This window comes from Populus euphratica, unplaced genomic scaffold, assembly GCF_000495115.2.
Source record: "Populus euphratica unplaced genomic scaffold, PopEup_1.0 scaffold249.1, whole genome shotgun sequence".
Classification (NCBI taxonomy): Eukaryota; Viridiplantae; Streptophyta; class Magnoliopsida; order Malpighiales; family Salicaceae; genus Populus; species Populus euphratica.
The window spans coordinates 90705-211394 of NW_011500130.1; the positions used below are offsets into that span (position 1 = coordinate 90705).

Genomic DNA, 120690 nt, shown 5'->3' on the forward strand with positions numbered 1-120690 from the left:
TGGGTTTCTCTATTGCCTTCTACAGCGGCAGCTGTCATTGTAGAAGGCACTAGAGAAAATAAAAGAGAGAAAACAAAATAGAAGAAAAAAGAAAGAAAAAGCAGCAGAACAGATTATCTTTTTTTTCACTTTTCTATTGCCTTATATAATAACAACTAATTTTTAATTCAAAAAAACAACTCTTACTAATTAATTTGGTGATCTCACCATCATATAATATGAGACTATACACAATAGTCGGAACATCAACATCAAGAAACTACAGCAAATTAACCATATAAATGTATACTGAAGCCAAAATCCTTCACATTAAAGACTCTGAAACCAGAAAATATTCCGAAATATCAATCAATTATCCATTGAGTTCACTTTGTATTGTTAAAAAAAGGACAGGACAGGAGGAAAGCGTTAGGATATATTTGCTTAGGTTGAGAAATTGAAGACAGGGTGACAGCATCCATTCATCTAGACTAGTTCAAAGTGAAAATAACTGCCTATGTCAAACTCCATACTAAAGTCCTTCAGACATTTTACCGAAGAAGCACATCACATGATGACACCAGAAGATGACAAAGATAGGACAGCATGGTTTATATTAACTAGCAGGCACAAATAGTATCATATTAACTGTTCAGTCTCAGTTCTTCAAGTCAAAGTACATCAAGCTACCACTGATTGCCATTTTCAGCCATCAGAACCTGTACATGCTAGAACCCAAAAAAAAAGGGACACTAACATGCTAATATGATCATGCTCAGAGATCCCAGAAATCAGTAACAACTTCAAAAACCTAAAAGAATTGAAAAGACAAGTCATGTCTCCTCCAGGTGCCACTCTTAGTAGCAATGCCACAAACAGAGAAAAGCCTGGCTCCCCAGAAAGTACAGGAAAAGACCTTCGTGAGCAGAAGAAGAGAAGAAATGGGAACAACTGACACTCGTCTTTCAAGAATATTAAGCTACCAACATTCATATAGCCTTAATGGCAGGCCAACCACTTGGAACACAACATTTACGTCGAAAGTTTTGATAATTAGCAGTGCTGCTTCTTCGAGAATGACACATTCATGCAAAAAAGACATGGCAGCAAAGTTCAAAAAGCTCACTATTGACCATCCTAAGGACAGTTAGTAAAATTTAAAAAATAAATTAGGTTTGAACTGAAAAGCAACAGTTGTGGGGTTTTTTACTTAGTAAGTGAACGTTACCATATTGAAAAAACCAGCGAATCTTTAAGACTATAAATCAATTGATGTTAGTATTTTTTCTTTTTTAAAGAGGTGTTGATTCTGAACCTTTTTTTTTTTTTAATAAAATGAAATAAAATAACCAAAAAAAAGTTTAGATAAATGCCATAATTTATACGTATATAATTGAATTGATCTTCAATATATATGTTTTTATTTCCTACTTGTTTCTATTAGGTCTTGCTTAATATCTAATCTTTTAATATATTCTTTTATTAAAAAAAATTTATCCAAATTGAAATAACTACAGTTTTGATCTAAGTTTTTTTTATTCAAATTGAAATAACTACAGTTTTGATCTAAAAACACTCTTTAGCTATAAGAATATATATATATATATATATATATAAACAATTTTCAAACGAAGAAAAATATAATTTTATGTGGAAGAGGGAGAATACGATCAAATAACATGTTTGTTTTTATTAAAAATTATACAAAAATATAATATAATAGAATTTAAAAAGAATGGTGTGTGCGTGAAGGAAACTGGATTCCAACATGAACTATCGTGTTGAAGTTATGATGCAAGCTAGGGACAAAAGGTGGACAGAACCCAAAACCTAAGAATGACAGAGGCATAGATTCTGATGCAGAGCGATCATGGTGTCTGCTGAAAGTTTTTTCTTTTCGTTTATATGTTATTCTTTTCCCAGGCAGAAGAAGTTTAAAAAAAAAAGGTGAAATTTTTTTAAAATTAATTTTTTTTGAATTATTTTAATATATTAATATAACAAATAAAAAGTTATTATTTTTAAATAAAAAACATTTTAAAAAATAAAAAAAACACACATACAAATCATTTTTCAATCTTTAAAATCTTGCAAATAAAGTTTTTCCTCTCTCTATAAGGAGTTCCTCAGGCTCACAACCCAGAAGATTTTAGTCATTGCATACGAACTTCCCCCATTTATTACAAGGTATGGTTCAAGTGAGAAGATTTAACCGCATGTTGTTTTGGTGTGTGTGGTAATGCTAACTAATATGTTTTTTTAAAAAAAATGTTTTCTGCATTTATATTAAAATAATAAATATTATTTTAATATATTTTTTATTAAAAAATAATATGCACAACATTGTTCATTATATCTCTAAAACATATTGGATCGACATTCTAATTTGGTAAAAATTGAAAATTGTGCATCTCAATGAAGGATTCAAAGTTGATGGGTTTAATGGTGTGGTTGATTTGTGTTTTGGAATAAAAATAATAAAAATATGTTGGTTAAAATGATGAAAATAAAGAAAAAATATAAAATAAATATATTATTAAAATAGTTTTGAAGTAGATTTCTATCTTTTTAAATAGAAGATATAATTAAACATGTTGTTTTATTTCAATTATTTTTGTTTTTTCATGTCTGGAGACTATAATTAAATGTAATCTAAATAAGTGTAATACAATTAAAATTAAGTTTTCAAAATGATTTTTATTATAAAAAATTCACATTTATATTTTTTAAAAAAATTAAAATTTTCATATAAAAATATAAAAAAAAAAATTAAAATTTTCATATAAAAATATTGAAAAAAAATATCAACAAAAACATAATTTTACTATTTTTTTCAACTTAAACACATTTTAAAAAAAAAAACACTAAAACCATCATGATAACATGCACGGTGCTTAAATATTATTATTTATCCCCAATAGTTACTCTGATGAAAATTAATTTCTCCAATAATCATTCCTTAAAAGTGGGAGTCGAGTAAAATCACATAGCACTTCTCTTTTATCATATAGCTTTTATATATATATTTTAAAAGTATTTTAAAAAAAATTAAATTTTTTTTATTTTTTATTTACTTTAAATTAATATATTTTTAGTATTTTTAAATTATTTTGATGTGCTGATATCAAAAATAATTTAAAAAAAATAAAAAAATTATTAACATGTATTTTAATATAAAAAATTATTTAAAAAGCAACTATAACCACGTTTAATTAATAAAATACCAATATGATAAATTAAATTTAATAGATATGACGTATTTTTAATAATTTAATTAACCGTTCAAATAATAGATATGACCTATTTTTAATAATTTAATTAACCGTTCAAATCAACACTAAAAAAACCAATATTATCTTAATAAAAATAACCATCCCAGTAATCTAGAGAGCCAAACCCTATTTCTGGATCAATTCCAGGTAGGACATAGCAACTATGTATTTTAGCATAAATTTTTTATAAAAAAAAACTATAATTACACTATCAAATAAGGTCATGAGTACATACATTCATCCGATAAATTTGAGAAATTTGAGGTTTGAAATCTTACTAGTTTTAGCTTTTAAATTAAATCAGATAAAATATCAATATATAATTAAATTTAATTGATTTTACCTGTTTTTAATAATTTAATTAACTGGTAAAATCAACACAAAAATAACAAAATAATATTATTTTAATAAAAATAATTAATTCAATTTCATCCAGTAATGCCTATCCAAACCCTATTTCTGGATCAGTTCCGGGCCGGATATAGCAATTATGTCTCTGACCTCAAATTCAGGCCGTTTAAAAGATTTTCCGATATCGATCCAATAAAAGCCGGTACAACCCAACTCTATGACAAAGTCCAAACCCATCCACAAGTCTACTGAATTTGGGTTTCAATTTAGTATCCCTCAAAACTGATATTGGGCTCAATAACTAGCAATTGAATAAGCTTCGTCAGAGAGTACAGTTCAGATTGGAAAGAACAGTAAAGCAAAAAAAAAAAATCCTTTTAAACCCTAAATTTGGGATTCATGGTCATCAATTTAATGGGCTAAGCATTAATTCAGACTTGATGGAAATTCTTTAAACACTCGGATGAAAATAATTTGGTTGAATGAAACCACAATCCATGATTAAAAAAAACACTATTTTCTTCACTTTTTGATACTACAATTTCAGTTGAATGGACATATTGATTGGATATCTAAAGAAGATTCCTCTTTTTTACTTACAATTAATAAGGTCATGATTAGATAAGTTTGACACTACAAGTTTGATCAGGTTGTTTGAATCATTAAAAACCAGTCTAGATCAAATAAATTTTATCAATTTAAAATCTGAGATCTTAAGTTTTTGAAGTTAATTCTTTAAATTAAGCTAGGTTTTACATGAGCGTGTTTGAAAATATAATAAAAGTTAATTTAAAGGTTTTTCCAAAAAAGTTATTTTTTTTAAAATATGATTGTACCGTAATTCTAAATATGATTAAAAGTGACCAATTTTATTTTGGTTCAGTCTAACATCTGCCAAGGTAAGGTGGTGATGGTTTTGGATTTTTCAGAGATAAGCATGTAAAAGATTTTCTCCCATCCGCTCTATTGACAATCATAAGAACAAGAAACTTGATTGTTATGGTTTTTCATTTAAAAACAAATAAAAACTTGAAAACTGATTAACTTTTAAGAACCATAGGCTGATTTTGTGTTATGAAACATTATTTACTACATTATGCATCTACTGTGAAATATTTTCTACCATTCCATCGTATGAAAGTGTTTCTGAGAGCTTCTCACGAGAGAAACAAGGGTGCTTTTAAGTGGATTGATTACAAATTGTTGTTTAATTTGAAACCAAGAATATATCCAATTGACAGTAGATTGAGCTGATTGTTCGCTCCACAGGAATTGCACACAGATGCATCATGAGTTTGAAGCTGCCTTTGTCCAATGATGCATTGAAATAATCTATAAGCACAAACAACTGTGTTCAAACAGAAAAAAGCTATGAACTGAGGAGAAAAATGGTTAGGCCATAGTTTTCACAACTGTGTTCAAACAGGAAAAAAAACGTTAAGAAGAGATGGGGTTTCAAGCTTCATGTGCCCCTAGAGCCCTTCTTTTCGATGAAGTTGCTTTAATGTCACTGTTTTTGTAAAGCAAGGTGGTGTTGTCAAACTGTTGCATCTTGTCTCTCCACTTTGACCTACTCATGAGTTGTGATGCTATTTTGTGGTGGATGTGCATAGCTTGGCACCACACAAACAACAAAAAACAACCAGTCGGCATTTCCTTGATGGGCAAACCTTACCGCACTGGTTTGGCTTCTAGTGGAGCCAGGAATTTTGATTTTACAGCCTGTGGAGCGGCCCAGATTTCATTGGCTGGCTTTAATCTGTGATTTCTTTAGTCTCAGGAAACAATCTTAGCCTTGTTTGAATGCAATCTGGGACATAATTTCACAAAAAACTTGGTGAAAAATAAAAAACATGAAATTAAGATGGAATTGTCTTTTCTTAATCTTAGATCAACCTGGAAAGTTATGGAGTACACTTTGTTTATGTGACATTAGGTCATTTGTAAAGTTGTGGACACAGACTTGGGCTTTAAGGTGGTTCTTTCCACCAAAGGCAGCACAACAATGGTAGAAAGTTGATTTAGAATGATTTGGCATCCATTTCGAGGGTTGTCACATCTCTCAACAACATGGCACAGTATAAAGGTTACTCCAGCTATAGTTATATCCAAATAGCAACTTAAACACGCTCAAGAAGACAAAACAAAACCAAAAAATAACACAAGGGTATGCTTGAGAGTTGAAAATACTTTTTATTTAAAGATTATTGAAAAAAATATATTATTTTGAAGATTTTTCAATTAGAACTTTTATCCCCTTTCGTTGCAAGGAAACAAAACCCACCAATTACAAGTTCGTGCCTTGAAGCGGCTCCTATAATCTACGATGCTCTACAAAAATTAAACCTTTCTGAAACCATAAGACCTACCACAACCCAACAGCTAGCGTGTTGGCACAGATAAGTAATATCTCTGAAACCCTATTGGGTGTTAGTGGAGAATCACGGTCAATGTACATTTCTTGAAGATTCAAAACTTTCTGCAAATGGATAAAAAAGTTAAAAATTCATTAGTCAAAGCTTCGGAGGTAAGATGGTGTCTTTTAACAAAGTTGAAACCTTTTGCTTTCTCCTTTTTCCTTTGGCTAGCAATACTTCCTTAGCTAATTAGCAAAGGTGGTTGTAGCAAGACACCATACAAACTTCAAAGTATATGTACAGAATTGCTTTTGTTAGCTGCGTGGAGATCAATGCTGTGGGATCCATGTAAGAGTTGTGAAGCCAATAGTTTAAAGCAGGTAAGAGATCCCGTCATGAATAAGCACAAGGGATTAATTTGAACTGCAAAGAAATGAAAAGCAAGCAGATTCCATTGACAAAAAGGGTTGCATCGAAGGGCTCAAGAATGGTTTTCTCCCCCTTTAAATTGTGTCTATAATTCTTGTCCAGTCAGTCTTGGCTGGTGACATGCCCTCTATTATTCTTCTTGATTCCTGGCCACGAAATCATATCAAATTACCTTTAGGAAAGCAAAACTGTAAGGATGAATGGTCGAGTTGATTCAATATACAAGGCAAGAACTGTAAGAAAAGGGTGCGTGGACAGAGTGGACCAACCAAGCATAGGAAAATAAAGAAGTCTTTGGTTTGGTGACGACAAAGGAAAACCCATTCTTCCACTGGATTCTTCCCCCTCGTCTCCATTTGTTATTATTCTCCAGTCTCTTCTCTTTGATGGTTGAGTGGGGGTCCACGCCATGGGTCTCTGCCATTCCTACACGTTGAAATTGGAGATTCTGTTGGGTCCATGACAAGGGAAAATTACATTAAAGCTGTGGTTTTGCCTTTGAGGCCCTCTGGCTGCTTTCATTTACAGTTTGCCAGCAAGACGTGAAGCTGCTGAGAATGTGAGTAGCGAGTGCTCTTATCAAGTTATCGTCAAAAGGGTGTAGAAAGAGAGTATTAATTTTTGGACAAGATTTATGGTGAAATATACAAGAAAAACTATTAATATAATAAGATTCCTCCGGGCATGTACACGTCTTCCTTGTCCCTCGAGGCCCTTTTCCACCTCAGCCTCACATGCTTTGGTTTTCGGACAAAAAGATTTTTGCTGCATTTTGATTTGTGGGTTACACGCAATGCCGCCGTATACTTTGCACACCGCCCATACAGTTTCTCCGTTTTAACTCATCCCCGCATCTAAAACCTTCCTTTTGATGGAGAAAACTCAAAATCACTTCCTTAAAGTGAACTTAGTCAAGGAAGATGGATCTTCCATTCCATAATATTGTAGCTTTTATGTTTACATTCGATGAATCCAGATCTAACGAGCTCAAAACCTCCAATGAACCAAAAAAAGTAGGGTGCAGCATGTCTAGAATTATTTTTTTTATCTTAGGTTCACGTAATTAGCATGAGCCTAATCCTTGATAGATTTTGGAGATTTTTATATGGTTTTTTTAATAATTTATATTAATTTAATATATAGTATTTTGAATATAATAAAACTCAAAATATTACAAAAATAAAATAAATTTTCAATTTTTTCCCATGAAAATAAAAGAATTTATAAGTTTATATTTCATGAATCCTTTAAACTTAAAGTTCAAATTTTTTTCATTCTCAAATGTTTTAACATATATATTTTTAGATATTATCTTTTTAAAATATTATTGAATTTTTTCCTTCTAAAAAAATATTTACTTAAATATCTTAGGGTCTCCAAATTTATAAAAAAAAAATGACATTTTACTAATATCATACACCTTGGCATATTCGGCATTATATACATGCTACTAACCACCTTAATTTAAAAAAATAAATTAAATTATTAGAATAAAAAAATTATAAATTATTTAACACATAAATCTTTATTCTAAACTATTTAATTAGCATGAGCCTAATCCTTGATAGATTTTCGAGATTTTTATATGGATTTTTTAATAATTTATATTAATTTAATATATATTATTTTGAATGTAATACAACTCAAAATATTATAAAAATAAAATAAATTTTCAATTTTTTTCCATGAAAATAAAAAGATTTATAAGTTTATATTTCATGAATTCTACTTAGAGTTCAAAATTTTTTCATTCTCAACTGTTTTAACATACATATTTTTAGATATTATTTCTCTAAAATATTACTGAATCTTCTCTTTCTAAAAAAATATTTACTTAAATATCTTAGGGTCTCCGAATCTATAAAAAATGACATTTTACTAATATTATATACCTTGGCATATTCGGTATTATATACATACTACTAACCACCTTAATTTAAAAAAATAAATTAAATTATTAGAATAAAAAATTTATAAATTATTTAACACATAAATCTTTATCCTAAACTATTTAATTTTTCTAAAATATTTTGCTTTATATCTTGTATCATTCCTCCTCCAACTGCATTTGTATTGTATTGGTTGCTCTCACCCTCTCAAATTATGCAAGGCCATGACTCTTTAAAAACAAAAAAGTGCGCAAGGACATCATGAGGAATATTGATTATTTTTTAAACTAGTAATATTATATTTATCAAAAGACCACTCAGCTAAAAACCATGAGTCCATTCACCACGTTATTGCTAAAATTAAGTTGTGAACGAACAAGGATGGTCTCAAATGTGAACTCCTAGATATCGCTTTGGAGAGACCTTGATATAACATTCAAGAATCACTTGATTTAGACGCAAAAACAAATAAAATCTTGCATTCTCAACATCACTGAGATCAATTGGCAACCTATACATAAAATAGGAGGATGGATTTTGGATGTAGTCCAGTCCACCTGCCATTCTTTCCAGACCCAAAACTATCCTGTCCAAATTCTTTATACAATCATAGGTGTTCAAGGCCAGATAATCACTATAACCGCATTAATTAGTTTTGATTGAACAGCAATGATTGCTAGAAAACATTTCAAACTTGCAAATTATTGCTAGGTTTTGGTGGGTCTCATGTCTTAACTGAAGGGGTGCGTGCAAAACTTGTTAGTAGCATGGTCACCGGCTTTTTTTGACTTTAAATGCCTACAGCCTCCATTCTCCAAGGAGAAGCTCGTGAGATACAACTAGTTGCACCGACAATGGTGGATACGCAAATTGCAATAATCTTGTGGAAAATTGACATGCTCGCAATGTGAATGTCACCAGCTCTTGTGGGGGAGAATTTCTAGGACAAAGTTAAAACAAAGTTTTTAATGTTAAGAATTCAATGGCATATGTAATCTCTTGTTGGATTGCGAGACAACTTGCATAGCAGCCTATCTCTTTCGCGTTCCATGCAAAAATCTTGTTGATTGATTGACCGATCGATCGATCATACAAGTCACTTTCAGTCTTTGTAGTATCTTTCTCTCCTAGCATGAAGTTTTTTTCTTCTTTAAATTTTCTGCCTCCAAATCGGAGATTAAAGAAATAAAAAAGGGTTATGATGAGTAAGTAAAGGAAGACAAAAGAAGAGGGTTCCATCCACCATGATGGAGCATGCATGAAGCCACATGCATGTTCTTGCCTTTTGATTGCCCACATCCAGAAAACAGTAGGCTTGTGGAGTAGCCGCCTCAGTGTAGTCTTGTAGCCCCCTGTTTTGGTGGGGATGGCAAATTAACGGTGCGCTTGGAATCGTAGCGGCAGTTTATTTAAAAAAAATAAATGAAAATAATATTTTTATTGTTAGTTTTTAAACTTATTTTTTATATTAAAATGATAAAAAAAAATTTAATTCCAAAAAAATATTTAAAATTTTGTAAAACACGATTTTTACAGTAAAAATAAATACATCTTAAGAGTGAGTTCGACAACGCAGCTAAAACATTATTTATCCAAATATTTTGAATTTTTTTGTGTTAAAAATAAATTAAAAATATTTTTTTAATATATTTTTTTAAAAAAAAACATTTTTTTTTATCACATTTCAATTGCAGTACTGTGAAGAAAGCAAATTTTCCTATATAAAGGTGAAAACGTGCAAGTTGTAACCAATTTCTTTTGACTTTGTGCTTGTGCTGCTCTGTAAAGTAAAAACGTGCTCGTGCTCGTGCTTGCCAAAGACGAAAGGCTCCTGTATAGCGACCATGGCATGTACTTCGAAAAGTGGTTTGAAAGTTTCTGAAAGACTTCACTTCTATAATTAATTTAACCTCCTAATTAACTAAGTTGTTGCTGTGAGAACTATAGACTCTTGTAAGTATTTCGACAATAAAACAAAGAATATATTTAAGAAAAAAGGATGAATAATATCTCACTTTTTTTAAGGGATGATTGGTCCATATATCTTTATTTATCAGGTATTTTCTTTTTTCACTATTATATGCCTTTTATATATTCATATATATTTTATCTCGTATGTCCATTTACTATTTCTTATATAAATATTTTATGTTGTTTTTTAACATTATTTTTGAAGACTCGATAAATTTTTTTAAATAAAAAAAACTTTCAAACACCAAGATAAGGAATATATACGTTCCCTGTGAAAGTGGTGGGCTATACATGGTGGTCATTTTATTACAATAATTAATAGGTTGTCATAAATTATACAACAACTAGTGGAATAGTTAAGATTTTTAGCACGTATGGTCTTCGCTCTATGCATAACCTTTGACTGTTTTCTCTTGATTATATTAATTAATTAATTAATTGCCTGATTTCCTCTATCTTTTAAGGTTGTAGAAGTAATTTAGAGTCTATTTGTCGGTGACAGCGTGGTTGAACTATTGAGGTTATCTTGTAAAGTATTTTTATTTAAAAATATATTAAAATAATATTATTTTTTTATATTAACATATAAAAACTATAAAAAAATACTGAAAAATATTAATTTAAAATTTTTTTAAAATTTTTTAAAATATGATTAGATCATGATACCAAATAATCCAAGTGAAGAGCACTTTGTTGGCTTACCATTATTGTAGATGGCTTCATGTTTAGGTTATAATGACTTCTTCTCTTTCACATTAAGAGTCTGCTTAATTGAGGCTTGGTTTTAAAGATATTTTCTTTAAGAAAACGACAATACCTTGATATATAGAGATTATAATAAAGTAAAAAAACAAAAGAAATAAAAATTCAAATACAGCTTTATTGAATTTTTATGGTGTTGATCATTGATGGGGTTAAGATTTAAATTATATATGGTGGGATCAGATTGAATTAATTTGTTTATATATTCATGATATCTTACAAAACTATCTAATTAATGTTTATTGTTGAACCACATGTTATAATCCAATACTAAGCTATGGTTCTAGTATGTTAGAAGTAAAAAAAATATTAAACATGTCAAGAAACCGGCATATTAATTATTTTTCACTATTTAAATATCAAAACTTTATTTGATTTAGAAGTGAAAGTGAAGCATTTATAGAATGGTTTCAGTAACTTATATTCTAGCTCTGTAAATTTATTTTTTCAATTTAGTACATATTTAAATAAAAAAACTAAATGGTTTTGTTATACTTTTTTCACTTATAAATGATTTGATACACATCAAATATATATATATATATATGATTACCAAATGCCAGCTTCTTATAGATGTAATCTTTCGAACTTTTATTCTATGATACATTTGAAGGGGCTAATTTATAATTTCTATGGATATAATTGAACCGCCTGTACAACTATGGGTCAATTATTATGCTTAATTTTCTAGAGGAGCAGCCGCCGTTAAATAATTAGTAATAATATTCTATCTCTATTTTTCGATAGCAAATTCTTGGTAAAACTTTATCACCGGCGATATAAATTATTAATAAAATGATGTTTACTCGCCGATAAAATATTCATATTCACAGCGTTTTTTAATTTCCGTGAGAAAATAAAATTTCCTCCGGCAGTCAACAAGAAAAGTTTCTCGACGCCTCCGCTGCGGAGGCTTTTAGCACACTTCGACTTTAGAGCCCTTCTCTTCGCAGCCGCCTGTGGCATAAACCAAAGACAACGCAGACGCCAAAAATCCGAATAATAATTTGGCTAAGCGACAAGTCAAACACAACTCAGAGCCACTTACATAACTTGCAATTCAAGGAACTTTTGCTCTCAGAAAATCCGAGTGATATTTTATAGACGCTGCTAGCTTAGCTAGGTCACTTTACCATGTGATGCATTCGCATAATTTAGATTTGTAAATAAATTAAATGTTTTTATGCAGATCTGTGTTCTACATGTGTTTTGTCTTTTATTGTGGAATATTTTTTTAATTTTTAGATTCGATGAATTAAGGACTGAAATTACATATATTCTTCAATTTAAAATGAAATAATATAAAGTTGTAAACGAGGGTGTCACTTATATAGTTTTGATTATTCTCTCAAGAAAAAAAAAAAAAACAAAGACGGTCGAGATGAGATAAAGAAGACATATCTCTTTATTCTTTTTATTCTAGAATGTATTATTTATTTATTTAATCCTTTATTAGTATTTTTTTTCATCAATTTTTTTATAAATAATAGTCTTAAAATAAAAGAAATTAGCAAAAGCATCCACCATTATAAGCAAAAGGGGTGGACGGACAGAAAGAAAGTAGGTATTCACTTTATATATATATATATTAGACAAAAAAATTTAATATATATATATATATACAGCAAAAGGAAAAGGCCAAAATCCACCAAACAGAAAAGCTAAAAAGAGAAAACCGACCAACCAAAATAAAATAAACCAGAAACATTAAAAAAATAAAAAAATAAAAAAGAGGGTAAATTTTCCCGGTTATATATGAATTTAACGTTCGTTAGAGAGAGCATGCTATAAATGGTTGAAGAGGGCCAGACCACAAACCACCAGAGTCATACCTGTCAAAAAGATTATAGACAAACCTTCTATTCTTAGACCACCCCTCTAACATTTTCAGATTTCCTTGTCTCCTCGAGAAAGATTTTATTTATCATTCCATTTTATTCCTAAATTCTTGTTTCTTGAATCTCTCCTTCTCTCTTTCTTGATCCTCCACGTCTTTTATGGTTTTGCAACAACCATTTTAGCTTGTGGGGTGTCAAGAGCTTACCACTTTATGTGCCTATATGATCATGTGTTCATGTTCATGTTAGAATCTTGAGTTTTCTTAGTATTGTTCAAGGTTTTATTAGTTTTGAGTTTGAAAGAAAGAGAAAGAGAGATGGAACAGAAGCATCTGTTGTTGTCTGCTTTGAGCGTTGGGGTCGGCATGGGGCTAGGATTGGCATCTGGACAAAAAGTGAGTAGGTGGGCTGGTGGAAATGGTTCAGTGGATGGTGTCACGGTTGAGCAGATTGAGCAAGAGTTGATGAGGCAGGTTCTTGATGGAAGAGAGAGCGAGGTCACATTTGATGAGTTCCCTTACTATCTCAGGCAAGATAATGTTTTTTTTATTCTCTGGTCACTTTGATGGCTTTTATCACGTGGTTGGTTGTATCATATGGTTCGTTTTATTTCTGCTGATATGGGCATTTTGAAGATCTTGGGAAAGAAAGTCTGCTTTTTTTCTGTCCAAAACTACAGGAATCATGGGGTTTTGTGTTGATTCTGTGTATCTTCCACATATGGGGTTTGGGTACTTGAATTATCATCATCTGGAAATTGAATCCTCTGACATGGTGAAAATCCCCTGGACATGATTATGATAATCATGGATATTTTATTAAATTGTTTGCTTTTTTGAGTTTTAGTTGATTAATGACATCTTGTCATTTTGATAGATTCTCACCCTATATAGATTTTGAATGATCTCTGCTCCTTCAACAACTGAATCTGATTTCCCTCTTTCTGGACAGGTTAGCCTTGTATAAGTTCAATACGTACAGTTGTATATAGAGGAAGTTTACTCGTCCATAGATTTCATAACGGAAAGTCAGGAATTTATGTAATCTCAGTAATCTTTATTGAAGTACGAGGATGCTTCTAGTTCAACATGTCAATAGTTTTCATGTCCTAGGTTATTGATACCAAGCCTGCCAGTTCTCTTCTGTTTCTCACTGGTATTGCTGGATTTTTTGAAATCTTTGTGACAGCTATTAGGCATCATCTTATTATCGGTGGATCCATGTCCTGTTTCTGGAATACTCTGGCAGGAATTGTTGAATTTGAGAAAGGTTTATCTGGATGAATTGCTATTGCTACCCTCATCATGGATTATTGGAGATGATGGGACTTGAATCATATAGTTGGATCAAGATTTCAATTATGTTAAGCTTGAGAATCTTTTCTTGGATTGTTGGGGATGATGGAAATTAAATCATATTGTTTTGCCCAAAGCCCAGGTTGACATGTCTATGAAGTGATCCCTCTACAGCATTAGTGTAGATAGTGCTACAAAATATATTCTGGAATGCTTTCTTGTGGAACATTTTCAAAAATCAATCCATTTTTAAGTTCTCACTTTTTTTTTTATGCCACTCACAGTGAGAAAATCCGGATGCTGTTAACAAGTGCGGCATTTGTTCATTTAAAGCATGCTGACTTCTCCAAGCACACCCGGAACCTTTCTCCCGCCAGTAGAACAATTTTGCTCTCAGGACCTGCTGGTAAGCCATAGGAATATGTTTTGTGATTTTAACTTGAATATTATGTTTTAAAGGTCACATTGTGACCTAATCTCTTGCAATTTTTATTTTTTATAGAGTTTTATCACCAAATGCTTGCAAAGGCTTTAGCATGTAACTTCGAATCCAAGTTGCTGTTGTTGGATGTTCATGACTTTTCCATAAAGGTGACTATGAACAAAAAAAATTTCAAACCTTCACTCCATGCTGCCTTTGGATAGTACTTATATTCTTCATGTTATCTTTACTGCAGATGCAAAGCAAATATGGATGCATTAAAAAAGAACCTGTAAGCTTTCTCTTGCTTGTGCTGATGAATTGAGCATTCTGTTGCTGTTGAATCTGAAATTGAATGCATTATTTCATATTTTATATTAGTCAAGCGTTCGAACACTAAGCACGAAGACCTGTTTAATGACATACATTTGATGAGTGGAGTTGATTTAATTGTTCTTGCACTTTGAATGTAAATTGCCTCGTTCATTATTCAGTTAGAGAAGTGCTGATAGCCTCACATCCTGATATGGTTGAGTATCCTGACTTTTTTGCTTATTTTTGTAGTCTTTCACAAGTTCCATTTCCGGGTTCACTTTGGAACGAATGTCCTCTTTGTTTGGTTCTTTCTCAATCCTTTCTACAAAGGAAGAGACAAGGTATTCACATGCACTCCTGCTCCCCTCAGTTTATTATCCCCTTGCAGTAGACATAAGGCTTGGGTAGTTCAGTCAATCTTATGTCGTGGATAGATTGAAGATCTGACAGGGATTGAATTTGTTTTGGTTCTAACCCCATGTCGTCATGTACTGCAGGGGTATGGAAGGTTCAAACAATCCTCCCAAACTTCGCAGAAATGCCTCCACTGCATCTGATATGAGTAGTATTGCTTCACAATCCGCTTCTACAAATCCAGGTTATCCATCAGAATTCAGTCATCTACATAGCTGAACTGATTACTATAAAAATTGTGATATTTGGTTGTTAATTTATTGAAGTTTGACTATCAGAAAGTTCATTGCAATGAAGTGAGCTTCCTCAAAGAGATAGTGATGCAGGAAATGAATCCATGTTTCTCCATCACTACCTCGAAATGTACAGATTTACAAAACTCAGTTCAATTATTAGATCACATCAAATGAAAAGATTCTCACCTGGAACTTTATCATTAAGTTACTGTTTCAAATACTTTCTATGCTATCCTCAGTTCCTTTTTGGTTTCGGGGATAAGAAATGTTAAGTTAAATAGCTTTGTCCTATTTGCTGGATTTCATCCCGTGAAATGTTAGCCTTGCAAGCACATAGCACTGTTTTTTGTGGTTTTCTTGTCCTATTTTTGAATCCACAAACTTTAGCTTCTTCATTTCTTGATTTGATTCCAAGCATTACTTACTGGTAGCAATTTGTTATTATCTGACATAGCTCCTACATGAGTAAATATTTAATAACTATGAAGAAATTAACTCTGATTCATTTATAATGCTTAGTTTTCTCATTGATCATTTTCTAGTTTTCGTATGCATGTTAGGTTGGTTGTGGTAATCTGCATATTTTAATCTGCTATTGTACTCACTATTTCTTGGGATTCTTTTGTTTTACAGCTCCTCTCAAGCACTCCAGCACTTGGTGGTTTGATGAGAAACTCTTTCTGCAATCACTTTATCAGGTAAAATAATATCATCCCCATTAAGTTTTTTGGTCTTCCTGTACTCGTAAATTTGTTGTAGTTGATATTAAATAATTTATCATAGTCCCTATCCGGTGATGCTGTTACTTGTTGAAGTTTACTTTTCCTTAAGATCAGACAATTCTACAGCTTTGCTATTTACCAGTTGGTTGAGAGTTTCTGCTGTATATATAGCTATTTAGTAAAATGTAAAATAAAATTTGATTTTCAGCGTGAGCATTATTTTGCTGCATGATTCTTAATATCTTGTTAATAGTCAAGATGTTATTATTTCAGGTATTGGCTTCAGTATCGGAGAGAAATTCCATCATTTTATACCTTAGGGATGCCGAGAAGCTTCTTCTTCAATCACAAAGGATGTACACCTTGTTTGAAAAAATGTTGAAGAAGCTCCCAGGTAATGTGTTGATACTCGGTTCCCGGATGTTGGACCAAGAAGATGATTGCAGAGAAGTGGATGAAAGGCTAGCTCTGTTATTCCCGTACAACATTGAGATCAAACCACCAGAAGATGAGACCCACCTTGTCAGCTGGAAAGCCCAACTGGAAGAGGACATGAAGAAGATTCAGTTTCAAGATAACAAAAACCACATTGCTGAGGTGCTTGCTGCAAATGATATTGAATGCGATGATTTGAGTTCTATTTGCCATGCAGACACAATGGTTCTTAGCAATTATATTGAAGAAATTGTAGTATCAGCAATATCCTATCATCTGATGAATAATAAGGATCCAGAATACCGAAATGGAAAGCTTGTTATATCATCTAAGAGGTGGATACTGTTTTTTTTTTTTTTTTTGTTATATCCTCTGGGAAAATAGTAGAAAACAATCTCTAACTTGCAATTCTGTCTCTGGAGCAGCTTGTCACATGGATTGAGTATATTCCAAGAAGGTAAAAGTGATGGGAAGGATACTTTAAAACTAGAGACTAGTGCCGATGCTGGCAAGGTTGGTTCTGTACCTGAATTGTCTATAACACAATAAGCTCTACACTACAAAAGTAAGGTTTGTGTTATTAACTTTCATATTTTGACATTTTTTGGTTAATTGTAGGAAACTGAAGGGGAAGAGGCTGTTGGTGCCAAGAATGATATTAAAAGTGAAACAGAAAAATCTGTAACTGGAGCCAAGAAGGACAGCGAGAATCAACCTAAAACCCCTGTAAGTCAAGACCTTGATATTTTAGATAAGAGCGGTCGATGTTATTTTGATTGTCTTACTGATGGATTTCCATTATTTCCTGCAGGAAGTACCTCCTGACAATGAATTTGAGAAACGAATCAGACCGGAGGTTATCCCCGCAAATGAGATTGGGGTAACATTTGCAGATATTGGGGCCTTGGATGAAACCAAAGAATCGCTCCAGGAGCTTGTCATGCTGCCTCTTCGGAGGCCGGATCTATTCAATGGTGGGCTTCTCAAGCCCTGTAGAGGTATATTGCTGTTTGGTCCTCCGGGAACAGGAAAAACAATGCTGGCAAAGGCCATAGCCAAAGAAGCTGGAGCAAGTTTCATAAATGTCTCGATGTCTACCATTACTTCAAAATGGTTTGGTGAAGATGAGAAGAATGTCCGAGCTCTATTCACACTTGCTGCAAAGGTTTCGCCAACTATCATATTTGTGGACGAGGTTGATAGCATGCTAGGGCAGCGGACCAGGGTTGGTGAGCATGAGGCCATGCGGAAGATTAAGAATGAGTTTATGACTCACTGGGATGGTCTGATGACAAAACCTGGTGAGCGTATTCTTGTCCTTGCAGCAACCAACAGGCCATTTGACCTCGATGAAGCAATTATCAGGCGGTTTGAGCGCAGGTGTGTTTTATTTCTTCTGTTTTCTCTAATTGTTTTATTGACCATCATCATCACTCAGCATACCTGGTCCATGATAACAAGCAGTCCACTATAATTTGTCATCATCTTTTCTGAACATTCTTCTTGAGTGATTCTGCTCCCAGTATAGCCTGAAGCAATTTCCTTCTTTTTTACTTTCTGTCTAGACCTCTTCAAGAAACCTTCTCAAGTATCTTTTGCTTCCATCATGGTTTTCAGTTGTGAGCTTTAATGTCCCCGCTCCATTAATAATTTCCACCCCCTACGAATCCACCATATACTATCTAGATGATCTTATTTGATTATGATCCTCTTGAGTGGTTTTGTTGGAGTTTTTTGAACCTTGCTTGAGGAGAAACATTCAAGGATAGACTCACTAAAATATTGACATGCTTCATAATGTGTTTGCTAACTGCAATGTGTTTTGTGTCGGGCAGAATTATGGTCGGTCTTCCATCTATTGAGAGCAGGGAAAGGATTTTGAAAACTCTTCTGTCAAAAGAAAAAACAGAAGGCTTAGACTTCAAAGAGCTTGCAACCATGACAGAAGGATATAGTGGAAGTGATCTTAAGGTTTGTTATTTCTGTTTCTCTGTTTTCCAGAACATTTATAGCATCCATCAAAGATATTCACAATGGACTAATCAGTTCATGATATTGATTACTATAAACAGAACTTGTGTGTCGCAGCAGCATATCGACCAGTCAGGGAGCTTTTACAGCAGGAGCGAGTGAAGGACAAGGTAAGCCCTTTCTTGCATGTTACAGATGTATTTTTCATTTTTCTTATTGAAATTAGTCCTTGCTGATACTTTTCATGGTTTTTTCTTCCATCAATCTCTCTAAAGGAAAAGAAGCAGAAAGCTGAAGAAGGCACAAGCTCTGATGATGCTGCAGATACAAAGGAAGAAGGCAAAGAGGAAAGCGTAATCATTCTAAGGCCATTAAACATGGATGATATGAGACAGGCAAAGAATCAGGTAAGCTTACATGAATTTCCTTTGATTTGGATTGCTTCTGTTACTCTCAATCCATCAGCAAATAGTCTTTTCAAATTCAAATTCTTCTGTCACCAGGTCTCATTCTACCTTCTACTTATGGTCCATAACTTATGATTTAAAACGCAAATAGCTAGCACTAAATTAGAGTTAATATTCTATGGTTAGCAGCACTATTTCATTGAAGAAAGACATCCTCAACTAGTTAAGTAGCCCTGCTTTCTTTGTAGTGTGATTCGAACCAATGCCTATCTTGATGATTTGGTCCTAAAACATGGAAGTAAAAGAAATCTAGAATCTTGTGTTCTGTCCAGGGATGTTTCTAACTTAATAATGTATGCAGGTTGCTGCAAGTTTTGCAACTGAGGGTTCAGTAATGAATGAGCTGAAGCAATGGAATGAGTTGTATGGCGAAGGGGGTTCAAGGAAGAAGCAACAGTTAACTTACTTCCTCTAGATTTTATAGAGCGATCACCCTATCATTAGCAACATTCTTTGAAAGGGGGAGGTTATGGAAGCTTTTCCCTGCAAGTAAAACATGGTTGTCACAAGCATACAACGGAGCGGCTTTGAACGGAATGCAGAATGCCTTGACAACATGTCCTGAAATTGAAAAGGATTGAAATGGCGAAGGAGTTTATGTTAGGATGTTACATATACTTTCATTTCTGTCTGGAAAGTGCAGATGTGTGGTGAAAGAGGGGGGGATCTTACTTCTCAGTAACTTTTTAGGCCATTCTGCAAACAATTGCCACCACATTTTTAGTATTGTAATTATGTTATGTCTGTGTGGTACTTGAAAATGCTTGTGGGTTTGTGGAATTTGAGAGGGAGCTATATTGAGTTTGTTAGATAGTTTGTAGTCTATGAACATAGAATTTGTAAATTAGTCTTTGTGAAAAATAATATATACTTTTTTTACTCTTGTAGCTTTATATATATATGCTGCTTCTGATGATCAGAATTCCATTGCACCAGAAAGGAAAACCTAAATGGACTGTTGACGTCCATCTGCACAAGCTACACCTTTACTGCAATTTGTACTGCACACAATGTAAATGAAAGGGTGAAACATGCCATAAAAGCATTTCTAAGTAGAACACAGGTAGCCTAAATTCGACTTGCAAGTCTAGCTCATCTCCATGCTATGCATCTTCCTGTTATCAGGAGATACTGACTTGGCATGAAACAACTTTGGTTGAAGCTTAAATGGGATATTACGTTTATTCCTGGGGTGCGGTGTGATGCAACATACATTTTCCCCCACCCATGAATATGAAAGTATTTGATTAATAATGTTTTTATATTTTGAATAAGTTTTGCTAAAAATTTTATTTTAAAATCTTGGTTAAAAAAACTATAATTCTTGGCGTTTCTAAAACATATATTTTAGACAGGCTATTACATTACCAATTAAACATTGGTCATTAAAACCTTGAAAGTTAACTAATTAAATTTTAAATTTATTTTTTAATGATTATAAATTTAAGTTTTTTTTAAGTAGTTATAAATACAAATTTATATAATTGATAATTTTAAGATTCATGAGATTAGTTGAAGTATGCAAATTAATTTGAATATTTATATTAATAAAATAAAAAAAATAATCTTTAGTAACTATATAATATATTGGCTTCAAAGTCTAAAATACAGATATAGAGTTACAAAACTTAATGCGAGTAAGAAAAAAATAATTAAAAGAAGAAAAGCAAAACTGAGGTATGAACTGTAGCTTCAATGGCATGTCGAAGGGAACGCAGAATAAGGAGACGTGGCAGCGTTCAGAGTTTATTTTTTAAAAATTATTTTTAAAATTAGTATGTTAAAATAATTTAAAAATATTTAAAAGATATTAATTCAAGATAAAAATAATTTAAAATTTTTTTTAAAATATTTTCCAAATACACTGCAAAACGCTAATAATCTAAAACATGTAAGGTATTTCTCTATTTGTAGAGATATCAAACTAAGTTTAATAGTTGTTTTTTAAAGTATATTTTGTTTTAAAATATATTAAAAATATATTTTTTATTTAAAAAAAATTATTTTTGATATTAATATATTAAAATAATTTAAAAATATTTAAAAAATATTAATTTGAAGTAAAAAAAATTTAAAAATTTATTTAAAAAAACTTTTAAAACTCAAAAACAAATAAATTTTATATTTGGTAGTGTTTAATATTATAGTAATTATTATTTTTTAAAGTATTTTTTATTTAAAAAAATATTTTTAATTCTTAATTCTTTTATATTAAAATATAGAACAATCTAAAAATATTAAGAAATTTAATTTAAAATAAAAAAAAATTAATTTTTTTTGAAAAGCTTCACACCACATGAACAAACGGGATCTTTGCTTGACACTTTAATAAATTCTGTTATTGAAAGTGTTTTTTAAATTATTTTTTTGTTTTAAAAAATATTAAATTAATATTTTTATGGTTTTTTAATAATTTTGATATGTTTATATTAAAAATTAAAAATTAAAAATTAAAAAATTTATTTTTAATTAATAAATATTTTTAAAAAATATATCTTATTACATCATGTTATCAAATAATAATCTAATTACTATATACAAATATGTATTCACTATCAAATACACAATTGAGGTTGGAAATATCTTCAAAAAAAAGAATATAGATTAATATTTTGAAATGCAATAATATATAAAAATTATATAAGTTTTGTATTGAACTTTAGATAAGGCCATTTTCAATAGAATACCTCTTTCATATTTCTCAATTATAATTTCTAACAAGATTTTTTCTGCTTATAAATCAATTTTCCTGGTGAAATTAGACTTAAAAAGAAAATAGTAATAAAATACTACTTTTCTTTTCATGTACGGTGGTGAATAGAGAAACCGCAAAACCGACAGCAGGCCCGCTAGTTGCCTATAACTCATCCCTTCTTCCTCCCACAATTCGGTCTCTGCTCCCACTTTTTTTCATCACAATCTCGAAAATGTCAGACCAAGTTGAAAGATACCAAATTCTTGGTTACAAGGAGGCTTTAACAAGAACCCACCATTACCCTGTAGCTTGTAAAGAACTAAGCTTGATTCTACGAGAAGCTTATAATAAACTCCCCAAGAATCTTCAATCCCTCGTCTTTCAAGACACCCTTTCTTCCTTCAAACTCCTGCCTCAGTAAGTCTTTCAATTTCTTGTTTGCTTGTCATCTTTATTGTTGTTTTTGTGAATTGCTAGGACCCTTTTTGTAATTTTGATGGATTTGATTGAATCAAGAATTGGTTAAAGAAACATGCTTTTTATTGATCTTGTTTTTTGGGGTTTTGAAAACGAAACTGGATAAGAATCTGTTGCTCCAATTTTAATGTTTGTACAAGAATTCATTTCTGTAATTGGAATTGGATGGTATTGTTGAACAGTTGATTGCGTTGGTGATAATTGAATGAAAGCAATTACCCAATTTCACGCTTTTGATATTTGGCCAATGAGACAATTTGGGCTTCTTGCACTAATTACTGTGGATTATTTTTCTTGTCAAACTTATCATGATTGTTTTTTTGGTATTTTTTATCTTAGAATGTGGACAAACAATGCTGTTTCAGCAGCGCATCTCCTTGTTCAGAGTGCTGAGGCTACATTGCCCAAGCAGAAGAAGAATGTTGCTACAAAAGAATTCAAACAAGCGATGGTTGCTTCTAAAAGGCGTGGTAAAGCGTGTCGGATGCAAGAATGTTAGTAGTCCTACTGTAATTGAGAGGATTTTTAGTCTTATGTTAGAACGTTTGATGTGCCATGTAATTTATGACTATGGTTTTATGGGTAATTTCAGGTCATACTGAATTGACACAGGATGTTCTTGTAGACATCTTCAGTTTGCTCGACACACGGTCATTGGTTTCTGCCTCACTGGTCTCCCGGTACTGAAATTACAAACCAAATCATCTAGTTTTTAGTTGCTCTCCTGATTGCTCTAGTGCATAAAAGATTATCTTGGGTCCCTTGAGTATTATTCCCTGAGCAGTTAATTCTTCGTTTGAGTCTAATGTTTCTTATTGCTTTTTGTGAAGATCATGGAATGCTGCAGCTTGTAATAACCATCTGTGGCAATCCCTATATGCCACGATTTTTGCAAGTGACCATAATTCCTCAAATGCTAAGGATTTGCTGAATGGCAGGCGAGGTGAGGATAATAAGGATAACAACAGTGTTGATTGGAGAGAGGCCTTTAAAAGAGCATATATAGGTATGCTTATCTACTGAATATAATTGTTTCTGTAGTTTCTCCCTGAGACTCATTTCTCATTAATATTGTTGTCTGGATTTCAGACAATTCATCGAAGAGACTAACAAATAGTAGAGGCTACTGTTTGTACTGTGATATGATAGTGTGGCTTGATGGCCTGAAATGTGGTAGTGGAAAATGCGGACCACAGCCTAAAATGCAGCCAATTGTTCCCAAATCATCTGAGCAGGTATGGTATTTATGTGGATGCTTGTGTTCTTTTAGGTTGTGGGGATGGTGGGAGGGTTCCGTAGATTCAATTTACATCACAAACCTTGTTTTGCCCCTGACCCGACTGAAGCACTTTCCTAAAATTTTGTACTTTTTGACTAACATTCTCCTATGCGCTCATGATTTTTAGGTTGTTGAGTATCTATTAGATGGCTCTTCATCTATGATGTCCTCGGACAGTGATAGTGACTTGGATGATTGCTTTGATGAATGGTACATTCCCAAGTTATGGGCACACCCACTGAATCAGTACAGGCCAGGATAAAAACTTACTTAGGAACAAAGCATGGATTGTTTCACCCCTTTCAGCAGGGACTCAGAATCATTTATTACTTGTAGAATGTCTTACAAGAACGTTATCTATCCGTTGAATGTCTTTATCATGAGAACACCGAAGGAGATAACTCGTAGATTGTACGTATATATATGTTTGTTGTGGAATTTAACGCCTCTTAATGGGAATGGTCTCATTTTTTGTGATATGCATGCGAGGATCATTGCAGCTGAATGGAGCAAATCTGAATGTGAAATTGCGTCTTGCTCATCAAATGAAATAGGATTATGAGTTACAACTTTCGAAGACTGGGAAGATGTTTTTGCCAGGTTACAAAAATCCTACCATGCAATTAATAACGAGAAGTACATTTCTGTATGTACACTTGATCAAAAGGAGAAGCAATTTTATTTGTATTTATGCATTATAAAAACCTCTACACCGTCTGGGGTTTTTACAATGCTTTTTTTCAATTTAATTCTCAAATCTTGTTTCTCTTCAGGTTCCATGTTCAAATTTATGATTAATTAATTAAAAACTATTAAGGAGAAACAAAATTAAAACAAAGGGGACCATAGTATAAAACAAAGCGGACCACGGTATAAAAAAGGAGAAAACAGGTGACAATTTCAAGAATGTAGCGAGAAGTTCACTTGTGTGCTCTTAACTTTTTAAAATGATAATTTTTCAGTCTCTTAATATTTTAAAACTAAATTGTGATGTAAAACTTTATTTTTTATTTTTTATTTTTCAGATTATGATTCGAGAAAGTAGAGAAAGTGATGGTCAGATTTGGATGATAGAGAATCTTTGGTTAATATTGATTCAGGCCATTAAAAATATCAATTTTAATATAATAAGTTTTATTTGATAAAAAAAAATTTATTTAATTATGTTTTTTTTTTTGGTTTAAGATAATAGATTTTAGCTTGAAAGGTTTTTTTTTTATTTCAAGTTGATTTTATCTTTTTAGGTCATTTGAAGCTATGAATAGGTTTCACAAAATGTATAGGATATTTTCTAAATATTTTAAATTAAAAATACAAGTTAAAAATGTTTTATAAATAAACTCATGGAACGAATTTCAATGACCCTTCGATCGACTGAAACAGGGCTAGTAGGCGATGCATTGTCTGCTTATCTATTTTCAAAAAATTACATCCACCTCTTAAAAAAAAGTTAGCCTATGGTTGAAAGACTGAATTGCATGGGTTTTTTTTGTCTAATTTTTTATTTTTTTTACTATAATTTTATCCTTTAAAATTTCTTTTCTACTGTTAAGAGGCATTCTTTATGTGTAGCTCTATTTGACTTTTTTTGTCTTTTGATTTTATTCAGTTGAATTTTCATGTGTGTTTATTTTATTATTATTTTATTAAATAATACATTAATTCCATGAAATAAAGTTATTAAATATAATAAAACATGTACTTGGATATTAAATATAAACATCCATATCTAACTTTCCAAAAGCAGGAATCGCTTTATTTTTTTCCTTCTCCAAAATAGAATGTAAAATAGTTTGTAATAGAGTTAAAAGCAAAACATTCTGGGAAAGAAAAAAAGAGGCCAGTCTGCAATCTTACCAGATAATGCCCCTCTAAGCCCACAGGCCAATAACTTGAACACATGTATGCCGACGGCAGAAGACCCATCGGTGTTATCACAAGATGGGGAATTTTCCTGGAAACCAATATATATCGACTTATTATTACGAGCATGAGCATTAATTAATTTTATAAGCACCCCATAAACATGAAGCAGAGGTGGGCTTCTCTAAAATATTCAAAGCCACAACAGCAGCTTGATGAAACAGAATTTATGAGAGTCAAAATCCAACGTAGTGAGCACTAGAGCTGGTCTCTCACTCTCTCTCTAATCCTTCTTCTCTCCCTTCAATGCCCCCTTTGGAATTTTGCTTAAATATTTTTCATCAAACACTGCATACTGCTTCTTGATCTCAATCCATGTCTTTTCAGAATATGCATCAACCTGGTCCTCGTACTTCTCATACAGCACTGGCACGGTGTGCAGCAAAACGAAGGCTGTTTCGATGAAATCGAGTAAAAATTAGTCTGTCAATAAAAATCCATCTAGCATCTTCATAGAAAGTAATGGATGTCTGAGTTTCTTACATATGTAGAGCAAGGTCAGGATGTTAATGCAACTCCCAATAAGTGACAGAACCCACAAGCCAGCAATTACCTGACAGCCAAACGAGCAACAACTGATAATTGGTGCTATAAACCCAGCATAGATTGGCACATATAAGGATGCATCATTGCAACTTTGATGCATTAACTTGCCAATGAAACAGTAGAAATCACTAAGGAGTTAACAAATACAATCAACAAAAGACGGCATTCCCCAGCCAAAGATCAAACGCTATAGTCTATACCAACGATTGGAAGAGATCACTTACAGCAAGAACCTTCTTCAAATCTCTCCCAGATGCAATATCATGCAGGACAGCAAATCCTCGGTTGATTTCAATTCTCAGCGCGGAGGCAACTTCACGAACACATTGCTCAGGAAGCACAACTTCAGGGATTTTAGGCGGGGGTCTAATACATAAAAAAAAATGAAAATCAATACCATGAGAAAGAATAACACATCACCAAAGCCGAAGTGACATAAAGAGTATCTAAAAATCCTTACTTGTTCAAGAAATCGGATGTATTGGACCACAGGAAAAGAACAGCCAGAAAAAATATTGATAAATAACAAACTAAAGTTATTAAATGATATCCAAGCAATTCAAATAGAACCCAGACTGTAGTTGCACCACCAAGCACCCCAGCAGAGATTTTCGTGTTCCTCCACAGGAAAACATCAGCAGCTGCAAGAAACAAAAAAAAAAAACCATCTGTTAGAGAAAAACAAACAGTTTCAAGAACAGAAATCAACCATTCTTCTGCAATTCCATGTCCCATCTAACAAAAACAAATGTATCCCAAATTTGCTTCCCTACTCGCCAATACAATAGAATGCTCAATCATATAAAGGTGGAAATGCAGAAATTTCTTGTTCTCTATTTTCGAATAACAAATAAAAAAAAGATACAGAATCCAGTGATCCAATGCTACCATCTTCAAGCAACAACAGATATCTCTATCAGATAACAGAAACAAAGAACAAAGAAGGGTTCTCTTCCATTTTCTCTAAATATATATTCCATGGTTTCTTAAATCAAATCTTTGAAACAAACCCAAGAAAAAAATGTCATTTAATGCCAATTTCTACTAAAGAAAGCAGCAATATTTAAACTTTGAATCAAAGAATTAAAACACAAGTATTTTTTATAATATAATCCATAAAATAAATAAATGAAAGAGAGAATGTCAGTGTTTGTTTACGTTTTCCACCGCCTAATACTTTGTGGACGGGTCTCTCTCTACCAAAAAGCCGAAAGACTTTCGATTTAACAGCATCGAACTTTTCGTTGTCGGAATCAGACGAAGAAGATGAATCATGACCGCTGATCTTCTCAGTTATCTTATCCACCAGTGATTCAGCCGCTGATTCACGCTGCCCTTCGTGCTCCGCCATGGATGGATCTTTGATTGAATGTGGGTGCTAGTTTTTTTTGCATGTGATTATTATATATACACACACGCGCACACACTCTGTTTTCCAAGTTTTTTGAGTTTTGTTATGAGAGTGAGATCTGAGCCACACACTTTTTTTGTGTGTGAGTTATGGATGGATAGATGGAATCTGGGCCGTTGAGAGGTGTGGGAAGTCCACGGCCGAGGTTTGGAGAATGAACCTGCTGCTTGATTTGGAAAATAACGGAGACGGAGAGAAATTTGGAAGTGTCACGTGGGGAATGTTCTGCATGTTATTTCCTCGTTCGTTGCAATAATCACAGCTTTCAGTTTCGGTTCAGAAACCGATTCAGAAAAGGTTATTAAATTATTTAATTAATTTACAGATCATGATATCAATTCAGGTTTATTACCTTAATCAATTATTTAATTTTTATTTAAAAAAATAAATTAGCATTAATAAATCAAGTTTAATCAAGTTATTAAAAATCCTATTAAATCAAACTCCTAGTTTTACAAGTAAATTTATTTTTAACTCAATTCAAAATTTACCTTTAAATTATTGATTTTTTGAATCATGGTAAATTTTAATAACTATGGTAATATAAATATTTTACTTTTTAGAGACATTCCATGATATTTATCTTGAGCGAACAAGGAAACCGAGGCTTAATTTGGAAGGTGTTCTACAAGGTGAAAAAAAAAGTTGACAAATGAAACATATTTATATATGACTTTGAGATGTTTTTAAGGTTGTCTTGTTTTCAATTGTATCAATAAAAAAATAATATTATTTCCAATCCTTCTATTTATATTAAATTAAAATGATTAATTGAATATTGCTTAAAAAAAAGGAAATCTCGATTAGCAATTTAGCAAAGAAAACAGAAGAGATTTTGAGAAAGAGGGATGAATCTTCCATCTTTGTATAAGAATAAATTCATTTTAATATAAGGTCAACATCCCTTATATATACTCTTAAAAACAATACTATATATATATATATATGTGTGTGTGTGTGTGTGTGTGTGTGTGTGCGTGTGTGATGGGAAAAATAGAAAAAAATGAAAATGCATATATATGACTATATCGTGACTTTTGGTGAGATAGAGTTGTGATCTTTACAATAGCTACAGTTCTTGAAATATGATGGGAAAAATGCATTGCTTTTGATATAAAAGACATGATTGTTAGTTGAAATAAAAATAAAAATAAAAATATGAAGAAATATTATTTATATTTTTAATATAATAAAAAGAAAAGTAAAGTTGTATTATTTATAGGCATTATTAACTTAAAAGGTACGACTAAAAGACACAATCTCTTGTACATGTCTAATGAGAAGTCACAGCGGTATCCATTGATGGGGTTAAGTTGTATTTTTTTACGATAATAGTTTTAAGTTAATTTAAAATAATGTGCATAAATTATTATTTTTTTCTTTATATCTAAAATTTTGCAAAACGAGAGCATGTGATCTTAGGAGTTTACGTCAAATATAATTAAGGATTTTTTTCTAATTTAACTTAATCAATATTTATAAATAAATTATTGTCGTTTAGGGATATTAAAATATTTAAAATTAGTAGGGGGTGTTTGAAAAATATTCTATATGTAATATTTATATTATCTAATCTGATTTAATTTATCAAAATTAGAACATATAGATATTATAAATAATAATTAGTTATAAAAATTTAAAAAAAAAATATTACAAAATCAAGTGATGAATCCGAATTTTTTAAACCTAGTTAACTGAATGTATATATTCTATACTACCAGCTAATAATATATGTTTATATTACAAAAAAATGTATAGTATGAATACTCCTTATCTTCCTATCTCATAAGGTTAATATTTTTTACAAGATTGATTTGATGATATTTATGTATTGTTTTATCTTTGATTTTTTTTTTTAATGGAGAAATGGCCGGTAATAAGTTCCAAATGCATACGGATGACATGTCCTTTCAGTTGTCCTGCTACCGAGGTGTCATGGGATCCACCATGCATGTCAGGGGAAAAAACCGCTATTCACGCAACACATGCTCTTCCATTACTTGGAGCTATGTTGTCCGAAAACTTTTTTTTTTTTAATTCATTATTAATGTATTTTTTCTTTCTCTTTTGGTTGCTTAATTTACACATAATAATATTTAATAATATTGTAACATGACTATCATGTTCAAATATCTTTGGAATAGTTTTTTTTTTAATGTTTTCTTAGATTCTTCACCAGTATAATCTTATATAAGATCTTTTTTATTTTTTTAATAATTTCCCTCTCTCTCTCTACGCTCACTGGCGAACAATAATTCCCTCATATGTTGCTGTCAGGTATCGACAACAAAAAAAAAAAAAACAATTGATTCTATTAGCATGAGAAAAATCCAACTTTGCTAATTTCGAGTAGCGAATTGAGTTTTTTTTTAAATGAGATTTTTTTTTTCAAAACAAATTACTTTAAATTGAGTGAAAATAAAAATTTAAAATTAAATATAGGTGACATGAACATGTATAAAATCTGTAACAAATAAAATGAAATAATTATTTTTATGAGAAAATATAAATGAAATAAGTTCTGCTAAATTATACGCATAATAATTACAAAAGTAGAAGTTATCTATAGTTAAAATAAATATGTCTTTTGATTTTTTTTCAAGTTTATTATTCATGTAGTTTTTAATATATTTGTGTCAAAATTATCAATTTATATTTAAAAAAATCAAGATTAAGATAAGTTATAATTTAAAAAACAACACTTCATTAAGAGAGAGAGAGAGAGATTGCATTAATAAGAGAAAGGGTTTTTTTTAATTAAAGAGTTACCTTTTATTCTTATTACAAATTGTTAAAGTTTTTTTTGGATATTTAAAAAACAACATAGCTAAAAAAATATCCATATTTTTTTTCTGTAAAAAATCTATTGAAAATCCAACGGGAATTTATACTAAAAATTTATATTTTTTTACAGAATTTATATTAGTATTGTACTTATAAAAATCTATTTTTAGTTCTATATAATTAAATAAAAAAATCAAAGAGCCTCCTGTGACACGATACTGAATATCTTCATGTGCACTTTCCACTTTAACTTTTAGTTAATAACAAAAATTACCTTGTTTGGGAAAACATTTAAAAACAACTGTATTTTTAGATTTAATAATAATATTAAAAAATTTAAAAGCTATATTTTTTTTCATGTTTTAAAAAATTAGGGTTCGGCTGGCCTTCATGCTAATTGGTACTTGAAAAAAAACAAGTGTCGTTCCGGCAAGAAACCAGATTCGAGGAATGGGAACAAACTTGGGCTTCTCGCAAGATAGCCTTTCCGATCATGGGAATAAACGATTCACCGACCGAGCCCAAATTAACTATGCTTCAACTGTCGTTGATAGAGAGAGCAAATGCCCCTCGGGAGACTTGGGCCCGACCACATAAAATATTATTTATTTCTAGGATTTGTATTCAAAACATAACGTGCCAAATAAATCAATATAACGCGTCAAATAAAAATATTCATTGATAAAAAGACATATTTTTAAAGAACTTTTTGGATTTTGCATAATTTTTTTAAAAAAAAACATTTATTATTTTGTCTCAAATACCAATTCGTTCTCGAATCAACTATTGAATTAGCTTTTCTTATTTGAAGTCAATAAACTGCTCAATAATTGGATTTATGTGTCTCTCGTGAAGGAACATAGCGTTCAATGGAACTTCCTCTCAATTAATCATGCCCTAGATTACAATTGCAAATTATAATTATAAAAATAAATTAAAAGAGTATATGTGATCTTTCAAGTTATCAGGCTTTCTATCATGTTTGTTTGCATTGTGAAATATGAACTGCTATTGTGGATTCACAATTAAAGTAAAATTATATCTTGGTCTTTTAATTTTTTATTTCTTGCATTATTTGGTTTGTGTTGTTTTAAGTATTTATATTTCCATATTAAATTTTATTTTTATTACATTGTTAGTTTCTAGATGTTGATAATAAAGAGAAAATCACTAGAAAAAATAGGAAGAGAAAACGTTTTTAAACGGCCATGTCCAATCTCAGTATTTATAGATGACATGTCTTGAAAAGGTGCATTCAATTAAAATAGTTGGATATTTAAATAAGCTAGAAAAAAAATATAACAAAGCTTAAAAAAACAATTTAAATTTAAATTTATTTTGAATTTTTAAATTGATTAAAACACTCGTGATTTTTTTTATAAAATGAGCTAAAATGAGGTTTCGGATCCAAATATTTTAAAATCTCATTTTTCAATTATTAAATATGATTGTAATTTATTGCAATGTATAATATACTAACAAATAATAATTCATTTTTTATAAGAAAGCACTGAAATAAGAGTATCAAATATTTTTTAAAAAAAAAATTATTAATTTTTTTTGAAAAACTTAATTTAAATTATTATAATTATTGTAAAAGAATCGTCTCAATTCAATAATTTAAACCATATAACAATATTCTAATATATAATTTATATTATTTTTTAATATATTTACTCAAATAAGAGCTCTTTAATCTTAAAAAAATTTATGAAATTCAAATTTGTAACCGTTTGACCATTAAAATTTTAATATTATATTAAATAAATAATTTAATTTAATAATTTAAGATATTAAATAAAATTTTAAAATAAATTTTATATTATTTTTTAATACTTATATTTATATTTTTTCCTGGTTTTGTCATAAAAAAACGCTAAATTTTTCATTCCTTTGAATAACCAGTTTCAAAACTGTGACTCAGAATTTAAATGTAAAAAAAAAATATATTAAAAATTGACTAATCATGCGTCCTTTCAAGCTAAAACACGGAGACCCCACCATCACCAAAATTCTATAAGGAATAATTTGACCAAATCATCTGTGAATAAAAAAAATCAGAGCGACAGAGACCCGCGTACACCTACAGGAAGCATTAGTATAAGATAAGAAATAAGTACAAAAAGTCACAGAGCGCTACGGAGTGGAAAATGAATTTCAGATGAGAAATAGTAGCTTCCAGCTGAGATGACTACAAGCAAAAAAAAAAAAACAGTGATGGCGGGGAACATGCCTCTTCTCTTCAAAGCCAGCTCGCAGAAAAGAAATCCCCAGGCTTTGAGCCATTACCATGATGCAGAATCTTGCTTTTACATTTGTTATATACCATGTTTTAAATTAAATTAAAAAATAAATGTTCTAATTAGACTAAATTAAATATATTCGATTCAAAATTTTAAAAAATATTTTTATTAAAATTAAATTATTTAACTTATTTTGAATAAAATTCTAAAAAAGATATTGTTTTGAATCGAAAGGATTAACAACTTTGATTTTAAGGTGATAATTAGATTTGATTTCATAATTGCTTTAGTTTTATTTTTTTTGTAAATATAAATAATAAAATTATTTATTATGATAATTATTTTGATATAAATATCTTTTTTTGTTGAATATATTTTTTAAAATTTTAAAAAATCTAGAAAGAACGGTTTGTAGATCTAGATAAGTGAGTAAATTATCAATTGTCTCATATTCTTATAAAACATTCAAATCCTGATTTAAATTTGAGATTTGCTGTACAAATCTTAAACCCTTTCTATTCTATTACGTTTCTTGGGTTTTTTTTTTTTTTTTTTTTAGAAAACCAACGTGTATACCTTTTTTAGTTGAATATGATTTGTACAAGAAAAATGAATATAATATACACATGGGTTTTCTACAAAATTGCAACCACAGGTGTAAGCGACTCTAGTTAATAGATTATATATGGGACAACAGTGTCAGCTTATGAGTTTAAAGAACTTCAGCTTATGCAAAGACGTGCATGCCACAAACAATAAAGAGAAAAGATGTCATAATTAAATGCACAGGTCTATTCTTACGAGAGTTGAGATGATCATTAGGGTTGGAGGAGACAGAGGGAAGCTGCAAGATTCATAAGATCATGCAAAATTCACAGCAAGCAATAATAGCTCATCTCTTTCAATTCCCGAGCTACAGTTTTTGGAGGGGACAGAGCGAAGCTCGAGGATCACATGAACCTCCATGACTTGGAGTTAGGGCTAGCACTTTGCTTGCCAGAAGTTCATTGATTGGGTCAGAGAGTCACGGAGTTTTGGACAAAAATAATCCACAGTGCATGTCCCCTGGGCTTTCGAAAATGTTTTGGTGCCAGTTTCAACATCAGGAAGTCAAGACTTCTGATAAAGATGTCTCTTTCTCGAATAAAACTGAGATGGAAATGGAGAGAAGAAAAAAACACGTACTGTTATGCAACTACAGGATTGTTATTTTGAACGTAACGGGTATTCTGATTAATCTATTTTGAACATCCAGATCCTCTAAATTATTATTTTTACCTGTAAAATCATGTTTATCACACTTCAAATGTCCCTTTTATATATCATAGCACTCATGCGAAGATACTAAGAATGCATTCAAAGAATTTTAAGAAATTGAAAAAAATATCATAGCATGCATACTAAAGAAAAAAGATTAAACAAAATAAAAAAATATTTATTTGTCAAAACACTTTAAAATTAATGAATCTTTGTTGTAATTAATAATAAATCTTTTGTTGTTAAGACTTTATTGCTTATTTCTTGATTCAAATGATACATGCAACAAACCTCTCAATATTTCAATAACACCATTTTAATTTACATGTACTTCCAAATAAGATATACTAACAAAAAATTGATAAATACAAATAAAAACACTAATAGAATGTTATCATCATTAAATTATAAGAAGTTTTACTAACAGAATATTCCTTCACATATCTATAATAAACATCGAATGAAATATTCTTACAGTATATACTGAGGGAATTACAATAAGAAAAAAAATAATTACAAAAAAGTATAATGACGTGTCATTTATACAGATGACATTACTGACATATTAATATCATCGGTAAAATCTGTTAATAAACTCATAGGTAAATTATTCCCTCCTCTCTGATATTGTTTATTGTGTTAAATATAGAGGAAATTATCAATGAATTAACTTTGTTGGTACATTCCAAAGAGCTTTGAAACTATTTATTTCTCAAATGCATTTTTATTTTGTCAATTATGAGAATGTTCAGGATCACCGACATATTAATTTCATCAGTATTTTCTAGAGAGATTTGGCTTTTCAATTGTACTGTTAATTACTAATCTTTACAAATAAAATTACTGATAAATTGAAAAGTTATCGATAATATTTGGAAGATTTCTAAAAAATTTTGATTAAATTGAAAATTTAAATTAAAAACTATAAAAAAAATCATTGACGGATTGAAAAATCAACAGTGATATTTAAGAGGTTTCTAAAAATTTTTATTAAATTAAAAATTAAAAATAAATATTAAAAATAAAACTATTGATGAAATCTCTTCTTAGCATTTTTTTTTTTAGAAGAATCTTGTCACCACCTTCAACCTTCTCTCTTTTCTTTTTTAAATCCTAACACTAACCCTAAAATTTAATTTAAAAAAATCCAACCCGGTATCAAAAAAACAAATCCTTACTAGATTCCCACAATAATTCATAATGGCATGTTTCATTCTCAATGACAGACACCTGTCTCAACAACTTTGAATAATCGAATTCTCTCGACAACCTTGACGAGCTGGGAGAGGAAAGTGCTAAATTTTTATCTCCAGAAAATAACAAGTCAAATGAACACCGAAGAACCATGAAAGGATATGATCTCATGGCTTCCATAGAAATATTTCTTCCATTGCTAGACAAGAAGCGAAGTTATTGATTTGGGGTAATATCTATTCCTTTCATTTTAGACAAGGAGAAGAGTATCAAAAGCACTCCATGAGAATTCCACATTTATACCCTCTTTCTGATTTGAGGCATGTTGTTGATCATCTCCTCTTATACTTCCATACACCATGAGCTTGGGGATTTGACATCCCGCTATGCCCATCCTGTGGAAGCCCAGGCACCAGGCCTAGAAATTGTTAAATTTTTAGCAATTTAGCAAAACCTCAAGATCAGCAATGCTTGTTACAACAATCAATGGTTCTTCATGTTGCAACAACCACTGAATTGTTTTTTCATTGGATTTATTCTCCTAGTTCTCTAGTCACTTGGTTTGGTGAGAGAGGGGGAATGGGAAACATAAGCAGGGTTGTTTTTCCATCAAATAGTTCTTCAAGGATCAGTTCTAGGTGCAAATTTCAGCAAGTAAAAACATAAAGTTTTTTTTTTATTTTTTTATAAACACTAATATTTTTTTTATAATATAAAAGAAATTTTTTTTAGAAGGTTTTGAAATTCTCTAAAACATGTAAATAAAGGGTTTTTTAAAATTAATTTCTTATTCGTCTATAATTTATTTAAATTATGTTAGACTTTCATGTTAAATAATTTATATTAAAGATTAAATTTCATCAAAGTGTTAGCCTAAAAAGTAATTAAACTATATTTTTAATTTAATCTCAAATATATCTATTAATCATGATTTAATAAATTTTTTAGCATTCTAATTATAGTTCTTAAACCCAAAATGACCCAACAACAAGTCTATCTCGTAGTTGGATGAATCTAAATAAGGTGAAAGACCAATAATAAAAAAAAAAAGCTCAAACTCGGTCAACTTGATAAAATATTGTAAATACTATTTTTTCAAATATGTTTTTTCTCCTAACTTGAAATCTTTTTTTTTTATATATATATTTTTTAGTTAGTTATTAACCCTTTTCAAAGTTCACTATATAAATATTAAAAAAATATTTTATTATTTTATTTTTTTAATATAAAATTTGAAACTCGATAATATATATATATATATATATATTTTATGTTCATAAAAAACAGTTAAGTTTTTTATAAAAAAAAATTTTGGTTTAAATAGTTCAATTTTAAAAATTAATATGGTATTTTTTTTTAATATAGAATAACAGATTTTTTGAAATAATTTTTTAAACTTTATTATTATAATATATAGTTTATATTCATATTTATTATTTATTAATTTTTTATATAAAATTTTAAAAATTTTAATATATATTTTTAATTTTTTTAAATTAAATTGTATCAACCTGTATAATCTAAAACCCAATTCTTTAACCGGATAAATCCCGGATCAAGTTTAATATCAATGATTTTAACCTCAAGTTTGGAATAGTTTTCGCGGTTAATTGGGCTTATGATGTAACTTGAGAGATTGTGAAGCTGCGAAACCAAAACTTGAAGTAAAAAACTAAAAATAGCCAACGGTAAAAAAAGAGTAATTAAAAATTAGGATTCTGTCAATTCATAAATGAAAACCTAGGATTAATAGTAAGAGAAGAATTTTATTTCATTTTATTTTTAATTTAAGAACTATTTTGATAGGCTAGAATCCAAACTACCACAATTACCAAAATTAAAAAAAAAAAAAAACCTTACGTTAGCTTGACCAGTGTGATTTGATTTTTATTGGTTGCAGTTATAAATAATGTTGTGTAAAATTTTAATTTTTTAATTAAAATTAATATTTGAAATTGTTAATATTATATATTTTATAAAAAAATATTAAGTAACGACAAAAGCCAAGAAATAACGTGGTAAATAGGTGTAAGTAATTACAGACCATGATTTTTAGCCATTGTCGATACTGTAATGATGGCTGGATCTCTGGGGAAATCGAATTCACCTGTTCCTGGCAGAAGATGAAGTCATTGTTATAATATCAGACCGGTCATCGGTTCCAATTTTCTGATTCAGTGGTTCAGAGTCTAGCAAGGGCTAGTTATTTTATTTTAAAATAATTATTTTTTATTAATATAATATAGTTTTAAAATCAAATATTATTTTAATCTGAATCAATTCCCCACCGCGAGCAGGGTCTTGTATTGGTAAATTTTTAAGAGTTTTTATTTAAAAATATATTAAAATAATTTTTTATTTTAAAAAATTATTTTTGACTCAACATATTAAAATAATATAAAAATTTTAAACAAAAAAAATTAAAATTTAAAAAATACAATTTACACATTTTTAAATAAAACAAATTATCCTAGAGAGGTACAGAGATTGGTATTTTTATATCATCTAAAAATATTAATTTATATTAAAAAAACAAATGTATTCTTAAAAAAAAAAAAAAAACTAAAAAGCATGACTTTGCCTGGTAAAAAGAAGCCATTTTTCTGAGCTAGCAGACCTTTTGAGGCTCCCTCTCTGCAAAAGCAAAGTAGCCCTCTGTAATGTTTTACCAAATGTAACATGACCCTACGCTTTCCTCTTCTTTTCGGAGTCTCTTCTTTTTGGCCCTTTTCATTTTCATTTTGCTTTCCCTTCTCTTTTTGGAAGTTTCTTTCATTTTGATTTTGCTTTCCCTTCTCTTTTTGGAAGTTTCCCATCACCCTCCTCCTCTATATATATATATATATATGACTTGTACTAGACTGGAAAGGCCGGCATCATGGGTTAAATATTGAAAAATATGGTAACAAATATAATTAATTTGTGACTAGAAAAAATAGGTCAATAAGAACCTAATTATTTAATCACTTCACCTCTCGTATTTTATTAGATATATAAGGTTTCTAATGTGTGTATCCATGGTGGAATTTTGACGACGGCAACATGTTCAATGAGCCATGCTTAGACTTTACAATATAAAAAATAATCACTGGCCCTGAGCCCCAAATCTAATATAATTAATTACAGCCAATTTATTTTTCAAAGACAAGATTGAAAATATTTAATTTCTAGTCTTTTATGTGGTGGAAAACTGACAGTCATGGCATTTTAGAGAAGGTGTGTTTTGTGTAGGGATAAAAGGGTGAAGTTCATGATCCTCAATTTTGATTAAAGAGAAAATTCTTTGCTAGTATGCAATTTTATGGTGCAGATTGTTTTTGAAAATTATTTTTTTGTTAGATAATACATCAAAATAATTTTTTAAAGTTTTAATAATAACACTTTAAAATTAACAAAAAATACTAAAAATAACATTAATCTGATGCTTTTTAAAAATAAATACACTTTCAAAACACTGAAACAATACAAGTAAAAATTTAATTTAAGATTTTATTATTAAATACTTTTTTTCAAGCAGTTGTCTTTGTAGAAAATTTATAATTTCTTAAATAAACCTAATAAAATATAAAACCCAATAGAATCTCAAATAAACAAGAAAATCTAAAAATAATAAAATAAAACACAAACAAAATTAGCACGAATAACACAGTCTAGATTTAATTAGAAGGTCTTTTGAATGCCAGCTTATTATTATAGTCATCTGACCTCCATATATAACCAGATCTATAGAATTTCTTATCAAAAATCAAGAAAAAAAATTCCAATAACCAGATAGAAAGCCATGGATATTTTTGTCACACCGATCAACTTGCGCCATTAAGATTTTGTTAGAGCTTAGTTCTATCCGTAGGCACCCAAATTTTCCTACAAAACAATTCACGTGGCCTAATTGAGACTACAGATTCGTAATTGACTGATGGCTGAACAGAGAAGAGATAGAAGACCAAAAATAAGACAAAATCGATAGAAACATAAACCAACAGCAAATAAACCCTTCTCAAAGCTCGCCCATCTTTTCATTCTCTTTCAAGCATGGAAGCTCTCTACTTCCTCAGGTTCTGGAGACCCACCACCAACTCCCACAAAGAAAACCGACCCTCCAGTGGAAGCAGTGATGACACCACCGAGATCCCATTCACAGATTGTGAATTTGAGGAGGGAGAAGACTCGTTCTTTGAATTGGAACTTACTGTGCCTGATTTTGACACCAGTAAAAGCAGCAGCAGCAACACCACCAGCATAAAAAACTACCACCCACTAGACAAGGATAGCAACATCTTTGACTCTAAACAAGCACCTCCCCACAATTTAGCCCACAAAGAGAGCAACTCCCCCCGGCATATATTTCATCCACCAACTCTTTCAACTGATCATCTCCTTTCTAAGAGAAAAATCCTCCCTATCGAACCCATTTCATTAAAACCTCAGTCTCCAATCTCCCTCTCAAATCAGCTCCGAGGTTTAAGATCCTCATGTTCAAGAAATCAAAGTCAATGGCATCGCAGAAAACAGAGAAAACAGGGGCGCCGGAGTACTTGAAAGCAAATAACAAGAAGAATGAAAGCAACAAGCTTTTCACTGTCAAGTTCAAGCTTGAAGAGGTCACAAATATTTCTTTCTTCAACAAACAGAACAGCTTGAGAAAGCAGATCCCTCATGAATCCGATGACAACGATACATCAAAGCGGTTTTCAAAGGAAATGATACAGAAGTACCTGAAGCTAATCAAACCATTATACATCAAAGTTTCCAAGAAGCATACTGACAAGATGAAATTCTCCAGTGAGTTATCAGTTGCGTCTCCGTCATCTTCTCCGGCAACGGTGCCGGCGAAGGAGAAACAGGGGAGTTTTCCGGCAGGGATTAGAGTGGTTTCTAGGCATCTTGGAAAAAGCAAATCAGCTTCAGCGACCACAGGACTTTCTCATCCAGTTGTGAGCAGGAGAGATGATTCTCTGCTGCTACAACATGATGGGATTCAAAGTGCCATCCTGCATTGCAAGAAATCTTTCAATTCTTCAAGAGGTAATATAGCCGTTTTGTTCCATTTGTGCTCTTTGATTTTTTGTTTTCAAAATTATGATCAAAATACAACTTCTTACGTGTTTTTTTTTTTCAGATTCTTCGTTAATGTCAAGATTCGTGAGTGACCCTTCGCACGAGAAATCGATGTCTTCACCAAGGATTTCATCAAGCGAATAGACTGGAATGAGTTAAGCTCTGTTTCTTGGAATTCAAGAGAGCACAAGCGGGAAATATACAAAGAAAAGAAATTTTATAGGGTTTTTTTCATGTTTGATCATGTAAAGGAAAAGAAACGGAAAAAATTAGAGAGAGCTGGTAGCTTTTGTTAATAGGGTTTATTCCAGCTGCTGTTGATGTTGTTGCCTGTAAAGTAATGGTTCATCATGGGACAACTGGAAAGAAAGTCTGAAACTGGATCTTTTGTTGTATCTAATCTTATTTTGATACCTCAAAGCGTTGTGCAAGCTAGTCCTCCATGTCAAAAATGTAATCATATCTAGATTTGATAACTGAAATGACTTTGATTGGTTTGCAAGAAAGTTTATTTTTCCTCCATTGCTTGTTGGAGTGTTTTCCACGTTGTATAACAGGGCGTGATGAAAATGTTCAGCATGGTTCCTGGCTAATTTTCCCAGGAAAAAACTACCCGTCTAATTCATTTAGAAAGTTGTTTTAGAATCTGATTTGCTTTGATGAATATATTTTAAATGGCCCAACACCAAATCATCCAAGCAGTAATTGAGAGGAGGAACTAGCAGGGAATAGCAGTATATATTATTCATGGGATCATTGCTTAAGCCGAGGCTTCTCTCAATCAAGTTCAAAATTTATGTGTGGGGCAACTTGTTTGGTGGTTGATCATTGATGTGGGCAACTTGTAGATAATTGATTGATCACCATTACCAAGATGCTTTCTAACTAGAGAGGTCCCGGAACTATCTGATTAACTAAATTGGGTTTAAGAATGATGACAGTACCAAAGATTCTTGTCTTGTTTGCTCTAACGAGTGCAGGTAAATAGTGAGTTGGGGGGCCATATTACCTTGCAGGAGATCCAAAGCAATTTATTTTCATCATGGCAGGGCAACGATAATGCTCTCTGAAAAGCACTTATGAACAGTAAGAGAGTATTTTATTTGTAGTAATTTATTAGTCTAATTTTGTTCAAATCAGAAAAACTGAGAAAGGATATTCATCGTGGTTGATGCCTCTGTGACTGTGAGTCTCCCTCTGACCAGTGACCACCTGTCCTGTACCTATTTTTTGCTGACAATCTATGACTTGAAGATTCAAATTGTCTGTTGGGTGCAGCCAGGACACTGCCAGCGTAAAAGCCCACCTTCGTTGAACATTACCAAATTACATTATTTATTCAATTTCTTCTTTTAAAATAAGATAATATCATATTGTTAATTAAATTCAAATAGTATTGAATGCTACAAACACAAAACATTACACTTGACTAGCGTTTATTTATAGTTTTGAGATTGAAAAAGTCAAGAAAATAAAAATAAAAAATAACATAAAATAATTTTAAAATTAATTTTTATTGTTTTAAAATATGAGATACAACTCATACAAATAATAATTATAATATTTTTATCATTTAAATATTTATATAAAAAACTTTTAATTCCAAACTTGTCTAATTAAGTCATGCAATGGTACAAGTATCTATTATGATAATTTTAAAAATTAACTTTAAAAGTGATCTAGAACAAAACTTAAATCATTAATTAAGAGGTTTCATTTAAATCAACCTCATGTTTTATTAAAAATTAATTAAAATGATATTGGCTTGATTAAGTTTTCTTTTTAGAATTAAAGGGTTTTTTATCTAAGTTTTGACTAGGTCATAAGTTAATTAAAGTTTTTAACCGAGTTAGGTCGGTTCACTTTTTCTTCTATTTTTTTTTTAAATCAAGATTATTTAGATATCGAGACAACTTGTCAAGTTAATATCAGTTTTATAAATATAGTTATCACACTATTATTAATTTCAGCACACTATATAAATTAAATAAAAAACAATATCTAATTATTATTTTTAAATATTTAAATTTGACAATAACACATATTAAAAATTAAATATATCTTTTTATATTTTACTTTTTCTTATTTATCAATAACTAAACAAGATATTAAAATAATTATTTTATTTTATATATTATTATCAAACACAATTTTATTTTTATTATATATGTTTTGTTTTGTTTTTTTATCTTTATTTTTATTATTATTATTATATAATAAATAAATAATATTTGTATAGTAGCGGGGGTGGGAGCTAGCAGGCCCAGCCCTGTAATTTTTTTTTCCAGCCCCTCTCTTATAAATATTTTAATAATAATTGAAAATTTAACTTGACTTTTTTTAATTTTTAATTTCACCCTAATTTTTTTTTATTCTGCCCTTGCCTGTATTATAATATGAAATAGGATTAAAAGAGTAATATTTAAATGATATAAAAGTAAAATTATATGAGAAAGAGCAAGTAAAATCACATGAGAAAAGGTAAAGAGTAATTGAAGCTTTGCTCTTAAGAAATCACGTCATTTAGTCCTATTTAGACAAGTTTTGGATTTCTTTTCTCCACCAAATAAAACACCTCAACATGTCTAAGTTTTGCCATCCATCTTATTCTTAAATACAGGAGTTCTAAGCATATATGTGAACATCAAAGGATTAAACTCACAATAATAACAATCTAAATCCAAGATTTTGAAATAAAATGAATCGAAAAGGAGTTGGATAGAATACACTTTTGACTAAAAGAGAAAGCTAAAGGAAAAGAAAGGCAATTAAAGGGCAAAGATGGGGGGATGCTTTATGAATAACACCAACGGTCGTCCCCATTAAATTTTTTTAAGGATAGAGTTTAGAGAGAGAGAGAACAGAGTACGAGAATATGTTGTTCGATAATATCTTTAAATATTAAAACAAAATCCTTTTAATTTTTTTTAAAAAAACTTTTATGCTATAATTGGCTGGCCCTCGAGCACCATGATCATCAAATCCTAAACACATCATTTCTAACCTTGGATGATAATGCAATAAACAAATCCGTTTACTTTCTCCATTAATGTTATCATGATTTTTTAAGTATGGGTGTGATTATTTTTTAAAATATTTTTTTGTTAAAATATATTAAAATAATATTTTTTATTTTTAAAAATTATTTTTAAATTTTGTATATCAAAATAAATCAAAATATAAAAAATTATATTTAATAAAAAAAATTTAAAAAAAAACACTTGTTCCTAGACAGCTTTTAACTTAAAATAAAAACACTTGTTCCTAGACAGCTTTTAACAAGCTGGTTGTGATAGTTTTTGTTTTCTAATTTTTTTTTAAATTTAATAATTTTTAAATACTTTTTTATATTTTTACATTATATATATAAAATATTTAAAAAAATAACTTGCTAATAAAATGTTCAGAAGCTGGACAAATCAAGTTATTGTGACTAGAGTTCGCCGGAAAATGACAGGCAACATGTTATGTCATGGTAGACATTTTCATTTTCCCTTTGCTTTGGCACACAAAGACACGAAATGAGCACAAAAATCCATGGCTATAATCTTAAAGAGTTCAAATTCAAAGAGCAAACATCATGAATTGGAGACAGTTGAAAGATGGAGAGCAGGAAATTCCATATCAAGGTGGGAGAGAGAGAGAGAGAGAGAGGCTTGCTTGGTCATTAATGAAAGGAGGGCTAGAGGCCCAGCAATCTCACTGGAAGGAAGAGGCATCAAATTTCCAAAGCACACATCATGGTGACAAGAAATGCCGAGTGACCAGAAAACATAACCCCACCTTCCTATTTCAGTCTACTCCCTGAACCACCGCAAGCTTGGCCCCTTTCATTAAGACTCGGTGGGGCTGTTTGGCGATTTGGTCTCTATTCGCCGTATGCAGCACTCAAATGGTTTTGAAAAAAAGGGATCAATTGAATTGACCGTCTGCATTACGAGGTGTTTGTGAATGTGTTGTTTTTTAAAGGTTTTTTTTTTAAATATATATATAATTTTTTTTTATTTTTTAGAATTTAATCTAAATAATTTTTTTTATTTTTTAGAATTTAATCTAAATATTAATACATTAAAAAACGATATAAAATATCAACAAAATAATCTGTATCAACAAAAACAATTGAAATTTATTCGATTTAATGACAAACGGGGACTTTGTACGCTTGCCGAGCCAATTTCAAGTCCTCAGAATATCTAGTTTCTAGACGGGAGGTAAAAGGATCCTTACAAAGATATCTGTTGCAGCCCGAGCTTCTCCTTGAAATCATACAAAATCAGATAGCAAAGATGAGTTCGCTTTGTGAATGGCTTTGGAGAACAAAAAAATCGGACGGATGTTTATTGCTACTAAAACATGGTTGCTAGGCCGCTGCTCCCAAGTGACCTGGGAAGCGGCTCGATAACTTTGAGACAAGGATGCTAAAAGCACGGTTCAACGCACTAACCACTGAGCAGAAAACCACCGAAGATGGCTCGAGTAAATAAAGGTGTTCAAGTTTTTGAGGTTAAAATTCATGGATCCAGATCAGAGGGGGCTGTATACGGTGCACCAAGAGAATCTATCTAGCTACATGAACAAGAGACCAGGCAGGGCAGCACAATATCTTCATCGGAGGATCATAGATTCGCCATGTTTAACTCCCCTTGTTGAGCTTGTGTAAGATGCAGTTTGGTGGCATTTTTATGAAGATGATATAGAGGGCGGGCATCATGTGAGCCCATCTCCCAATTTTATCCTTCTCGTTAGAGAAACTGAAACCCTGATTACGAAGCACGCTTATTGAAGATATAAGTTCACTGGATCTTAGTAATCATGGGGACAATTTACTTGAATATTACGAAGAACATGATAAAGCAACCTAGCCTTTTTAAATTTGAAACACCTTTTTTTGATAACTAAAACATGGTAATGCTTAATAATAATTTAGGTGTGTTTGCGAGTAAAATAAATTAAAATAATATTTTTTATTTTTAAAAAAATATTTGTAATATCATTACAATTTAAAAATATTTAAGAAAAATAACTTTAAATAAAAAAATATAATTTCAGAGTAGTAATAATATATATGAGATATTTATTTACTCATAAGTTGACTCAACGATTTTTTTTTTTTGATTTACGTGGGGTGTCACTCATCAATTTTTTTATTTTTTTTTTATTTATGTAGGGTGTCCGGGGTAGTTTACGCGCACCACGACTAATCCCCACGGCCCACTGAACATCCTGCAAGCCCAGTGAATAAGTAAGACACCGCATAAATGACAGGCATGTATAGTAAGGTTCGAACCCAAGTGTGGAAAAAGAAGACAAGCCCCTCTCACCGCTGGCCAAAACCTCACTTGCACTCAGCGATTTTAAAAACATAGGTGGAAATCGGACCCTCCACGTGATCGACAATAAACTCTTGAAACTTCGCACTATGATTACGTTGCCTAGAAACATGTCGTTGAAAGTCGTGGTTTGGAACTGTACACGTACGAACTGTAACTCTGTGTGGCTATAATTTTTATTTTCAACGTAAAGAATGCCACGATTTTCTTAGGAATTGGTTCTGATGATATCAAGAACACTCACGCATTCAATTTACCAGCTCCATATTGTTTTAGGATTTATTTAAAAAAAAATCAAAGCTTAAAATCGACCTCGTGTTTAGGTCTTATAACTATTATTTGAAGATATATATATATATATATATATATATATATATAAGAGGAGGTTATTCCTCGGTGTAGTATCTTTAATTAATATAAGAAAAAAACTAAAACGAAATGGTGGTGTTGAACAGTGCTAAACACAGTGGATCGGAGAGCTGTTTTTTTTCTTCTTTTAGTCCGTTTTCATCAATTGAGTCCTTTAATTGCAAAGTTAACAGCCAATTAATTTGTATTTGTTAGCTGGGGATAAAATTAAAAGAAAAAGGACAAGTATAGAAAAGAGGCTAAAAATAGGGGTTGTGTTTAAAGTTGGCACAGGAAGTATGATTCCTAGCATAGAGAGAGGAAAAATCGCATATTTCAAGCATTAAATTAATTTATCTTGATGTTATGGGTTCTATTTAAAAAAAAAACAACTTACTCATGGAAGAAGAAAAATATAACTCAGGTTGATTTTGTGTTTTTTGACCCTTTTTAAGATTTCTTGCATTGATAAATTAGCTTACAAATGCTTTTAGGAAATTTTTTTTTTTGTTAAAATGAGTTATAAAATAGGTTTTTAAGGAAAAAATAAGACTTTTAACTTTCTGACGGTCGTGTTACTGAAATTTAAATAAATAAACATGTCGATGAATTAGTGTTTTTCTTTACAAAATAAGGATTAACAACTTAAAAAGTAAAAAATCAAAATAAAGCCCTCGTGTAAGGGCTTTATTTTGTCATATTGATGAAAACAATATATGACAATTGTAGTTTAAAAATTGAAATGAAAACATAAATTTTTTTTATAAAAGGATCAAGGATGAAAATAAAAAAATAAAAAATACAATGACTAAAATTAAAGAAGAAAAGGAAAAAGGGGTAGGTGTGCTATTTACCTTGAGGAGAGAGAAAAACAAGAAAATAAAAGAAGAAATAACCATCGAATCACCATTAACACGTTTTATACCAAAAAAATAGAGCATGTTACAATATTTTTAGTGATATAATAAAAAAATTATTCTCAAAGAAATGATGGTGTCGCACATACATTGTTGAAAAAATATGGACACCACCAACATGCTAGCACATGAAAAACACATCATCAATTTTTTAGAATTTAACATTGAAAATAAATATTATATTATTAAAAAGCTCCTCATAACTCTAAAATAATAAATAAATCAAGATGCAAATACCAAAACACCCTTCAACATATGAAATTTATTTTATCTTATTTAAGGGTAAAGAAAGTATTTTATATATTTAAAATTCTTTGAAAAGTTAAAAAAAAAAAACCACTCAAGGTGAGCAGGTTTATTTTTTTTAAAAAAAACCACTCAAGGTGAGCAGGTTTAAATCTCATTCACATTGAGTATAGTATAATATTTTTATTATATAAAATAATTTTAAAATATAATAATATTTATATTTAATTTTTTAATAGCCAATAAACATTAAAAAAAAATCAAAATACCCTGATCATAATCTCTCCACTTTTCCATGGAGAAGCACAAATATAAATTAACCGAGTGTGTTAGAGTTTTGTTTAATTATTATAAGAGATGCACTTTTCAGATAATTTGAATGGTTCTTTGTCCTTGAAGTGATTTGATTACAGATGTACTTGGCCACGGTCAGAGTTAGCCTCCACTGTGTCTTGTCTCATGCAGCTTCATCGATATTGTCGAAAAAACCCGATGAAGTTCGATGGGAATACTGAGCAGGTATGCCGTATGTCCCTTCAATGCAGTACTGCCATAAATGCCAATTAAACAATCCCTTCTCTCGATTGTAGGAAATTCGAGGGTAATTAATTTGGAGTTTAATACTAATTTTAAAATAATTTCAATGAAATAGATTAAGTACGACTAGCATTACTCTAAAAACAAACTCAATTAAGAATCTTGGGGGTCAATAAAATTAGTTAATTTTCTACCCACATAAAATCACGAATGGGCCTAAGGGAGGCATAAAGTAGGGCTAGTTCTCTTTGTTGCAAAATGATAGTCCATGACATGGGGCTCTATGGTCAAGTCATTTGAATTATTTTGCACTCATTAATTTGCTTATAAATCACTTGGAGGTGTTCAAAAAGAAAATTACATCTTACTGGGTCTAGCCCTAGTTTATACAACTCATTAAATCAAAATCAAATTGATCGAGTTTCGGCTCCATAATTTTTATTTTGAGAATTTTTATAGAAAAAGAATGTAATTTATCAATGATTAATTGAGTATCAGTTGACCTTGATAGTAGATATGGTTTTTTTTCCTTTATAAATAAAAATAATTTTTAAAAAAATAGAAAAAAGCAAATGTGTTATTTGAAGTTACCTTTTTTAACAACTAGAATAGAATAGAGAGTTATGATGGTTTTTTTTTAAAAAAAAATTGGAATAGAGAGTGTATACCTCGGTTAAAATGAGTTTATACAACGGTAATTAAGAATTGACCTTGATTGTAGATACGGGTTTTTTTTCTTTGTAAATAAAAATATTTTTTAAAAAATTAGGAAAAAACAAATGTGTTATTTAGAGTTACCTTTTTTAACAACTAGAATAGAATAAAGAGTTATGATGGTTTTTTTTTTTAAAAAAAAATGGAATAGAGAGTGTATACCTCGGTTAAAATGAGTTTATACAACGGTAATTAATAATATTCTAATAACAATTTGAAAAGCAGCCCAATCACCGTACTCCTTATCTTTTTTAAGTTTAATTAAGCACTTTTATTTTCCATTATCTGTCCTAATTAACTAATAGATTACAACACCACAAAAAACTAAAATGGAAGTTAAATTCACCGAGCATATAGATGTATTTTACTTTTAATCATCGTTTTACTTTTCTAAAAAAAATCAATAATTTTATTACTGGATATTTTTTAACTTTTTCACAGGCCCACTAGTTATTACCCCATTAACAGGGAATTGAGTTGCCTCTTCACTAGATTAAAACACACTAGAATTACCATTTACCCTTAAAAGTAAAATTTGTAGAACTAGCATCGAGAGTTATTTTAGTTTTATTGTAGTTTTTCTTTGTTGTTATTAAAAAGTTGATTGAGTGTAATTTTATTTTTTTAATAAATATAAAATACTACTTTTAAAAAAATTACTGATATATATAACGTACGCATCAATGCATGAGAGCTGCCCGCACCCTCGTTCGAAGCTTCCCAACAACCAAAAACCTCACTTCTATCAATGTCATCGGAATCTTCATGACATTCTCTTCCTGTAAGGGATGTGTATGGTGACGAAGATGACACGACTTCTTGTTGGTGGCGCTCCCCCGTCTTTTTCCTCTCATTCATTCAAATCTTGTGCTGTCCATTTAAATTTGCAGAGTTGTTTTTTTAATTGTTCATATTATCTTTATATATATATTTTTTGATAATTTTTTACAAAGTTTTTATTTTTTTAATTTTATCCTTTAATACTATATTAAAATAAAACTAAGACAACAATCTGGTTAAGAAATAATGAAGTGATAATTCGCAGAATTTTACAAAACAAAGTTATCAAATTCAATTTTCATGGATTACAATCCTTATTTTCTTAATCACTTCTTGACCCAGCCGATGAACTGCCCTGATTTAATCGAGCTTGACTGGATTTCTTCGTGAGTCTTTATTTCTAGTGCCAGCCCAGACTAGTTAGATGATCGGATGACCAAGTTTCTAGTCAAACTATCTAGTTCGATCCAAATGTAATAAAAATATTTTCTTACAGTCAAGAACCACGAACTTCCAAACACTCCTCTATCCCAGGGACGGTCATGATGGCAATGGAGGTCAATGGATCCCCTGCTTCGGCTTTCATCGAAGTTCACAAGATTTCTTTCATGACCTGTATTTATTAAGTAAACGGGCCATAAAAACAAATTTGTATTTATTAAATAAAGCTAATCAAGTCAATCTTCCCAAAAAAAACTACACAATTTATTTTAGATATATATTTAGGGCTTTTTAAATATAGTAAATTATATATATATATATATATATATATATATTTTTTTTGTGTGCTAATCTCAAAGTTTTTGAAATTTTTATTTGGGTCTAATTTATTTTGTTTATTTTTCAATAATTGAATTAAAAAGAGGAAAAAGAGAGATCAGCAAGAAAACGACAAGGATGTTGATTGGCCACAATGTAACCATATATATATTTAAAAAAAAAAAAGAATTTTTGTGTCCATGGGCTCCTCTTTCCAAGAAAAGTTCATTAAAAGTGGTTTTTTCTCTAAACATGACGGGAATGAAAAAACATATGCGATTTTGATTTTTTTAATTCAGTTAATTTGCATTTTTGGATCAATTTTTAACGTTTTAGGGTTGCTCGGTGGTTTAATATAAGTTCTGATGCTTTTTTAAAGTATTTTCACCAGTATTTTATGGTGAAAATAGATTGAAAAAAGAGAGGAATTTTAGGGCTAACCTCGCCTAATTATTAAACCACCACAGTAGTAGTGGTTGAATTCTGAGCAGCAACCTAACCTAACAAGCAACGGTTCACTCACCATTGCAGTTGATTTGGTCACACAATTAATTAAAAACATATTTTAAATATTATTTTATTAAAAACATTCGATTTTTACTTTATTTTCAAATTAAAATATAACAATATTTTTATAATATTACCACAAAGTTTTACAGCACAATCATTATTATTATTTTTATTTCATTTCTTTTCAAATAGCATATATTTCTATTATTATATAATTAAATAAAAATAATTAGCTGCTAATTTTTATGGAAGTGGGCCCAGATATTTATGTTGATAAAACAAAAACAAAAAATATAGGACCATCTATTATTATTGTCTTGCTGGCCCGCTGTAGGGAACCCGTGAAAAAGGCTGCTATTGTTCTGGCTGGGCACCGTTTAGGACGATGGTGAGACCTCACATGTGACGTTTCCACTCTCAATCACACCTTTTAATGCCTTTTTTTTTTTTTTTGTGCTGCTGCTTGCTTCCGGAAAAGAGTAGAATTTATGTGTGTTTGGAGGGAAGTGGGACGGATGTTTTTTTAAAGGTATAATATTTTTTAAAAAATATATAAATTATATCCTTTACACTTTTATTATGGCTTCGTCCCAAACAATAACAAAGCGTGTAGGTTAGGAGGCACCGCATTAATAAGCTGAGTTATAAGAAATTTATTAATATTTTATTTTTAAAAAATTTATTAAAAAAATAAAAATAGAATCTCACGTATAAAAAAAATTAAAAAATAATGAAATTAAATAAAAAAATTTAATTTTATAAATTTTTTCAAATAAAATAAATAACAATCAAAATAATAAAAACCAAAACTAATAAGTAAAAACATTGAAAAACGATGATATTAAAAAAAATAATTTTATTAATTATTTTAAATAAAATAAATAATTATTAAAAGAATATAGATAAAAAAATAATTGATAAAAAAATTAAGAGAAAAATAAATAATAAATAAAATAATTAGAAATAAAATTGATATAAAAATAAAATTATATCAAATCTTAAAAAAATGAAATTGACAAGAAATTAAAAAAAATCAAAACAAAATACATAATAAAAAAATTAAAGATTAAATTTAATATAATCTATAAATAACAAGGTATCTTTTAATTTTTTGTAATTTCTGAAAAATTTGGGATAAAAAATTACTTTTCTAAAAATTAAGTTAATTTTTTTAACTAAAAAAAGTGTTTTATGTTGTCTAAATATTAGAAACGAAATTTTTTTAATAATGTTTTTTTTTTACAATTCAAGACATGCTGCAATATTTTTTTTTAGCTTAGCATCGTAAATAGCTGTTAGAGATTAGTTATAATCTTAGTGTAGATAGGAATTCATTATTAAAAAGTTTTGGACCACATGAATAGGAGTCTAACGAGTTGTTAAATCAGTTAGTTTTGCACTGAGCATTAGTGGAAAAGGGCAAGCTATAGTAACATTTATGTTTTTGTTTGCTAATGTTTGCCTAAGCTACAGTAGCATGCGATGTAACGTCGCGGAAAAGCACATTGATATGCCGATTTTCAGGTATGCACACGTGCCGATGTAATAGCCAAACATTTTGTATTTTTAATATTAATATATATCCAAATAATCTAAGCATCATAGTAACGACTGGACCCCTAATTAAGTTTGGTTTTATATTTTTTTAAATTGAACAAGTTAAATTTATAGATATTTATTTTGGCTATATTTATAAGCTTTGATTTAATAAATTTATAGTAGTTCTTAGTTTATAATAAGTTTTTTTTGTTTGGTTTGGTTTAATTTAATTTTTTTGTTTTTAATCTAAAACTGAACTAAATCATTTTTTATTTTTTAATCAAAATTACCAGAAAGCTGTTCGACGCCATTTAATTTTGATAAGTTTTCATAAATATTTTTTTTAAAAAAGAACTGATGTAGTAAATCATTTAAATTCCTCAATTATTCAAATCACACATTGCAGGTTCATAATAATAATAATAAAAAAACCCGACACAAATCACTGCTGAGCAATGGTTTATTCTCGGGGAATTGATAGAAGACTTAACTTTAAGCTCCAACAATTTCGCAGTTACTTGAATGATTCCAGCAGCCTCTCCATAGCAACATAGGTAGAACCTCCTTCACTTTTAGCAACCACCGCAGCCTCTCTTAAAGCCTTGACTCGTTCTCGAACAGCTTCACCTTTCTTTGAGTTCATCAAATCAGTCACGCGCTCCTCCAGCTCAGCCGCACTGACAAAATCATCTTCATCCGCCATTTTCACCGCTAGACCCACCTTCATTTCCTCAACCAAGAAAACACTATTCATCTTCTGCTCTGCATACAGAGGCCAGCCCAACATGGGCACCCCTGCACACACAGCTTCAAGTATCGACTTCCATCCACAATGAGTCACAAAACCACCAACCGAGCCATGGTTAAGTATTGCAAGTTGTGGTGCCCATGACTTCACTATAAATCCCCTGTCTTTGGTTCTATCCAAGAACCCTTCTGGAAATATCGACACCAAACATGGTTCTGTTGCTATAGCTGTTTTTCTAGCTTGGGCTTGTCCATCTTCTCTTGGAGCACGCACTGCCCACAAGAATCTAACCCCACTTTTTTCCAACCCAATAGCCATTTCCTTCAATTGACTTGAACTAAAGACTCCCATGCTGCCAAAACAAAGATATAAAACACTGCGACTTGGTTGTGAATCTAGCCAAGTTAGACACTCGTTTTCCTTTCTGCTTTCACCAGTGATTGCAAGTGGACCGACACAAAATATTGGTGGAAGGTGTCCATTTGGGATGCACTTTCTTTCTTGTATTGCCTTACATGCATTTGGCTCTAGTGACTCGAACGTATTTACTACAACTCCTGCAGACTTGAACATCTGCTTTCCAGTATCGACGAAGTACTGGTAAACTCTATGAGATCGGTCACAAAGAACTGGCGGGATATCTTTTGATGGAACTTTTGGTACCCCAGGGACCTCAACAAGGATGTCCAGGTCTTTCAAGCTCTCAGTGGTGTTCTTGTCTAAGGTAGGCATGTAAAGAAACATGGACAAGCCACATGCACCAGAAGAGTTGAAATAATAAATTGGGATGTCGAGCCTCGAGGACAGAAACTCGAATGCTGGGCTGCAAAAGAAATCTATGATCAAGGCTTTTATGTTGGACGAAGCAGAAAGACTTGAAAGGGTCTGGTGGAGGTCTGGGTTGTTCAGTTTAGGGATCTCAAAGAATGAGGCTACTAAATCTAAAAATGATGTGATCGGAGTTGGAAGAGAAACTTCGGGAAGGGGAATAAAAGTAATGGAAGGATTGGCGGAGACTAATTCAGTTGAAGGGTTGGGCATTACGAAGGTGACTGAGACTGAAGGACGGTGTTTGAGTATTAGCTTGCCCAATTCCAACATGGAGGACAAATGGCCCTGTGATGGATACAAAACAACCGTGTCCTCCATTATGCGCAGAGTTCTTTGTGAGTTTGCTCAGAGTACTAGAAGACAGACAGAGGAGCAAAGAGATGATGGTTTATCATGGGGGTTGGGGCTCCTCTAGTGTATTTCCAGCACGGGTAGAGATTGCTTTTTAAATAAATTTTTCATGTAGAAATATATATTAATAATATTTTAAAAATTTTTAAAAATATTTTTAATATTAACAAATTAAAATAATTCAAAATATAAAAAATTATATTAAATTTTAAAAAAAAATTGAATTTTTTAAAAACATAATGTTGAAGCATGTTCCCAAACAGTTATTGATACTTTCAAATTTGATGGTCATGAAGGTGGCACGTGTGTCCAGCGGGGAGAGTCACCTTCGATTGAGGACCTCTCCTTCGATGTCACGAAAACTTTTGTACTTTTATTTTATTTTTATTTTAAAATAATTTTTATATATTTTTAAATTATTTTAATATATTTATATCAAAAATATGTTTTTAAATAAAAAATAACTAAACATATAACAAAAAATACAATAAAAAATATTTAGAAGTTATTTTGCGATACTCTGGGAGAAAGTCCAATAAAAGTCATGAATTTTGCACAGAGTCAAAGACAGAGGTGTAGGTAGCAACTTCTGCGGGGCTAGCCTAGAAAAAGAAAATGGATCATTGAGTTATTAAATTAATTTGCACGTGAAAAAAATAACTTCATTTTTTTATTAAAATAATATTATTTTATTTTTTGAGAAAAATCATTAAAGTTAGCACAATAAATTTAATTAGATTAACTAGATTATTAAAATTCAGAGCTAGTTAATCAGGTATTATCGAGTCAATATTATTTTTAATTTAATGCAAACCTTAATTCTCGTCGGGCTTCAGAGTATGGGTTTCTAGGATAAACTTGTTGGACTGTGTATAACCATGAACAATAATTCATTTTAAGTCTGTGGTTGCATTTATCTTAACAGTTATTTGTGTGTTTGTTGATATCATTCAGATAATATTAGATAGATGGCCTATGTTTTGCTACGAATCAAGCTAATTTCTTTACAACTTAAAAAAAAATATCCAAGTGTTATGATTGTATTTTAAAGAATAAAAAAAAATTACCACTTGTCATCAACAAAAAAAAAACTTAAAAAAATAATAATAGTCAATCCTCGTAAATTAAAATATAAAATAATAAAATTAAAAAAATATATTAAAAATAAAACATCAACAAAAACATGTGAGGTTATCAAACTGACAAGTAAATTCATGCGAACAAAATAATTTAATAGAAGATAGAATAAAAAAAATAAAGTTTAATATTAATTTAAAAAATTCAAACTTTGAAAGACAAAAATAAAAAATGATAAAAAAACAAATTTAAAGGAAATTGTGGGGGAATGAATCTAGTATAAGATAGTTAAAAACTAAGTTAATCCATGTTTTAGATAAATTAGAAAAAATTTAGCCAAAACCCATTGATTATTTTTTTCTCTAAAATAGCATCATTTTGACTTTTTAAAAAAACAAAAGGATTTGGTTGACTTGAATTAAGTTATTTGTCATGTGATTTGATAATTGTTCTGGGTTGACTCCTAGGTCCTGGAAATAATGAAAAAAATCAGAGAAACCAAATACTAATAAATAAAGTATTAATTGATAAAATAAAAAATAAAAGATAAAAAAATCACAATTAAGAAAATAAAGACCTCAATTAAGAAAAAAATTAAGGGGATAAACTAAAATTTTAAATTGAAGGCATAAAAAATAATAAAAAATTAACAAATAAATCCAAAATAATAAAAAAATCAAGAGAATAAGGATTTTTTTTAAAAAAAATAAAGATTATGAATACAAGAATGAAATAAAAAATAAATTAAAATATGATAAAAAAGAAAGCCAAGAAACAAAATCAAAACATTGAATGTCAAACCTTAAATATATTCAAATATTGAATTGAAAGGTAGAATTAAAAAAAAAACAACTCATAAAATAATCTAAAAATAAATAAATAAATAATACCAATACATAACAAACTCAATGATGATGAATAAATTTTTAAAAAATAATAACAAATAATTAGAGCCAATGTGGTCCAACTTTTAAAACTTGTGACATGAATTATAAAACAGCACCACAACATAAAAAGACAAACCTGAAAACAACAATATAAAATTTTCAAACAACCAAAAAAATTAAGGAAAAACTTGAAAAAAATAAATAAATAATTTAAAAATATAGATTTAAAAAGAAAGAGTGCCAAATTTTCCAAAACAAAATCACAAGGTATGCAATTGAAAAACAAAATTAATTAAGAAAATGGTAAGAATAATTTAAAATAACAGTCAAAAGAATAAAAAATACATTTGATGTAAAAATAAAGTTGCAATTGATGAAATTCAAAGACAAACTAATTGAACAAAGAATTCAAGACCAAATATATTACAATAAAAAAAACTAAATCCAATATAAAAATCAAATGTAAAAAAATAAAATTAAAAAATAAATTAACTCAATAAATAATTGAAGATCAAGCATGTTGCAATCAAAAGAACAAGAATCAAATCTAGTATAAAAATCAAGTGTCAAAGAATAAAATGATTTACTACTAGATATATTGCAATCAAGAGAAAAATAATCCAATTTTACTTAATAAATAAATAACTATTAGGTGATGTCGCATGCACCTCGTCAAGGATACAAGTAACTCTTACTTGCTGACACATGCAAAGCAGTTTTCAATTATTTTTTAAATAAAATATTAATTTACATTTATAAAATTACCCAATTATTCCTGATTTTGCATGAGAGTTACAAAAAAAACCACGAATAAAACCAAAAGTACCCTAGCCTCCCCCATTGTTATTGACAAAGATAATTTTTTAAAGGCACATATATAATTGACTAATACAAAAACAATAAATGTAAAACTCAAAAAGACCTTGCACCCAAATACATATATGTTCTATAGTATTTTTGTGTCCGAAACACAGGAGAAAGAAAAGCAAGTAATTGCTGTTTCTTGTGCACTGTTCACTAAAAATACAATTAGCTTGAACAGTGGAGCTGGCTACAATATTCGTTAAACAATGTATTGAGCTCCATTGTTCCGGTCCGAAGTTCAACTTGTATTGAACCGAGTCCGACCTAGTAAGATAAAAAATAAAAATTATTTTTTATTTTTTACTTGTGTTTTATTAAAAAAACTAGTGTCTAATGTTATTCAATGACATTATATAAATTATATAGAAATTACTTGATGACATGGCATTTGCAGAATTTAATCGCAATTTTAATTTTATTTTTGATTATATTTTACCTGATGTTATTGTACGTTTAATAAACCAAAAAAAATGTGGTCCTTATCGGATATATTTCATACGTGGTGAAATTGTAGATAGTTCAATGAAATAACAAAAAATATTTTATATAAAGTATTATTTAATTTATGATATAATAAGAATATTTAAATTTACAATATTTAAATTAAAAACCACCGATATTAATATATATTTTTTAAAAATTATTTTATAACCTCAGTTTCAAAAATATTATTAAGAAAAAATATTAAATTATTTTTTATTCAACCTCAATTTCAAGTAGAATTTTAACCAAACATATATAAATACCAAATCAACCCTAACAAAAAAAACTCTTTATAAAACAACGTTTTTCAAATCACCATTACAATAATTATCAAAATATTACTTTAAATAACTTATTTTAATTGAATAATTAAGTTCGAAACTAATATATTTATGGAAAGATAAGTTTACTTTCTTTATTATAAATTATTAATTTTAAGAATTTAAATTAATTTTAAAAATTTAAATTTACCCGGACACTCACGTCAAAAACTCAACTCAGGTCATGCTTTGAGTCAATCGGTAATTGGATGGAATTGTTAGGCTCGGCTGAAGTTCAAAGACTCGACTTTCCACGCTTTCACTTCAGCCCAACGATTATAGTTGCAAAATGCTTTCTCTTCAGCCCAATACATTTGGGCCACGAAGCAGCCTGGACCCACACAAACCAGAAAAGCAAAACACCACCAAGGCCCTGTATGGATTAAGATTAACAAAAAGAGGACGAAATCGCACAAAAAGCTGCAGAAACTTAAACAAAGCAACGGTTCTCCAAATCCCACTGCCTCATTTGTCTAATCTATTTCTCTCATATTTAACGAACAAATCTCAATTCAATTGACAAAATCAAAGCCCATAATCTCTCCCCTCCTTCCTCCAAAATTTCAAGCGTCTTTACCATCATCTCCAATGTAGCAGCAGCAGCTGCTGCACTAAGCCACTATTAGCAGCTGCAGCTTTTCATGGTTTAGCAAGAAGGAAAAATGGCAGCGTCTAATTTGAATCCGACTCCGACAATTCTTTCTTCCTTTTCTTCTTCTCGTTGCTGTTACTGTTATTTATATCGAAATCCAGAAGTCAGTTTTAACAGAAACAGCGATTGTCCAAAACGCTCTCTGCTTTCTTCTGGTTTTGTTAAAAAAGCTGCTTCCTCCTCCTCCTTTGGAATTGGAGTATCTGTTTCTAGGGTTTCGAGAAAGAGTGATTTCGAATCCAACAACAGCAAGTGGATTTTGAATGCCACTACTGATACTGGCATTCTTGACATTGCCGCTGCTACAGCCACTGTTGAAATCCCCGTCACTTGTTATCAGGTTAGACGAACACAGTAAAGCTCTCTTTAGTTGGTGTTTTTGTTTTGTTGAGCTTTTAGATCTCGAAAATAACAGAGAAGTGAAAGTTGTTTATCTGGAACAGATTTTTTAGTCCCATTTCAAGGGTTAAGATTATGTTTCGCTCTTCTTGTTTGTAGGGTTTTTGTTTATTTTATTGAGTCACGGTCTGCAGTTGAATGAATTGGCAGGTTGTTGGTGTTCCTGATAAGGCAGAGAAGGATGAGATTGTTAAGTCGGTGATGCAATTGAAAAATGCTCAAGTGGAAGAGGGTTATACCATGGATGCTGTTATGTCTCGGCAGGTGGGGAATCGAGATCGGAACTCGTGATTTTTCTGATTTGCAAAAACAATTGTTGACATGGGAAGGAAATTTTGGATTTTGTGATCTCTTACGTGGCTTTTTCGATATCAGGATCTCCTAATGGATGTAAGGGATAAGCTTCTTTTTGAACCAGAATATGCTGGGAATGTGAGGGAGAAGATCCCACCTAAATCCTCTCTGCGAATCCCATGGGCCTGGTTGTCTGGTGCCCTTTGCCTGCTTCAAGAGGTACAAGTCTCTGATGTCTTATCAAATATTCTGGAATCGGCATCACAGTTTTTAAACGAGGATTGTCTATTAGAAGAGACCAGATTGCTGTTTTGCATAGACTTTAAGCTCGCTAGTAGTTGCACTTGATACTGTTCATGGTTTTCTGCTGTGCATCTTCCTTTGAAAAATTGCTTTACTGAATGATCACTATCCTTCTTGTCGGCATTGTTCCAATGTGGACATTTTCTTACTAGTATTAAGCACTGTCTTTCCTAGCAGCAGGATTTGGTCTTAGCATAACATGGCAGGATCTTTATTTCTCTGATACAGGTTGGGGAAGAAAAGCTGGTGCTGGATATTGGTCGAGCAGCTCTCCAGCACCCAGATGCCAAGCCATATTCTCATGATGTGCTTCTATCCATGGCATTGGCAGAGGTAAGAGAAATCATTGAGGAGGTCAGATTGTTGTGATTTTCAAGTAGCAGGGTTGTTATCCCCCCTTTTCTCATCATAGGTGCTTTCTTGAAGTGTGCAATTGCGAAGATTGGTTTTGAGAGGAACAAAGTGTCCCTCGGATTTGAAGCTCTTGCTCGTGCCCAGTGTCTTCTTAGGTGTAAAATCTCACTTGGCAAGATGGCATTACTATCCCAGGTCATGATTCTGTGACTTTCTCCCTTGCAATTGAGGATCTGTCTGATGCTTGCTGAATTCTTTTTATTATGGTATCTCTTTTTGCTTGCGCCCAAGATGGTGCTTGTGATTGAGTCAATCTGAATTTTATCATTGGTCATGAAGCAGAGCAAATAAATAATCCATGATTGATAGAAGTTTTAGGACACCTTGTTATCGCACTTGACAGTGCTAGAATTTTTACAAAGTGCTCCAGACAACAAATTTTATGTCCCACTTGTCTCATGCTGTGGAGTATTTTTCATTATCCACTGTCCGATGTAAATTTGTTGGGTTTTGTGTGTAGATAGAAGAATCTCTGGAGGAGCTTGCACCTGCCTGCACATTGGAATTATTAGGCATGCTGCCCTCTCCTGAAAATGCAGAACGGAGACGAGGAGCGATTGCTGCCCTGCGTGAATTGCTGAGGCAGGGCCTTGATGTGGAAACATCATGCAGAGTCCAAGATTGGCCATGTTTTCTGAGCCAAGCACTTAACAGACTCATGGCTACAGAAATAGTTGATCTCCTTCCTTGGGATGATTTAGCCCTTGTGCGCAAGAATAAGAAATCACTTGAGTCACAGAATCAAAGGGTTGTGATCGATTTCAATTGTTTCTACATGGTGATTTTAGCTCATATTGCTCTTGGTTTTTCTAGCAAGCAAACAGAATTGGTATAAATCCTAGATTACGCCTTTTATTCTGTTCAGACAGTTTCCTGTCTTGCCTATCTCGATTGCTTTCTGTTTGCTAGGTCAACAAAGCAAAAACTATATGTGAGTGTTTGATGGCATCAGAGAGTATTAATCTAAAATTTGAAGAAGCTTTCTGCTTGTTTCTGCTCGGTCAGGTATATTTTGAGCTCCCTTCGTATTAGCATGCAGTTTCATTAGCATATTTTGGATTGCTTATTGTGGATTTTACTGGTCTGTCATTCATATGCATCCTCCTCTTCTTCTACCCAGCCCCCTGCCTTTCATTAATGGCACAGCTCTATTATAACACTACAGTTGTCTTTTAACTTTCAGGGCAATCAAGACCAGGCAGTTGAAAAGCTTTGGCAGATAGAATCAAGTTCAAATCCTGCTACAAGGAGTCTGGTCCCAGGAAAGGATATTAAAGATGTCTCTGGTGCAAAACCATCATTGGTATGCCTTTTTATTCTGTCCTTGTGAGCTGTACATCGCCACATGCATGCATTTGAAGCATCAGGTGGAGAGCGCAACTAGGAAGGCCCAAGTGAACTCTAGACATAGGTGTTGTCATTTCCCCCCCTACAATGGTCGTACCTTCTGTCAAATTAATTTAGCTTATGTTAATATGGTATGGTATATTTTACCTTCTGTCAATGTTAGAGGGGATATGAGGGAATTCGAGCTCCATATTCACAAGGGGCTTGCCTATATGTTATATCAGCTATTGAGTACATCCAACCCAATATCATATACATTTGTGCTGGATTCTTTAACGTGGTATCTCAGCTTGCCCATTATGTTATGCATCCTTTGTTATTGTTTCCCTACCTGGTATTCTTTTATATTATCACCGTCTTCTAATTTGCTGGATTCATGCTGTTTACATTCAGGAGACTGTTGAATAATCTGTTAGTGGCCTCATGTAATGTCCTTTTACATCTACCAATTTAAGATGTCCCTTGCATCTGCCAGTATAAGCTTTAGGCTGGATGGTATTAAAACCACATTGGTTGTGCCTCAGATTCTACATGCAAGCCTTCTTTTGGTTATTTGTGGTCAATTTAGTATATTGTTGTTGGACTTGTGCTTAGAAGGGGGTGTCAGAGGACTGGTTACATAGGGTGTAAGACAAGGACCCTGTTGGTACATTAAAATCCTACCAGTTGGCCATGCTATCTCAAAATGTTTAGTTTCACTATAGAAAATCCTAACTATTGGAGATCTCTCTTGCATGTTCATTTTAGCCTTTCCCCTTCACAGTTTCAGAACCAGTGATATGATTAAGTAAGGTTGTGCACTAGGTGATTCTTCTGATCATCACGATTCTCGAATGTTGATGCTTTCTCATGTCAGAATGCCTGCTGAACTTTACCAGGAAACATGGCTGAAGGATTCTGTGCTTGCTATCTTTTCAGATACTAGAGACTGCAGTCCTTCTTTGGTAAGAATCATATCTATGAAACACAAAATGAATGTAATCTCTTGCATTGGTGGGAACTGTTGTTACAAATATACTTTTCAACAGGTGAGCTTTTTTGGTGGTGAAAGGAGAGCTGTTGCAAGCAAGAAAAGTAGAATAGCTGCACAAGCCACTGCTCCTGTATCCCATCGACCACTGTCTGACATTGCAATGAAACGAATGGATGCTGGGGAAACAATTCCACATATGAACTCTTCTCAACACTTCAGGTCTGCTGTCAAGCAATTAGCTCCAACTGATCTGCAAAGCTCATTGATATTGACCAAGAATGCCAGTGGAAGCAATGTGAATGAACCATCAGTTCAATTGAAGAGAGATCTTGGTGTTTACAATAGAGGAACTTGGAAAAGTTGGTTAGAACGTGAAGATCTGGTTGCAAAAATTAGTTTTGTTGGAGTATTAGGGTGTATTGTGTTTATTACTTTTAAACTGTCAGGCATGAATGTGGGAAGGATGAGAATTGCATCTAGATTAACCTCTGATAGAACTAGTATGGGCACCAGTACCCTTGCCTGGACAACAGATTCTTCTCTTGATCGCAATGTTCACCCTGTTTATATTAGTCAAAGTGGTATTTTTAGCAGATTGAGAAATCTGTTGTCCATGATTAAAGTGCAGTTTGGAAACCGATCATATGCTAAAAGATTGCAAGGTTCGAGGCTTGCTGCTAGTATATCATCTTCTATTGCAACAATATCTAGGAAGCAAATGCCTGTTGAAGAAGCTGAAGCTCTCGTTAAGCATTGGCAAGCAATTAAAGCCAAAGCTCTGGGTCCTGGCCACCAAGTTCACAGCCTCTCTGAAGTCCTTGATGAGTCCATGCTTGCCCAGGTAAAACATATTTGTTGTGGTAACATATCCAATCATTAACCTGCCTCTCTAATCTTGTTAAGCTGAACAAGTGGCTTTGAAGATGCAATTCAGTTTTTGGTTCATCTGATTACAGTAACTTGCCCAGCTAAGTGACATTTCAAATAGCAAAAACATAATTCACTTTCCTTGTTTTATAACAGCTAATCAATCAGGTTATTCATTGTTGTAGTTGAATGCAGTGTAGATAATTTGTTGCGTACTTGTGGCCCGAACCAAAGATTTCAATTGTGGTTTCAACATTAATTTCAGTAAAGAATGAATATTATCAAAATTTAGCCTCCATTCTAGGATATCATTTGCAGAACAATCTAATACCGAGTTTGAGAAAATATTAAATTGGCAATAATTAAGTAGACTACTGATATTTTGTTTGATTGTCAAGCTGTGTAGATACAGGTTCTCTGTATTTTTGTGCATGATGTAAGGGAATACATTGCCAGAGTAACTATAAATTCTCACTTCCTGTGTCTTTCCTAGATGTTCAAACTGTTGAGAAATTGCTTGCTTTGTTTGGGTTTTTGATCCACAGTGGCAAGCTTTAGCTGATGCAGCAAAAGCCCAGTCCTCTTATTGGAGATTTGTTTTGCTGCAACTGTCCATTCTTCAAGCTCATATTTTCTCGGATGGATATGGTGTTGAGATTGCAGAAGTCGAAGCTCTCCTTGAGGAAGCAGCAGAGCTGGTTGATGAATCTCTGCAGAAGAACCCGAACTATTACAGGTCAGTATATCCATGTTGCACATCAGTTCTGAAATACTCGTGAGTCTCGACTTCAATGAACATGTAGAATTCTCTTGACTCCTCCACATAAAGAACAATAAAAAAAAAGATATTCAAGAATCAGTCATAAACGAATCATGTAGTTCACGAATCAGTCATAAACGAATCTTGGTATGCCTAGTAGTGTTTCTGCATAATTCGCCTATTCCTTTTATCCTTTTCAAACTTTTAACCAAATCCGCTAACAGGGAAGTCTCAATATTACTCTGAAGCCTGAATTCCGGAGTATATTGCTCTAATACTTTCCTAGTATTTTTGTGCATAATATCCATTGCAGCACCTACAAGATTCTCTATGTTCTAAAAAGGCGAGATGATGGATCATGGAGGTTCTGCCGAGGTGATATTCAAACAACATGATGATGCCTTGAGTCGTGGAAATTACTAGCTAGCAAGTGATGACTTCTATTGACCTGCTAACACATATCTTCTCCATCTTCAACTTCAACTAACGCAGAAGACCAGCAAGATTGTAATTGGTTAGGGTGGCAATGACTTTTAGGCAAACAAGATAGATTCAACGTTGGGGGTGAGTTGGCTGCAGTGGATGCTTACATGATAAATTAATTTTTTTTTTTTAATTTACTCGTACCTTCATTTTTCTAACAAAGTAAGGGTTCACCGTCCATGAACTTGTTGAGAAATTATTTGTTGAATTCGATTATGATCTTTATCTTTATGGAAATTGGGTTTCTGGGATCTAAAAGCACGGATTTTTCACTAGAGATGATTGAAAAAATAACTCGCCGCTCACCTTAAAGAAAAATAAAATACAAAAGCAAACAGTTCCTGAGAGAAAAAATAAAAAAAATCCGAGCACGGGCTTGAGCTTTTTTATGAAGGCTAGATACATGGTCCTGACTCAACAACGCTTGCTCTTATTTTTTTCTACCCCTTTCCATTAATTATTTCTATTTAAATATTAATTAATTTTTTTTATATTTTTTTTAGTTGTGTGATGCTTTGGAGGGATTATCTGGATTTTCTTTCTTATATTTTATATGAATTAACTATATTAAAGTTTTTACAAAAATAAAAAACAATTGTTATTAGTAAAAATATTTAGCTGCTAAGATAAAATGAATGAAGATATTTAAAGTAAAAATACCTGTTAATGCAAAATATTTTTTAGTGCATCTATCTTTTATTCCTACTATAAATATTAAATTCATATTTTAATATTTAATTAGTGTTAATTTTTTTATTTATTATTTATCAGTTCATATTTTTCTTAGATTATAAATTTTATAAATAATAAAGATCTTTTTATTTCTTGATTAAAAAAAATTATGATACATGAAATGATATTCATAATATATATTAAATATTAAAATTAATAATAATATAATAATCATAATTATAAAACTCATACTAGCTTGAGAGGGTCAATCTAAAACCTGACTGTTTTGGGATTTAATTGACCCTAAATCCAAATTAATTTGAATTTAAGAGAAAATAGAGAAAAAATTGAATTGACTAACTTGATAAAAAACCTTGGTCAGCTATGTTCCAGTCAGCCTATGATAGAAAACTCATTGACATGGTTTGGTTTTCTTTTATTTATCCAAATGACATCATTTTCATTCTTTTAAAAAGAAATTACTTTAACTCAAGTCATGAGCCGATCCCTTTACCTTGTGACTCAAGTCTTGTCTCAAAATAAGTTTTAAAATTATTATAATAATATTTTTTATTTTTATATATCTTAGTTGAATAATTTTAGAAAAGCTTTCTACATGTATATTTTAGAGGTAAGAAATAATAAATATTGTCTCTAGAAGGCATGTTTCTTCGATACCTCATATTCTAAAAATACAAAAAATTATTTTGAAATTATATGAGGGACAAAAATTTTTTTATGTCTCTTTACGTGCTTCATCAACCAAATATATTTTATGTTCATGTTATCTTTATCTTTTCTATCCCGATATAGTAACAAAAACTTAACTTTTTTATTAGATAAATGACTTGCGTTACATTGTAGGCCGAGTCAATTTTTTCATAACATAAAAAAAAATGATGCTCAAATAATGATAACGCTTAAAAAAAAAAACAAGAAAAATCTGAGACTCATGATATTGATTCAAATATGTTCAATAAGCTTATTTAATTTAAAAATATGATTATAAAAAAGCAAATGACAATAAAAAAATAAAAAACAAATAATAACTAATAAAAAAAATAAATGTTTGCTATTATTATAAAAAAAATACTCTTTATTTTTAAAAGGTATCAAAATTTTATTTAATAATAAAATAAAAAATAAATGAGAACGGGATAACTTTGTAGAAAGAAAAATTAAAAAAAAAATGAAGCTTAATTACTGGTAAATAAAACACTAAAGGATAAATAAATAAAAATCAACTTTAAAAAGAATTAAAAAAACCTAATTATAATTAACATGTCAAACTTGCGACCCACTTATAAGGTCAAGATAACTCCATACAATAAAAATAAATAAAATAATAAAAGTCAACTATTATATAAACTAGATAATGAAAGTTAAAATTTAAAAAAATCAATTCAAAAAATTCAAAAAAACCTGAGTCAATTAACTAAGGTTAATTTAACTAATTCGAGATCTAAGATATGAAATTGAGATAATTTTAAAAAACAAAAGCTATAAAAATCACTCAATAATCTAATGTTAAAAAATCTGAGTCAAATCAAACTAATTTTAAAAATTCATTACCTGTTATGTAACCGGGATATATCAGGGTACCTTATAAAAGACAAATTTATAAAAATTATAAAATAAAATTCTCAATCAATCAAAATTAAAAGAAATAAATAATAATAAAAAGAATAAAAACCAAATCTAATATAAAAACATAAATAATATAAAATAATTATTGATAAAATAAAAAATAAAAAATCAAGAAAATATAAAAAAGTACTATAAAAATTAAGAATAAATATAATAGATGAAAAATAATTAAAAACAATGAAATAAAAATAATTTAAATTTTATAAATTACTTTAAATCAAATAAATAATAATGAAAAAATAAAGATAAAATTAAAAATTAAAAAGTCACTTTCAAAAATTAAAAGGTTACTTTCAAAAATTAAAAATAAAGAATGAGAAAAGAAAAAAAAAACATCACTTGCACCAGAACAAGGTCCGTTCCTTACACATGCCGCCCTGGCATGAATAGGTCATCAAGTAGATTCCAATTCTGCTCTACATGCTGATGTTTGGCCGCCGGTAACGGTGCAGGCGCCACCCAAAGTAGAAGGACAATCTACGCTCTCACGAGTTCACTTTTTCGTAAATAATATTTATATTTATTAAAATATTAAAAACTATTTTGACTCCTTATTTTCACTTCATTTGTTGTTACTGTAGTGGAAAAAACATCAATAGTCAATACTCTGGCCATGTACGGTAAACAATGGTTTTTTTTTAAAATTAGTTTTAATTTAATTACCAGCTTTTTCGCTCTCCAACTCAGTGAGCAGAACCTTTTTCTCCAAAATCCGATGACTCGTCAAGCCGTCGCGAAACTACTCGGCTCGATCGCGTCACGCAAGCCTTCCTCCACCCCTTCTCTCTTCAACCTCTCACGGTCGCAGACTCGCTATTATGCGGCACCTCCACCACCACCACCTGCGGTTTTCGTAGACAAAAACACTCGCGTGATTTGCCAAGGCATCACTGGAAAAAACGGCACTTTCCACACCGAACAAGCCATCGAGTACGGCACTAAAATGGTACAGCAAATTTCTTATGCATTTCTTATTTTTATAATTATAATTCAAATTTAATTTTTATTATTTTTGATAATTTAATTTTTGATATTTGGAAAATTGTTACATAGAAGAGAGACGTGGCGGTGAGCAAATCTTAAAGTGCGGTTTGTTTGATTGTTTGGTGAGGTAGGTAGGAGGTGTCACGCCAAAGAAGGGAGGGACGGAGCACTTAGGGCTTCCGGTTTTCAACACAGTGGCGGAAGCAAAGGCGGAAACCAAGGCTAATGCTTCTGTCATTTATGTTCCTCCGCCATTTGCTGCGGCCGCAATTTTGGAGGCAATGGAAGCTGAATTGGATCTTGTTGTGTGCATTACTGAAGGAATTCCTCAGCATGATATGGTAAAATTGATTTTTTTTTTTAATTTTGGAAATGAAATTACATTAGTTCAGCGATATGGTGATTTATCGTTTGGAAGTCTGATAATTTGGTTGGCTGTGTTCAAATTTGTTTAACTCGAACTATTTTATTGTTAGTTTTATTAATGGTTTCTGGATAAATTAAATGTGGTAAATATACTGATTCATGGTTGGATTTTGAATCGACATGCAGTTGATTACTGGCTTGGTTTTTAGGTTTGTTTTTGTTTTTTCTTTGTTCTTCTGGAAGTGATTTTGAGATAATGTCGACAAATTTCAGGTACGTGTGAAGGCTGCTCTGAACAGGCAATCTAAAACTCGGTTGATTGGGCCAAACTGCCCTGGCATTATTAAACCAGGAGAATGTAAAATAGGTATAATGCCTGGTTACATCCATAAACCTGGTCGTATTGGAATTGTTTCTCGATCCGGTACTTTGACCTATGAAGCGGTAAGGCCTGATTTGATGTCATGATGATATGTTGATAAGATGTTAGTTTGGTTCGCTCTTTCAATTGATTGTTTGAAGAGTAAGACATTGTTTTCCTATAAAAAAAGTTTGTGTGTTTTCCCCAAGTACACCTTCAAATACACAAATTGCTTCCTTGAATATAAAATGAGAGTTTTATATGTCCATCTGCTTCGATTTTTAATCGATGTCATTGAGGCTTTGTGACTTCAGTAGTTTCTTTTTGTCATAAGCTACTTGTTATTTTATTTGTTTACGACCTTACAGGTGCAATTTTTTATTTTTACTTTTTTAGGTTTTCCAAACAACTGCTGTTGGCCTTGGACAATCCACTTGTGTTGGTATAGGAGGAGATCCTTTCAATGGAACAAACTTTGTTGATTGTATAGAGAAGTTCCTTGCAGATTCTCAAACAGAAGGTAAATTGTTCTCAGAAATATTTTCTTGCTTGCTTTAACTATTTGCAAATGAAGAATGTGGCAGAATTTGTTGCTAGGAACTTTCACACACATAAAAAGACACAAACTCATTTATGTTCATATCAACTGTGTCATTGAGCATGCTTTACTGTTGATGATTTAGAACTTGGCAGTTTAGGAGCTGAAGATATATACATTTTTTTTTTTTGTATTCTTTGTCTCCCCTGTTTGTTTGAGGTTTTTGCTCATTGCCCATGCTGTAGGAGCTGTTTGTGTGCAGAGACCTGAAGCACATTGTCTGAAAGTGTAACAATTTAGTCTCTTGATTAACCTTGCTGTTTTATTACTTAGATGCTTTGAAGTGTCCATGTTGTCAGTCTCTGTTTGCGGCCTCAAACTCTTAGATAAAGTTTTAGGGTAAAGTTATATGGTATCTGTATTTTGTATTTGTTTTCTTCGGAGAATGAGTTATCTCATTATTGATAAATGAGTTTCTCCAAAACCACCTTTCAGTTTCTACGTTCTTGATTTTCTATTTCTTTGCTTTTTTTGGGTGGGGGTGGTTACTGGTTACTTTCTCCACTTCTTTTTAATTTTTTCATTGTATTACTCTGTTTTTCCTTTATTTATGTTGATACTCCATGGATGTGTCAGAAAGAATTGCAGTAGATAGTGGACAAACAGGATATACATGTGAACTAGAATTGCGTTATGCATTTCAGGCATCATTCTTATAGGAGAGATAGGTGGGACTGCAGAAGAGGATGCTGCTGCATTAATAAAGGTAATGGCCATCTATTAATTGGTGGTTTCAGTTTGAACATGGATTTTGTATATATATTCAATTTTGTAACTGGATTACAACAAGTCCCTGTAAATTAATTATCTTATATTTTTGTAAAAAATTGATGGGAATATGGGATCTATTGGGTCATGAAATGCTATGAGTTCTTCTGTAGTTGACTTAAATTATATATATATATAGGTTGTCAGATTTGTTAGTTCGATTGTGTCTATTGTCCTTTAATTAAAGAAATGGTTATTTTTATTTTTATTACTAAAGCAAAACCTCTGTTAAGGGGGAGGAGAGACAAATTCCACATGCCTCTTTATTTTTGAAAGAACTGAGGTTGAACAGATCTAATGACTGAGATATCCTTTCACTCATATTTTTTGATTGATGATTCAGCCATTGCTTGTCCATGTTTCCCTGTCAGTTGATTTTATGATTTTTATTTGTGAGAATTGAATTGGGGTTGTTGATAATGTGTTTTAAAGAGTGCTAGTGACGTGAGTATATAAGTCTTTGATAAAGGTTATATAGTCAACAGTCTCGGTTTCTGTTCAAATGTGTTTGTGTCGAGTCTTTAAAGTTTTTGACTGCTATAATTTCAGAAAATCTCATGGGCATGCTTCATTATCAGAGAAAAAATAAATTATTGTGGACATTAGATAAGTCAACGTTTTATTATAAATTGTAGGGTATATAAGTTATTTCTTTGTAGATTGTATCTTAGGAGATTCTTGCTGCATTATTGCTACTGGATTTTTTTTGTTGTCTGTTTATATGTGATCAAATCGAATTCATTTGAACAGGAAAGTGGAACTGAGAAGCCTGTTGCGGCCTTCATTGCTGGACAAACAGCGCCACCAGGCCGTCGTATGGGACATGCTGGAGGTATAATGTTCTTGGTCGTGCACTTTATATTAATTTTATGCTTGCATTTTGTGTGCACATCTATGTGGGTTTGCATTCATAGAGATTGAAGTAGTAGCAGGGTGGCCTAAAAAATTCCAAGATGAATGTAGCGTCTTGCTGGGAGGTTTAAAGGGGTTTGAATTCATTGTGGTTCATTATTCTTAAATTTATGTTTCCCAAAAGGTGCTGAAGCTTTTGCACAACAAAATAATAATCCTATGTACAAGTTGTCAGTAGAAGATTGCAGGTTTTTCTATGATAATTAGCTCCAACTTTTTGAAATGGCTGCAGCATGGCACTGTAATGGGTCTTAACCTCAACAGATGGTGGGATTAACAAGAAGAGTTTAAACCATAGACTTTGCAAAATTGTGGAAATTTAAACTTTTGTGCAACTATAACATTCTAATGGCGACTTGAACATATGGGGGATGGAGATAATTCTACACATGGAGTCCTTTGAGGTTACTGTTTTATTGCAAAGAAATCTTAAAAAATGAGCAACAATTATTCTGCTTACTTTAATTAACTTTAGAGTATTTCTGGCTTATATATCGCTATCTTGAATTGAGGTCTTTATTAACCTGTATAGGTGATGATGCTAGCCTGAATGATAGATTTCTATTTGATTGTAAATTTTAACTTGTTATTTACTGGATGCCAAGTTCGCTCGGTACCCTATTGGCCTTGACATTTTTATTTTTGGTCTCTGTGCAGCTATTGTCTCAGGTGGAAAAGGTACCGCACAAGACAAAATCAAGACTCTAAGGGAAGCTGGAGTTACTGTGGTGGAGTCTCCTGCAAAAATTGGTGTTGCTATGCTCGATGTTTTTAAGCAGAGGGGTCTCGCAGATTAATTTAGGCAAGTTAAAAAAACAAAAGTTTGTCGTCTATTCTTGAAGAGAAGCGAATGCGCTAGTCAAATTCTTGATAATTTGGTGTGACCAAAAAAAGAAAAATCTTGATAGTTTTGGTGGTTGCCATCTTCCTCACAGCCAAGCATGTGACAGCGATGGGTTTATTACGAATAAAAGAAGATTTTTGTTCTGCCCTTTGAGAAATTTGCAGTGGGACAGAAGGTACGACATGGATTAATATCAAAAGATAATTGTATGTTATTGCTTCTATCATTGATGAAATTCTTTATTTATTTATTTATTTTCCATAGAAATCTGCGAAAGTTTTGTCCCTAATTTGCAGAACTGTCTCTGACATATTTCATCATCTATTGTCTCTCCAATCGATCGTTAATGCCCAAATATTTGCTTTAGGGATTTAGACCCTTCCAAACCAACAATGTACCCACCAATTATCATAGTAATCGTTGTTTTCCTACATGTTTCATATTTTCCTTCACTGCTTTTTAGGGATCTAAAAACTTATTCTACTGCTTGAGCAATTAGTGCCAGGAATCGGTATCCAATGCATATCAGAAATTTACTCCTACGAGGATTATAGTTGAGGATTAATAATATCTAAGATCCAAGTTGACGTTGAGATGAGTTTTGAAAGCGCATTGAGCATGAAAAAACTTTGATTTTGATGTGCTGAATTATTATTTTAATATACTGTATAACAAGTGTCGCCAATTTCTCTTGGTTAGGGATTGCATCAAGTTACTCTTTCACCCATCAAGCCTTTTTTTTTTCCCCAGTTTTGATTTAATAAACCATATAGCTTATTGTTGTTTAAAGAATCTGATTCCAGCCCCAGCACACCGCGGTTAATAAATGCAAGTTTCCTGGCTATAATTCCGATGTTATCGGTTCTTTCAATGGGTTGTTTTGCTTAGAAATCACTCAACATACTGGCTGTAAAAGTGTTGGCGTATGCAATCCATTTCTAGACCAGTATATCACCATTCCAATAACGTCCAAGAAAGAAAGGCACAGCATAAGTCTGGGTTTCGGAATCAGTGCTTTGAGCAAACAATACGAAGTAATTCAACTCTTCTGTTATGGAAAAAGTTACAAATGTTACAGTGCTGAAAGACACAATCGACACGGGACAGTGGAGAAGCGGTGGAAATGCTCCTAGCAAGGTTTGTCGGCTGGATAGATATGGTGGTGCCTTTTTGCATGGATCTTTGCATACAGTTCACTACTATTTAGGCCCATATGGGTTTATATGTGTTTTTGATTTTGAAAGTGAGCAGTCTAGGCAGTTTTCATTACCTCTACAATGTTCCGGTGACCGAGTTCGCGGGTTAACCGAGATAAGCACTTTTGGAGTCCATGGTGACCACTTGGTGCCGTTCTTGGAAGATGAGAGGTTCCCTCCTACGAAACAGGAAAACTTAGCTGCGTGACGATCCCGATGGTGCTGCTCTACCAATGTATGTGTTCTCATTGGGTGATGCCTGCTGGATTAGAGATCATAGCCTTTTTAAATTGTTTTTAATTCTTCTCATGTTCATGCAATCTGTAGTCCATTCAACCACATCTGGAAAAATCTTCTGTGTTTTTCTTCATGCATATATTCTCTTAGATTTTGAATTTTATTTTATTTTTTCAGGGTAAAAAATAAGTCACAACACAATCGGTACCCCGTGACTTGTTTAACTAATTTGCATGATTTTCCCTTATAAATTCTAAAAAAACGCCAACTTCTAATTCATTGTTATATATACATTGTTAATTTGCACTAGTTATAACTCAATCCTCTCAACTTCATGTATTAATTCCAACCTCATTCCACCTTGAAAATAAATTCCCCGGTGGCATCACAGCCTCAAGGTTGAACCCAACAGTTCAAGTATTATTCAATAATTACAATAATACATAATCAATTAAAAATCCTCAACAATAACCAATATTTGGTTACAGAAATTCAATAACATGTCAAAAAAAATTCAAAAACTCATTGGGGTTCAAAATCAAACTTTTGGAGTGGTAGGAATCAAAATGAAGTTGTTGGAACGATCGAGAAATTGTTGGCAGCGGACTCAAATAGTAGTGGTGGGTGGACCCATGCGCTACCATGACTGTAGGTGCATTTTGGGGTTGACCATCAATGTCTCCCGCTCCTTGTCACTCCCATGCCAGTGATTAAGACCACCATCACTCTATGAGCGAGATCGGAGTCGATTTCTAGCATGTCCTTTCTCTCTCTCCACCGTTGTTTATTTTTGGGCTAGACGTGTTTTGATGGAGAGAAAAAGGTGGGTCACAGTGGTTGGTGATGTTTGATGGTCGGTTTTCGTGGCGGATAAGATGTTTTGGCCAAGAAATAGAGGAGAGGGGGCTACTCGTCCGTCGGAAAATAAAGAGAGATACTGGGCAGCCATTTGTCGACGGGAGGAGATGGATAGGCGGTCACTATGGTAGGCGGTGCTGGCTGATTATGGGGGGGAGAGAGAGATGTTATTTTATTTTATTTTATTTTTTCGAATTTTCTCCCCCTTCTTTGTGCAAGTTATTCTCTCTCTCTCTCTCTCCCCCCAAATTTCTCTCACTTTCATTACGTTCTTATACGACCGAAAATTCCTACCTTATATTCCATTTTTTATTTATTTGGTATTCTTTATCATGCTCGCTTATTTATTTATTCTAGCAAATAAGATCCCAAATAAAAAAAGTCTTGGTCTCGTTCCTTTATCCTAGAATATGCCAATCATAAATTGACAAATCATCCATCCCATCTCTAATCCACTTGGATTATCATTAAACTTCATTTAACCCTTACTTCCCCAAACAAAACTTAATTAGCCCCTACTCTAATCACACTCTCTACTATGTATTAGGGCTTTACTAAAAAAAAAAAAAAAAAAAAACATAACATCACATCACTTCTCCTTGAAACCCCAGAGCTCAAACTCCAGACACTATCATGAAACCTTAAAAATGTCAAAACCATAAGAATCACCAAGCCCCTGTTCAATTTCTCTCCAGAAACAAACCATGGCAGTCACCAAAACAGAACCCATAAGCGGCAGCACAGCAAAATCATCAGGACCACCATCATCAATGTCTCTTAAATCGGATCTGCAGTCAACACTATCGCTCAAATCACTGAAACTCAAGACCAAACAACAAGAACTCCTCATCCGTGTCTCAATACTCTGTTTAGTCTATGTTTTAGCTTTTATCACTCGTTTGTTTAGTGTCTTACGTTATGAGTCAATGATCCATGAATTCGATCCTTACTTCAATTATCGAACTACCCTGTTCTTAACTCAAAAGGGTTTTTATGAATTCTGGAATTGGTTCGATTCCGAGAGTTGGTACCCTCTTGGACGTATCATTGGAGGAACCCTTTATCCTGGATTGATGGTTACTGCGGCCATTATGTACTGGGGTTTACGATTCTTACGTTTTGCTGTTCATATTCGCGAAGTTTGTGTGTTGACAGCACCCTTTTTTGCGTCGAATACTACGCTTGTTGCGTATTTTTTCGGAAAAGAGATATGGGACACTGGTGCTGGGTTGCTTGCTGCTGTTTTGATTGCGATTTGTCCTGGTTATATATCGCGATCTGTTGCAGGGTCTTATGATAATGAAGGGGTTGCGATTTTCGCATTGTTGCTGACTTTTTATTTGTTTGTTAAGGCAGTGAATACGGGGTCTTTAGCGTGGGGATTGGCGTCGGCTTTTGGGTATTTTTATATGGTTTCTGCATGGGGAGGTTATGTTTTTATTATTAATTTGATACCGCTTTATGTGCTGGTGTTGCTGATTACCGGGAGGTATTCGATGAGGTTGTATGTGGCCTATAATTGTATGTATGTGTTGGGAATGTTGCTTGCTATGCAGATTCGGTTTGTGGGGTTTCAACATGTGCAGTCCGGTGAGCACATGGCAGCTATGGGTGTGTTCTTCCTGATGCAGGTTTGATGCTTAAATCCTTTCTTTTACTACTTGCTGTAATGATTTTAAGTGGATTTGTGTAGTTTGCCTTAATTGCTTGTATTGTGTTGGGTTTCTTGTAGATAAGGATGAGGCCAAGTAACAGAAGGTTTTTCTAAATGGAGTACTATGAATTGACAGTCCTTGAATTGATATTGTTGTTATCTTGAGCTTAAGAATGAGATTTTGTTACTAGTGTTAAACTACTGAAATTCGAAGGTGTTTTTTGTTTTGATGTCTTCACAGTTTAAACATGGCATCCGTTTTGCTTTAGTCTCTCAATCTAATCCATTTGCTTGATTTTTCCGGATACTCACAAAAATGTGAAGTTTGATGCTTGTGGAGTCTTCAACTCTATTTCTTAGATTTATGTAACTGTATATGATATTTGTCTAGCTTATATTGTCATTATAGGCTTTAACTATGTTAATCAGAGCAAAAACGCTATTTTTCTTTGGATATGCACTAACACTGAACTATTTTTTCAGGTGTTTTATTTCTTAGATTGGGTTAAGTATCTGCTAAATGATAAAAAGTTGTTTGAAGCCTTCTTGAGGATTACTGTGACCTGTGCAGTGGGTGTAGGTGCTATTGCTCTTGGAGTTGGCACAGCATCTGGGTATATTTCACCGTGGACTGGCAGATTTTACTCTTTGTTGGATCCAACATATGCTAAGGATCACATCCCCATCATTGCATCTGTCTCTGAGCATCAGCCAACAGCTTGGTCATCTTTCATGTTTGATTTCCACATCCTCCTTTTCCTTTTCCCTGCTGGTCTGTATTTCTGCTTCAAGCGGCTGTCAGATGCCACAATATTCATTGCTATGTATGGCCTAACAAGCATGTATTTTGCTGGTGTCATGGTTCGGTTAATTCTTGTTGCTACACCTGCGGTATGCTTAATTAGCGCCATTGCCGTTTCTGCCACTATAAAGAATTTGACTATGTTGTTAAGGACTAAGAGCAAGGTTTCCCAAACTGGTTCTACTAAGGGAACAGGTGGTGGAAAGGCTTCTTCTAAGGTGAGTTCTTTACACTTGATTAGAGTTTTTTTGCCCCTCCATTCTTTTGATTGGTTGTGAAGATGACTGGTTGTATTGTTGCTGAAATGAATATTTATATTCTCTTTATCTGTGTCAACTGTCCTTAATAAATTAGATGCCTGACAGAATCTGCTTGCCAATGAGCTTGTTATCTATATTGGAAAACCAACTTATCTAAATAATGTTGCTATTCTGCATCGCTTGTGGGATAATGTCTAAAGTTGATTTTAGGACACCTTTCATTATTGTTCAGCCATGCTCAACTCTGCTTTAAGGGTCAGCAGTTTTAGTGTGACTTCTCTATATATATTTTACTTATGCTAGGACTTGCTGCTGATCTCAAGACAACCTCCTTTTAGTCAAAGAGTTTTTGCTGATGGTGTTTTCTAATGAAGCTATCGGTTTGCATTGCTGTTCTTGTTTCGTAGTTTTGATAATGTTAATTGCCTTGTGTTTAAGAGTTTGGAGTTGCATTTATATGATGGTGTTAATGTTATTGGCCACTCCTTCACTGGGAATTGGCAAGAAAGTGATTTTTGATGAGCTACTTTATAGCGTTGAATGAATTATGAAGCTTTGATTTCAGTAATGCTGCCATTATTTGGTCATGGTCATTACCCTCTCCAGTACATTTGGACCAATACAACTTTTTGAATAATACTCCTATTGAGTGCTATTGTATTGGAGGGAGGTTTCCTTTTGCTTTATTCTGGTTATTATTTTATATAATGCTGGTTTTATTTGATGTGTGAGCAGGCTTCGCTTGATCAGTCTCAACCTTTTCAAAGAAATGGTGCTATTGCATTGCTTTTGGTTACATTTTACTCGCTCAGTAGGTATGCCATACATTGTACCTGGGTTACATCAGAGGCCTACTCGTCTCCTTCAATTGTCTTGGCTGCAAGGGGTGCCCATGGTAACAGGGTCATCTTTGATGATTACCGTGAGGCATACTATTGGCTTCGACAGAATACTCCTCCAGATGCTAAGGTGATGTCATGGTGGGATTATGGGTATCAAATCACTGCCATGGGGAACAGAACAGTTATTGTTGACAATAATACCTGGAACAATACACACATTGCCACTGTTGGCCGTGCAATGTCATCTTATGAAGATGAGGCGTATGAGATAATGAAATCACTTGATGTGGATTATGTGCTAGTTGTCTTTGGGGGTGTCACAGGCTATTCTTCTGATGATATCAACAAGTAAGGCTCCAATGTTTTTAATTGAACATTATCTGCATTTTATAAGATCCTGAATCAGTTTACAGTCCATAGTTTGTGTTCTTCTAAATAATTTGAATTTGAAAAGTGTGGCATATACCGTTGACATTACCTAACCCTTGAACCATATTCTAATTGGTTCAGGCAGGAGTGGCTTTATGTAATCTTAAATTCATTTTCCCTCCCATATTAAACTTAGACTGTGTGAAACATTTCTTATTCTGGACTGATTGCTGAAGCTTTCAATTATGGTCTGCACTGCTATTCTCATTTCTGGTTTATGAGTTTCTCTGGGCAACAACTTTGATAACACCGATCTTCTTAATGTTTGTGGGTAGTGTAGTTTTTCATGTATCTACTAAAGTTATTCATTTGCACCAGGTTTTTATGGATGGTGAGAATTGGAGGCGGAGTATTCCCTGTAATTAAGGAACCCGACTATCTTGTCAATGGAGAGTATCGTGTTGACAAAGGTGCAGCTCCCAAGATGTTGAACTGTCTCATGTAAGTTGCTGTTTCTTATTCGTGTTTCAAATTTGCTTGATTAGTCTTGTTTTATGTTTTAGTATTTGTTATTTATTCTTCTTTTTTTCCCCTGATATAAACTGAAATATGGTTCCTTCCAAGTTTTGCCCATAGAGACTGCAAAAATTGTCAGATCTCATGTAGTTTGTGAGAGTGAGGAGTTTGAAGGTGCCTTTCCTCTGTATTCTCATTGCATCCTTCATTCATTATAGGATATGGAATTCTGATATGAGCACTGCATATACCCACATCAGAATCATAAAGATTTACGCTCATATAAGTCTATTGGAATGTCTTTTTCGTGCAATTTTCTGCATTACATTGGGGTTGTCATGCCAACTTATTTTAATAGCTGTACCAAAACAGCCCTTCTTTTCTGTGTCAAATCATGCCTTATAGTAAAAGATACATGCGTCCTACACGCAAAATTACCTGCCAATATTTTGGTTTTGAATCTTTATATTTTCATTTTCCTCTAAAATTCCATGCCGTTGTTACATCTAATACCTTTGGCTGTAACTATGTCTTTCTTGATAATTCTATTGCGCTACTTTACTTGATCTGCTATTTTGACCTTTGACATTATTGTGAACCAAGGAAAAGTTTGAGTTCCAACATTGAGAAAGTCTGGCCTCATTGAATTATGATTGTATAGTGATCACGTGTTACCCAGTGCAGTTCGATTTTTGTAGTTTAGAGAAGTTATACCATGTATTGTTGGTGAATAGGTACAAGCTATCCTACTATCGATTTGGAGAGCTGGTGACAGAATATGGGAAACCTCCAGGGTAAGCTCAACATCCATTGCCTTCGTTCTCAATTTGTTTAGAATTTACATGCACTGGGTGTGGTTGGTTGGAGTATTTCTGGAAGTGACTGCCTCGTGATTACTGTTTGGACTCTCTTTCGTTCTGTGAAGTTGATCGTTCCCTTTGTTTTTCTTCTTTTTTGTAATTGATCTGTGCTTTGGCAGGTATGATCGAGCTAGGGGGGTCGAAATTGGAAACAAGGACATTAAACTTGAACACTTGGAAGAGGCATTTACGACATCTAATTGGATTGTTCGTATTTACAAGGTCAAGCCACCAAATAACAGGTGGTGAAGTGTTTCATTCCACTGAGGAGGAGAAGGGATTTGGTTGTTGAACTGCAATCTTGAGTCTTGAGGGATAGATTTGACCATAGAAGTAAAAAATTATTAGTAAGAGATTGAGCTTGTGACATTCAAGGCATTTGAATTTTCTGGAACCGAATTTTGGAGTTTCCTCCATCCCTTCACCCCATCCTTTAGAACCACTTATCATGCTATGTTGCTGATAAACCATCTTAGATCCTCGACTGGTTAGTATCAAACTAGATATGATGTCCTTCCTTTGCGCGGCCAAACAAATTTTTTTATGTAAAGAAAGTGACAGGTCAAAAAAATTTGTGTCTCAAGTTATTGGTTAAAAGTGATGATTTAAATAATATAAAAAAAATAGAAAACATTAGTTTAAAAAAAAAAAAAACATAAGGGGAAGATATGTAAATCTAGGTGAATTTTTTAAAACTTGTTAAAGTTTAATTAAGAAGCTTAAATGTTTTTTATTTTAATTTAATTTTAAAGAATAAATGATTGAAAAAATTATTAATAAAAAATTGCAAAATAAAAGGAACTACTGAAAAAAAAATTGAAGTTAAAATCTAATGGAAAAAAACCAATAAGAATGAAATTTTAAAAAAATTATTTCAAAAAAATATATAATTAAAAGTACAAGGACTCAAGATTAAAAATTATATGAGTGAAATTAAAAATTATTTGTAATATAATAAATTATTTATAAATTAAAAAATAATAAATAAAAAAATATTAAGGGCTAATTTGATAGAATCCAGCCAAGAAGATAAGAAAACAAAAGGTTTTTTTTTTAAAAAAAAAGAGAATTAAACTCAAAAAAACAAAAGTAAAAAAAAAATGTGACAATCATGACAAACTTTTTAAACTTAATATAATATCTAAATATCGTATTTTATGAAAAAAATTATTCAACTTCAATAAAAAAATATAATTTTTAATTAATTTAATTTTAAAAAATAAGATTGATAGAAAAATATTAACAAAAAAAAACTATTAAAACAACAAAAAAATAAAAATAAAATTTAATAGAAAAAACTAAAAAGGATACAATTTAATTAAACTGGTTCTATTAGTTGTGGGGCATTAAACTGGTTCTATTAGTTGTGGGGCATGCTTATGGTTGGCTTAAGTAAGGATACAACAAAAGCCAGTTATGTTATCGTTAATAATTTTTTTATATATTTTTTTAATTTATATAAATCCAAAAACACTGTTAAGACTTAATAATAATAACAAATATGTTATAATGAAATCAAGGCTAAAAATTTGAATGGTAAGAGTAATGTAATAATTCTATTATTTCATTAAATATAAAAATGTTTTTGTCTAGAAAGCATTTGAATATTTTATTTAAGGGTTGTATTAGTAGTTTTAATATGCATTAAAAATAAAATTACCAAAATAACCTCTTATAATTTTTAAAAGATATTTATGTTATAATGAAAATATCATCTTATCCTAAAATAAAGACAAAATATAAAATTGCTGAGTAATATAGTAATTATACTATTTGTATAATGAATACTAATATGTATCCTAGGACATAAAGAGCTTAGTTTTTTTTTGGATAATGTATCCTGGTGACTTCTTTTGCGTGCGGTTCATAGATCTTGATTAAAAGAAGGTTTGTCTCTTTAATTATCTTGCAGAAGAAAGCTATGATACCAAAAGCATATTCATCCAGTCAACTTAAATGCGACTTCATGTTTGTAGTTTGATTGCCACTAAGGGTGATCATTTTAATATTAGTTTAATTTCTACTATTTTATTAAATATAAAATTAGTTCAAACTGATTGGTTTAGTTTTAATTTAGTTATTTTAAAATAAAATTGATTTAAACATGTTTGTCTTGGTTTGACTCGGTTTTTTTTCAGTTTAACTTGATTTTTTTATTTTAGTTTAATTTTTTATTTTGATTTGGTTCGGTTTTTTCAGTTTCGGTATTATAAAACCTAACCAAACCTGTCAATTTTTTAAAAATTATAATTTTTTTCATGATTTAGTTTTTTTAGTTATTGTTTTTCCAGTTTTCTCAGTTTAATATGTTTTTTGGTTTATTTTCTCACCCCTAAATTTTAATGATTTTAAAAAAATATTTTTAGTTTTACTATTAAAAATTTAAATAAAAATATATATTTGATTAAAAATATTATAAGATGTATTTTTACATGTAAATAAAATAAAAGGTAAGTCTCCATAAATTAAAAGCAGGTTATTTTAACTTCTACATAATCAAAATTTAAAATGCAATTATTTATGAGGTTTAATGTATAAAAAAAATTATTTAGGTTAACCAAACAATTTTTTCATTAGAAAAAAGCAAAAAGATACCGCAATACTAAATAATATCTCTCGTGAAAGGCATTGTTTAATATCTTCATTAAGAATGATAATTTAATATAAATATGATGAATTCTGAACGAAGTTGAATAAATGGGTATGTTTTGAACTCGATCAATAATGAATATAATATAAATACTGTTAAACTTAACCTAAAATTTACCCGAAGTTAACCTGGAATATATATTATATAAATATATTTTTAGAATATTTATTTATTTATTTTTAATATAATATAATATATACTTACTTTAATATCTACATAATATTTTTTTTTATTTTTTATTGATTAATAAATAAAAGATATTCATTAAATATAAAAAATAAAATGAATAATTTTTAAATATCTAAATTTTGTATTTAATAAATAATAAATAAAATATAAATATCAACAAATTCAATCCACTTTCAGAGCTCCTATAACTTATAAGCTGGTCTCTAAATGTTGGAAAACTTATTACAGTTAAATTTCTATAAATTATTACCCTAGGACCATGCAAATTTAATAATTCATTGAGATATTATTTAAATTTAAAATTTAAATCAAAACCAAATAAAAATATTATTTTATAAAAGTTATTAATTTAGAGACCATGAAAAATTAATAATTACTCAAGATATTATGTAAAATTTTAATTCAAGTAAAAACCAAACAAAAATATTATTTTATTAAATTTATTAATTTATCAAGGTTATATTACAATAACAATTAGTCCCTTAACTCCGATTGACAGTTGATTTATCAACACATTTGTTGATATTTTTCTAAATATCATACATGTCATTAAGAAAAATTGAAACTTTCTATTCATTTATAATATTTGTTTTTTATTTGAAATAAGTTCCTTAAATTTATACTGATTTAAAAAAAATGATTTGCAGTTTTTCATCACAAGTTTTTTCAGTTTTTCATTGAGTAATATAATATTTTATTTTATAACAAGCTTTTTTTAACTGTGGAAAATATTAATTTTGTGTTTTTATATTTATTAAGTGCTATAAATTTACCTATTTTTTTTATTATAAAACTCATATAGAAGATGTTTTTTAAGTTAACGAGTATAAATTTTTCATAATAATTCTTAATTTGGATAAAATAAAATTGATATTTTATAATTAGAATATCACAAATATAAAATATTAAGACTAATGTTATAAATCATGATTTTGAAGTTTTTTATGAAAAAATGTAATCTTGTCATATACTTTTTATTCTTTTGGTAAAAAAAAAATAATGTTGTAACAAATGAACAAGTTTTTTTAACTTTTCAGTTTAAAAACAAAAATTGGAAAAGGAAAGGAAAGAAAAAATAGAAATGAAAAAAAGGAAATGATTTTCTCCTAGACTCTAAGATGTTATAATAAGACAATGGTTAATAAGAGTCAAGGGACTAAGATATAAGTTTTTAAAGAACAAGTACTAAATTATAACATAATTTAGAAAATAGTGACCGAGAAATAATTTACTCGATAGTATTTTATCCTGTTTCCTTCGAAAAGGAACGAAGTCCAAACATGCAGTTGCAGGGGCTTCTGTTTACTGGTTGCTGCTCCAATCTTCCAGTAGCTGACAGGAGATACAACCTCACAGCCAATCCCTCTTTCACACTCAAGCACAAGTCTTCCTCACTTAGGGCACACGCTGCCCTCAAACTTATCCATATTCAAAGAAGCAACAGCACCAGTACTTGTGCCAGAGGTTTGTTATGGAGATGGGGGGTGTCTAAAGTCATCTCCATTTACTTGTTGTGTTGCCTCAATCTTGTAGCACTGGCTCAAGATTATCCATCTTTATATACTTCTTCGTATGGATGTGAGGATGTTAGCAGTTACTATGCAAGTGTGAAGGGATTAAAGGGGAAAGCACTGAAAAAAAAGCTTTATTCTGTTATCGCCAAGCATCAGTCACTGTCTTACAAAGAGGTTTGGGATGCCCTCAAGTTTCTTGATGCTGCAAATGTTGATAGGCCTCAAGCTTCATCTGGGATGTATGTATTTCTCTCTTCTTCTTTTTTGGTTTTGTGATTGTGGTGCTAAGAGTTTTGTTTGTGGTAGTAATTGAGGTGGGTTTTGTATATGCAGTGTTGAAATTTACTCTCTGAGAGCTGTTTCGAAAAACTTAGCTGGAAAACCTGAAGGATGGAATAGTGAGTCAGCTAAATTCTAAACTTTGATGCAGTTAATGTCTTTCTGATTCTTGTTTCATTCAATTCTTAAAGAGAGAGCATTTTATTAACACTAGGACCCATGATTTTGATTGTTATAGATATTAATTTGTTGCGCAAGAGGAGACGGGAAGGGTGAGCGACAGTGTTGTTTGGGAAATAATAGACCATTTGAGGGGAAGGTCTCATTGTTTTATAGATATCTAATTCGCGGAAATGATATCAGAATAAACTTCTTGATATCCACGACTTGGCAGAGACAAGAGAACTGGTTCCCTTTTTTTCCTTTTGGTAGGAATTTGCCAAAGCCATTTGACCTCGTAAAGTTGCCACTCCATGTTTCGATGCATTCTTGTTGATCTATGAATGGCTAGACTGGTAATCGCATTCTTAAAGAGAACATTTGATTGTTATAGATATCTAATTTGTTGCACAAGGGGAGGGGAAAGGGATTGACGATGTTGTTCGGGAATATTATACCTTTTTTAGGGGAATATTCTAATTGATTGTTATAGATATCTAATTTGTTGTCATGACATCAGAATAAACTACTCCTTGATATCCCTAACTTTGTGTGGATGAGAGAAATTCGATGCTTTCCTTTTTGTAGAAATTGGCCACAGCCACACGGCCTTGTTAAAGTTACTGATCTCTCGTTTTTTCCAATCCTATATATGAATGGCTAGTTGACCGAAATTTTCATTTGGTAGGTTTTTCTTGTTTGTGTGCTCATTGTTGTTTCTATTTCAAGTGATCATTGTCTATCCTGATATGTTTTAGATCTGTCTTTGTTTTATTTTTCTTGGTTCACCTCTTTGGCTGTATTTTCTTTTTCGAGTGAAGACCCTTTGGTTTTGTAATTATGCTTACACCTGGGTCGCCAAAAGCTCATCAAAACCTATGCTTGCTCTGTTCTGCTTCCACTTACTGTTCCATCTAATGAATGTACCTTCAGTTGATAAGGGGGAGGAGGGAGGGGAGAGTTTTTAAAATGGTACTTAAAAATCTTCATGGGATTTCTTTGATGCAGAGACAACTAACATGCACCCTGAACATGTTCCATCCTTCTAGATCTTAGTTATGAGAAATTGAGAAACAATTTTATCATGTATTTTCTAGCTTTAGGTGGATTGTGCACTCAGAACTAGAGATTATGTCACCTATGTGATGCTATATGTTCTAGTATATCAGAACATTTTATTTCATCAACCTTGGCATAAAACAGTTCACCATCTTTCCTGTTTAATCCAGTTATTGACTATGGCATTCTTGTTGGCTTCAACGATGTCAAGTTTTCAAACTGCTGCATTTTCAGGGGAACATTTGTGGCCTCGTTCTTATGGGCTAATTAGTGGTCCATCCTTGACTGATTTACATAATATTCGCCCAGCTGATGTGAATGGTGAGAGAGGCTGCTGCTCTTCATGTACAATTGATAATTCAATCTCATGAACTGATGCCATCCTTAACTGATATATAGTTAGAGTTCCATGCAGTAAATTCATCTCGGGGAAACAAGTACTATGGAGAGTGCAATAAGAAATCAATACGATGTCTAAAGCCTGCAAACAAAGAAGCTGCTTCTGACACGGAAACAGACAAGGAGAGATGGACACCACCTACAAAGGTTTTCTGCATCTCTTGAACCTACACGCTTTTCATCAGCATATAATTGATTGTTATTACATGCTCTTGAAACAGAGGACACAGCGTGTAACAAGTTGTGCATAGCCAGGATATGCTTTAGGTTGCTTTTAATGGGCATAAATAGCATTTGTTTGACGCTGCAGTTAGGACTGGTCAAGTGAGACTTTAGCCTCATATATTCATATAGTTTAAGAATGTGTTTTGCTAATGTGGAATCACGCAGGATTGCCTTTGAACTTACTAGCCAAAAGAAATAAATTAAGATATTATTTTAAAATTCATCAATGGATTCAAACCTCACATTACAAGTGCTTGACAAGATCTGCAAAGAAAGCATTTCAAGTTGATCAAGAGCCCTATTTCATCTGGAAAAGTTAATCAGGATTTTTTTCTTCAAGATTCTTAATCAGGGATTTTGATGTCTGCTAGCTATGAAATATGCTGATGTTGCTGCCATGTTTCAGTTGTTGTGCCTATATCATGTTACTAAGTTTGCAATTCCAGGTTGCATGCTTTGGCCTTTTTCCAAGTTAGGTGGAAACTTCATGAAATGTCCTGATTTTACCTTTTCTTATAGTAAAAGGAAAACCTCTAGTTGGGTTTCCAACTCTGAACTGATTAAATCACCTTAATCAGATCTGATCACACCACCTCCTCTCAAGCGCACTGGAAGCATGTGGGAGGTGCTAATAGCCCCACTCCTATGCCCTTCTGCTGATATGCTCATGTTGTTCGCTTGTTCTGTTTTATAATGGATATCGACTTTTGTATACAGAGACATGAAACACAAATCCGGCTTCAATTTTTCTGGAACTCATTGACATGTGATTTTCGTTACTTGACTTGCAGGTTAGAGGGGATATAGCAAGGGCAATAATGTACATGGCTGTGTGTTATGGGCTTCATCAACCAGGTGGACAAAATCTTCACCTTTCTGATTCTCCAAGCATTGGTAAGTTGAGAAAAATGGTCATGAGTTGATAGAAGGAATATCTGCAGCCAACTGCATACGATGTTTGCCAACCTACCTTTTTTTTTGTCGCTTGTTTTTGTAGAGAACAGAGAGATGGGACTTCTTTCCACTTTGTTAAAATGGAATGAAGTTGATCCACCTTCAAGAGAAGAGAAGCTGAGAAATGACAGAGTCTGCAAGTTTTATCAGCACAATAGAAATCCTTTTGTCGATCATCCTGAGTATGCCAGTCTTATATGGAAAAGAGTTACCCCAACCCACCAAAATTGGCATTTTCCTGCCAAGAAGGAATTAACGAAGTGAGTTGAAACACCTAACAAAAGAAGAATCAAGAACAAGGCATCTTGTTATCTTGAAGAACAATTTATTCTTACACCTAAGGTTGTTCAGCAAATGATGGGAAAAGCAAGAAGCTTCCATGAAGAATCCTTGATTGTGGTGCAAGACCTGTTTTGTACCAATGACTTGTAACTACAACAACAATTATTGGTTTCCTGACATTTACATGTCATCAAAAGAATGATAATCGGGGTGGCCCCCATGGCCTTTCCATGTTTTCTGAATCCAAAACAGTTCAAGGCTCTTGTTGGCACTGGCAATTTGGTGGAACTAGTATGCTATTGAGCCGCGGCGTTATATATTTTGCGTTAAAATACAAAGATAATCCTTAACATAATACGCAAAGATAACGTTTCCAGATTAAAAATGCAAGGCATCCATGGATGACATTGCAGATCAGTGATGTAGCAGCAGTCACCATACTTGATGGTTCAACCCCTTCTTCCTGGCAAATTCTTCCTGGCAAATTACATGCCTACACGGTATTCAGTAGAACATGGGGATTAGTTATGGTACGTGCAAGTTGGTCCGAACACCCCACATAAATAAATAAATAAATAAAAAGTAAAGAAATCATAAAAAAAGTGAAGGGAATAAAGTTACATTTTCGTGGTGAGAGAACAATGGACTGTTGAAAGACCAGCCTTCTCAAATAAAACCTTAAATTAAGGAAAAAGGAAAATGACAAGACAATTATTTTTAATGAACTGTGATGATCCATGCGGACAATTATCTATAAGAAGCAAAGCAAACATAATAAAATATAATTTAAATATATCATTAAATAAATAATAACTGGTTTATAGAAATGTGGTACTACTTTGATTCTATTTGAAATACATAAAAAAGATAAGTTTAAATTGTAAAGCATTATTTACAATTATTATTAAATCCTGTGTAATAGGTTAATTTTTAAACTTTTTAATCTGATTTTTTACTTAATTTGGATTTAAAATTAAATCTAGTTGACTTAACAGGTTCTAAAATAATTCAAATAACCAATAAAAAACATGGTTTGATTTTAAAAAATAAAAAATAAATTTAATATTAAAACAATAAGATATTGAATCAATCTAAATTTTAGGATTTAACTTGTCAAGTTTATAATTTGAATTATAAATTTTTATTAAAAATTATTATTTATTTAATTACATAATAATAAAAATAAATATTTATAAAATCAATGCTAGAATATTATTTGAAATTGTGATGGAGATTAGTAGTTAGTAGTCAGCAATTAGCAATTAAGGGGTGTGTGAGAGAGTTTATCACTACAACGAATTGAATTGATATCATTTCAAAAAGAGAGGGACTGCTCTACCCTTCTTTAGTAATAGATTATTTTGAAGCTTAATGCTATGGAAATAGGATTTGAGCCCGTAATCATTCTAACTCTGTAATAAGATACTTTAAAAGTATAATTTGAGCTCATAATTATTTACAAGTGCAAGGAAAATAAACTTTAATATCTCAATAATAATAATAATAATAATAATCTATACGGGACCCGTTAGAGAATAAACTTCAGGGACGTAATTGAGATCACCTATACAGTTGGGTGACTAATATGAAATATTTCAAAAATTAAAATAACGTGTAACAAGAGAAAAGTCCATATTCCCTAAAACTACCCCTAGGGTTTTCACTCTTCGTCCGTTGTCACGTATCAGGAAAAGGGGAAAGCATCGTGGGCATATACATACATCTTAGCTCTCTCAAATTCCTTAAAAAAAACCCTTGTTTCTTCTCTCACCAATCAAGAAAAATGGAAGAGGAACTCCACATCCAAGCTCAAACGTCGAAAACCCTAATAAAACAACTAGCATCAAGCGACACAAAAACCCGAAACAAGTCCTTAAAGATTCTCTTAAACAAATGGTTACCTTCACAACCTCAAATCTCTGAGGAAACTATGAAGAAAATATGGAAAGGGCTGTTTTACTGTATGTGGCATGCTGACAAGTCTTTAGCTCAGAACCAACTAATCAACAAATTGAGTTCTTTACTTACTGTTATTGAAGTTGAATCTGTTTGTTTTAGTTATTTCTCTGTTTTCCTAGTTACTATGAGAAGGGAATGGTCTGGTATTGATGGGTTGAGGTTAGATAAGTTTTATCTTTTGATTAGGAGATTTGTGAATTCTTTTTTTGGTTTCTTGAAAAAGAAGGGGTGGGGTTTGGATGTTGTGGAAAGGTTTATGAGGGTTTTTGTGGAAAAAGGCTTTTTAGCTGATGATAATTTTTTAGGGAACGGTGTTAATTATCATGTTGTTTCGGTTTTTGTTGAGGAATTGAAGGGTTTTTTGCCGGTGAAGGAGGCGGCTTTGGAGGTTATTTTTGGGAATTTTGTGAGTGTAATGGGGAAGGTGAGTGATAAGGTTTTGCTGGGGAAGATTAAGAGTAATGTGTTTGATCTGTTGTTGCGGATGGGGAAGGAATTGTTGGAGGTGAAGATTAAGGGGGATGACGTTGGGGACAATGATGAGGTGGTGATTTTGGGTTCAATTGCTTTGGTAATGGGGTTCTCTAAGAGGTTTTATGACTTGGGTTCTTCAGTCGAGTGTTGTCAAGGGAATAGGAAAGTGGTTTTGGGGTTACATGAAGTGTTTTTGAAGTTAGAGAAGGATTTCGTGGCCTCAGGGATCAAGGTTGCACTTCCAGAGAGTAATGATGACGAGGATGAAGAGGAAGTACCAGCTTTGGTTCCTATTGATAGTGGTATGGGAGTGGAAGGTTTGAATGGTGACGTTGCTAATGGGCCTGGTTGCAAGAAATTGAAGAAAAGCAAAAGGGCAAAGGAGTCGGATGGTAATAGCAAAAAGGCTAAGAAGAAGAAAAGGAATGTCATTTCCGGTTCCCACAGTGAGAGTGATTCTATGACTGATGAGAATGGTCATGAGGATTTACCAAATGGGGAGAATTCAAGCAAAGAAAAGACTGTTGATGATAATTTGGTAAGGTTTGATGAATCTGCCATAGCAAATCTTCAGAGGCAATTTGAGAAAGTTGCCGCTGAAGTGGGCATAGATGAGGGTGTCACTAGTGCCTGTGATTTTCCTAAAGTCACTGGCAACGGTAATCTCTCCAAAAAGAGAAAGAGAGCGAAGAGGGTGGAATTGAAGCAATCTGAAAATCATGAATCGAATGGCGAAGAAGATGCTGAAGCTGGCACAAGCACAATGGCAAAGAGCACTGAGAAGAGTGCAAAAAAAGTCCGGTTTTCCATGAAAAACAACTTGATCTGGAAGCCCAGCACTCCTTTACCACCACAAAGTTTGAGAATACCGCCTTCTGTGACCCCTAGAGGAAGTGCACTTAAAAAGGGGATACCTCCGGGTCCAGTTAGGGAGATGCCTACAAAGAAAAATATGAAACAAAGAGCGAAATCCATGAAGAAAGTAATCAAAGGCATTTCCCCTGCCACTAAGCGCGTAAAGAAGTTAAAATCACTTGCCGTCTAGATTTCAAGGTTCGTTGTCCTGTCTAGGATTTCCTCAATGCTTGATCATAACATCTTGTGCGCATAAAGATTTGACATTTCAGTAGTGTGTTTCCTAGTCTAATTTAAGTCTGATGAGTGTTTAGTTCTTCATCTAGTGAAACTCAGATGCGTCAGGTTAATTCCATATGCTTTTATCCAATAATCAATCATTAACTTAAGCTGGGAATTTTAGCCTTTTCCTCGTTGGATTGTATTTTTTTCGCTTTTCTCTGAATTTCTAGAATGTTTTGGCTACTTTCTTTGAGAATTGAATTGAGTTCTGTATGAAAGGGTTGTGTCCTATTTAGAGTATGGACTAAGTCTTCCTTGATTGTTATATTTGATTGTACTTGTTTTTTTTTTTTTTTTTTTTTTTGTCTATGAATGAGATCCAAGGGCTGCAGCACCTGAGAAGTATGGATATAATTGAGAGAGGCTATCAGTGTATTTATGTATTTGTTGCGCATTTAATCATATAACGTGTAGAAGGCAGGGACTATGATGGCTGCACCTCTTGTGCTAATATTTTATTAAGGCCTAATCATTGTTAAGAGAATACCAGTAAGAATCTCCGGTTCTTATTGTGTTTGCACTCTAGCATTGAATTTTGGTTGTCTTGGATTATTATCCTCGTTATTTTTTATCCTAGATGTATTGATCTTAATTCCCATATGTTGACTTGATTATATATTACTTTTTCCCTTTGTATTTTGTTATGCTTCTGGTCTACATACCCTGAAATCTTGTGAGCGGTTGCAGATTTTATTCACAAGGAGCCATTAAATTGTCTCACTAGACCACAGATTATCTATGAACCCCAGTTTCCTCCTTTTAGCCCTTGTGAATGAAAGACTCGATTTCAACCGATTTCTACCAATTGCCTACAAATTAGAAACAGGAAGCTATTAAGATATATATTTGGTTATGTAAGTGGCAAACTCGAGCAATATTGCTGTAATGACTGATTGGTTCCAGCTTCTAATGTCCCGAGGGTGACTTGTTTATGCCATGGTTATGTTCTTTGGAGGCATCCCTTGTCTTCTTGGAGCCTTGCATCAAATCAAGATCAGTATCGGTGGCTGTTGTGTATTTTGATTTTTAGGATTTGGATTCCAAACAAACTAGCCTCGCTACTCTTATTATGGATGGTGATCTCAGAATGCTGTTTCACTAGCTTCCATCAAAAGTATTATCCTTGCAAATTTTGTGACTAGGAGAATCCCCCTCTCCTTTGGGTCATGGAACTAGGTCTTATTTTGTTGCAACATCAAAATTCTAGCCCAACTGTTTTACCCCTTTGTTCTGGACTTCATGGTAACTCTCTTCTTTTTTACGTCATCTGATTTTCTACTTGCTAGGGAATTCTTCCTGTTGCCATTATTTTTATTCTTCCACGGGAAATGTACCTTTTGTTTAGCTTAACTAAAAGAAATAAGCAAAACACAGGTTGCTTCCGGTAGATAGTATTGCTTTATGGATGGATGCAGATGAGTCATGATGTCTAGTTATTTGATTTCAGGATGGACGTTTGGAAGGCTCGTGAGATAATTTGAAGACTACAAGTCATCCGACTGAAGCACCTGATGATGTGCAAGCGGAGGGGAGCTGTGAAGATGTGCAGTGCTGGAAAATGCGTAGTTGGAAATGGTGTACTTATTTCCCTGTTCGAATGCTGTACTCGTCACTTTGCTCTGCAGTCCTCGTACTCCTATTTGCTTTGAAAAAATGGATCTTCTCTTGATTGTTTTGTTTTGTGATGCAAATACAGGAAATATCTTTCGAATTTTAGGCCATTTTGTGCCACCGTCATTGTGACATGGTTCTCATTTGCAAATGGGCGATATTCTTTTTGGACTAACCTGTGGATGTTGTGCCGACTTACACTTTATTCAAGCCAAAAAGGCGAATATTTATCTGATTCATTATCCATCTTCTGGAAATAATGCATTCATGAATAATAAGTACCACACAAGATATTTATATTGCTGATTCATGATCCATCTTCTGGAAATAATGCATTCATGAATAATAAGTACCGCACAAGATATTTATATTGCTGATAAGCTTAAATGCAACTACAAAATCTGGACTGTGGAGTCGTATTATCCAATTTGATGGTTGTTCAATTGCATCAGCCTACTTTTGGAATCCAGAACATGGAAATTCATTACTGCGGGTATTTTATTCTGTATTCAAAATTGAAGTTGCCGGAATTTCAAATTTTGCCAACTATGAAGCTCTCAATGGTGTGCCGTCATTCCTTTCGTTCTTCAATCCATGTTTGATGTTGATGGCCGCAGCACGACAAGGCATCGCCTCTAATTATCATAAACCTAAATGTCTTTCTGAATTTGGTACGCTCGTATAGCCTTTGTTGGCTGCTAAAGACCACGTGAGTCCATGACCATGAACCACATAGGTCCCCAGTAAAATCCATTTTAAGGTTTTGATTCTACCAAATGACTTAATTCAGCTCAAAATGATACTTCTCAACTTTCAGAAACACAAGACAAAGAAAACAGAAAAAAGGCTGCGTCTCGAAGAAGTCAAAATACATTAAATGAGCAACTGAGTATAACATGAAACAATGGGGACAAATGCACTTCCAACGAATAAGGCAAGACAAATGGCTTCATATACAAATACTATATGACAGTTGAGAATATGATCTAGATTCGAGCAACCTATTACAAATCCATAATGGAAACCGTAAAAAAGGAATTCCTTTTACCTTTCTCCTTTGGAGCTCTTTTCGAGGAAAACACAGGATTGTATTTCTTTAACCTTTGTTTTCTTGGCCTTACTCCTATTTCGACAGCACTCTTTGTAGCTATACGTGACATGTGGCTGGTGGCAATGATATCATTCCCAATATGTTGAAGTACAGAAACAAATCAATTCTATGAGATTGCAGTGGACTTCTGCTAATCAAGAGCAGCTTTGCTCCTGCGTCCAGATATTGGCTTTGGTAGGCCATCGAATATTGGTATACTGATGGCTGCAGTTGAGAGAGCCTGTAAATCAGGTTTCAAACTCCACTTTGAAGTTGGCCAAACAGAAGAGGAATAGCTGTTCTCCTGGTCCTGCAGACTGGGCGTGCTTGATGATTTACGAACTCCATCAGACACGTCACCAATTATCGAATCTCCCAAGCCCACTGGCATAGCATTCAACCATCCTGGCTCTGATTCAGCAGCCAGTGATGTTCTGCTTGCTGATTTTGGTCTCATGGATAGACCTTTTCCTGTTACAGGTGAAAAGGGACGACTTCCACCATTGTTCTCTTCTTTCAACAGCTTTTCTGTTGTGCCAGATCTAGGATCAGCATCAGCTTTCTGGCGTCTTCTAACAAATTTCTCATTGGATTTCTCACCCTCCCCTTCTCTAGCTTCTGACAGAGGATTGTATTCTGCTGCCAAACCATTCTCAGACAAGAAATCATCGGCCAAATTTATAGATCTGTGACTGCTATAAGATGGGCCAGATACTGGTGTAGCTCTATGCAGCAGCCCCTCATTTAAGTAATCCAAGCTTCCTCTTCTGTAAACAGCCATCTCCATACCTTCAGCTGAATCCCTGTGTTTTGAAGATTTGAGACCATAGAACTTCTGTAAAGTGCTCATAGCTGGAGAAACCTTCTGTTGAGGTGATTTTAGGCTTAAAGACTCGAGTGTTTCCAACACATTCGAGTGGCGTGGCCAAGTTGGTGTCATGTCAACATCATTTCCTCTGCAAAGAAGTTAGAGCCTTGTTACTCAATGCAAATCTGATGTCTTTGCATATTTAGATATTGGGAATTATAGGATCACCAAAAGCAAATAATTGTAAAGAAAATCTATAATCTAAAACAATAAGTCATTTATCCTACCTTAACCTAGGTTTTTGTGAACTAATTCATATTTCTGCAGATGTCTCCAAAAACTACTGAATTGATAGTAGTTCCACAAAATAAAAAAATAAAAATTTATCAATGATAGTAGAAGAAAGCAAAGTACTATTGTAGGAGGGGGGGTAAGGAACAGAATGGAACATCAGTAATCTACTATGCCTTTCAGCTCATTATAATAGGATTTGATATTCCACGCAAAGGCTTGCTTGATTATCTAGCATTAGAGTGTAGCAACACCACGAAGGGAATGTGGCAGCAAACAAGTTTTATTACAATGAGAATATAGCTAATGCAGATATTTAAGAACAACACAGACGCTGAAACAAATCCAGAAATTTAGTTATCTAGCTATCTGGCATCGTGAAGATTAGGATAATGCTGCTCTTTCAATATGTACTGAATGCAAATGAATTGAGAGAAATTGATTTTAGCACGGTATGTCTAACAGAAATCCCACTTGCTACAAGAGAAACACAAATTAGTAGACATCCCAGATGACAAATCAAAACAACAAAAATATATTAGAGAAAGAACTATCATGCCAGGCTGTATCTTCCCAGGCAAGGAACTTGCATTAAGTTACAGATTAAAAACCTGGGAAGAAGGAACCTGCATTAAGTTACAGATGAGACCGTACCAAGTCAAAATGACCAATGACTTCAAACAGCCACAGCCACTAATTTTAAAGAAGATTAAAATAACAAACACATTGGAGATGCCACAGTTCTTTTCTTCTTCTTTTTTTTTTTTTTTGTAAAGAACAAAATAATACAAGTTAAAAACAATTAAAAAAAGTGAAACAAAGGAGGGAGGGGAGGGAAAGATTGTAGAGGAAAAGGTAAACAAGAAGAAAGAATAAAGAATGAGGTTAGCCTCCCAATACTTATCAAGAACAATTGAAGTGGCCCGAAAGCTCTTTGGAGATAGGGAGATAGTCCTCTTAGCCAAAAGACACCCTCAAAGGCTCCCCCAGGAACTATGTGTGTATGGAACTTAGTGCCAAAGACATGTCAAGTGACCACATCTCCGATATACGAGAGTGACCCCGCGGGGGGGGGGGGGGGGGCCGGTTGTAAACCAAGAACAGCGTCTTTGATGAGAATGTGTCTCAAACCTTCATGTCCCCAATCCTTAGAGAGCATTCTAACAAGCGATCTAAGGATTTCAAAAACTCATTTGACCTCTAACACAAAAAGGCAGGGCTTCACAGTGTCAGCTTCAGTTGCTAAATTATGGTGGGGAACTTTCATGGATCTTGTTCTTCATGTTGATGAATATCTCAATAACAAGTAAACATGTAATGCAAACTATGAAGAAGAAACTGAAGTCGGACCCTTGTTCCTCAATCCTACAATCTTGTCCAATCAAAGCTCAAAACAGTTAACTAGACCAGAGCAGCAATTCCACAAGGTTCCTTCCTTCTATTTTTTTCATTGTCCACTGTCACGCAAGGTTCCCAATTAACAAATACAATGGTGAAAGAGAAAATCACATCTGGTACTGTCAAAAGTAAAAAGAATGTCCCCACCTATTTCAAAATATTTTTTCTCTCTTCCACCTTTTGATCTCTCCTCAATGTGTCCATCTCTCTCTATGGAGTAACTACTACTAGTTACTCCAGTAGTAATATAAAATTTCTTGTCCTCGGTAATAGAAAAACATTGGCAGAACTCTTATTGCTTCCACATTACACCAGTCAATAAAAGTTTTTTATATGGACAAATTAAAAACTTGCCCCATATAAGACCCTTCCAATCTTTTTCAACACTGTTTGAAAGGAAAAATGCACAGCAGATCAACATTTAAAACAATCAGAATTCACAAAAACAGAATAAGCTGTCCAGCAGAAAATGGAAGGTGAAAAGGGATTGACTTCGACAATGGGAGCTGATCGAGTCTGGTAATCCAGTGAAGAGAAGATACTTCAAATGACAACTCAGCAGAGTTATAAACATTGGAAGGGAAACTATCATTGTCAATATAAGTCTAACAACTAATGTTATATCAAAGTAGAATACAAATTTATAGGCAAGATATAGATAACGATGGCCGAAACATGGCATCGAAACTCAGGAGCAAGGACTATATCACAACAAGTGCAGAATCCAAATAGAAAAGGTAGGTGATATAGTTAAAAGCTAATATTAGAGTATAGCAGGCAATTATTACCCTGGAGAAGCAGAACCTTTAGACAAAATGGGAGAAGGTGGATGTCTTCCTGGTAATGGTATAAGCAAAGTCTTCAAAGCAAACATTTGAAGATCTGTAGATAACCCATTTAACCTTTTGATGTCCGCCACCTAAAAATCACATGACAACAAACAATCTAAGACAATTTATACAAAACCCATATCATAAGAACACACAATAAGCAGTTCCCATCAAGAAAATCATCAAGAAATCAAACAGACCATCAAAATAAAACAGGGAAAAAAAACCCAAATTCAAGAAGAAAGAAACACCTACCTCAACACCATATTTGATGGCAACACCAGCAAGAGTGTCCCTCTTAGAAACTTGATGTTCTATGTAATTCTTGCCATTGCTGCTATTACTGTCACCGCTTCCTCCTCCGTTACTAATAGCAATATTACTATTTGAAGGAGACATTTTATTTGGGTTTCTTTCTCTCAACTCACAGATCAGTTGCTACCTTTTTTTTTCTTCGAAGGATGGAAAGAAGGGAGAAAGAAAAAGAAACCCAATTCGTTTCAACAGTGGAATTAAGGCTTAGATCATAGAAAAAATAAAGATTTGGAAAGAGTGTGTATAAACAAATATATTAAGAAAATAAAAAATAATAATAATAAAAGGGGTTCGATAAACGGAGACTGAAAATGGAATCCAGTTAGATTCTCTTACCAGTAACAATCATCATGGGATTCGGCTTTTGCTGTTCTCTAGTTTTGACCATGTAAGAATAATGTACAAACTATTCTTGCTAATTTGATTTTATTTTATTTGGAAAAAAGTATTAAAGAAAGAGGTAGAGGAAAAGTCAGTGCCTAAAACTTCAGATGTTAGGCAAAGGATACAGAGAAGGAAAGGAGACACCTGTGCGTTGCTTAAACAGGGTCACTAGTAATATTTTATTAATTACGTTTTAGATTTATTTAAGAGAATAGTAAAAAACATATTAGTGAAAATATTATTATTATTTTCATTTTTTATGAGTTATGAATTTTATTTTTTTATTTATTTTTTAATATAAATTTAAAAAATAATTAATAAAATAACATTAATTACTAAATTTAACAATATTTTTATAGTTTTTAAACTTGTCTAGATCATCAATCCGATTTATAGTTCAGGTTATGAATTTTGGTTAAATTATTAGATCATTCTAGATTGATTTGTATTTTTTTTTAATAAAATAATGTTATTTTTATTAAAAAAATAAATAATTAACAAATTACAATTAAATTATTTAGATTTATGTTTTTTATAAAAAAATTTAAAATTTGGCTTGATTATATTTGTTGAGTTATGTTGGATTTTAAAATTATGATATTTTTTAAATTTATTTTTTTATTAAAAACTAAAAATTTAATGTGTGTGTGTGTGTGTGTGTGTGTGTGTGTATATCTAAAGTAAAAGTATTAATAATAATAATGTCACGTTTTTTTCCCAGACAAATGTGAAGACAGATCAGTGATGCAAGCTTGTTACTCGTTACATGGATTCGGGGAGCTTCTCCTATTGGAGGGTGTCGCCATAAAAAACGTGGAAAATCAATAAGCAGACGTTCGGAGAGCTCAGGGCTGTCTGAAAACATCTTCGGCGGCTTACTATTTATAGCAGCCCCCTCTTTATAGTGGTGTTTTAAAATATTATCATTTGTTATAGTTAGTTGTATTTGGATATGTACCGGTAGTATAGATGTAATTGTTTTTTAAAAAATTTTATTTAAAATATATCAGAATAATTTTTTTTTAAAAAAATTATTAATTTAATATATTAAAATAATTTTAAAAAAAATTATTAATTTTAGCACATTAAAATAATCTAAAAATATATTAATATGAAATTAAAAATATATAAATTAAATTAAATTTAAAAATATTTTTAAAATACAAAAACAAACAGATTTTATGAAATTAAATTAAAAAAACATATAAAAATATTGCATAAAAACTTCATTTCAAACTTAATTTTCTATTGGATACAAAGCACAATTTAATTTGTTATCAAACATCTTACCATCTTCGTTTCACTGTAAAGGTAAAAACTAGCAAAAAAATAAACATAATCTTAGTTTTCCTGCTTGCCCACACTGTGAATAAAACAAATCTAATATTAAAAATAAATATGCATGTAAGGAAAATTTTTTATCATGAAACTCGAATTTTATTTTTTTATTTGGGTTGAAGTTAAAGAAAAGTGTAAATAACATCTTGAATTTATTTAATTTAATTGAGATTAATTTGTCAATTTGAATTATAAACTTAATTTAGTTTAATAAATTTATTTTTTAAATTATTTTTTATTTCATTAAATAATAATAATAATAAATAAATAGAGGAAAAACAATCAAATAAAATTTAAAAAATAGGTTATATAAAATAATATTTGCTAATACTATAAAAAAATATTTTAATTTTATTCAAAAATAAAGTAAAAGAAGTGGTATTTAATAATAATATATCCAACATATTTTAAATAATTTAAATTTAAATTGGATGAAAATTAAAAAAAAAACTAAAAAAAATAAATGTATGAGCCTAGTCTATTAATGAATTAGATTTTTATTTATATATTTATTTATTTAAGTGGTAGATGATATATTTTCGTCTTTTTAAAAAATAATGCATATGAATTGTATTCTGCATGCTCAGATTCTGGTCACTAGATGGCGGTTGAAAAACTAGGCTAAAGTTTTTGAATCTAAAAATTTATTTTTTAACCCAATTTTTATTTTAAAACATTTAATAAACATTCATAATATTTTGATAAACCAATGCATCAACTAAAATACTTCTCAAAATATGTCTAAAAACACAAAATTAAATCAAATTTTTTTTTCAGCAAAATAAAAGGTAAATAAATATTTCAATGAAACTCTTCTAGTTAAATATATCTCATTAACACTGAAAACGATTTTTCTCATAATTAAAATGTAGCCAACCAATGATTTTTTTTTCTTCTATTTTTTTGTTGTTCTTCAGTGACTTTATTTCTTTTCTGTCAAATTCAAGAACCGCAAAAGGAGCAAAATGAACGCATGGACTAACATTAAAATTTCAAAAACTAAAAGGACCGAAAAGGAATTCATAGGAAAGTAAGTGAATAAAAGAGAACTTTTCATGTTAAATTATAAACGATCATATAGTTTCTCACGTTTGTCATTCCGATCCTCTATTTTTAAATTTCACCCTTCCTTGAAAAAATAATTTTTTTTTTATTAATTTGACCCTAAAAAGATGCAATAAAATAGAACAAAAATTTTGTAGACTAAAAAATAAAAGAAGAGTAAAATAACCCTCCTCTGATCTGCAGTAAAATATAAGAAAATTAACAATAAAATTGCAAGGCGCCACACCGACAAACCTTTTAGTTTCTTTTTGTAATGTAAATTCATGACTCGTCTTGCTAGCTCAACCTCTCTTCGACAAGCTGGTCCCATTCATGGAGATTTAAGAAGATAATGAGTGCATGGAAAAGAAAAACATGAACATGAAGGGTGAAGATTGAGACTGTTCCTTTAGTGTATAATGCCCTTTCTTCCAAGGAAAACATTATATAGTTTTATCACGTATCGCTTAATTCTCTCTGGTCCCTTGCATAAATGATATTAAAACTACTTGTGTAATTAAATATATTAATATTTATGCTTGAGGACGACTTATTGTTCTAGTTGGTGGGAATTTATTATCTTAGTATTTGAATTTAATTTTTTTTAATATATATTTGTTATTTTTATGAATTTTATTTATCAACTAGATTTATAGGATATTTAGTAAGTCCGAAAACTAGTCATAAATTGATTTTAATATCCTGAATTATCTAAAATATATTTATTAATATTGATTTTTATCTTAATTTATTGGGTTAATATCTGATTAACATAAAAGTTTTTTCAATATTTATCTATATATACAATTCTTAATTTATTTTATTTATTATATGTACTATCCTTTTAATTTTCAATTAAATTTATTTTTAATGATATAAAGATGCATTGTTAACATCTGCTTCTTTTTCTTTTTTTAATTTTTTGTATTGATTAAGAAATTTGAGTCTGACACGCGGGGGACCACCGACCACGAGATATCATTTCCTCTTCTTTTTTCTTTTAATAACGTAAATAAGAAATTCTCTCATGGCAGATCCAGTGTGGAGCGACCACCGACAAAACGATACATCCCAACCGTTAAAAGCACCACGGGGCCTCCCACATCTTTTGATCATAAAGTGACAACTGCGATTTTTTTTTCAATATTATAAATGGTCCACACATTTTTAATTTCTTTCTTTTGTGAGAAAAAATATTTGTTGCATAATAGGAGGATCGAACACGTGTTATTTGATGAAACGACAAGCTTACCCAAAAACAGTCCATGATCAACCTCGAGTGATTACAGCTAATTCCTGCTTTTCGTTTGAACAACAAAGTCAATCGCCATAAATAATTGCTGACATGTCACTTCATCTTTCTATCGTTTATTTATTGCTTGTTATTGCAGTATTTTTTTTTAATGACTGTGGTATAAAATGTTTTTAGAAAAAATGCAATTAAAGTTTCAAAAAAGAAATCTAGTAAAAAAAATTATATTAGTTAGATAAATATTTTCAAATTTACAATTAAAATAAAGTGTAGGTTAGATCAAACCTTTCATTTTTTTATAAAAATTAAGGATATTTAAGACTACAACAGGAGGAGTTATTTTTTAAAATAATTTTTATTTTAGAAATATATTAAAATAATATTTTTTTATTTTTAAAAAAATTATTTTTACATATTAAAATTTTCTAAAAATATAAATTTAAAATAAATAAAATAATATTTTTTTTAAAAAAAATGTACTTTTAAAATATAAAAATAAATAAACTCTCACACACCTTTTGGTTGATAAAAAACGTGACATTCACACTTATCCTTACAGGAAAATACTGCAGACCTAAACATTGACTAGAGGTGGCGATAGAGGTTGACAATAACCAAAATGACAGTCAAGGGCAGCACCCTGCCTCCCATCGCGCCATCTTCCACTGATCAGCTTGCCTCTGAAGTTCAAAGGAATCATTACATGCAGGTATAATTATTGCTGCATTACAATGCGTGTTATACGGTTTTGTTTTTTTAAAAAATATATATATTAAAATAATATTTTTTATTTTTTAAAATTTAATTAATTTAAAACACAAAAAGAAAATTCAAAATCTTTAAAAACACGGTTTGACTGTATTAAAGATTTGCTGAAGATGAGATTGAATTGTGATTTACTTCAAATTTAGAGATAGTAATTTGTAGTTGATTCCAATTATTTATTATAGTCAGCTTTGATGATGCTTTCTTAGAAAACTACTTTGCTTTGATAGGTATTTATGTCCTAAACAATACCTTTCCTTGCAGCTTCAATTTACTTGATTATACTTCTTCTTGTATCTCTGAAGCTCCCTTCTCTGTTACGATCCATTCCATACTAAAAATACTTGGAACCAAAACCCTATATTTCCTCTCTCTCTCTTTTTTTTTAAAAAAGAAGTCTAATGGTGTGAACTATTTCTGATATCTTACAAGGTTGTTAAAAAAATAGTAATATTTCAACTTTCTGAAAAACCTTGGAAAAAGAAAAACCAGAAATCCCTGTTCAAATAGGATATTTTTAGGTTTTTATTTTTCCAAATTCACACTGAGATTAGAAAATATATTTTTGAAATTCTTTGCAATCTTTTTTATAAGATTTTCTCTATTTTTCAAATAAAAAAGACATGAACAATACAGTTTTTCTCCTTTATATCTACAACCATATTTTAACGATGTAAAAGATTAAGATTAAAATTTTTATATTTAATTAATGTTATAATTTTAATTTTTATTATAAATATTCTTGTGAGCTAATATAATAAATATTTCATGACAATTTATAATTTAAATAAAATATAATTGGTATTCTACAATTAGATTGTCACAAATATAAAATATTAAAATGACCATTATAAATTATAATTTTATTTAAAAAAAAATAGTTATAATCTTGATGTATTTTTTTTTCATGAAAAAATTCATCTTCATTCTCCACAAATGAACCTGTTTTTTAATTTTTTATTGAACAAAGAAAATAGAAAAAATATGTTTTTATTAGTGAGTAGATCCTAGATGCTTCCATACATGTAGGTATTTGAGGTAGGGTTATTCGAGTGTTTGTTTTTTCATTTTAAAAACTTCTATAATTTTAAATTATTGAAAATATTATTTTAATATATTTTTAAATTAAAAATACTTTAAAAAATAATTATTTTTACAATTAAAAAAAAATACTAAAGTGAATAACTCCAGATTGCGAATTCCGGAGTAGAGAGAGATTCATTACATCCTTTCATACAAGGAAAGGGAAACCGAGATGAAAAAAAAAAAAAAAAAAAATTGCTTGCATTCAATGCTCCCTGCTTTGGCCGTAAAAGCTAAACAAAGTACACATATTTTTTAATTTCTTTTAATACCTGTGATTTTAAAAAATTATAATTAAATATAGTTAATTAAATTTAAATACATGTTTAGTAAATTATAATTAAATGATATATGCAACAAAATATATATATATATATATAATACATTTTACTTAGAAACTTATTAAAATAATTTTTTTATTTTTAAAAAATTATTTTTGATATCAAAACATTAAAATTATCTGAAAAATAAATAAATATTAATTTAAAATAAATAAATAAATTTAAATTTTTTAAAAAATACTTTTAAAATATAAAAATAAATAAAATATTACAAAACAAAAATTATATAAAAATTACTTCATAAAAACTATATTTCAAACCTAATTTTTTAATAGATACCACATATGCAATTTAATATATTAGTAAATACCTAACTATATTTTCTTACAACACAGAAGTAAGTGCAAAACAAACTGCCCCAAAGGAGATAGTAAGTCCAAAGTACAAATATTTACACAACTTGACAAAATTAAACCTAGAATACTTGCATTAGTTATTGTGTCGAATCCACAGGATGAAAAATAATAGATAAATTCATTCAAAAACTATTATTATTTTATGTCTTCATCTTCATCTTTTTAATTAAATACATTTTTATCTTTTCCGAAAAATATTCTTTATGTCCTGGAACCCTAACCTTTCCGCTAAACAAACGCAATGTAAAAGAACATATTTCTTGACAAAATTAAAAGAAATCATGCTCGCTCACGATCACTCCACCTGCTATTATGACATTCAACTTCAATCCATCCATTGAAGATGTCTGGGCTGGTTCGATATTTCACTCAACTACTCAAAAGGATTATACACGCACTTAAAACTGCTTAAAAACACATTACAATTGTTTTGGGAGTTTAACATGCATATATATATATATATATAACAGAAGCAGCTAAAAAGATGTATTTCAGGGGTCTAAATGGTGCTCAGACATAAAAAGAATTTTACAGAACAAAGCAAGCAATGTGGCACATAAATTTTTCATAAGATAATGCAACTGGAAACAATTCTGAAAATTGAGTTAAAAATGAACATTTACATAGGATTGTTATGCATGAACCATTGAAATTGCACCTGTTCACTAATCGTATGTAAGTTCTTTCTATGTTCAACAATCCTTGCAGATGCGTCATCCCTGCCAAAAAGAGGAGAGAATAAATAACTATGCATGCTGAAATTACTGCATCATGAAACAGATAAAATCGTGTGCATAAAGAAAATATTGCATGAATATATTATATGCAGTTCCAATCATGGAAAAAATTCGCCAAAGAAAAATCCAGAAACACACCTAATGATGAGAAGAAAACAAGGGTATACAAGCTATAATTTTGGCAAGAAAACTATGGTGAAATAATTTCACCAATGAATTGATTATCCATTAAACTGGATGGATGCATACACAAAAACATTGAAATACCACAGCCTAGCAGGCAGATATGCTACCGAGTGATGCTTCATTCATTGAAGCAAAAAGAAACAAAAAACCTTGAACTGGCAAGAAGAAATACACAACTAATGTACATTGTTTTCTAGCTGCATCACACAATTTATTTTGGGAAGACAAGGGAGTTGGAGGAATGGAGAGGAGACCAAGATGAAGGTCTTATAGGATGTGCAGTCGCCAGTAAGTATAAAATCTTAACTAAAAGCTACCGTTGAGATCAAACAGATGGCATCAAGCTAATCCACATTCATTAGCATCCATTAATCAGACAAACACACGCAATTTCAAAGGTATTCAACTTCAAAATCCATATTCAGAAACCATCCATGAAGGACAACAAAGGCAGGACATTGTATTTATCCAATCTAGCTTTGTCTGAGATTTCTAGATCATTAACCATCCAAGATATAAATTATATCCAAATTGCTTTAAGGAGTCTGCACTTGAGTAACTTATGGATTTCTCACAGGTTGTTGGTCAACCATGGTCCTCTTTAACAGGATACAGTAACAATATGTGTGTGTGTGTGTGTGTGTGTGTTCTAGACATTGAAATGAACGAATATATACATTTAAGACTGAAAGTACACACCCAAGCTCTCGAAGCTCCAAGTCAAATACACTGCAATGATACAAAACTCTTCAACCAATCCAAAATCTGCAGTATTAGCATCCTATTCCTATTATACATTCGACTTCGACTGGCAAGTAAGGATGTACTCTGCATGCACCCTAGTGCCTTCATGCGTAATGTTCATGTGAAAGAATGATATCCTGCTAGCAACCAAGAGCTCCCATGAAAACAGATCCAGAAGCATGCAATTAAGTGTGGTGCTCATATCAATCATGCCATATTTCAATTCCAGGTATCTATAATTCTCATCAACCCTTGTTCTCGTCTTGACATTTTGTTAAACAAATTGAAAAGAGAACAATACATAAAAACAATACACGGGAACCATACACCACAGCAACCATGCCAATACACCATGATAATAGTAAAAACGTTGTGTATGCAAACATCATAACTTCAAAATCCTATTTTTATGTAAAAATTCTTTAATCATACAGGCAAAAGAATTCTCATCTCCGATAAACAAAATAATGTGGCTCTCGAGATACTCTGCCATTCACATTTGCATCACAATCAACAAAGTAGATAAAACTCCCAACTCACAGTTGTGTCATCAATTCATCGCCAACCATCAAGATCACAAACGGTCAATTGACAAAAAAGGTAAAAACAAGAAGACCAAGCTATTATTGACAAGCATTAACAGAAACAGCCACTTATCACTCAATGAAAACAAAAGAAACAAAAACAATAAGAAAATATGCAAGCGAAGAAGTTGTATGGTTACAGGATACAGTACCCAGCAACATTAATCAATCAAGATCCTCTTCTCTAGTCTCGGATCCAAAGTTGGTATTCCCTCTCGAATCCTCATCATTGTTGTTCCCACTTCCACTATTGCTAGCCCCCGCTGATGATCCAACCGGCCTACCACTACCACTACTAAAAGGCCACTGAAAAGCAATCCTAAACCTCCTGTCTCTTGGAGTCTGTGCGTTACCATCACTATTATCACCATCACTAAAAGACCCACCACCACTATTCCCACCACCCGCATTCTGATAACCACCATCATTCCCATTCCCTTTCCTCTGCTCATAATCAGGATCGTCAGTAGGCAACTCATACCGACAAACCGGACACCAATTATGCAATTCAAGCCAAGGTATAATACAATCCTTATGATAGATGTGCTTACAAGGAATTTGTTTCGCTTCCTCCCCTAGCTCAAAGCTATCCTTACAAACCGCACACTGTGAAGAATCCGACTCCAATAATTCGTTCGATACCTTAATATCAGGGAGATTCTCCACCGCAGACTTTGAGGCCGGCGGAGTCCCATATCTGTTAGGATCATTCTCCGCAAGCTGTTGGATCAGTTGCTCTAACCCTGGTCCGACAAAATAATCTCCGAGATTCGCCGGAAGACGAAATCCTGTGGTGTCCATTCCACCCATACCAGAATTATTTTCAATCACAAACTGAATGTTTGCTCCGCCGGCTCTCATGGTTTGGAGGTAATTTTGAAGGAACGCGAAAGGATTGAAGCCGTCGGGATCTTGAAAAAGCGGCGACGCGGAAGAAGAGTTTGTTGTTGTTGAGTTGTTTGATGATCGAGGAGTGGGGGCCATGCCACCGAAGATGGAGGCGAATTCGTCGAGTAAGATGGCGGGGCCGAGACCAGAATCGACAGGGTTAGAGCTAGGGTTTGGAGATTCATATTCTTCGAGGAAACCTTCGTGACAGTTAGGACATGAGAGATCGGAGGTTGGTGACGGATTTATTGTTACGGTTCGGTCGCACTGGTAACAGAAGTAGAGTTGCGGTTCGCCGACGCCGCCGGTGGAAGACATGACTATTTTTATTGAAGGATTAAAATGGGATTTTCTGATTTTTGAATTTTTGGGAGTAAGCTTTTTGAAGGGAGAGATTTTTTCGTGAATTTATAGGTGCTTAGATTGAGAAAACAACGATGACGTATTGCATGCATTTTAATTTTCATTTAAATTATAACTTAGTCCCTTTCTTTTTTACAACTAATTACTCTCTTTTTTAAAAGACCATTTATCTAGGTTTCAAAATATAAAAAAAAAATTCTAATATTTATATTTTTGAAATTTTTCAATAACTTATTTTTCTATGAATTTCCAAGTACTTAAATATTGAGTCGTTTTAGAATTAATAATTTATATAGTTAATTTAAATATATAAAAAAAACTCAAAGATTTAATTGTCAAGGTAGGTGGAGAGAGATTAAATTTATGCTTTTTAAAACTAAAGAAAAAAATAGTTTATTTCTTAAAATAAAGAGGTTATGATTTATTCTCGACTTTAATTAAATTTTTAAATATAAAATCTTTTTTTTATAGTACTTGTTTCAAATAATATAAAAACAATTATATTTTTTGAGTGATGATATTTGTCACCAAGAAAACATTACAAATAAATCAATTAGAGAAATAATAGAAAACCTCAGCAATTTCGTTCTTTTTCCTTTTTTTCACATTTATTAATTGATTCTATTGGTTTATATTTTGTTAAAAAAATATTCATGACAAACAGCCTTCCTCAAAAAAAACTTTATTTGTTTTCCAAACTTTTGAATGAATTTTCTTGAATGGTTGGTGGTTAACAAAAAGTCACATCAACTTGGAAGTCAACTTATTTTGAAATTGAATTTCAGTAATTAATTTCTGCTATAATTATAATTTTTAAAAGTTTGGTTGAATAAATTATTTTATCTAAAATAATTTTTAAACAAAGTTAATTTGGCAAGGATTTATCTAAGTTTGGTTGAATTAAACCTACATAAACCAAGCTGAATTTAATAATTATAGTTAGACTTGTAAAATATTTAAGATAAATACCCGTAAAAAACCAAAATCAGAAATCGAAATTAGGAAATCCTTTCCGTCCATTAGCAATTTAGCGTCATTGTTAGCATGTTTGAAATTAAAGAAAGTGCAACTTAATGGTTCAATATTTGCAAAAATAGTATAATTAATTTTTAAAATCTCACTTCATATCCTTAATTAAGTTTTTTTTTCAAAAAATATCATTTATTAATGTTAAATGGTAAAACTATTTTTTTAATAGAAAGGCTAGGAAAACCTGGCAATAATAAATAAAAATAGAAAAAAATTTAAATTGGAAAAATATAATTAATTAAAACATATTTATTTTTTTTCCAAAAAAACTTATGCACCAATCTCTTTAGATTGAAATGAACTTGTCTTTAAATTCAACAAAAATCTTCTTAGTTCAGAAATAAAAATATCATTTAGAAAATATTTAAAATAACGTTCTTCGAGTATAATTTTTTTAGTCAAAAATACAATAATTCTTTTATATGTTGAATATTTTATCATGCGTTTCTAATATATATATATATATATATATATATATATATATATATATATATTATCGTGAATCCTTGACATCTTTATGTATCTTGTTTCATTATGGATCCTTAATTCCTTGATGCAAGGCACCTCGTAATTAAGATTTCTAATAAAAATCATAGCAACTAATTACCAGAAATCGATAGATTTTGATACTAATTAGCGCAACAAGGATGGAATAATAATAATATGTGTTATAAATTAAAATCCTCAAAAAACACGAACACTGTAAATATGAGAAGGCATTCAAAATATGTAATCACTGTTCGTCCAAATTTTACTTATAGAAAGGCTATCACAACCCTTCACATAGAAGATAAAAAAAGAGGAAAGTCTATTAATACTAAATAGAAAAATAAAAATAATTCTCTTCAAATAAAAAACTAGAAAAGACTAATAATACTGAATAGAAAAATAAAATAAAATTTTAAACTAAAAAGAACAAATAATGAAAAAAAAATATTTATTTTTTCTAAAAAAACTCATGCATCAATATCCTAATGTTTTGGAACAAGGTTAAAAAATAATGGTAAATTATTACAGAAATAATTATTATAGAGATAGTTTTTAAGGGTGTATGAATTGATTTTTAAGCATTTTTTATGCACTAATATATTAAATTGTTAAATGTTAGTCAAGGGAGAGGAAAATAATTAAATTATAGTAATGATTAGTGAGGAATAATTAAGAATTACCTTTTGTGAACTCAAGACAGAAATAAACTACTAAAAAATTATATCAAGCTAACTTCAAGTATAAGATTTACATTCCATTAACCAGCTATCAAACAAAACCTAAAATTAATTTATTATATGAGTCTATTTATTTTTTGAGCCATGTCACTCCTTTTATTCTGTGAAACAGAATATTATCTAAGCATATAATAAAAATGGGGGACAATATTATACAAAGACTCACCATTCTTGCAATAAAGTTTGCCGGGTGCAACCATTTGTCTGGGAATATTAATGATGTTTTTGAGGAGTAAAATAGTGGACAATGGATGAAATCATCAACATTTGCACCGTTTTTGTAAAAAAATAACTTTTTTTTGTTAAAAATTAATATTTTTTTGTATATTTTGATATATTAATTTTAAAAACAATTTTTTAAATATAAAAAATATTATTTTAATATAAAAATATTTTAAAAAATAATTATAACTATACTTTCAAACACTTACTGAAATAAAAAGAATTTTTAAATTTTAAATTGATGTATAAATTATGAAAGAGAGTTAGCTTGTTCTCTTCTTTTTATTTTTTTGCATCTATGGATTCAATTAATTAACAAAATAAATTTTATAAGCCCATCAAATAATGTTTTTTTTTTTAATGAAACACAATCAATTACTATTGTAATCTTTAAAGCAGACTCTCCCCTGTAGAATAATATGTGTGGCATTAGAAGGTCTGGTTTGACTTGCCAATCTTTCTATTGTTTTCTGGATGGATACTGATCATAGTCCATTCTTTTTTTCTTTTTCTTTCTTTTTTTTTTGCTTAGTTTCCTTGATTGACTTATTCATTTTTCCACTCCAGGCCTTATATTTTAATATTCTTCATTTCTAGTCCCTTGGCTCTTAATCTTTAGAAAAATAAAGAGTTCAGACAATATCATATAAAATTAAGTATCAATTTAATATTGAGATATTTTTTTGATATTATGATAACTAATTTTAAAAAAAAGTTAAAATAAATTATCAATTAAAAATATCAACAAACACATTATGTAAAAACTAAATTAAAACAAAAAAAAACTCAAAAAAAGAAGAATTATCATTATAATCCCCAATGTTTATAGATGTAGGGGAATAATGTTACCCCCCACGCCCTTTAATTGTTATGTAGTTTTATATAATTTTTTATATTGATTTTATTGAAAAAAAATCAAATCAAAATAAGATAATAAAGTTCTCCACCCCGCATGACTCGATTTATTGGTGGTGATGATAGATGTTGCAAGCAAAATCCTTTTATACTTGATTTAATTTAATAATTTAAAATTTAATGTGTGCTGAATTTTATTATAAATTATTTTTTAAATAAATCCAGCCAAACCCTAGTGACCCAATAAATTGAAGCGTGACATAACCAAAACTCGGATCAAACCAATCCAGTCAAAACTAAAAATTAAAATATAATAATATCACTTTAAATAAAAATAATAAAACCCATTTAATCCAATAATTGTATACGCTGAGTTATAAGCTGAGTGCATCTATACTTGTAAAAATTATTAAACGGGCCTGTGGGCTCAGTCATGTTGTCTGGGTAAAAGTCGGGCCTAAACCCTTAGCTCAAAGAAGATTTTCTTGGCTCTTCCTGGCTCTAGTCTACAGTCCCACAAAGTCTTGTTTTTGTTCTTCACGTCTTCTCCATTGATCGATAAAATTCCGAAATGGGTTCGCGAGGAGTAGCAAACATGGTACTGTCAAGAGCAAGCAGGATGAAAGCAAAATTACAATCATCACTAGAAGCAAGTCTTTTGGAAATCGAAGACGTGTCACACCAGCACGCAGGCCACGCTGCCGTGAAAGGCAATACTGCAGGGGAAACTCATTTCAATGTCAAGATTGTGTCTCCCAAATTTGATGGGCTTAATCTAGTGAAGCGTCACCGCTTGGTTTATGATGCACTCGCGGAAGAGTTGCAGTCTGGATTGCATGCTCTCTCCATAGTTGCCAAGACTCCACAAGAAGAAGGAGCAGCTGCAAGAAAGTGATCCAAGCGAGGTTCAAAGAAACTGAGGTTCTGGGATACTCGTTGTTCTTGGGTTTTGTGTGTTTTTAATTGCTGTAAGTCTTTTTGAATGTCCTGTTGTAATTGGGCACTTCTATTTTTATTGTTTTGTATTGTCAGAATATAATTGAATGAATTGATTGGAGGTCTGACTTTGGAAATGGATGGGATATTGGGGGTGTGATGTTTTGAGTAATTCTTGATCTGAAAAATAGAATCTTCTGGTTTTTTGTCAAGAAAATTTACAGAACCTTGAATTTGAATTTGTTGCATTGGGAGACTTGTTACAATTCGTTTCCTTCATACTTGGTCTCAGCACTGAGGTCTTGCCCACGTGATCCTTAAACCAAAAGACATATGCACGATAGGATAATTTTGTTAATGCTAAAGTCTTGGAATTCTCTTCCTAACAACTCATTACACTGTTGTCCTTCTGCGTTGCCTAGAGTCCATGAGATTGCCAATATAGCACTTCTGCTTTTAAGCCTTCCCATATAGATGATTACCTCTTTATGCAGCTTGCATTATGAAAATGGAATGGTTCTTTTCAATTGCGCGCTGTTACTTGATAGCTACATAGCCATTAGAATACCTGATTGGTCTTTTGTTCTTTCATCCTGTCTTGTTTGTGAATTGTTTGCAAGGACATAGATTAGCTGATGATTCTCTAATTTATAGCCCCGGCTTGTGATTCTTCCTGCGCTGGCTTCCACAAGAGAATCAGTTAATGGTCAGACTACCAACTTTTATTCCAATAGCACTTCTTCATAGCTACCCATAGATTGATAATTATGCCCCGCTATTGTCCTTGGAGGTACCTGGCCATGGATATTCTCACAGCTGGTTTTTTGTTATACCATTTCTTCATAGTAGCTTGCAATGATGGTTAAGCATTTATATGGAGGTTCAGCAAGATATCATTTTTTGAGCTTTTCTTTTTTCATTTCCACTGTCTCTTTTGTACCTCACTGAATTCTATTCAACTAATCTGGCTGATGGACGAAATATTTGATGCACTAAATATTGGCAACTGACTGGTAGTAACCTGGAGTTCTTCAAACTCACAACCTCCTCTTTAAAGGAGAATTGCAGCAACCAGTTCTGCACATATGAATTCTTCATCATCAGAATGTTCATAAAAGCAGTTGTTTATGTTTTATAAAATCATGATTCTTCACCTATGAAAACATCATCTACACATGCAAGTGATATTTTAGAACCTTTTCTGTATTTGATATGAGACTGAGCATGGATGGACACTACTGTTGTATGTCCTTACAGTTGCTTGTCAATTTTGTGGCTGGAAACCTGCCCAACAATTCATGAATGTAACTTGGCTATTGCACAAGACACTTTAGATAATTAGACATTTCAGGGTTACGGAGGCTAGTTTAGTTTGTCCTAGTACCAAATTATAGTGTACTCAGTCACTAATGCTGTTCTAATGAACTCTCTATCTGAATAATTTGGATGAACTTTCTTGCCATGATGTGGCCGTAGCCTCTTGAAGTTCCAGGAATTCAACTAGAAATATTCTGAATTTGCTGCACGCTGTGTCCATCGCGAGAGAGGACATGCTTAGGAGTTAGAAGTTGAAGTAAGCTTGTTTGGACAATCGGAGAAACTTGGCTTTATAATGATCCATATCACAGCAAGAATGCGTCATCAGTAATGAGTTAAATAATGATTATTGTTTATTTTTACTTTTGACTTCTATTTTTGTCTTTCGGAAAGAGATTCTGGTGAGTGAGAATCATTAACCTGAGATATTTCTGTAGTTGGATCCTAGTATGTGTTTCATTATTTAGAATTTTGTGGTCAATTGGCTCTTCATCATTCATTACTTCTACCAGGAATAGCAATGGCTCCAAAACACTTCAGTGTCGGAAATAGTGCACAGCATTCTAGCCCCTGATAACTGGGTCTCCAAATGGAGCATGCTAAATAATGAAGCCCATTTAAAATACAAAACTAGCTTCAAACTTTATTCTTTATAAAAATAAAAAACTAGTAAAGTTAACCTTAGGTTTTATTTGAGTTTGACAATCAAATTGCAAGTTCATCTGGGTTTGATCAGGTTAATATTCAAAATAATTCAAAAACAAACTGCCCGGCTTAGTCTAGATTTCAAGTTAAATGTAATCATGTCGACCTGCGAGGGAGTTTAATAACCATGCTACAAATTTAGAAAACCATTTCGAACCATTGGAAACAAGCTCAAAGAGAAACCATGGAAAAGAAAAGAAAAAATAAAACAAAAGGTAGAATTGGATAGTAAATCCACCAAATTTGAAGGTGCAGTGCAGTGCATTTTTTTTGGTCCAATCGCAATGCTCATTTTTGAAAGGAAGAAATATATGATTGTATCTTTCGGTTAGCTAGGAATTTGCCGCCAAATATAACAGCGAGGTGCCTACCAAATCAAAGCTTGCATTCGCTGCCGTCTTTTCAGCTTTCCCAACCATTCCCTCTAATTTTGTTGGTCACAAGCAAACCCCATATCACAAAAACTTAGAAAAAAAAAAAACCCTCATTTAGCATGTCCTGTCCCTCCTTTTCTCTCTGATCCAATTTATAGCTTTCTCTTCCCTTTTTTGTGTGCGTGCATGGCGTATCTTTCTTTGTTTGATGGTTGAGATTAAATTCGGATCACCCGGGGATACATATAATCACCATTTCCTTAAAAAATGCCGAGGGAGGCAAACATGAACAGCAAAGCCTCTGTCTCTAAGGAGCTTAATGCCAGGCACACCAAGGTCTGCTTTCCCTTTTCACCATCTTCTTTGTCATCGTTTAGGATCTTCAGTTTTAGTTTTGTGGGGTCGTTGAATTTGAGTCGTCAAAATTTAATCGATTCTCCTTCTTCTTTATCACCTTTTCTTGTCCTGTCTAATAACCCCAGCATGCATTCAATTGCCCTTGTCGTCAGGATATTTTCTTTCCTTGTTTTTTGTTCAAAGAGTGATTCAACTTTGAGTTGCATTTACATAATCAACGTCAATTTTTCTCTGACAATGTGTTCTTTTTCTTACTCTTTTATGCAGATATTAGAGGGCCTTCTTAAGCTGCAGGAGAACAGAGAATGCGCTGACTGTCATAGCAAGTACTCATTTATGACCCTTTCTTAGCTTCAGCTTAATCAATTTCGCAATTATAATGTCCTGTACTCAACTAGAATTCATCCTCGCCTGGTTTTGGATTAGGCTGTGTCATGCCCTAGCCACTTATTGAGATAAGTTAAAATCTTCGTGCTCACCAGTACGAGGTGCTTGTTTAGCTATAATCTACTTTCAATGGGTATTGGATTAAGTGGCAACATGAGGTCACATTTTTAGAAAGCACTCTGGAACCTAACTTCAGCTGAACTTGTATATCCACATATGGAGTTTTGTGAATTTCTCTTATGTTTTTTAGCTGCTGCTTTTACTCTATCTTAGAAGGAATTCTTTGTTTTCTAATTTCCACTGAAGTGAGGCAACACCTGAGTGATTCTAGGACTACGAGACAATGGAAGCATCATACACACTGCAAAACTCACAGAAACATTGTAGAGAAAGTTACTGACATAGAAGAGCATAGTGAACTGAATTATCGTGACTGTTGGCTCCCATTCTTTGCTACCTGTGTGCTATAAGTCAAAAGCCCGGCAGGAATGGATTTTTTCACAAGTTAGAATAGTTTTGTTATTCTGGTGACGCAAAAACATGGTTGTAGAGAATTTCAAATTACGTCTTTACTTGTCCAAGAAACTGTTAAGAGTTTGATCTTAGAATTTTGGTTTTTCAATTTATTTATCTCAGGGCACCGCGATGGGCAAGTGTGAACCTTGGAATATTTATATGCATGCAATGTTCAGGAACTCATCGGGGTCTTGGGGTGCATATTTCACAGGTTTGTATTGCTATTCTTGCTATTCTAGTGTATCTTTCACCTTCGTCTAGCAAAATCTGGGATCTTTACTTGTATAGCCATTTTTTACCTCCTTTTGTTATTAGCTCTTTCATTTTTATCGCTATACATTATTTTGTTGGCTCCTCACCACATTACGTCATTACCTGTACTGATAATGGCCTGGACATTTTGGCTTTGCGAATAGGTACGGTCTACCACACTGGATACATGGTTGCCAGAGCAGGTTGCTTTCATGCAATGTAAGCATATCTTACTGTTGTTACGTGTGAAATGAATCGCGAATCATTCATCTGTAAATGATATAGTTTCTCTATTAAAAAATAATAGTTTCATGGCCTTTCCCTCTATGAACGACAAAAAAAATTAAGATTTTGCTACAAAAATCTGACTGACAGTTTTTGTTATTTTTCATTGGTCATCCAGCTTCTCTGGCTAAGAACCACAAGTAGATAGTCTGCGGTTTAATGCTTGAAAAGCTTTTGATCTCTTTTAATTTGGAGTGTGTATAATGACCATTAGTGCACAACTGTTATGCTAACCATTCTTATTTGAATTTGTTTGTCTAATAGCCGTGGGTAACAGGAGATCCAATAGTTTCTGGGAAGCAGAACTGCCTCCAAATTTTGACAGAAGTGGGATTGACAGATTTATCCATGCTAAGTAAATCTGCTACTGAAGTTTATAGTGAGCTGTATCTGAGAACAAGATTTCCATCTTTATCTTTCTTGATTAACCCAGTTTGAATTTTTCCAGGTATGGGGAGAAAAGATGGGTTTCAAGAAATTCAAAGAAACCAACTCAAGTTTTAAGTCGAATTAACTATAATAACAACATGTTGATAGAAGGTGCAGCCAGTAGGGTTGTTCCGAGGCAAACACGGCCACAGTCTCTTGACGAAGAGAGTTTTACCAGGATCACAGCACAACTTTCTCCTCCAATTACAAGACCTCGTTGGGTAATGTTCCTATATAAATCTTAATATTTGGTGATTTGTGCTTGAGAGAAAACTCTACCTGACTCGCATCTTAGTTATAAACTGAGAATAATATGTAAAAGAGCATGGAAGCTAGAATCTTAATCACTTTCTAAGTTTTGTGCCATGTGAATAACCTTACAAAACTCTTTTCAAATCTTGTCCAATGCTACGATATAAAATGACTACTTATATGAATGGTATTCTAATTATCTATAGAAAGTTTAAATAAACTAAAACAATGCATGAGTTCTAAAGCTTGTCCATTTTTCCATATAGGCTTCGTTGGACATGAAGAGCAATCCAATTGCTTTTCCTACACCAAATGGACTAACTGAGAGCATAAAGAGGACCGATGGTCCTACAGATCTCTACAGCTTGCTTTATGTCGATGATACGCAGCAAAATACCTCTTCCATGGCACCTCCTTCGAGCTGGGCAACTTTTGATTGTAAGTATATGGTATATCTGTTAAAAATGCTATGTGAACATCTTTTACTGATATATAGAAGCATTTTGATAGTTCCTGAAATTAACTGCTGGAATATATTGTAAGAAGGAAAATCCTCACGCAGAGCAAGTTCTCTCACATTCTTTTAGCTCTCCTTTATTTATTTTTGGATGAAATGTATTTTCATTTGTTTGAGATAAAGTGAGATGGTAGTTCTCTGCGATACGAATGAATGCTCTTTATGTAGACTAAGTTGCCTGAGGACAGCCTCCAAGCATGTTGATCCTAGCCTGAACTTGATGCACCGCTCTTGATTCATCATGAAACTGCACCATCAGGATAGACAAGTTATACGCTAGACTCTTATACCACAATCTGTGGTTGCAGGAAACGATGTGCTGTTCAAGCAGATGGAGCTACTTCACAGCTGGTCACGTCGGACCATGGCATCGATTACCAACTAGCCATTAAAGTATAGATCACAAGTTTATGGACTGAAGTGAACAGTTTATATGTCATCAACAAGGTTTGCTCTCTCATATTTTGCCAAATTTGGCACACCCATTTTGCTCTAGGAGGTGCCATAAGATTCAAAGAACATTCTCTGTCAAGGGCAGTGGTTTCTTATCTCTGTATGTAGAAAAATCATTTCCTAGATAAACATCACTTATCTGCTTGTGGCTTTGCAAACGTTTGACATCCTTTTCTGTATGCCATACAGTATGAAAGCAAGGGATAGTGTATCATTTCTTGTAAATTGTGATATTCAGTTAAAGTCGTGGTTTCACCCTTCATTGATGACTGTTCAAGGATCTTTCTTGGATGAGAAGCGAGGTGTTGAACTAAAAATTGTACAAGTTGCTCCACTGAATTGTTTACAGCGGCATGTAAATCATACGCAGAAGTATACAATTTTAAGGCTAAGAGTTACAGTTTCAGTAGGATGGATTTCAGGATATGGATCTATCAATGCATCTGTCACCTTTTCAAGATTCATGCAGAATTTACTTAAATGTAACACAAAGGCCATTTCTTCCTGTTTTCTGGGATGCCTTTCCTCCCCTTCCCATGACTGTTCTTCAACTGATTACTGGGTCATTTAGGAGGTTAATGTGATTGATTTACTTCATGTGGTCTGGCAAAACTCTGGGCTGTTGTCATGCATTTTTAAAAATAAGTTTAAGCCCATTATAAAGGACCCAGAACCATGAAGTTGTCGAACAAGAGAAACCCAGAACTAGTCAATTTTCAAGTCTTCGGTTTTTGGGGTCAACTTGTGAGACATGTTAAGATTTAACAACCATGTTCTGAGCATAAAAAATAAGTCATCAATTATAATAGTAGTTTGTATGCCAGCATTTTTTTTTTAAATATAAAGAAATATAGCTATGGAAAATTCTTTAGTGTTGTCATTAATCCTGAAAATTTAGTTGAATTGAAATTTTTTTATGAAGGCAATATTTTTTATTAATGTATCTTTTGTTTATTTTAGCCGAAATAATATTTTTTGACTGAAATAATTATTTTTGTTAATTATTTTTATATAATTTCTCAAGCAAGTTAATGAAAAATATCAAAATAATATGTGTATGATCAAAAATAAAAAAATTACAAATGTGATAAAATTATGTTTAAAACCTATTTAAAATTTTTAATAATAAAACACGGGTTTCAATTGAAATTTCATGAATAACTTGTTATTAGTATTATCATTTTCAGATAAGATGTATAATAATTAGGAAAAAAATCTTAAATTTCAAATAAAAATCTATAATAATATTTAAAAATAATATCAAAATTAAAATAATAATTAAAAAAAAAGGGCCAGGCATCCTGATTTGATTTTTTATTTTCAAGGGGGCGAGCCACCCCTTATATTTTTTGGAGAAAAAGAAATAAGAGGTCACCTGTCCTCATTTAAAAAATGAAGGCCATCCACAACGCTGCAACATATACCCTTATCACGCGCACCTTGACCAAATGTGCTTCAACACAAAATTGTTATAAATCGATTAAAAAATTGTATTAAAATACTTCACTATGAACATATAAATATTATAAAAAATCTTAATTTTCTTTTTATAATGTATGTTAATATTAACCTGAGTGTATAAAAATAATAAAATATATTTTCAATATATTATGTTAATATTAACCTGAGTATATATAAAAATGATGATAAGATACATGTTTAAATTCAATAAAAACTCGAGCTATCATGCTTGAACATATATATCTTGATAAGTTAAATACAGGAGTGGTAGCTCCAGCCTATGAAAGTAATTTTTTTAAAAAAAGATTTTTTAAATTTAAATTTATTAATTAATTATCTATTTGTATTTATATTGATATATAACTTTCTCCTCAATATATTCTCTAATAGAGTCGTATATGAAACATGGGTCTATAATTTTGTAATTGAATTTCCATTTATAATTGTTTTTTAATTGAGATGTTCAAACAAACTTATATTATATGCATCTTAATTAAATTTATGGGCTGTTGTGCCCATGCCCACAGAAATTTCCCACAAGAACAAGATAAGTCTCTGGGTTTTTTTACACCAGGTGTACATGGCCCATGTTCTATCTATAATATGATTATTTCTAATTTCTAATTCACATTAATCATATCCGTTGCAATCCAATTCTGATCATTATACATAGACGCTGGTTACAATAATAAATTTCTACGAGAACCATAAATGTTTCTGATTATGTGCTCTTCTGGAGCCATTGAAGAAGATTTTCTTAAATAAATAAATAAATAATCGATTCAATTATGGCAATTCATTAACGTGGCCCTTCCATCAACCTGACCGAAACCCTTTTTTTATAGGGAAAAACCCAACAGAAATTCTTGCATTTGTCCAAACTTTAATTTGAATTTAATTAGCAATCTTGTCTTCCCATAAAACCAACCTTTGATGCTTTTCTTTATTTGTTTACTCTTCCTTTGCTCTCGTACGGCTTCAAGCCTAAGACCACATAACCTTAGATTCTCTTCTTTGTTTTAAAAAGTCGATCAATGAAGCCATTGGCAATGCTTTAGGGCATGCAAGGACAACTTCGAGGATGGAATCTGTTCTTTTGCTCGATGCTGTCTACTTTGAGATTGTGCTTAGGACACTACAGCACAAGAACCATAGTAACGGGTGTCTCTCTTGCATCTTAGCTTTTGGACATATAAACAAGTTTTTCTTGGAATAGACAAGCCAACTAAGCGCTGGGCACTTCTCGTTATTTAAATTATATAATGCTAGTTAAGTTTTGAGTTTATTATTTTATAGTCACGAGTTCAAATTTTTTTAATATTAATAGAGTTTTGTTAATTTTAAAATATATAAAATTAATCAAATTACACGCAATACAAAATAATTTATATATCTAAGTTAATAAAAATAAATAAAAAATTACACACAATTATATTTATCTACAGGAGGAATATGGGCAATTTGTTCAGTTGGGTAGGTATGACTCATTTGTCTATAAGAAACCATTGCAGAAGATCATCCATTAAGAAAAGTAGACTTTAGGGTTTAGAGAATGGTACTGCTCATCAACCCCGACAAGGTCATGTGAACATAGATTGAACCATTACATGAAAAAACTCATTTTCTTTTGCTGATATATATAAATCTCTCTGTCTGATGTTTTACTGTCGAGATGGAGACAATTCCATTAAAATTAATGACCAACTTCTACGTGTAACAGACCTGTTCTTTATTCATGTCTTCAAACCCTTTCCACTTGCTCTATGGCACCACAGTACCCATCTCCCCCTCCCCATTATTTTTACAAGCTTTAGGAAACCAGCTATTGTTTGACCTAATCATTGTATCACTCCTACCTCAATTATCGTTTGGTTTAATCATACTCTCTTATAGAGTAAGGGGAAGACAGAATAAAACTTGAGTTCAAGCCTTTTTATGATCCTGAGAAATAGAAGATTTTGTAGATCATTCCTATGAAAACCTATGATTGAGGAGAGCCGGAACCTTTATGTATTTCATTAAATAAACTATGTAGGAATTATGTTTCTTACCTATTCCTCTTTTGTTTTTTAGATAATGTTTGCTTACATTTTACTTTTAAAGAGAAGAATACAATAAAAATAAAGGAGAAAAGGATTAAAAAAACAGATAAAAACAAAGATAAAATTGTGTTTAGTGGAGGTGTATAAAATAAAATAATTGTTTTTAAATTTTGTTTGGTTATGATGAATAAAATAAAATAAAATATATAAAAAATATATTTTAGTCTTAATATGTATTACTATGAAACTCATATATATATATATATAATTTATTTATTTTAGTTTATATTAAGTGTTAAAATTAAGAATATTATAATAACTTTAGTTATAAAACCAGGACTAATCTAATGGGTTGACTTAGAATCGGGTCAATTTAAGATTTGGACTGGTCTAAGTTTAAAAAAGAACAGATGGAGAATTAACTCAACCTGACCTAGTAAAAAATCAAAGTTGACATGTGATAAAACACGAGTGAAAAATCCTTTGATTTTATTTTGAATTTTTTTAATCAAAATAAAATTGCTTTCATTTTTTTTAAAAAAATTGGGTTAATCGAGTTGACCTTTCCAATCTATTTCTTGAACCTTATCTCAAGAAAACTCTCAAATCGAGCTGTAAAATTATAATAATAATAATTTTTATTTTTATGTTTATTATAGTCAATCCGGGTTGACCCTCCTGATATGTGACTCAGGTCTCGTCTTGAATCGATCCTCGAATTGAGTTTTAAAAATATAATAGTAATCATTTTAATTTTTATATTGACTTGGATCAATCAGACTCGTGATCGAAATCTCAACTAAATGATAACGTTTTTTCTTGGATTGATTCTTGGGTTGAATTTTAAAATAATAATAATATTTTTTTATTATATATTTATTTTTATATAGGGCAATGTCCAAAAAAACCTTAAAATC

At 31.7% G+C, this 120690-nt stretch overlaps 14 protein-coding genes across 22 annotated transcripts; 10 read left to right on the plus strand and 4 right to left on the minus strand.

Moving 5' to 3' along the window:
* Window positions 1–12789: 12789 nt before the first annotated feature.
* On the plus strand, window positions 12790–20006 carry LOC105110353 (peroxisome biosynthesis protein PAS1-like). 2 transcript variants are annotated; one of them, XM_011005369.1, is made up of 16 exons: window positions 12790–13377; window positions 14428–14549; window positions 14646–14734; window positions 14821–14856; window positions 15129–15220; window positions 15377–15477; window positions 16163–16227; window positions 16525–17021; window positions 17112–17199; window positions 17305–17412; window positions 17498–18066; window positions 18522–18657; window positions 18759–18827; window positions 18933–19064; window positions 19426–19547; window positions 19582–20006. In XM_011005369.1, the coding sequence occupies exons 1-15, from the start codon at window positions 13166–13168 to the stop codon at window positions 19537–19539; spliced, it is 2430 nt and encodes an 809-aa protein (XP_011003671.1). In that variant the 5' UTR covers window positions 12790–13165; the 3' UTR covers window positions 19540–19547; window positions 19582–20006. The 2 variants fall into 2 exon arrangements, with proteins under 2 accessions (XP_011003671.1, XP_011003670.1); XM_011005368.1 differs by having other exon boundaries at window positions 19426–20006.
* A 1924-nt stretch (window positions 20007–21930) lies between these two features.
* On the plus strand, window positions 21931–24055 carry LOC105110354 (F-box family protein). The gene is made up of 6 exons (XM_011005370.1): window positions 21931–22236; window positions 22636–22790; window positions 22889–22976; window positions 23127–23302; window positions 23386–23531; window positions 23703–24055. The coding sequence occupies exons 1-6, from the start codon at window positions 22052–22054 to the stop codon at window positions 23835–23837; spliced, it is 885 nt and encodes a 294-aa protein (XP_011003672.1). The 5' UTR covers window positions 21931–22051; the 3' UTR covers window positions 23838–24055.
* A 1469-nt stretch (window positions 24056–25524) lies between these two features.
* Window positions 25525–27450, minus strand: LOC105110355 (reticulon-like protein B1). Its single transcript, XM_011005371.1, has 5 exons — window positions 27203–27450; window positions 26505–26685; window positions 26269–26410; window positions 25982–26051; window positions 25525–25891 (listed from the first exon to the last, which is right to left on the minus strand). The coding sequence occupies exons 1-5, from the start codon at window positions 27393–27395 to the stop codon at window positions 25722–25724; spliced, it is 756 nt and encodes a 251-aa protein (XP_011003673.1). The 5' UTR covers window positions 27396–27450; the 3' UTR covers window positions 25525–25721.
* Window positions 27451–38906: 11456 nt separating this feature from the next.
* Window positions 38907–40356, plus strand: LOC105110356 (probable membrane-associated kinase regulator 2). The gene is made up of 2 exons (XM_011005372.1): window positions 38907–39958; window positions 40053–40356. Exons 1-2 carry the CDS (start codon window positions 39406–39408, stop codon window positions 40133–40135), a joined length of 636 nt encoding a protein of 211 aa, XP_011003674.1. The 5' UTR covers window positions 38907–39405; the 3' UTR covers window positions 40136–40356.
* Window positions 40357–52031: 11675 nt separating this feature from the next.
* On the minus strand, window positions 52032–53645 carry LOC105110358 (UDP-glycosyltransferase 88A1-like). Its single transcript, XM_011005373.1, has one exon. It carries the CDS (start codon window positions 53566–53568, stop codon window positions 52186–52188), a length of 1383 nt encoding a protein of 460 aa, XP_011003675.1. The 5' UTR covers window positions 53569–53645; the 3' UTR covers window positions 52032–52185.
* A 3993-nt stretch (window positions 53646–57638) lies between these two features.
* Window positions 57639–63920, plus strand: LOC105110359 (plastid division protein CDP1, chloroplastic-like). Of its 4 annotated transcripts, none has more exons than XM_011005374.1 (12): window positions 57639–58224; window positions 58434–58547; window positions 58659–58796; window positions 59109–59213; window positions 59307–59429; window positions 59755–60123; window positions 60204–60299; window positions 60478–60597; window positions 61520–61585; window positions 61670–62455; window positions 63027–63217; window positions 63555–63920. In XM_011005374.1, exons 1-12 carry the CDS (start codon window positions 57895–57897, stop codon window positions 63634–63636), a joined length of 2520 nt encoding a protein of 839 aa, XP_011003676.1. In that variant the 5' UTR covers window positions 57639–57894; the 3' UTR covers window positions 63637–63920. The 4 variants fall into 4 exon arrangements, with proteins under 4 accessions (XP_011003676.1, XP_011003677.1, XP_011003678.1 ...); XM_011005376.1 differs by having other exon boundaries at window positions 58135–58224; window positions 58418–58547; XM_011005375.1 differs by lacking the exon at window positions 59307–59429.
* A 2731-nt stretch (window positions 63921–66651) lies between these two features.
* LOC105110360 (succinyl-CoA ligase [ADP-forming] subunit alpha-2, mitochondrial-like) lies at window positions 66652–71127 on the plus strand. 2 transcript variants are annotated; one of them, XM_011005380.1, is made up of 8 exons: window positions 66652–66989; window positions 67159–67368; window positions 67667–67837; window positions 68151–68274; window positions 68997–69058; window positions 69871–69952; window positions 70690–70834; window positions 70968–71127. In XM_011005380.1, the coding sequence occupies exons 1-7, from the start codon at window positions 66657–66659 to the stop codon at window positions 70827–70829; spliced, it is 1122 nt and encodes a 373-aa protein (XP_011003682.1). In that variant the 5' UTR covers window positions 66652–66656; the 3' UTR covers window positions 70830–70834; window positions 70968–71127. The 2 variants fall into 2 exon arrangements, with proteins under 2 accessions (XP_011003682.1, XP_011003681.1); XM_011005379.1 differs by having other exon boundaries at window positions 66653–66989; window positions 70690–71111.
* A 2544-nt stretch (window positions 71128–73671) lies between these two features.
* LOC105110361 (dolichyl-diphosphooligosaccharide--protein glycosyltransferase subunit STT3B) lies at window positions 73672–78986 on the plus strand. Its single transcript, XM_011005381.1, has 6 exons — window positions 73672–74798; window positions 75305–75841; window positions 76619–77073; window positions 77473–77595; window positions 78345–78404; window positions 78590–78986. Exons 1-6 carry the CDS (start codon window positions 73872–73874, stop codon window positions 78717–78719), a joined length of 2232 nt encoding a protein of 743 aa, XP_011003683.1. The 5' UTR covers window positions 73672–73871; the 3' UTR covers window positions 78720–78986.
* A 3554-nt stretch (window positions 78987–82540) lies between these two features.
* LOC105110362 (uncharacterized) lies at window positions 82541–86496 on the plus strand. Of its 2 annotated transcripts, none has more exons than XM_011005382.1 (6): window positions 82541–83062; window positions 83157–83221; window positions 84555–84641; window positions 84724–84866; window positions 85736–85838; window positions 85942–86496. In XM_011005382.1, exons 1-6 carry the CDS (start codon window positions 82590–82592, stop codon window positions 86160–86162), a joined length of 1092 nt encoding a protein of 363 aa, XP_011003684.1. In that variant the 5' UTR covers window positions 82541–82589; the 3' UTR covers window positions 86163–86496. The 2 variants fall into 2 exon arrangements, with proteins under 2 accessions (XP_011003684.1, XP_011003685.1); XM_011005383.1 differs by having other exon boundaries at window positions 84736–84866.
* Window positions 86497–87827: 1331 nt separating this feature from the next.
* On the plus strand, window positions 87828–91600 carry LOC105110363 (ribosomal RNA processing-like protein). The gene is made up of 2 exons (XM_011005384.1): window positions 87828–89666; window positions 91198–91600. The coding sequence occupies exon 1, from the start codon at window positions 87964–87966 to the stop codon at window positions 89656–89658; it is 1695 nt and encodes a 564-aa protein (XP_011003686.1). The 5' UTR covers window positions 87828–87963; the 3' UTR covers window positions 89659–89666; window positions 91198–91600.
* A 609-nt stretch (window positions 91601–92209) lies between these two features.
* Window positions 92210–96608, minus strand: LOC105110364 (uncharacterized). Of its 3 annotated transcripts, none has more exons than XM_011005387.1 (4): window positions 96430–96608; window positions 96034–96230; window positions 95737–95867; window positions 92210–93407 (listed from the first exon to the last, which is right to left on the minus strand). In XM_011005387.1, the coding sequence occupies exons 2-4, from the start codon at window positions 96175–96177 to the stop codon at window positions 92603–92605; spliced, it is 1080 nt and encodes a 359-aa protein (XP_011003689.1). In that variant the 5' UTR covers window positions 96178–96230; window positions 96430–96608; the 3' UTR covers window positions 92210–92602. The 3 variants fall into 3 exon arrangements, with proteins under 3 accessions (XP_011003689.1, XP_011003688.1, XP_011003687.1); XM_011005386.1 differs by having other exon boundaries at window positions 96034–96233; XM_011005385.1 differs by having other exon boundaries at window positions 96034–96608.
* Window positions 96609–103084: 6476 nt separating this feature from the next.
* On the minus strand, window positions 103085–106196 carry LOC105110366 (E3 ubiquitin-protein ligase RING1-like). The gene is made up of 2 exons (XM_011005388.1): window positions 105060–106196; window positions 103085–103375 (listed from the first exon to the last, which is right to left on the minus strand). Exon 1 carries the CDS (start codon window positions 106111–106113, stop codon window positions 105073–105075), a length of 1041 nt encoding a protein of 346 aa, XP_011003690.1. The 5' UTR covers window positions 106114–106196; the 3' UTR covers window positions 103085–103375; window positions 105060–105072.
* A 3767-nt stretch (window positions 106197–109963) lies between these two features.
* LOC105110367 (BolA-like family protein) lies at window positions 109964–110680 on the plus strand. Its single transcript, XM_011005390.1, has one exon. It carries the CDS (start codon window positions 110062–110064, stop codon window positions 110383–110385), a length of 324 nt encoding a protein of 107 aa, XP_011003692.1. The 5' UTR covers window positions 109964–110061; the 3' UTR covers window positions 110386–110680.
* A 2395-nt stretch (window positions 110681–113075) lies between these two features.
* AGD15 (ARF-GAP domain 15) lies at window positions 113076–116518 on the plus strand. The gene is made up of 8 exons (XM_011005391.1): window positions 113076–113158; window positions 113447–113505; window positions 114203–114293; window positions 114499–114553; window positions 114884–114974; window positions 115068–115269; window positions 115567–115738; window positions 116126–116518. Coding segments are annotated over exons 1-8 (741 nt in total). The 5' UTR covers window positions 113076–113089; the 3' UTR covers window positions 116128–116518.
* Window positions 116519–120690: the final 4172 nt, after the last annotated feature.

What these genes read in the sequence shown, in the direction of transcription:
- LOC105110364 (XM_011005387.1), bottom strand. Translation starts at nt 96,177, where the DNA reads ATGTCTCCTTCAAATAGTAATATTGCTATTAGTAACGGAGGAGGAAGC. An exon ending in CCATCAAATATGGTGTTGAG is followed by an intron (nt 95,868 to 96,033) that starts GTAGGTGTTTCT and finishes TGTGATTTTTAG; the next exon opens with GTGGCGGACATCAAAAGGTT. An exon ending in AAAGGTTCTGCTTCTCCAGG is followed by an intron (nt 93,408 to 95,736) that starts GTAATAATTGCC and finishes ACTTCTTTGCAG; the next exon opens with AGGAAATGATGTTGACATGA.
- LOC105110367 (XM_011005390.1), top strand. Translation starts at nt 110,062, where the DNA reads ATGGGTTCGCGAGGAGTAGCAAACATGGTACTGTCAAGAGCAAGCAGG.
- AGD15 (XM_011005391.1), top strand. Translation starts at nt 113,090, where the DNA reads ATGCCGAGGGAGGCAAACATGAACAGCAAAGCCTCTGTCTCTAAGGAG. An exon ending in TGCGCTGACTGTCATAGCAA is followed by an intron (nt 113,506 to 114,202) that starts GTACTCATTTAT and finishes TATTTATCTCAG; the next exon opens with GGCACCGCGATGGGCAAGTG. An exon ending in TTGGGGTGCATATTTCACAG is followed by an intron (nt 114,294 to 114,498) that starts GTTTGTATTGCT and finishes CTTTGCGAATAG; the next exon opens with GTACGGTCTACCACACTGGA.
- LOC105110361 (XM_011005381.1), top strand. Translation starts at nt 73,872, where the DNA reads ATGGCAGTCACCAAAACAGAACCCATAAGCGGCAGCACAGCAAAATCA. An exon ending in GTGTGTTCTTCCTGATGCAG is followed by an intron (nt 74,799 to 75,304) that starts GTTTGATGCTTA and finishes CTATTTTTTCAG; the next exon opens with GTGTTTTATTTCTTAGATTG. An exon ending in TCTTCTGATGATATCAACAA is followed by an intron (nt 77,074 to 77,472) that starts GTAAGGCTCCAA and finishes CATTTGCACCAG; the next exon opens with GTTTTTATGGATGGTGAGAA.
- LOC105110362 (XM_011005382.1), top strand. Translation starts at nt 82,590, where the DNA reads ATGCAGTTGCAGGGGCTTCTGTTTACTGGTTGCTGCTCCAATCTTCCA. An exon ending in CCTCAAGCTTCATCTGGGAT is followed by an intron (nt 83,063 to 83,156) that starts GTATGTATTTCT and finishes TTGTATATGCAG; the next exon opens with TGTTGAAATTTACTCTCTGA. An exon ending in AAAACCTGAAGGATGGAATA is followed by an intron (nt 83,222 to 84,554) that starts GTGAGTCAGCTA and finishes CTGCATTTTCAG; the next exon opens with GGGAACATTTGTGGCCTCGT.
- LOC105110366 (XM_011005388.1), bottom strand. Translation starts at nt 106,113, where the DNA reads ATGTCTTCCACCGGCGGCGTCGGCGAACCGCAACTCTACTTCTGTTAC.
- LOC105110353 (XM_011005368.1), top strand. Translation starts at nt 13,166, where the DNA reads ATGGAACAGAAGCATCTGTTGTTGTCTGCTTTGAGCGTTGGGGTCGGC. An exon ending in TTCTGCAATCACTTTATCAG is followed by an intron (nt 16,228 to 16,524) that starts GTAAAATAATAT and finishes TTATTATTTCAG; the next exon opens with GTATTGGCTTCAGTATCGGA. An exon ending in AGGAGCGAGTGAAGGACAAG is followed by an intron (nt 18,828 to 18,932) that starts GTAAGCCCTTTC and finishes ATCTCTCTAAAG; the next exon opens with GAAAAGAAGCAGAAAGCTGA.
- LOC105110360 (XM_011005380.1), top strand. Translation starts at nt 66,657, where the DNA reads ATGTACGGTAAACAATGGTTTTTTTTTAAAATTAGTTTTAATTTAATT. An exon ending in TGCAGATTCTCAAACAGAAG is followed by an intron (nt 68,275 to 68,996) that starts GTAAATTGTTCT and finishes TATGCATTTCAG; the next exon opens with GCATCATTCTTATAGGAGAG. An exon ending in ATGCTGCTGCATTAATAAAG is followed by an intron (nt 69,059 to 69,870) that starts GTAATGGCCATC and finishes TCATTTGAACAG; the next exon opens with GAAAGTGGAACTGAGAAGCC.
- LOC105110358 (XM_011005373.1), bottom strand. Translation starts at nt 53,568, where the DNA reads ATGGAGGACACGGTTGTTTTGTATCCATCACAGGGCCATTTGTCCTCC.
- LOC105110359 (XM_011005374.1), top strand. Translation starts at nt 57,895, where the DNA reads ATGGCAGCGTCTAATTTGAATCCGACTCCGACAATTCTTTCTTCCTTT. An exon ending in TCCCCGTCACTTGTTATCAG is followed by an intron (nt 58,225 to 58,433) that starts GTTAGACGAACA and finishes ATGAATTGGCAG; the next exon opens with GTTGTTGGTGTTCCTGATAA. An exon ending in ATGAGTCCATGCTTGCCCAG is followed by an intron (nt 62,456 to 63,026) that starts GTAAAACATATT and finishes TTTGATCCACAG; the next exon opens with TGGCAAGCTTTAGCTGATGC.
- LOC105110355 (XM_011005371.1), bottom strand. Translation starts at nt 27,395, where the DNA reads ATGGCGGAGCACGAAGGGCAGCGTGAATCAGCGGCTGAATCACTGGTG. An exon ending in ACATCCGATTTCTTGAACAA is followed by an intron (nt 26,411 to 26,504) that starts GTAAGGATTTTT and finishes TTTATGTATTAG; the next exon opens with ACCCCCGCCTAAAATCCCTG. An exon ending in ATTTGAAGAAGGTTCTTGCT is followed by an intron (nt 26,052 to 26,268) that starts GTAAGTGATCTC and finishes TTTGGCTGTCAG; the next exon opens with GTAATTGCTGGCTTGTGGGT.
- LOC105110354 (XM_011005370.1), top strand. Translation starts at nt 22,052, where the DNA reads ATGTCAGACCAAGTTGAAAGATACCAAATTCTTGGTTACAAGGAGGCT. An exon ending in AGCGTGTCGGATGCAAGAAT is followed by an intron (nt 22,791 to 22,888) that starts GTTAGTAGTCCT and finishes GGGTAATTTCAG; the next exon opens with GTCATACTGAATTGACACAG. An exon ending in TCTGCCTCACTGGTCTCCCG is followed by an intron (nt 22,977 to 23,126) that starts GTACTGAAATTA and finishes CTTTTTGTGAAG; the next exon opens with ATCATGGAATGCTGCAGCTT.
- LOC105110356 (XM_011005372.1), top strand. Translation starts at nt 39,406, where the DNA reads ATGTTCAAGAAATCAAAGTCAATGGCATCGCAGAAAACAGAGAAAACA. An exon ending in ATCTTTCAATTCTTCAAGAG is followed by an intron (nt 39,959 to 40,052) that starts GTAATATAGCCG and finishes TTTTTTTTTCAG; the next exon opens with ATTCTTCGTTAATGTCAAGA.
- LOC105110363 (XM_011005384.1), top strand. Translation starts at nt 87,964, where the DNA reads ATGGAAGAGGAACTCCACATCCAAGCTCAAACGTCGAAAACCCTAATA.